The 142,911-nt window shown below is 40.0% G+C and overlaps 8 protein-coding genes, 2 long non-coding RNA genes and 1 pseudogene across 19 annotated transcripts; 6 read left to right on the forward strand and 5 right to left on the reverse strand.

Moving 5' to 3' along the window:
* Positions 1 to 11,813: 11,813 nt before the first annotated feature.
* On the forward strand, positions 11,814 to 15,251 carry LOC122644051 (plastid-lipid-associated protein 6, chloroplastic). Its single transcript, XM_043837653.1, has 4 exons — positions 11,814 to 12,153; positions 14,191 to 14,427; positions 14,605 to 14,731; positions 14,929 to 15,251. The coding sequence occupies exons 1-4, from the start codon at positions 11,851 to 11,853 to the stop codon at positions 15,141 to 15,143; spliced, it is 882 nt and encodes a 293-aa protein (XP_043693588.1). The 5' UTR covers positions 11,814 to 11,850; the 3' UTR covers positions 15,144 to 15,251.
* A 1,377-nt stretch (positions 15,252 to 16,628) lies between these two features.
* LOC122644237 (kinesin-like protein KIN-10A) lies at positions 16,629 to 21,531 on the forward strand. Of its 2 annotated transcripts, none has more exons than XM_043837863.1 (7): positions 16,629 to 17,511; positions 17,746 to 17,901; positions 17,994 to 18,101; positions 18,389 to 18,499; positions 18,625 to 20,058; positions 20,725 to 21,000; positions 21,289 to 21,531. In XM_043837863.1, exons 1-7 carry the CDS (start codon positions 16,855 to 16,857, stop codon positions 21,484 to 21,486), a joined length of 2,940 nt encoding a protein of 979 aa, XP_043693798.1. In that variant the 5' UTR covers positions 16,629 to 16,854; the 3' UTR covers positions 21,487 to 21,531. The 2 variants fall into 2 exon arrangements, with proteins under 2 accessions (XP_043693798.1, XP_043693799.1); XM_043837864.1 differs by having other exon boundaries at positions 20,752 to 21,000.
* A 2,804-nt stretch (positions 21,532 to 24,335) lies between these two features.
* On the forward strand, positions 24,336 to 26,223 carry LOC122643703 (annotated as a pseudogene).
* A 6,322-nt stretch (positions 26,224 to 32,545) lies between these two features.
* Positions 32,546 to 34,109, forward strand: LOC122643081 (polyubiquitin-like). Its single transcript, XM_043836717.1, has one exon. It carries the CDS (start codon positions 32,570 to 32,572, stop codon positions 34,067 to 34,069), a length of 1,500 nt encoding a protein of 499 aa, XP_043692652.1. The 5' UTR covers positions 32,546 to 32,569; the 3' UTR covers positions 34,070 to 34,109.
* Positions 34,110 to 34,616: 507 nt separating this feature from the next.
* Positions 34,617 to 35,926, reverse strand: LOC122643704 (CRIB domain-containing protein RIC7-like). The gene is made up of 4 exons (XM_043837299.1): positions 35,717 to 35,926; positions 35,482 to 35,588; positions 35,329 to 35,404; positions 34,617 to 35,171 (listed from the first exon to the last, which is right to left on the reverse strand). The coding sequence occupies exons 1-4, from the start codon at positions 35,772 to 35,774 to the stop codon at positions 34,699 to 34,701; spliced, it is 714 nt and encodes a 237-aa protein (XP_043693234.1). The 5' UTR covers positions 35,775 to 35,926; the 3' UTR covers positions 34,617 to 34,698.
* A 3,724-nt stretch (positions 35,927 to 39,650) lies between these two features.
* LOC122642348 (glycolipid transfer protein 1-like) lies at positions 39,651 to 62,628 on the reverse strand. Of its 3 annotated transcripts, XM_043835790.1 has the most exons (8): positions 62,624 to 62,628; positions 47,632 to 47,637; positions 44,783 to 44,916; positions 43,183 to 43,238; positions 41,573 to 41,703; positions 41,035 to 41,170; positions 40,462 to 40,593; positions 39,651 to 39,826 (listed from the first exon to the last, which is right to left on the reverse strand). In XM_043835790.1, exons 3-8 carry the CDS (start codon positions 44,898 to 44,900, stop codon positions 39,791 to 39,793), a joined length of 609 nt encoding a protein of 202 aa, XP_043691725.1. In that variant the 5' UTR covers positions 44,901 to 44,916; positions 47,632 to 47,637; positions 62,624 to 62,628; the 3' UTR covers positions 39,651 to 39,790. The 3 variants fall into 3 exon arrangements, with proteins under 3 accessions (XP_043691725.1, XP_043691724.1, XP_043691723.1); XM_043835789.1 differs by lacking the exons at positions 47,632 to 47,637; positions 62,624 to 62,628 and adding an exon at positions 46,045 to 46,122; XM_043835788.1 differs by lacking the exons at positions 47,632 to 47,637; positions 62,624 to 62,628 and adding an exon at positions 45,155 to 45,177 and having other exon boundaries at positions 44,783 to 44,911.
* Positions 50,723 to 100,203, reverse strand: LOC122642346 (GTPase-activating protein gyp7-like). Of its 6 annotated transcripts, none has more exons than XM_043835784.1 (13): positions 100,099 to 100,203; positions 99,295 to 99,409; positions 98,919 to 99,014; positions 66,654 to 66,757; positions 66,131 to 66,387; positions 65,886 to 66,026; positions 65,705 to 65,793; positions 64,632 to 64,737; positions 63,750 to 63,842; positions 51,701 to 51,798; positions 51,152 to 51,406; positions 50,926 to 51,009; positions 50,723 to 50,801 (listed from the first exon to the last, which is right to left on the reverse strand). In XM_043835784.1, exons 2-13 carry the CDS (start codon positions 99,382 to 99,384, stop codon positions 50,787 to 50,789), a joined length of 1,428 nt encoding a protein of 475 aa, XP_043691719.1. In that variant the 5' UTR covers positions 99,385 to 99,409; positions 100,099 to 100,203; the 3' UTR covers positions 50,723 to 50,786. The 6 variants fall into 6 exon arrangements, with proteins under 6 accessions (XP_043691719.1, XP_043691718.1, XP_043691717.1 ...); XM_043835783.1 differs by having other exon boundaries at positions 65,886 to 66,008; positions 99,295 to 99,463; positions 100,095 to 100,203; XM_043835782.1 differs by having other exon boundaries at positions 99,295 to 99,463; positions 100,095 to 100,203.
* On the forward strand, positions 89,118 to 103,333 carry LOC122642351. Its single transcript, XR_006330031.1, has 3 exons — positions 89,118 to 89,130; positions 94,693 to 94,696; positions 103,198 to 103,333. It is a non-coding gene; the product is annotated as an uncharacterized LOC122642351 (long non-coding RNA).
* A 7,705-nt stretch (positions 103,334 to 111,038) lies between these two features.
* On the forward strand, positions 111,039 to 113,455 carry LOC122642349 (60S ribosomal protein L14-2). The gene is made up of 5 exons (XM_043835791.1): positions 111,039 to 111,086; positions 111,201 to 111,302; positions 112,558 to 112,687; positions 112,787 to 112,899; positions 113,218 to 113,455. Exons 1-5 carry the CDS (start codon positions 111,084 to 111,086, stop codon positions 113,269 to 113,271), a joined length of 402 nt encoding a protein of 133 aa, XP_043691726.1. The 5' UTR covers positions 111,039 to 111,083; the 3' UTR covers positions 113,272 to 113,455.
* Positions 113,111 to 121,272, reverse strand: LOC122642350. Its single transcript, XR_006330030.1, has 2 exons — positions 121,238 to 121,272; positions 113,111 to 113,352 (listed from the first exon to the last, which is right to left on the reverse strand). It is a non-coding gene; the product is annotated as an uncharacterized LOC122642350 (long non-coding RNA).
* A 2,777-nt stretch (positions 121,273 to 124,049) lies between these two features.
* On the reverse strand, positions 124,050 to 134,318 carry LOC122642646 (COP1-interacting protein 7-like). 2 transcript variants are annotated; one of them, XM_043836180.1, is made up of 14 exons: positions 134,271 to 134,318; positions 134,081 to 134,230; positions 132,876 to 133,055; positions 131,147 to 131,267; positions 131,020 to 131,059; positions 130,693 to 130,745; positions 130,418 to 130,473; positions 129,773 to 129,925; positions 129,377 to 129,636; positions 127,232 to 128,844; positions 126,121 to 127,050; positions 124,943 to 125,351; positions 124,307 to 124,369; positions 124,050 to 124,159 (listed from the first exon to the last, which is right to left on the reverse strand). In XM_043836180.1, exons 2-14 carry the CDS (start codon positions 134,137 to 134,139, stop codon positions 124,089 to 124,091), a joined length of 4,008 nt encoding a protein of 1,335 aa, XP_043692115.1. In that variant the 5' UTR covers positions 134,140 to 134,230; positions 134,271 to 134,318; the 3' UTR covers positions 124,050 to 124,088. The 2 variants fall into 2 exon arrangements, with proteins under 2 accessions (XP_043692115.1, XP_043692116.1); XM_043836181.1 differs by lacking the exons at positions 132,876 to 133,055; positions 134,081 to 134,230; positions 134,271 to 134,318 and having other exon boundaries at positions 130,693 to 130,741; positions 131,147 to 131,250.
* Positions 134,319 to 142,911: the final 8,593 nt, after the last annotated feature.

Here is a 142,911-nt window from a genome sequence, read left to right on the forward strand (position 1 = left end):
GGGTTTCTATGTCTTCTTCGCCGCCTGGGCGTAGCGCCTTGTTCCCTGTTCTCCCACTTTTATCTCGTTGAAGAAGGGGAACCATGGATGTTATCACTTTGCTCGCCGCGTGCTCAAGGGGCCCTATGCCTCTGTGGAGCTTCTCACGGGGATCACTAGCAACGTGAAGTATTGGAGGGATCGCTTCTTTTTTGCCACGGTCCCCCGATGCCCACTACGGACCGTTAGGGAAGTTATTGACCTCAAGAGGGTCAATCAGGGGCTTGAGCTGAGTGATTTTGAGGGTGACTCCCTCAAGCTGTGCCTGGGTCGCGATCCGTTCCACGTCCAGGAGTTGGACTCGGAGGCCTTCCTGTCTCTCTGGAAGCTGAGTCCTGGTAAGAGCATTGTCTTTTGTACTTGATTGGCATGTTGGTATTTGAATGTATGTGTCATCTGATTGGTTGGCCGATCTATGCAGTGGATACGCGTCCGGACTTCAGTTTGCTTCGCGGCAATCTGCGGAGGAAGGCCGCTTCTCAGGGTGGTCCATCTGCTGGAGTGACCGATGTTAGTGGTGCTTCGCCTGTGGTTGTTGGAGCGAAGCGGAAGGGTGGACCAGGACATGCCCGCGTGACGAGCTCTGGCGTGCGGGTCCTCCTTCCCCGTACTTCTCCTGGTGACGGTGGCGTTCCAGGCTCTGTGCCTCTGCCTCCCTCTGTTGTTCCTTCTGATTCTTCTGTATTGCCCCTTTCCAAGGGGAAGGGTGTGAGTTCTTCGGGCGGTCCTGCCACTGATCTTCCCACGCTGGGTGAGTCCCTGGTGATCACCTTGGGCGTGCCGGAGGGCTCGACCTTGGCTGAGGCCGGCGTATCGCGGGAGTGGGTGGATAGGGGCAGGCTCCCTACCGCGAGGATGGCCTTGCAGAGGCTTAGCGATGCTTGTCTGGCCCAGACCCTCTACCATGACATGGCTTCGGTGAGTTATTCCTTTACTGTCTCCTCATGTCCATTGCTCCATTTATTTTTACACTATTTTATCTCTTGCCATGTTGATTGTAGGTCCATCACCGTATTGCTGAGGCGGTGCTTCGACTGGAGGATCACGCTTCTCGTGAGGTGCAGATACAGCGCACCCTGCGTGACATGGAGAGGGAGCTCCGTGGTCGGTCGATGCCCGTGAGAGGGCCTAGGGCCGACGCGCAGAGGGTGTCTGGGAGCTCTGTGTGGCCCAGGAAGCTCCTAGAGGTGTCTCGAGGAGCTGCGTGTGACTCTCCTGGTGCGGCCGAGAGCTCGGCTAGGGTTCTTGCTTTGGAGGAGGAGCTTCATTCATTGAGGGGGAGGCATAAGGTGGAGCTGGCATCTGCAGGTGAGCAAGCTGTGGCTGAGTTCCAGGCATCCACTGCGTTCTCGACGCTGTATCAGGTGCAGCTTCAGCCCGCCTATGAGGGAGGGGTCCGGGACTTAGCCGCTTGTGTGTCTGGAGGTGACCCCGACTATGACTTCTCTGTCTCGGGGTTCTCTCGAGTTTTCGCGCGCTTGGGTGCGGTGGGGTGGAGAGCGCTCCGGTGTCGAGGTGGAGGCTGCCCCGCTCGAGGGGGTGCTCTTGCACGTCCTCCCGAGGCGGACAGATGTCTCCAGGGGTCGGAGGTGACCCACCACTCGTGATCCATTGACCTTACGGTGGTCCCGATCTAGTAGACGTCTCCACCTTTTTTCTTTTTTGAACTTGAATTGTAACTACTATGACTTTTCTATGTGATCGCTTTTGCTTTTCTTTGATTGCCTTGTCGCTTGGTGATTATTTGCGCGTTGATGCTCTCTGACCCTTTATAGTTAACGCCTTAGGCGTAGAGCCTCAATGGTGGCATGGCGCCTTAGGCATGAAGCCTCAGTGTTGGCATGTTGCCTTAGGCTTGAAGCCTCGGTGTTGGCATGTCGCCTTAGGCATGAAGCCTCAATGTTGGCATGTTGCCTTAGGCATGAAGCCTCAATGTTGGCATATCGCCTTAGGCACGAAGCCTCGATGTTGGCATATCGCCTTAGGCACGAAGCCTCGATGTTGGCATATCGCCTTAGGCACGAAGTCTCAGTGTTTGCATGTTGCCTTAGGCACGAAGCCTCAGTGTTGGCATGTTGCCTTAGGCACGAAGCCTCAGTGTTGGCATGTTGCCTTAGGCACGAAGCCTCGATGTTGGCATATTGCCTTAGGCACGAAGCCTCGATGTTGGCATATCGCCTTAGGCACGAAGCCTCAGTGTTGGCATGTTGCCTTAGGCACGAAGCCTCAGTGTTGGCATATCGCCTTAGGCACGAAGCCTCAGTGTTGGCGTCTCGCCTTAGTGTAGTGGCCGTGATTCGATTGAGTGGTAGGAGAAGACAAGTATTCTTGCAACATTTCTTTATTTTGATTGAAATTCACATTGTCTTTGATGTCGTCTACTGCTACTCCTCACGCTGCTTCGTTATCACTACCACTCTTTGCTATGCTTCTACCGGTAGTACTTCTTGGATGTTCGAGTTCAGGTGCGGTCTACCTTCTTGCCCCCTGGAGTCTTCAAGCGGTAAGTCCCTGGGCGTATCTGCTTGGAGACTATGTAGGGTCCTTCCCAGTTGGGTGACAGCTTCCCCGCCTTCTGTGGCTGCGATGCACTTGCCCTCCGTAGTACTAAATCTCCCTGGTGGAATAGCTTTTCCTTGACCCTGGCGTTATAGTACCTGGCAGTACGTTGCTGGTAGGCGACGTTCCTTAGTAGTGCTCTTTCTCGGACCTCATCTATAAAGTCTAGGTTCGCCCGCAGTTCGTCGACATAAGTGCGTTCATTGAAGTGCAGAACCCTATGGGACATAGCGCAGACCTCTATCGGCGCCAATGCTTGATGCCATATGCTAGGCGAGAATGGGCTCTCTCTCGTGGGCGTCCGCACTGTAGTTTGGTATGCCCACAGGATGCTTGGTAGCTCTTCTACCCACTTGCCTTTGGCTCCTTCTAGCCTTTTCTTGACTCCTTCCAGTAGCGTTCTGTTGGTGACCTCCACCTGACCATTGGCCTGTGGGTATGCTACCAACACAGGCCGATAGTCGATGTTGTAGCTGTGACAGAATGCTTGGAATTTAGGGTTGTTGAATTGTTTTCCATTGTCTGAGACGAGGATCCGTGGTACCCCGAACCTGTAGATGACGCCGTCGCGGACGAACTTCTCCATCTCTGTCTCTGTTATCTTGGCCAAGGGTTTAGCTTCAACCCACTTGGTGAAGTAGTCGATCGCGACGACCAGGTACTTTCGTTTCCTGGTGCTGCGGTGAAGTTGCCCAAGATGTCTAGTCCCCACATGGCAAAAGGTATGGGGTTGAGGATTGATGTCAGCTTGGTGGCGGGTAGATGGGGTACTGGGGCGAACAACTGACATTGCTCGCACTTCTTGGCATATTGGATGGCCTCCTCTAGCATTCGTGGCCAGTATAGTCAATGGCGGAGGATTTTGTAGGCTAGGGCTCGTCCCCCCATGTGGCTTCCACATATCCCCTCATGGACTTTGGCTAGGCGTACTCGCCCCCTTGGGTCCTAGGCACCGGAGTAGTGGTGCTTTGTTGCCCCCGCTTGTACGAGCACCCGTCTAGGACGGTGTACTTTGTAGCTCTCATCCCGATCTTCCTTGCTTCAGCCTTGTCTTCTGGTAAGACATCGTTCTGGAGGTAGTTGAGTAGAGGGTCCATCCAGCTAGGTCCCTCCGTGATCTCGTTAACCTGCTTTTCCTTATACGTTGGCTCATGCAGGATCTCCACATAGACTGCGCTAGCCAAATGTCGGAGTTCCTCATTGGCTAGCCTGGATAGGGCATCAACGGCGGCGTTCTCCTCCCTGGGAACTCAAACCATCTCAAACTTCTCGAAACCCTCGATTAATGCTTGAGCGCCTGCTAGGTATGATGCCATCCTCTCATCTTTTGCCTCATACTCTCCATTCACCTGATTCACCACGAGCTGGGAGTCGCTCCGGGTGGATAGGTGTGTGACTTGGATGGCTTTGGCCACCCGAGTCCAACTAGTAATGCCTCGTACTCGCTTCATTATTGGATGCTTGGAAGGTGAACCGAAGAGCATATTGGATACGAAATCCCTGGGGCTAGTTAATATGAGCCCAGCCGCTTCTGCCGCATTGCTCGACCCGTCCACGAACATGTCCCACGATCCGTGATCCTTCTCTTGGGCTCCCCTGTTTGTGACTCGATCTCGGATCGGGTACATTCTCGCAATGAAATCGCAAGAGCCTGGCCTTTGATGGCTGTCCTTGGTTGGAACTTGATGTCATGCTCACTTAACTCCACCGCCCATGCTATCAATCGTCCGGAGACGTCCGGCTTGTGCAATATCTTCTTCAAGGGTAGGTCTGTGAGGACTGTGATGGTATGGGCTTGGAAGTATGGTCGTAGCTTCCTGGCTGCCATTACCAATGCATAGGCTACCTTCTCGATCTTAGTGTACCTGGTCTCTGCATCGATCAGGACATGGCTGACGTAGTAGATGGGCCTCTGGACTTTGGCTTCTTCCTTCAGCAGTACTGCGCTGACCGCAATAGGGGTGGCGGCCAGGTAGAGCTGCAACTCTTCGTTAGGTTCCGGTCGCCCAAGCAGGGGTGGGCTCTCTAGGTACTCCTTCAATTCTCCGAACGCCTTTTGGCACTCTTCCTTCCATGTGAAGTCCTTAGGGCTTCGGAGGTTCTTCAATGTTTTGAAGAATGGTAAGCACTTATCACCTGATCGTGACACGAACCTGGAAAGGGCGGCGACCCTTCCATTCAACCTCTGCACTTCCCTGACCGTTCGAGGAGGTGCCATCTCTTGGATGGCCTTGATCTTGGATGGGTTAGCTTCTATTCCACGGACTGAGACCATGAACCCCAGGAATTTTCCTGATGTTACCCCGAAGGCGCACTTTGCAGGGTTTAGCTTCATCTGGTTCCTCCTCAGTACTGTGAATGCTTCCTCTAGGTCGGTCAGGTGTTGGTTGGTGTGGACGCTTTTTACGAGCATGTCATCCACATATACCTCCATGTTGCGCCCGATCTGCTCCTCGAACATCTTGTTGACCATTCTCTGGTAGGTGGCCCCTGCATTCTTTAACTCGAACGGCATGACGTTGTAGCAGTAGTTCTCTTTGTCCGTCCGGAATGCGGTGTAAGACTCATCCTCCTCATACATGAGGATCTGGTTGTATCCGGAGTAGGCGTCCATGAAACTCAGCATCTCATGGCCGGCGGTGGCGTCGATCAGTAGGTCGATCCGGGGCCGTGGATACTCATCTTTTGGGCATGCCTTGTTCAAGTCGGTGTAGTCGACACACATCCTCCACTTCCCACTTGGCTTTGGTACCATGACCACGTTGGCGAGCCAGGTTGGGAACTTCTCCTTTCTGATGAACCCTGATCGGCTTAACTTCTCGACCTCCTCCTTGATTGCTGCTTGTCGGTCGAGGGCGAAGTTACGCCGCTTCTGCTGAATGGGCTTCCTGGTTGGGTCGACATGTAGTCGGTGTTCCACTATGGAACGTGGTATTCCTGGCATGTCGGAGGTCGACCATGCGAAGACATCCATGTTCGCTTGGAGGAGGTGTCCAAGCCCTTCTTTCTGTTCCTTGCTTAGCAGCGAGCCGACCTGAACGACCTTGGAGGGGTCATCCTGGCTGAGGGGCCATGGGATGAGGTCTTCCACTGGCCTTCCCCTTCTCTCTGTCAGTTCATCTCTCTGGTCACTGATCATGCTCTCTAGGCAGAGTGCCATTCCACGGGTGTTGCCATTATTCTTTTTCATGAAGGTGGCGTAGCACTCCCTTGCTTTCTTCTGATCTCCTCGGACTTCGCCTACCCCGTTCTCGGTGGGGAACTTCATCTTCAGGTGAAGTGGTGATATGACTCCTCTAAGGGCTGTCAGTGATGGTCGCCCTAAGAGGCCGTTGAAGGACACCACGGACTTAACTACCATGAAATTTACCATGATGGTTACTTGTTGAGGGTGTATCCCGAAGGTGACGGGTAGCTCTATGGTACCTCTGATGGAGGCGGTGGCACCTGAGAATCCATGGAGATAAGTGGGCTCTGGTTTGAGCTGGTCGTCCCCGAACCCGAATTGTCGATAGGCGTCCAAGGAGAGTACATCAACGGACGCCCCGTGTCTATCGGTACCACTCGTGTGCAGAGTCGATTGGCTACCTCCACCTGTACTACCAGGGCATCTTCATGCGGGAAGTTTAGTCCTTCCAGGTCTTCATCCGAGAAGGAGATCACCGCCTCAGTCTTGGCTATCTTGCTGGGCTTCTCTGCCACTCCCACGAACCTGGCATGGGCTTTAGCTTTTCTGTTGGACTCTTGCCCTGGTCCTCCAAGTATGGTGAGGATAGGAGGTCCCTTGGTGCCACTAGGTTCTGTGGCATCTCTCCGCTCTTCTGGGCGGTCTCTCTCTCGATCTGTTCTTCTTTCTTCTCGTCTCGGCTCCACTCTGTCTCCGTCGCAACCTCTATCTCCTTGGCCTGAGCGGTTGTCACGTCTCCCCTTCACATACTTGTTCAAGCTTCCTGCTTTTACCAGTTGTTCTATCTCTCTCTTCAATTGATAGCACTCCTCTGTGTCGTGCCCATTCTCTTTGTGGAAGAGACAATATTTGTTAGGGTTTCGCTTCTCTGGCGCTGCTAGCATGGGTCATGGCCAATGGAGTGGGTCACGGTCCTGGATCTGCATGAGCATCTGGGACCTGGTGGTGTTCAGTGGTGTGAACTCAGGGGTGCTTGCCCTCTCGCTTCTCTCTGGGCGGCGGTCTGTCCTCCTAGATGGGCGGTCGCTCTTCTCTTGTCGGCGCTCTGTCCTCGACCTCTTACTCTCGTTGCGGTCATCAGGTGCTGACCTCTTGTTGTCCTGTGGCTTGGCCTCGATTATTTTTGTTCTAGCTTGTAGTACCTCGGTCATATTTGCAAACTCGTTGCACCGCTCCAGGAGTTCTTTCATAGTCCTGGTCTCGTGACGTGCCAGGTCCTTGATCAAGTCCAGGTCCCTAATACCTCCTGCTAGGGCTGCATGTCGTGTCCGGTCATCCAAGTCTCGAACCTCCAGGGACTCCTTGGTGAACCTGGTAACGTATTCCCCGAGAGATTCCCAGGGTTCGTACCACGTTTAGTAGATTGACGGTGGTCTTCTTCTGCTTGATGCTGCTTTGGAAACGGGTGACGAACTGTTCGCATAGCTCTGCGAACGAGCATATAGATCTCGGTCGTAGCCTGGAGAACCATGATGTGGCTGCTCCCTTGAGGGACGCAGGGAATGCCCGACAGGATACCACGTCCGACCCCCATACAGCGTCATCATGCCATTAAAATAGTTGATGTGGTCATTAGGGTCGGTGGTACCACCGTAGAGTTCAAAGGTGGGTAGTCGAAACCCGGAAGGTAGTGTGGTCGACATGATCTCTGCCGAGAAGGGGTGTTGTCCGGTATGGAATGTGTCTCGCCTTTGGTCTCGCTTCTTCAACCCTTCCGACTTCTCATCCAGGTCACGGAGTCTTTGATCGAGCTCCTCGTCCCTTGTCGCCCCACCGCCTTAGCCGGACGTTCGCTGCGGCCCCGTTCACGCTCTCTCCTGGATGTCCCCTCCCGCCTTGAGTGTTGGCGGGATGGTGAATGGTCATGCCATGATGAACCCTGTCGTGAAGGTGAGGGGCTTTCTTCTCTGTAGGTCCGGCTTCGTCGTGGTATGTGACTTTCTTCCAGTCGTCCGTCAAACACGGACCTCCGGACCGATCTCTGCGGGCTAGACACCCTCGCCTTGGGTGTTGGCGTCCTCCCACGTTCTGACCGTGGCGAGAGGTCTCTTGTTCTCCTGGGATGCTGGGAAGGCTCCCCCGCTGCGGAGTGGGGGTTGCCTGTCGCGCAAGTCTCTCTGATCTCGCGCCCCTGGGAGATGATCTCCTAGGGTTTGGCTCTTGTTGAGGTATGGACTCCACCCTTGCTGCTGGTGAAGTCCTCCGACGGTGAGATGTCGCACGCTGCGTCAGGTATTCTCGAAAGAGTCGTTGTTCATCGAGGATCTGTCGTTGCAGGTCGTTGATCTGACCCACAGTGGCTGGAGCATTGGGGTCAGGTGTCACCTCCACCACCACATCGTTGGCCTCGTCATTGTTGGGCTCGGCGATCACGAACTGGTCATTAAGGGGGATCTCCTCCTCCAGAGGGACATGGTCCTGGTCGTTGGCTCTGCAGCGAGAGCACTCTGGGGGTGGTGATCCATTCCTTGCTCCGTTGTTGGTGGTGGTAGTCTTCCTTCGTGCCATTGAATGAGTATGGAAGCGAGCTAGTATGTAATGGCTAGCGTCGTTCCCACAGGCAGGCGCCAATACTGCGTCAAGAAATCGTCGAGCGGTCCTGCGAGTGCCGTCACCTGCAAGTGGACCAAAGGGGTCAATCAGAGAGAACCGGTGTGGTCCCGGCCTAGGGCTCTCCGATGCCAAAGTTAGATCTCCTGGCGTAAATAGATTAATAGTGATTATTCAGTATGAGTTTAGCTATCCCTTATGGGGTTGTGTACCTTTGCCTTTTATAGTAGCATATGGCGGTGTGGAGAGTCCCCGTTTGATTGACGATTGTGCCGTTGAGTGGATAGAGGCCCTGGGTAACGGGGCTCTATCCTGATTGGCCATCTCCCCGCGGGAGGGAGTGTCCTGGTGGCATCAGGATCCTTGGTGGATAGATATCCGCGTGTGGTGATAACGTCCTTGGTGCTTGAATCCGTCTGGATGACGTGACCTCTAAGGGTCTAGAGTCCTGGTAGTGACATGAGTCTTAGCGATACGATCGGGGTCGTAGATGGGTGGCCCCCACCTCAGGTGCCCATGATGCTGCGCCTGGGTGAGGCCGCGCCCTGGTGAGGAGGCCGCGAGGCCGCGCCTGGTGAGGCTGTGAGGAGGCCGCGCCTGGGTGAGGCCGCGCCTAGGTGAGGCCGTGAGGAGGCCGCGCCTGGGTGAGGCCGCGCCTGGGTGAGGCTGTGAGGAGGCCGCGCCTGGGTGAGGCCACACCCCGGATGTGTGGCCGTGCCCGAGTAGTGGCCGCCCCCGAATGGTGCTGGGACTCCGGTTCGTTCCCCTTGGCTATGGGGCGGGTCGTCTATGACACGTGGCGGTCGTTGATTGGCCCTGTGAATATTGGATGTATCAAGAACATAAAACTAATCAAACTAATCAAACTAATCAAATTTAGTCAGTCACCTAATAACCTCCATAAATATAGATTATTATTATTATTAATCCATTTCATTGTTTTGGAAACTAGACCGGATATGACAGTATAGCAGAACCGTTGGTCAGTCCTAATTCAGTTATACTATCCCTCCAAACTACTGGTTTGTTGAAGACCATCAATCAAACATCAAACAGTAGGCTAGGGATGTACACGGATTGGATTCGGCTCGGACAGTGCTATATCAGCATCCGCATCCGATTAGCTTTCAGACGGATTCGGATAGTGCTAAACGGATACGGACATGGATTCGGATCTGATATTTTATCCGTTTACGTGTAAATATAGCTTTTCAGATAGCTATAGCCTATCCATATCTATATTTGTTTAGCTTTTGGATGGATTCGGATAGTACTAAAAGGATACGAACACGGATTTCCGCTATTCATTTACATCCCCCACACTGGGCCTGTGGACAGACATTGTAGAGCTACAAAAACACTTTCAAAAATCAAAATGTGTCTATGGCCTTTATCTACTTTTGCCAACCAAACAAAGCCTTTAAGAAAGACAATTGGTCAGGTTTGATACTGATTCGAGCTAACCCAAATCCAACCATCTTAATGAAAAACTTGAATAGGTCCCAAATTAGATAGATTTGTTGTTTGAGATTGGACGAGAAAAAGTGAAATTGAAGAAATTAGAGAATGGAAGAAGAGAGAAGATATAGATAGGCATTTGGGTTAAATATGGATTGAATCGTAACCATAGAATACGATCCTAATCGAAATATATGCATTTGTCTCATACACTATGAGGATGCTGAAAAAAAGATATATTTTACATCCCAGAGGGGCTATTATTGCAGATTCCACTTTTTTTTTACCGATGTTTCTATAAAATAGGAAATACCCTATGAAGTTGTTGTACTCTCGCTCGACGCTGACTCGATAGACGCCAAAACACAATCTCCATCTTTTTTGTTTCCCTGCATTATTGTCAACCATTTGATCCTAATCGTCTTGTGTGGAAGGAGCCAAATGATGGAGACTTTATTCAATGTCTTGACCCATCCATATTCTGCTAATCTAATCCCAACATCTTTGATCCTAACAAGCTTGGATAAGAATATATCTTAGTCTTTTGTTTGTTTAGGGTTTGTTTCTATACCTATGAATTTCATTAGACCAAAAAATGATATATTGGAACAATCTTTTGGGTCTAGAAATATCAGATCTCTAAGAATTGTTTCATAGATCTGAAAGAAAGTATTTGGGTTCTCCCGATATCTATAAAATGAATCATGCATGAATCTAACTGTCATAACCTACCAAAGTACTCATCTTGACGCACCTTACTCAAATAGGGGCTTTAGCTATAGTGGGGCCCATGATCCTTGCCTTCGTGGGAGAGGGTGTGGGGAATGTCTCTTACATTCATTGGTAGTTGGCCCTTGCTCTTCAAACAATCTAGAACAAAATATAATCGAACCAATAAATCTCTTGAGAGAGAGATTTACACATAATCCATCTGTATTGTCATCTTCAAGGCCAAACCAATAAGTGCACCGAAGGAAATGCCTTAGGATTTGTATATAGGGGGCTCACATGATCAAGAAGGAGAGAGTGCAAGGAGAAGAAAGTGTGAAAGATAGGGGACCATTCACTTTGGAGACCGATACAATAACGATACAGATATAGATTTGCCCTTGATTTTCCTTACAAATCGGGTTTTATACAAGTTTAATCCTGGTTTGTATCATTTCATTGATTAGGGATCGATCTATGTTGATACCTATACGAATCGCCCAATACGAACGATCCATGTCTGATACCTCAAACCATGATCATGAATAAATTCAGTAGTTCAAATTGTCCACGTCAGCCCTCCATGTGATAGAAAAACGATTAATGTGACATAGAGAATGCTAGCATGTTGATTAGATGATGAGGTGGACAAATAATCCTACATGTTTGGCAGAAAATTTTCTTTTATGGGGCTTGCATATTGCCCATGTAGGAGAACCAGCCAGGTAGCCTTAATGGGCCTACAAGAGCAAGATGAAGATTTGTCCCAGTTTGGGGTGCTACCGTGGTTTTATCGGTATTGGTATCATATCGCCATATCGGGTGATATGTATCAGTTTTACAAGTGATCGATCTTGATACCGTATCTATACTGTATCGATGATATGGTACAAAAAAGGGTAAAATAGTAAAAAAAAAATCTATTTTTAAATAAAAATCAGGGATAAATTTATTCGATACGGCCGATCCATGCCAGTACCAGTTCGATAATGTATCAATTTCCGGGTTGACTGATATCCGATATCCATTCCGATATCCAATATCCGATATCCATGGGTGCTACAGACTACAGCCCACCGACTTGATAAGTCTGTGGTGTGTGGTGGTGTATGGTGGAAACCTTTTTCACACAGAGAAACCATGAAGGATCAAACTGTTAGCACCTTTAGATTCGAGGCGGCGGCCAGTGGTGATTTTTTATATCGAAATCAATCTCAAATTCTGTCCCCAAAAAGGAAAAATCTCAAATTCCTCTAATTCCCTTCTCTTCTACGTTCCACCAGACTATAAAATCGCATAAGCAGAGGAGCAACTCAATACTCAAGGAGCTACCCAATACCCAATAAGCCATGGGATCTCTTACGCATTTCGCAGCTCTAGTTTCTCACACTCCATCATCTTCTCTTTCACTTCTTCACCCTGGCAACAACAATTGGAACCTGCAATCTCCCAAAGCGTTTCGTCCTCAAACACAACTGTTAACAACTTACCCACCTCAGAGATCGAGTCTCTCGAAGAGAAATCTGATTCGCAGGTCGGCCCTCGATGAAGCAGCGGTTCTTGAACCTCCACCACCACCTCCTCCTCCCACATTTTCTGAATCCGAGAAGAAGGATCCTAAGTTCGTCGCTTCTTTGAAGCTTAAATTACTGGTAAGTCCTTTTATCCTGGACATGGGCTTAGTTTATTTTTGTTTCTCTTGAATGCTTTGAGCTGTTTAGTCTTGAATTCGTGTCAATTATTTCCTTATCAAGTGCTGTTCATGTACTACCTGAGTGGTTTGACCAGTGATTCCAAGTCTATTGTTTAATTTCTATATTTTTTTCCTTTTTTTTTTTTTAGTTTCTGACGCTTAATTTTTGTAAACTAGCAGTATTCTCGTGTAGTCTGAAAGTGGGTGTAAATTAAATTGCTGAAAACTGTTCTTTGGCCAATTGATAACAACTTCAATATCGTAGTACTTAGAGGACCCAAAAAAAAAAGGGAACAGCTTCAATATTTGATTTGTTTCTGGTTAAATCATTTTTCTTGATAGGTAATTAGAGCATTTATTTATTGATTGATTGATTTTTTATACATCAGCACCTTGATAGTTCCAAGAATATGTAGCTTGTAGCTTGTTCAGTCACTTCTGTAGTCATCTGATGCTAGGAAGTTCAGATTTTTGGCTTTGGGCAATAACATGGGATTTAAGGAAAAACCATCTTGGATAACCATTGAAGAATAGAGAAAATATAGTTAATTATGTTCTTCTTTAAGTACATTACAATCTCTTTCTCTTTGCAAGGCAAAAGAAATGCAACAAACATGGCCGCAAAACTTACATTTACATACTGGTATTGGTAAAGCCTGGTCTCAGTTTAATCTAGGAAGAGCTGTTGATTCTTCCCCAATATCGGCGGATTAGGGTTTCTCTAATTACTGGTAAGTCGTTTTATCCAGGAAATATTGATCTCAGTTTATACTGGGGTTAATTTTGTACTTTTGGGGATTAGGGTTTCTCTATATTGTGATGCGTCAAAACGTTATATATAGGGTTAATCTCGTAAGGAGGTGTTGGGGAAGGGGGGTTAGGGTTTTGTTATTTTTTTCATCAGAATAGTGGAAGCACTGGTTATCGCTTGGCTGTGGACGTAGCCCATCTTGGGTGAACCACGTAAATCTGTGTTCTCTGTGTTTGTGTAATCTCTTTTTTCGTTTTTTTTCTTTTGTTAATCGCTGTTGCTGCGTTGTTAATTTCTAACACATACCACAAAGTAAAAGAAGAAGAAAAAGCCCATTCATGTGCAAAACCAAATGTAGGTAACACTGACAAGGAGGAAGACAACTTGTAGTTGGCAATTTCACGGTTACTTGCACAGAGATACTCATGCGACACTGAGAACTGTCGTCTGACTAATTAAAATTGAACAGCCATAATTTGAATGCCTAATTTTCAGGCACTACCTCATGGTTTTCTGCTGAGAGGGCCAAACATGAATCAGATGGCATAAGGTGTCCTCAACTATAGAACAGCCCATTTAAACAATATTTTTCTCAACATTTTTGTACATTGCCAAGTTAAACTGATAATGACAATGCTTTCAGTAATTCACCACTGTATTTTTATTAAATTAAGGAATACAACTCTGAGGAACTGATTAGGGTTTAAGGAAAACTTGTATATCTCAGAAAAACGATGACCTAATTCACTGAAAGTGGAGTTAGAGGTCCAAAGGGATTGTTTGATCCTCACGGTAAAAGATTGATCTTACGCTACGAAGGAGGTGCAATTTGACTATAAAAATGGGAATTCAGTAAGATAGGATTCTGGGGCATTTACATAGAATCTAGCAAAATGATTTAGAGGTCTGTACTTTGTTCACATGATGCCATTATTTTTATGGCATAAAAAAATGCCACAAAATTGGCATTTGAAGAAAATTGAGCTCACGAACTTCAACATTTCACAACCAACAACCATGGTTCCCATCTTAACCAAGGAGCATAGCTAGATCACTTCGAATGCACAAAATTTAACTCTGTCGACTTTTATATTCTCTCCGGAATTTTATGTGTAGCTTCGAATTGATTTACCAGTTATTCTGTTGATTCACACAGAAACAAAATTTTCCATTGCTTCTTAATGTTTATGAATTTCTGTTATAATAAGTTTCTTAGCTGAACATGTGTGAGGTGGCTGAATGCAGAGTGCTGTCTCTGGGCTAAATAGAGGTCTTGCTGCAAATGAAGAAGATCTGAGAAAGGCAGATGTTGCAGCCAAGGAGCTCGAGGCTGTAGGAGGGTCTGTGGACCTCTCTGTTGAACCTGACAATCTCCAAGGGAGATGGAAGTTGATATACAGTAGTGCATTTTCATCTCGTACTCTAGGTGGGAGTCGTCCTGGGCCTCCGATAGGAAGGCTTCTGCCTATAACTCTTGGCCAGGTGTGTTGTTTACCTTCCTACTATTTCTCCTGTCTTGTCTTTGCTCCCAGGCAGTATCTGTCCCACTGACTCATTCAAACAACATGCTCTGAAGACCAAATAAAAATATTGAAAAATCAACAGGACTTATAATGGTTTAGTTTATCAGCTAAAATTTGAATTTTTTGTACCTACCAGGTCTTTCAACGGATTGATATCCTCAGCAAAGATTTTGATAACATAGTGGAGCTTCAATTAGGCACTCCATGGCCAATTCCCCCAGTGGAAGTCACAGCCACATTAGCACACAAGTTTGAAATTATAGGTTAGTCTACTGTACCTTACCTTTAATCCACTCAGTGGTTTGGTTCTTAATTATCTAAAATTCCTATGAAAATCTTTTAGTCCACTAGTAAAGGTTTTGCAAAGTATGTTTCTAATATCAAATTAAGTCCTTACCATTTGTTTTCTCTTAAATTTTTTTGGAGATATTGAAATAAACCAATTGTTGAACATGAACAGGACCAGCTAAGGTAAAAATAATATTTGAGAAAACAACTGTGAAGACAACTGGAAACTTGTCACAGTTGCCCCCACTTGAGTTGCCTCGAATTCCAGATTCATTAAGGCCTCCGTCTAATACTGGAAGTGGAGAATTTGAAGTTACATACATCGACTCTGATACCCGCATCACAAGAGGAGATCGAAGTGAGCTGAGGGTGTTCGTGATCTCATAGAAACGCAAGCAACAGTATGCTTTTTTGGTCTTTGTAACTAAAACCATTCCCATGCACAGATCTTGTTGTATAGTGGGAGCTAAGTTGTAAGTAAATCTTGATCTCTTGTACTTGAAATACTTGAAAGTCCAGGTTGTAAGTTTAGGCTCGAATGAATTTTACAGATTGGATAGTTTGGATAGTTGCAACCAATTGTCTCAGGTAGTATGAAGCTCAACAAACACTCGCCATCCACTGGAAGGTAGGTAGGCAAATTCACCCTTCTTATTTCCTTCCCTTCGCCCTTTCTTTCCTCCTTTTTTTTTGTTCATAGCTTCCAGTTCCAGGAAACAGAATAGACCAATTAAAATTGTAGATCCAAGATGTGATAACCAGATTTTTAAAACCCAGACCAGAGGTCTTCACATTCATGGCTCAGATAGGTGCAATCCTGTCATATCAACAATGATTACATTGTTCAAATTGGTAACTGTTATGATCCCATATCAGTCATTTGAGGGGCTGATCCCACATCGGTTACGAGAGTGATTTGATGTGGATTGATATGGTTTTGGATTCCCGCACTTTGTAAGCCAGTTTAGCAGGTTGAGTTTTTCCAAATCCTCACAAGTAAAGGGGGAAAAGCAGAAAATAGAAAGTTAGCCCGACTATCTAAATAAAGAGCAAGAGAATGCTAACCGGCCGTGTAGCCTCTGTATCAGTGTAGGGGACCAGTGAGAGTGCGCATAGAGGCATTGGTTTGAATGGAATTTTTAATTTTCATTTGGGACTGAGCGGTCTTTTTGCACACTCCTGTTTCTGGGCGCAGTAGCCACGTGACTGGTTAATCGTCCTTTTCCCCTAAATTTAAATGAAAGCAAGTACATTTCAAAGAAGCACATCAGATAAGAGCATCGTTAAACCCACGATCAAGAGGTCGGAATCGGTTGTCGCAAACTCCGATCCAATTCCAATCTGATCGACAAGAGTCGGTCATAAATGATTTAGAACCGGCAAAACATGCTTGGATTGGCCAAAATTGAAGTCGGTTGAACCGATTTTAATTCAAATAAGCCGATTCGACCAATCCAATCCCGATTCCTTGAACCATATTTGAACCATTTGTATACAAGGAGTTCTACATCCACTTTCCATATAGTGTGGCAATGATGGATTCCCTGTTTCCTAATTCAAATGATTTCTGGGATTCATTTTTCAAACATGGAATGGTAGAAATTAGGGCCGAAGGAACCCGGTCCAATTTCTAGTAAAGCTAAAGCTAATTACAGTAGAAAATAGAAATTCATGAACGGTCCAGATAAAGTCTCAATTACTGGATGGTGTTGATCAGCTGTGTACCAAAATCATAAATATCCCGATTAATTCACGAGGAATTGCCATGAAAGAACTCCGATTCCGAGTCGGAGCGTCGTGGACCATTCCAACTTGTTTGCTCACAGGCTCACAGCTAAATAAATGTAGACGTTAAGAATCATAACGGCTACATTTTTAGTTCAAATTTCAAAAGGGGGCATTTCTTCTCTTTGGTTTCAGCTCTTCGTCTTCCTCTCTTTGGTTTCAGCTTTCTACGATATTTCTCATCATTCCCTGGTCAGCTACTTCTTTCAAGATCTCTTCTTGAAGTTCATTAAACAGAGCCCTGATATCTACCATACGATCTTCAATTTTACGATCACCAAGAATTGTGCTGTTTCTTTCTGGGTTCCTTTCAATGGCCCCTACGCCTTCATCTAAATCCGTTCAAGGACAACCAACTCCACTAAGAACACCTCAATCTAAACATCGCCAAAATTTATTTCCGGTGAAAAGCACCCATTCATCTCCGAATCCAACCTCTGCGGCTAAAGAATATTCACCGGCAGAGCATCCAGTCGAAGTCATTGGCCGAATACGTGATTACCCAGATCGTAAAGACAAGCCCGTGTCAGCTTTGCACATCTCTTCCGACAGACAGAGCGTTCGAGTCAGAACCGATATTGGGTACAGAAATTTCATTCTTGATGGTGTTTCTACTTCTGAGGAAGAAGATCTTGATGGGTTCTACAAAAGATTTGTGGAATCCAGGATAAATGGCGTGAAATTGGGGGCGAAATGCACAATCATGATGTACGGTCCAACGGGCTCTGGCAAAAGTCACACGATGTTTGGGTGCGGAAAGCAGCCAGGAATTGTATATAGAGCTCTGAAAGACATTCTTGGTGAGGGGGATGAAGAAAAAGAGAACAGCACAGATGCCAAACGTTTCGGCTTCAGATCATTCGTTCATGTTACCGTGTTGGAGATATACAATGAGGAGATCTACGATCTTTTGTCAAATAACAATGGCGGAGGATTAAGTCTTGGATTAGCTAGGGGAAATGCATCAAAGGTAATTACCAAATTAGGCCGTAGATATTGTGTTTGAGTTGTAGCTATACTTGTTCTTGATTTCCTGATGAAAAACATCATCATTGTTTAATTGATTCTATTTGTAATTAATTCTTATACTGGATTAAAAGTTTCCAAGGCATGGAAATGCTTACTGTAATGGGTTTACTGTCCTATGCCTACTTTGATGGTTTTAGTACTGTTTCCAATTATCTCTCTGTTTTTTGAGTTCCAGGTGAGACTTGAAGTGATGGGGAAAAAGGCAAAGAATGCAACTTTTATCTCTGGACATGAAGCTGGAAAGATAACCAAAGAGGTAGCAAAAGTGGAAAAGCGAAGGATTGTCAAAAGCACTAACTGTAATGACAGAAGCTCACGAAGTCACTGCATGGTTTGTCATTTCACTGCACTCTCTATCAATGTTTTGATCGTTTAGTACTTTTTGCTGTTATGGGAACTTCATATGTCTTGTAAATATGGTAGGTCATCTTGGATGTTCCTTCTGTGGGAGGAAGATTGATGCTTGTCGACATGGCTGGTTCTGAAAATATTGAGCAGGCTGGCCAAATTGGATTCGAGGCAAAGATGCAGGTGACACTGTCTTATACAATAAAGTATCTTATTCTAAGCGTTATGTGTTTATAAACTTTGATATGAATCTCAAAGGCTTTACCCAATCAGTTCTCAATTGATCAGTGTCTTTGCTGTGATGCCGAATGGAAAATTTATTCCTAAAATATCTTTTCCTAATGTTAAGAGATGCTTTGTGTATATTAATTTTGATTTGAATTTTAGATGCTTCTCAGTCAGTTCTCTACAGATTAGAATGTCTTACCTGTGATGCTAAATGACCAGTTTATTCCTTTATTGAGTTGCAGACAGCAAAAATCAACCAGGGAAATATTGCTCTGAAGAGGGTAGTTGAATCCATAGCAAATGGGGATTCTCATGTTCCGTTCAGAGATAGTAAGCTAACCATGCTTCTGCAGGTAATTTTTTCCCCTTGTGATTGATCACATGGTTTTGAGAGGACCAGCCAATATGGTTTACATGTGTTTAGTGAAATCACTACGGTGCCCATCTTTTTTTTCTTTTTTTTTTGCCCTTTTCCTAGGACTCTTTTGAGGATGATAAATCAAAAATCTTGATGATATTGTGTGCAAGTCCTGATCCCAAGGAGATCCACAAGACTATCTGCACTCTGGAATATGGGGCAAAAGCTAAGTGCATTGTGCGTGGCTTTACTACACCAACCAAGGACAAAGATGGAGCTGAGAATGCCACCTCTGCTGTGGTTTTAGGTTCACGGATTGCGGCCATGGACCAATTCATTTTGAAGCTACAAATGGAGAACAAGCTTAGGGAGAAAGAGCGCAATGAAGCCCATAAAGAGCTCTTGAGAAAGGAAGAAGAAATTGCTGCTCTGAGGGCTAAGCTGGAGGCAATTGAAGGGAGGGGTTTTGGAGCAAGTGAACAAGAGATCAACTTGAAAGTCAATGAGAGAACCCAGATTCTGAAACTTGAGTTGGAGAAGAGGTTGCAGGATTGCCACCAGAAGGCAAATGAGTTTGTTGAGTTGGGAAGGAGGAGAATGGAAGAGAAAATATTGCAACAGCAGCAGGAGGTTGAGATGCTGAGGCAGAGGTTGGAAGAAATTGAAACTGCACTTAACAGTTCAACAGACATCAGCTGTGACAAGAACAGCTTACAAGATCTGGATGGAAGCAGCCTCGCAAAAAGGCTAATGGAAATCTATTCTGATGGAGAACATGGAATGGAGAAATCCATGGACCTTGATATGGGGGATACACAACCACTTGTTCATCATGTCAAAGTGATAGATGGGGGTGTACACCAAACTGGTAACTTAGGTAATCATACTCAGTTTAATGCTCAACGTTGGACTGCTAAGGGAGAAGAAGAAGTTGAGGATATGGTTGTTGCACAGAGATTCCCAGAGAAAGTATATTTGAGCACCGTATTCGAAGATGAAGAAGGAGAAGACAAAGAAAATGTGGATAATGAAGAGGTGAAGAAAGTAGTAGAGGAAACAGCTTCACCATTTAGCAGGAATAATGGGTCTAGTCCAGTGACCAACTTGAATATGGGTTGTTATGCAGCTAGTCCACTGAAGCTTGTATCTGTACCACATTCTTGTGGAAATGATGCAGAAAATGTCGATCATAGAAGAAACAGATCTGAGGAGAAACATGTAAGTCCAGGAGTGATGGGTGAATCAGAAAATGCAAAAGATCCCATCTCTGCTAGAAGAACAAGGATCCAAAATATTTTCATGCTCTGTGGGAATCACAGAGAGCTTGGCCAACATGTCAGAATTCCAACACCTTACCCAAAAAGGGCCCAAGCTTCTGACATCCAATCATCTCCGATGAGGGCAGTCGATAATGAGTCAGTCACGATGAAATCTCTTTCCAACAAAATATCAGAGCTTCAAACTGTTAATGTGCCTGGGTTTGGATTGAGTGATCGAGTTCTGGCCGATGTAACAGAAAAGAACATCATAGAAACACCAAATCAAACACTCATGGTAAAGTCACTGACCTCCGTTGTTGAATCCCTCCAATTTAGATGATGAATCCTATGATTAAAGCGAATCAGTGTCCAAATGATTCACTGACCCCTGTTGACTTACTTTTTAAAAAAAAATCCTTTGAATATGTATTGATCCTGTGATTTAGTCACTGAATTAGTTTGACTTGGACGAATTCTTGTGATTCTTACGGATCACATCCTCCAGTCTCCAATGAGTTTATTCAGTTGAAATGTGTCTGGTATCTGAAAAATCCTTTCTTGCAGTCTTTTTTTTTTTTTGTCTTTTCCCTTCTGTAACTCCTCTAACACTTGTCTAAGGATTTTAGAAACCCTCTTTACAAGCAAGAATTGTGGCTTTTGGAGTTTTCCTTCTTCACAACCCAATCTGAATTTGTGTACAATATGTTTGAGTGCACAAATCTTCACTACATGATTTTGAGTTGAGTGTGATGCACTAAATAAAGGGATAATTCTTTCCTTATTTCTGACTGACTCTTTTTTTTCTTTGTATTTTTCCTATTGTTTGGGAGAATTGTTATGAATCCTAAGACTCACAAATCGAATCCCAATACAATTTAATAAGATCTTATTGGGGATTCTACGTTTTGATACAACATTAACAACTGTACCATTGATAACACTTAAATTTTCAAATGAGCAGAGGAGAGTGGAAACTGCACCGCTGAACAGAAATTGGTGGTCCTCTCCTGACAAAGCCCAAGACTCAAAAGAGAACAACAAACCAGGAGATGGGAACACAGATAGTCTCATTGACGTGTACGTGAAGTGGGAGGCCTCAAAAGAGAAATCTGGGAAATTTATTACGAAGTTGAAGGTTGTAAAGGATTCAAGCCTTGCTGATCTGCGGAAGCTGATTGAGACCCATCTTGTGGAGGACAATACTACCAAGAGAGCATTCACTTTTCTCATGCTTGGGGTACATCTTTCATTCTTCTTAGTGGTTCTTTTTAAGCACTTTCAACTGTCAATTTCTGTCCTCATCTTTTACCATACTGGATATGCTAAAAAGATGTGGAGGAAACAAACCAGTTGAACTACTGAAAACATGCAGTACCTGATCTTATTTATGCTTTCTCAAGGTTCTTGAGGTGTCATGCATAGATGATCTGTTTTGAAACTATAATATATAAATGTATTTGATGCTCAGTTGAGTTCTTGAGCCAAAATGTCTTAGGTTCTTACACACCTGTGGTTTTATATACAGGATCCCACAGGAGCTCCAGTTGTGAAAGAGAAGGAAGCAACAATTCAAGCAAGCCAACTCCCTATTTGCAACAACCAGTTGAGTGGCCACCTGGCTTGCTTGCGTCTAGTCAAGGCAACCCAACGGGGTAGTCCTCTCTCCTTTAGCTCACTGGAGAACAAACTTCCAAATGTACTACCAAGTGTGTTACCTGTATAAGAATGTGTAATACTTGTATAAAACCCTTTGACCATATCATGGTGTTTTTTTAAGTAAACCACTATGTTCTCAAATCCTTTTGCTCCTGGGTTCATTGGATGATGATCCAGAATAGGATTTCTTGTAGTGTTACCACCGATATATCTTTTTTTCTACTAAAGCTAATTATGTAATTACAACAACATTTTGGTGCCGAGCCCTTTTGTGGTTGTAACTAAGTTCCTTTTATCTTGAAGGGGTAATCTTTGGGTCTAAGGTTGCCCACATTGTGTGTCAACTGCAGCTTTTCCTTTTAAATATCTCACTGTAAACAGTATTTCAGACCACATCAGTGGCCATTCCAAAGAACCATAACAATAGGATTCACAAAGGTGTGTCACAAGCTAATCCTACAATAATTCCCACCAACAATTTGTGTCATATGATTCAGAGAATAACATACAGTATTCAAGTTCCTCTTGTGAGATTATCTCTGTGATTACCATACTTGATTGAGATGCATTCTCGAAACGAAGCATCCATTTAAGCCAAGAATTTCACTCCAGATCAAAACTGAGGATTCAGTAGATCCTGTATTAAGCTGCATATCCTCCAGAGAAGATTCAGACGTCCAAAACTATAAGGTGCCACTTACAACTCTACATGATACTATGTTAGGACAGTTATGAAGGCTAGCTGTAGATATAAAAAAATCACCCTATCAACTCAAAGATCAAGCAGGTTGGAATCAAGATTAAATCAGAACTATAAGAGAGTCGTGTGGACATCCTGTAGTATATGCAATCTGGTTATCTTTGTGAACTATAAGCCTTATATATCTCAAAAGAAAATTAAGAGATTGAATGTATAAAAGTCCATGAATAGCTCTCAAAGAAATTGGAGATATGGAGATCCACAAGTCAGTTCTGCTCATGAAATCTTATTAAACAACTTCGAAGATAAAATGATTCATGTCATCAAGTTCACTGAGCAGAAAATTATCAGAATAAAGTTTCATTCTTGTTGGATTAATTACATTTGATGTAAAACCCAATTTAATTTGATTAAACTAATTAATACGTTTTCATATTCATGTGCTTATAATTGCTCACTTTTATCTTTACTCGTTCATAACTATGGACAAATTCGGACACTCTGTTCTAAAGTTGCCACATTGTATATTTCTCTAATAGGGATTAGTATGGAAGTATAAATGTGGGCACTTAATTGTGTTGAACATTGATCCATATGGACAGATTCGGGCACTCTGTCATTTTTTGTAATTAATGATAACTTAAAAGTGATTGTAATCTTTAGGATCACACTACCACATGACACGTTCTTGACCATTAGATTGTAATCTCATAATTAGACTTTTTCTAGTTAAGTTTAGTTTGGCTCAAACTTGAATTGCACTATAGTTTTTATCAACACAATATTCTCTTAAAGAAGAGAAAGAGAGAGCTTGAGAGAGAAACAACAGTTTTCTTCTTCCTCAATCTAGGGTTTTTGCCATTGGAGTTGGTGTAATCTATTGGTGTTCGTGTTCTTATGTTGTATTTCTTTAGAGGTATGTGCCTCTAGTGCATTCTAGGTAACCTATCTATCACAGTGTTGATTCGTTATCACATGTGTTCGTCGAGGTCCTGTTACCTCAAATTTTTGTTATGTATCTTGTATTGTATCACTTCCATTGCCGCCAACAATTCCAACTTTTGGATAAATAAAACCTTTTGCGAATAATTCTTCATTTCAACTTTTGGTTAAATAAAAGACAATACCTCATTAAAAAAAAAAAAAAAGTCAATAGAACTCCTCATTTACACCATGAAGGCAGGTAAAAATTTTAAATAATACAATCTACCATTAAAAAAAAGGAGGAAAATTGCTTGTACACCCTCTTGTACTATGGCTGATACTCCCAACTTTTCAAACAATTACTTGAAGCCCCATGAAAATTAACGGTGTTATTCTGCTATTAGTGGTTGAATGAAAAAGTCCATTTTACCCTTTAGAGTTATTCAACTGAAACTTACGAAGTTAAAATGACCAACTTACCCTTTAACCTCTTCTTCATTTTCTTCCTGTAACCACACCTCTTGCTGCAACCCACCCCACCCCCCCCCCTTGAACTTCACGCCACCCCCACCGCCATCCTCCTCTCCACCCTTGCCGTTGCCATTGCCATTCCCGCCACCTTTGCCCTGCACTCCCGGCGACCACCGCCAAACCCACCCCTGACCCCAGCCCACAAGCATGCCATCGCCCAAGCCCCTACGCGCCTTGCCCCTTTGTGCCTCCGCCCCTACACCCCTTGCCCTGTCCACCAACGTCGTGTGATTCATGATTTTTCTCCCTCTCTACCCTTGCCCCTGCCATCGCTGCCACCCTTGCCTTGCACTCCTAGTGACCACCGCCAAACCCACCTCAGGCCCCAGCCCATCCGCATACCATCGTTCAGGGGGTAGGGCCTAGGGGTGGATTGTAGCAGGAAGTGTGGTTGCAGGAAGAAGAAGTAGTTAAGGGTAAAAGGGGTACGTAGTCCCAGTACGTAAATACGTATGGTGTCACAAATTCTGTTTTAATTAATTAGAAGGTTTAACAGATGATTCCTAGCTTTTATTAATTTATTTAATTTAGTAGGAGATTTATTTTTATTATTTTAGTAAGAAACTTTATTTAATTAGTAGGAGACAGATAGATAGATAGTTACGTAAGGACGAGATTTCGTTTCCTTAAATAAGAGTTAATTAGAGTTAGAATGCCTTGTAATTTTTACGAGTTTCTAAAAATTTCTTATATATACCGACTGTGTAAGGGAATCGAAAAGCTTAATTAACAGTCCAAGTAGGTAGTGGTAGTAGTCTTCAATGGCGGAGGTATATAACTACCAAGGGGAGTTAACTGGTTATGGGGCGTGGGCATGCATCACTGCTGCTTCCTGTGGTCTATTATTCGGCTACGAAATTGGTATCTCTGCTGCTGCTGGTGTCACCACATCCATGTCTTACTTTCTCGATGACTTCTTCTTCTTCTTCTTCTGTGTTCGAGGACAGCATGATTCTCAGGTTGTTTACATATTCTCTTTATCTGCAGGCTGCTTTGGTGGCATCGCTCTTCGCTTCCACCGTCACCAGAAAATCTGGTAGGAGAAGATCAATCTGTATTGGGGTTCTCATCTTTCTCTTGGGAGCGATTATATAAGCAGCGCGGCTGTGAACCTGAGAATGCTTATTGTCGCACGGATTTTGCTCGGTATTGGACTTGGATTCATCATCCAGGTTTGTTTGTTTGTTTGTTTTTTATATGTCAATTAAAAACTCTAGAGTTAGATGGAACGCGTTAAATTAAACCCTTTAAGTAACCCAATTTATGACCTATATACTGCAAATGGACGAGCCCCATTAATTAGGTCATTCCTTCTCTTTATTAACTTCAATTCTTGATGCATTGCAGATGCATGCAGTCGGTGCCACTGTACCTATCAGAGATGGCTCCTTACAATTACCGTAGAGCTATAAACATGTATTTCCAGCTTATGATCACTTTGGGCATCATCTTTGCCAATCTCATAAACGGCTTAACATCTTTGACGATCAATGCCAGGTGGGGCTGGCGCTTGAGCTTGGGCAGCGGCGCCACCATCCCTGCCGCCGCCATCATAACCATCGGAGCCTACTTCCTCCCTGACACACCCAACTCTCTTATCGAACGTAGCTTGACAAACGAGGCCCATGAGAAGCTCCAACGCATCCGTGGCAGTAGTGTCTGTGTGGACGAGGAGTTCAAGAAGACCTTGTCACCGCTTGTGATGTGTCAAAACAGGTTCATCACCCTTGGAAGAGCATTATGATGGAGCGGAAATACAGACCTCACCTCTTCATGTCCATTGCAATTCCTTTTCTACAGCAGCTCACTGGCATCAATGTCATAATCTTCTATGTTCCCCTCTTGTTTAAGATGCTGGGTTTTGGTGACTTTGCTTCCATCATCTCGTCCCTTATCATTGTCTTTGTTAACTTATCGGTCACCTTACTACTCTACCTCTCATTTTCATCCCATAGATTTGGGAGATTTGGTCGGAGAACCCTCTTCTTGGTTGGTGGACTCCAAATGCTTATCTGCCAGGTATATATATATATATATATTTGTTTTTCTTATCGTCTCGTGTCTGAGAATGCAAAATCGATCTAGAATTATATATATCTTATGTGTGTCTGTCTGTATGCGCGTGTGCAGATCATAATATATAGGAGTACTAATTAAGAATGCATTTGGAAAAAAAGGTGCGATGGAGGGGCCGGCCCTCGATACGGAGGGGGCGTTCGTCGATCTGTCATTGGGTACTTGTGTTGCTGTGGTATTGTTGATCTGTCTTTTCGTATCGGGATTTGCGATTTCGTGGGGGCCATTGGGTTGGCTAGTTCCTAGTGAGATCTTACCTCTTGAGATCCGATCGGCAGTGAGATCTTACCTCTTGAGATCCGATCGGTTGAACAAAGTATCAATGTTGCAGTAAACATGTTGTTCACCTTCTTGATCGGCCAATTCTTCCTGAAGATGTTGTGTGGCATGGAGTACTATGGTCTATTCTTCTTCTTTGCCGCTTGGAAGCTGATCATGACTGTTTTCATCTATTTTTTTCTACCCGAGACTGAAGGGATTCCCGTTGAAAAGATGTATCAGGTGTGGACTAGCCACTCGTACTGGAGCAAGTTCATACTAGTTGACACATTCCCTCAATTTGGAGATCTGTAACTTTCCTACAGTATCAATTAAAATCATGACATGTGGCACTTTTTAATCCAACGGTCATGAGAGATCCCAAGCTTAGGGTAACCCCAAACCTAACCTAACCCATTCTCTCTCCTCTCTCATAACATTAAAAATTCTTTTTAGATTATATGCTTTGGGTGATTGTGATGAAACTTGGACTGCTGGTTTACATTGATCGACAAGAAAGAAATAAAAGAAAAGAAAGAACAGGGTGATGAAATTAGTTGGGTTATTTGATTTTCTAACCCAAAGACTATAATTTTCTGTGAAGTTATAAATCGATTGCTTTCTCCTTTGTTTAGATGTCTTGTTCTTAATGTGGGACAAATACTCGTTAGATGCAAGCCTTGTAGCAGAAAACATGGCATGACAGTCTAATGGGTGGATCACCACTGATTTTCTTTCTTAATTGCATGCTTACAGTTTTTAATGGTTGAATTACTAAATTATTTCAAGAAAAAAAAACACTCCGTTCAGGAGTGTGGCCCCATGACTCTCTCTCTCTCTCATCCCCTTGTTTGGAGGAGGCATAATATGTGGATAGGACTTTTCAAATTACTAAATTTGAATACTGATCGAAGAGAGCTAAAAGATCGAGCTAGGGGCCGGCTTAAAATGATCACAAGTGAGGTTGTAAAGAATGATATGCATAGTCTGGGCCTTGTACCGAGTATAACCTCAGATAGAGTCTATTGGAGGGCAAAGATCCACGTTATCGACACCATATAGCTGAGATTTTCCTGAATTACTGGACTATCCTCTTTCCTCTTACTTACACCTTTCATTTTACATTACTTACCTTGCTTATCCCATGTCTTCTAAGTTTCTCTCACTTTCATTTCCCGTTATGAGGAACGTAGTTTTTCCTACTTTGTTTTGAAAGGATCCATGTAACCGACCCCATTTAGTTGGGATACGGCTGAAGGGTTGTTGTTGAATACTGATCGAAAATTGCCGACGCCATAAATAGAGAGAAAAGAGACTTGGTACATGTTGCTGATTTATAGAAGTAGTACAGACTACATATCATAAAAGATGCAGAAATTTAAAACTAAGAAACATCATAAGTTTCAAAGAATCCAAGAATTGAAGAGATATCAGTTGTCTATCCTCAAGTATGAATCCATGCATGCCACTTAACAGATGCAGAAATTTAAAACTAAGAAACATCTTAAGTTTCAAAGAATTCAAGATTTAAAGAGTTCTCAGTTGTCTATCCTCAAGTATGAATCGATTCAACATTCTATTTTGCCCCCATCTTCTCGAAGCTTTTTGTTGAATTCCTTTGGCATTTCTATTACCTCCCATTTCTTGAGGGTGATGACGAATCTTAATCCTAAATGATTGCCAATTAACCTCAAGTGGGTTCACATGAGATATGCTTCATTTTTTTTTGTCAAATGGGTAAGGCTACACTTTATAGCCTTTGAGTCATACGAAGGTAAATCCTCTCTCTATTATTGGATTGGGCCTTTGACCCTGGCCACCTGGACCTACCTAACATGAATCTGCTTGAGGTCAATTGACAGTCAAGCTAATTCTCATTATCTATTGGGCCCATAATATTGGATTGGACCATACCCCCTAATTAGGGGTGTCAATGGGTCTGGTTCTATCTGGACTATCGGTCCAGTTCTATAACGGTTCCAACCCTAAGGAGTCAGGACCAGAACCGGATCAATAAGTTAATCAATTCTAAACTTGAGATCTAGGACCATTAATTAACTAATGGGTGAGCCGGTTCTAGTTCCTCAACGGTTTCAAGTAGTCCAAAATAAAATAAAATATATCCTAACATATAAACAAAGGATGTACCCAGTGCACGAGGCTCGTAACACATGCTACATATATTTAATAATATTATAATAAAATACTAATTTCAATCACATGAGATATGCTTCAATATTTTTTTTTTTCGCAAATCACAAAATGAGTCTATATTAGTTCTTGTTTCGTATTAATTAATAAGTAGGAACACCACCACCCTCATAAATTAGAATTATTTTAAGATATGTTCTTAAGTTAGCATTCCCAAATAGACCTTTAAATTTACAATCAAATCTTTGGTAAAATAGTATATGAGGCAAGTGGTACCAACCAAAATTGAAAAGACTAAAAAAATAAAGGGTTTGACCGTAGCTCTAGTGACCTTAAGTGTTAAGAATTATATATTATATAGGATTAAGATGCGAATTTGTTCCAGTCCATTGGTTCCTAATTGATAAATCCGGAACCAGACCACTAACTTATTGGTACATCCGGAACTAGACCAATAAGCTATTAGGTGGGGTTGATTTCAATTCTTAATGGGCCAGTTCCTGATTCCATTCCAAAATTGACACTTAAACCCTAACTAACGAAAAAAGGAATGCTGTTTCTTCAAGGATTTCTAGAAAGAGCCCAAAATAATTTGGAAATAGAATTTGGAAACAACTAATAAGTATTTTAACAAGGGAAGGATTCCTCCCCCTCTCCCTCTCTAAGCAGCCTTATTAATCTCTCACATGTAGCTAATCTGAGAAGAAGAAGAAGAAGAAGAAAGGGGAGTTTCAAAGTAAGGATATGTAAGCCTTTAATATTTATACTTCCCATATGTAATGGCATGTTATTATTAAATTGGTGTTTCAATGTCTTTTGAGTGCAATGCGTTTGTTGGCAAATTCTACATATGTTTCTACTTCTCACTGCAATAAGGTTTTCATAAACTATTATATATCTTTGTTTCTATTTATGCTGTCCAATAACTGTACCTTGTTCTTCTTCCCGTTTGATTTTATTTTATTCTTTCACAAGTTCATCTCCCTTTCTACTACGGATTTGGTTCAATGAGAAGAAGAAGAAGAAGAAGAAGAGAAGAAGAAATAACAATTAAAAAAAAATTAAAAAAAATTAAAAAAAAAACCGATTTGTTGAGAAAAGAAAGTTTGCTACGTGTTTGTTAACCAAAGTAGAAGATAATGGAAAGTTGTTTGAACGAGAGGTTTCCTATTCTGAATAGATTTTTTTCGGTTTCCTGATTCATTGGAAATTGAAGGATATAACGGGTAAGTAGAGTTAAGTAACGTAAGGAGTTGGGGAATTAATTAGAAATCAGAGTTTCACTCTGTCTCACGCTGTCAAGCACAAATCAAATTTCTCTCTTTCGAAGAAGAAAGAAAAGGAAAAACAAACCTCTCTAATCCCTAGCCATCCATGGCTATTTCTACTCTGTTTACTTAGATGCGGCGGCAGAAGTAGAAATCGAACTATTGGGTTCTTGCAACAAGCTTACTCTGCATATCTGAAAACCCTAAAAAAGGATATATATATTCTACTGGAATCCTTCTACTAGAAGGCATCAAAAGCTACCCTTTATACCAAACTTCACATTGCCCATCTCACTGTTTACGGATTGGGTTATGATTCCACCATCAACGATTACTAAGCTGGTAAGGGTTGTGCAGTTTTATATTACAAATGACAATTCTTTGCATTTGGAAGTGAAAATTCTGTTCTTCATTGTGTTTCAATTTGCTAGACGATCGTTTGCTTTGGACTTAATTGGAGGATAACTCTGCATGCTCTGTGACTTCTTCAACTGTGCTGAGATTTGGGTGGAAGCTTTGATTTATTGTTCAGAGTACGTAATCCATCTTGGGTAAACCACGTAAATCATTGTGTTTTGTGTGCATGATTTTTTTTTTTTTTTTTTTGCTTTTCTTTTGAAGTGATTGTTATGCTGAGTTATTAATTCTTAACATATATGATCCTGTCTTTGAAGGCGGGTCTTGGTGCAACAGAGGTTGCTCTATTATGACCAAGTGGTCATAGGGTTGAGTCTGTAAACAGCCTCTCTATGAAAGCAGGGGTAAAACTGCTTACATAATGACTCTCTCTAGACCTGCAGTGGTGACCTGTCCTTTTGTAGCCCACTAAAAGACATTTTGGGTAAACCACGTAAATTGTTGTGTTTTGTGTGCATGAATTTTTTTTTCCTTTTGAAGTCATTGTTATATTGCGTTATTAATTCTTAACATATATGATCTGTCCTTGAGGGCGGTCTTTGGTGCAAACAGTAAGGTTGCTCCATTGTGACCAAGTGGTCACGGGTCAAGTTTGGAACAACCTCTCTACGAAAGCAGGGGTAAGACTGGGTACCATATGACTGTTTATTATTTATGGAATTTTTTTTTTTTAAGCTACAATTTATATTCCCCTTCTCTATATAAATAAAGGAAAAAAACAACTCAAAATAAATAAATAAAATAATAGGATTACCCTGTTTAGCCGTGATCACTTAAATTGTTGTTCTCTTCATATACTTTCATGCAACGTAAAAAAAAAATTGGATATGTTTGAAGTTTGTATCATCAATTTACCTTTTTTATGGGTACTTTTCTACTGAAATTTATTTTGGATTCTCTATGCTTTATTTTCATTTTCTCATTTTAAGTTGAATATGAATTTACTCAAGGTATTTAGATCTTGAAAACTTTGGGGATTTTTTATAATTTTCACAACATAATGTACTTCTAGATATTCTAAATATGTGTGATTTATTTCTCTATAACTCATGGTTCATCTGAATTCATGGAGACTATAGAGGTTTTATTAGAATCTACTAACAAATTTTTTTTGGTCAAAAAATCTACGAACAATGAAATAAGCCTATAATATACAGAGGTAATTGATGTAAAAGATAACTATGAGGACCAAAAGCTAAACTTTAGACCAAATACAAACATCAACATATGTAAAACAACAACCTATGATAGAATTAATTTTTCAAATTTTATCTTTCCATCATTTAATTGTTTCATTATGATGAGGTTCTCATTATTTTTTTTCCTATCATTTGTAGGTTTGTCATTGATATCTCAGACATTTAAAGAAGCAAAGTAATGCATAATCTAGAGTACCATTAGTTGCTTCAGTACAAATGCGTTACTTGATATCATAAAACTAGTATGGGTTCTTCACCCCCTTTCTCTTTTTCCTTCCGTATCTAGTGATGTACATTAATGGATGAAAATTAAACAATAGATAAATAAGATAATTGCAACCAAGTGGTCACAGGTTCGAATCGGGAAACAGTCTCTCCGCGAAGCGGAGTGTAAGGCTGGGTACATTATGACCCTCCCCCAACCCCACAGTGGCAAGAGCTTTGTGCACTGGGTATGCACATTTTTTCCTTAGTTATTATAATGATTCGTAAAGTAGTGCACATTCTCTGAATGAAAGAATCATAAATCTTGAATTTCTATAGGGTCATAGTTCATAATTCCATAACAACTATAGGTTAATTTAATTGCTATCTATTCAATGTATTAGAGAAAAGAAAAAATGCATCTCCTTGTTGACTATAGATGTTTTGTATTGGTGAACTAGATTCTATATAGTTTATTCATCTTTATTATATAACAATTAAATTGATCATTGCATGGTAAGTTAAGTTATTGACCATCAAGGCAATTAATGCATTAGGGAACATAAAAGCTTTCTCCTTGTTGGCTATAGATGTTTTGAATTGATGAATTGGATTCAAGAGTTATAAAGCTAAAATTTTACCTTCTTTAAAAACTGGAATATGTTTTCGCTTTATTCTTTCCTTTTCACTTAAGATAATGGAAATTTACCCCCCCCCCCCCAAAAAAAGAAAAGATCTTTGAAATTTAGTGATATTCTATTTATATGATAAGCTTAAGTATTGAACCTTTTTGGAATATTTATGAAGATATTAGAACCTCATAAAGAAACATGGATCTCACAAACCTAACCAAACATAATTAGTCTTTGGGAAGTAGCTTTCTGTCCGGGATAGTGGCCTACACCAGCACTCCCATGTGTCTATCTCTCTCCTCAAAACAAGGGGGTAGAGATATCTTTTCATATGGGGAGGAGAGAGATAGACTCATGGGAATGCTGGCGTAGGCCACACTCCTGGACAGAGTTCTTTTTCCCTTAATATTTATACCAAATTGGTTTTGATGAAAATTACTAATCTAAGGAGCTTTTAGACTTGGTTATTAAAAAAAAAGTAAGAGCTGATGTACTTAATACATCATCATCAATTAGAATTCTGAGCCAAAATCACTCTATAAATCTCTTGGTGATTGGTTTTATTTTAATTTAGATAAAGAAAGTGTTACATGTACCAAGGTTTTGTGGACTAAACAGTCATCTTATAGCATTAAAATATTATAACAAAAGCCTGTCAAATTAAGAGAACGGGAGGATACATTCAATTTAATCTATTGTGATCAAATAAATCTTTCTATGGATTAATATTTTTCCTTATTTTTTTCTCTACTTTTGGTTACAGACATAAAAGTTAAATTTTGGACTGCGAATGGAAAAGATGAAGATATTTATCAAGGTTGTATCAACTGGTGTATTCTTTGGATGTGTTGTAAACAACTCTGATACAATTTATATGATCAAGTCTATAATCGAAGAAAAGGAAAGAATCACACCCAACCATCAGATGATTGTTTTCAATGGGATAATACTAGAGGATCATAGGACCCTTGCATCTTACAGTATTGAAAAATTTTCCATGCTTTATGTGGCCTTCAAACACAAGGAGATCACCAGCCTATCTGTGGGTAATGAGACAGAACATGTGAAATCAAATCAAGGGGGCAATGAAGTTCATATATCTGTGCTAGATTTCGTTGGAAAAAACATTCTAAAGGTTAATACAACGAACAACATCGAGCTTCTCAAGGCAATGGTTGAAAGCAAGACTCAAATTTCACGAAAGGAGCAAAAAATGTTTTTTTACAGCACACATGAAGTAGTTCAACTTGAAGACGGTAGAACTCTAGATAGTTATGGTATTAAGGAAAATTCCCAATTACGGATGTTGGCTCCATATTTGAAGATATTCATTAAGATGCCACAGGTTCGAAATTCTTTTCAACTTGATCTCTATAGTTTTCTGACAGTCCATGATGTAAAGAAGAAGATTTGGGATAAGATGGGAATTGCAGAAGATAAACAAACCCTCATCTATTCTGGAAGATCCCTTGATGATGATAAAACTTTAGCAACTTATAGCCTCCAAAATAATTCTGTTCTTCATGCATTTTTTGGGTTCAAAGATGGAAGCCAAGAGCTAAAGTTATTTATCCATGATAAGAGAAATGAAGTTACCTTTCAACTCATGGTGCAAAAGTGGTATAGTGTGCTGAACATCAAGACCCTCATTGAAAGTATGGTGGAGATCCCAATAGGCCTTCAAGAGCTTAACTACTTACAGGAGAATTTGAAGACTTGGAAAACCTTGACCCACTATAACATTGAATGTAACTCAACTCTCTACTTATCTGTTCATGGTCATCCAATACAAATATTCATCAAGGAACCTCAAGTAAAAGGGAGTGACAACAATATCATTATGCTTGAAGTGAAGAATAGTGATACCATTGATGAAATAATTGCAATGATTCCGCAAGAGTATATGATTAGTGGAGGAATTTTCGATCCATATTGTCTCTTCCTCGGTGAAACTCGACTAAAGAATGAATTAACTCTAGCACATTATGACATTGCATCAGGTATGTTCCTCCAATTGGAACGCAGTATTCAAGTTAATGTTGGCATTCCTAGTGGTGAAGTGATCACAGTCGATTTAAAACCTATGGATTTAATAGATACTGTAAAGGAGAAGATTGAAGATTTGTGCGGAATTCCATGGCAGCTACAGACACTCACCTACCTTGGAGATGAAGTGGATAAGTTATATACACTTGAAGATTATGAACTTCATTTGGGTAGTCTTTGGAATCTAAGATGGCAGTTTGGCGGCAATTATTGGTCATTCTTTTGGCCTACTTATGGAGTTTAAACTCCCCAAAAAAAAAATTAGGACTGGATTGAGAATCCCATTCAACAATTTCTTTTATTTTACATTTTTTGACATCTTGATTGACCATGTGTGAAATTTCAACATTAAATCATTTACCTTTTGATGTATGTCCATGCACCTTTTTTTTTATTTCACCAGCACAATCTTCTCTGCTTTTTATCTTCTTACATTTATTTCTTGCTTTTTTGTTTATAGCCTAATTTTAGCTCTAAGAGAGATAAAGAGGCAGTTAATACTAAAAAATTATACTTTTGCACCTTTTCATGGGATTGGTTTTTTGCAGTGACTCATTCAGGCTCTCAGCAGTTATTTATATTAGTGAAAATTTTGTGAGTTTCAATTATTCAATGTAAATTTTGTGAGTTTCAGTTATAGCTCTTACATCATTCAATCTCTTGTGCCTGATTAACCCCTCCTAATCACCAAATGGGTCTAGAAATTAATTGACCCATGAATCACTGAAAGAATATATGAATATCATGATTTTAAACTTTTAAGCTAAGCTAGCTATAAGTAGCTATCAGTATTGGAAGAATAAGTGAGAAAGAAAAAAAAGCTGCCATGAAAAATTACAGTAGACCTTTTCTGCTTTACTAATCATGAATTTCTCAAGAAATTCCATGACCTCCTCTCTCTCCTTCCCCATTACCCAAGCGTTTTAATGGTGACTTTGGACCAATGTCACTGTTCAATTCGCCAACGCCTCCAGATCCAGGATCAGAGAAGGGAGAAGTATAAATTGTGGTAGACGGGGCTTTGGATCTAGAAGGCCTAGTTGATCCACCACCACCTGATGATTCCTTGGACTTCCTACGACGAGACTTTTTTGGATCAGCTGGCTGGTCTGGCAAGGATGAATCCATACTGGCGTTCTGGGCTCGCCTTGATGATCTGGATGATACGGTGACATCTCGTGAAGGGGAACTAATTGAAACTGCGGTTGTGGACTGGTGACGCCTTGCTTGCTTTGGCTGATCTATGCTTGGTGAGTTGTTGACTGATGAAGGAGAACCAAGGAATGGTTGCCGTCTCGATGGTTTTGGTAAGTCCGGTATATCTCTAGCACCTGTCTGATGTAAATCTGCAAACAAGCATATTGATGTTAGTTGTCTCTGTAACTTTAAATAGTTGGCAGAAACCATACATATCTATAGCTCAAATGCTCAATTCAATGGAATTTGGGCATTTATCTGTATTAATATGAATCTTTGGGTGTTGATGAAGGTAAACAGAAGCACCTTTAGCTTTGCTTTCAGCAACTCCATTAACTGGTGATGCTGATGGAAGTTCTGATTCTGGCCTAAACTCATTCATCTGCACAGGTAGGAAGAACACATTAATACTGTAAATTCAAAAGCCAGAGATATCTAAATTATTAATAGAAAGCATACCCAGCTGGGTGACTCTATGGATGGACCATCCCATCCTATGTGTGCTACATGCTTTACATCTGTGGGATAACCAATCTCCATTTCCTGCTGCTCTTTACCATTATTATCTGCATCAATATGCATACATTTTATCAACCTCTGTAGTGTATTGTTCTGTGTTCATATATCATGATTCATGAATGAAGTTAACCATGAATGATATAACAAGCAACCATCTTGACAGGTTTTTACATACCAAATATCTGAGAAATGTATCTTAGACCTTTTAGAAGTCCCTTCATCTTGGTTGACATTTCCAGTGACTGAAGAAGCTCTTTCTGTTTCTTAGTATGGAGAATGTATGATTTAGCAGCTTCTGATTGTGCAGACGTCGATTCTGTACTTAAATTCAGAACAAAGAAATCAACAAGAAAAGAAGACAGTGGAGAATTAGGTATAGTAAATACACAGAGACTTAAGGTACATAGGAAGGAACAGTTAGATAGAATTCCCCTGTTTTTTTCTTTCAATCAAGCTCTTAATTGGAAGACCTGCCCTGGTTATATTTAATCTAGCAAAATCAGAAACAACTTGAAGAATGACAAAGGGAGAATCTCTTCTGTTAGAAAACCCACTAGTTTGCTTTTCCCCCTTTAAACCCAAATAGGAACTACACTTCTGAGGAGAAAAGAATTATAAATTCAAACCTTTGAAAGTAGCTATGTTATGACAATATGAAGTTCCCAACTCGCCGGACGACGACGTTGAATTTAAGTAATGTTTTCCAAACGGATCAGCATGATTTGATTCAGCAAACATACTGTCATATCTATAAATTTTTTTACCAGAGGAAAAGAGAATCAGAGAACCAAAAAACAAAAAGTAGAATTCAGAAAAACCCAAAAAAAAAATTATAATGAAGAAGAAGAAGAAGATGAACGGAAGGGAAAGAAGAAGGAATCCCAAAAAACAGTTTAAAGCAATTCTAGACGCGTTGTTTGTTGCCATTGCCCACAAATCAAAGCCAGTACCTGACCGAATTTTGCTGGTTTCATGTCTAAATTGGTGGACAGAAGGAATTGGGTTCTGTCTTTGCTCCTCTTAGAGGGCTTAATTGGGTGGGCTATTTTAGGGTGGTGGTCTTGTCTTCCCAAACGGAAAGCGCGGGAAGGAAAAAACGGTTTGGAAAGTCCAAGGTCAGAGATGTTAGTTAGTTGAAGAAAGAGAGACCCAAAAAACAAAAAAGAGAAAACAACTATTTTCAGAGATCAAAATGGCGGAACTGTTCCCAGCCATACAAGTCTAAGAAGCCTTTGTGACGCCAGTGTAGTGTTGGGGTTGAAATGGCTATATTGCCCTTCTGGTTAGCTTAGATGGAAAAATTTGTAGAGGGTAAAAAGGTAACGCCAAAAAAAATTGAGGTCAAAGGCTCAAAGCACATAATACCCTCCTTTCAAGAACTGAAACAGATTCTGTGCATCCGGGCAGCCCGGCTGCATGTGCAGCACTAGGCTCAAGGCAGTGCGCTTTGACCGCTTTACCCTTGCTCGGGCAAGGTGCTTGGGCAGGGGTAAGGCAGTCAAAACGCGTTGCCTTGAGTCTGGTGCATGCCCGGCTACCCGGATGCACAGGATGGTTTGCTACTTCATTTCTACTCGTGGCTGAATGAAAGCCATGGTTTCAATGTATTTGTCACCATTTATGGTGACAAATAGGAACTAAAAAAATCAAATGGTTCAAAGGGTCGAGGTTGTCAAAGCCATTGTTTAAAAAATTGGGAATTGGATTTGCGATTCGGTGGATTTGGATTGGAATCGAGTGTGACAATTGATCTTGATTCCAGCTGATTCGATACAGCTGATTTATACCAAGAAATCCTAGAATCACTAAGTTTTCGATCCGAGGATTGATTCAAAGGTTCTTGGGATTCTGATTGTATGGTTAACCAACATGTTAACTAATCTATTACAATAAACTTCGTATAGAAATTCACAAAGAAACAATACAGTTGATCAAGATGCACAATGAAGTTCATATCCATACTATTTTGCACTTTTCGACAAATATAATCTTTTTCGCTATTCTAAGTAGATATTCTATAATGGGTAATGAAGAACTTGTCATACTAAATTCTTGGCTTCTAGAATTCCTATATAACTTAAGCGACACGGCTACTGGCACAGAGTTAACCGATGCCTATTCCCCAGATGATTCTGATCCGAATCCAATTGGGAATCCGCAGGACCAATTTGATCCAATTCCATGTTTTGAAACACTTGTCAAGGCTGAAGTCAGAAGACTCACAACTGTCAATACCAGAGTTTAAAAGATTGGGATCGGATAGGTTGTATTGGCCGATTCGGATCAGAATTGATTGAGACTGATTCCGATTATAGAATAGAAAGTGAGACTTTCCAGTTGCAATTCCATGGGGACTTTCTAATTTTAGAATAGAAAGTGAGTCTCTCTTATTCAAAATTCTAGTGGATCTTTTGTTACAACATAGAAGTTTCATTATTTGCTGCTATTTTATTGATTAAAAGAAGGGGAAAAGATACTAAAAAATAAAGATCTAAATACAATCAGTGAAAAAGTAGGTTGCCAGGCTGTGTGGCGCCTGTGTCCAGACACAGAAAGGATGAAAATGACCACCCCACCCCCACACTTCATTTGATTTAAAAAATCTCACCCTTGTTGGATGTTCCCAAGCAAGCTCTCATTGGCCCCATGCTGGGCAGGGGCCACAAAGCTTGACAATGATCCCCTCCCATGTATTCATGATCAATTCCAAAATGAATTTTGAATTTCAGCATTAAACGTATTCAGCCCTAGATTCCTATTCGGATTGGCCGATTCCACTGACCCTATTTCAGTTTAAATGCATGCACCGGCTAGAAGGGAAATAATTTGAGATGATGGCAATTGTATGCATGGCACCACCCCATATGTGACCATATATATAATTCATGTATGTATCATAGTTGGAAAATTAGGTTTTGACTCGGGCAAGCCATTCGAGTCGAGTAAAAAAAACATGAAACTTGATCAGGAGTCAAGAAGACTCACCCAGGATTTAAAAAATGACCGGACTATGTCCGAATCAATCCAAGTTTTCATTCACTGGTGTTTTTGCCTGATCCATGTGAAACTCATCGAGTCTAGTTTTTATTTTTTTTTTATTAGGCCATATATTATTCATAGATCATAAATTTGGTCTGCTACTAAACAAAAACACTAAAATTTTTGTTCGTTGTCTTCAATATTAGTCCCATTTTTTTTTTTCACATATGAAGCAACCATAACCTCAGTCCCCCTCACTTGGAGAAGGAGAAGGATAAAAGGAAAGATATTACTAAAATATAAATCCACTACTCACATGTTCAATTCCAGTCCATCAAAGTTTGCCATATGATTTGTGTGTAAAAGAAGCCTTGGCTACCATGCAATGCTTTTTCATCAATAGACTTCTATTTACCAAAAACGAAAATTTGACATATGATAAATAGAGTTTTGAAAGATCCAATTCCATCATAAATAGAGTTTTGAAAGATCCTAGGCTATGGAAAGTGCATAGTAATGGTCTTCTGTAGGCATCCACAGACATATATGAGAATCTATGCCAATACATGGATGAGGATATTTTAGGAGTATTTGGCTAATCCAGACCATGACCTCCCTATGCAACGGTCGAAAAACCGTCCACATGTCCGAAGATGGTCAGAGGGTGGGAATTGTTTCCTACACCAAGCATGTAGGAACCATTTTCCCTTTTGATTTTGATTCCACTAATTAATGAAATTTGTTTTTATTTCTTTTTACAAAGGGTGCTTCTATTGCCTCCAAAGATGGAAAAACCAATCCCCCGAATCATTATCCTCTCAGGTTCCCTGCCCGGTACCAGTTGTCCGGTTCCTCTCATAGAGGGGCGGAAATGACGACCTAACCACCTGTCCGAACACATTGCCCGTGTGGTTAAGTTGTCATTTTCACCCCCCCCCCCCTATGAGAGGAACTAGACAACTGGACGGGGCAGGGAACCTGGCAGGAAATAAATTCCCATTCCCCCCCCTTCTCTGGCAGCATTTTCTAGCCAGCCAAAATGTGAAGATGAATAGGGGTAAAGTAATTGAAAATATATTCAAATTTATCCTATAAAAATTGAAGAAATTTCTGTAACAGCTACACAGGAATTAAATAGAAAAAATTGCATTGAGGGTGGCAATACTTAGTTTTGTTCTTTAAGGTTTACAGGACTTTTCAGGATTCCATGAAATAAATGAAGCAAAAACGCAAAAGCTAGATCCGGTTATCATCAGGCTTCTCTTGGTAATTAGGAAGCTTTCAGGCTGTCCATGCCAACACTAGCCTGCAGCAAAAGATATGGAACAAGAAAATGAAAAAAGTCATACTGGAAATATAAATCGTTAGCCAACTAAATGGAATTTAAATTAATATTTGCCTTCAAGGATGTTCTCTCTGCCTGCCTCAACGATAACTATTCCAGCCACTTACGTCACTCATTTTACGATTCTGTGGCTTCCCTTTCCATCCAGCAAAATAACCTACTTATCTCACTTTCCCTCATCCATATCCTACTCAATTCCATATTCCCTGGCATACCCCATGCCTTATCCCTGTGTCTTCAAAAAGACACCAAGTATAGCTTTGAATAGAATGGCAAAACACAATCTGTGTAGCCGACTCCATTTAGTTGGGATAAGGTGCAGTTAAGTTATAAATATTTGTCTGGCTACTATAATATCAATATAGACTTTGACCATAGTGTTAACTCATGAAAAAATTAGATCTAGGACAAATAAGAATTCTCTGAAATCCTATTATCACATTCATCTCTCTTCTTTTGACAGATTTAATAAAGGGCGAGCTTAGACAAAACAGGTGTGCTGATAGATTTTAGGATCGCACTTTCCTTTATATGCAGAATTCAACCAATATGTTATCAGCAGAAATTAGTCAAGCCCATAAAATGGAATATCTTACCAAGAACTTGTGATTTTCTTCAAGAAATGGAGAGAACGTTGAATAGAATTTTTCAATGTCAGCATTGATATCACCTGTACCCCCAATCACCTCCATGAACTTCTTCCTATCTGGAGCTAGTTTCATGGCAACCTGCAATTGAGTAACCAAAAGATGAAACAGAGCAACATAATACCAGTATCTCCTTTTTATCAGAAAGTCATGTAAAATTAATTCTAGCCATTAGTCATCAGACCACAGTTAGTTTTGGATAAACATTCAGACAAATAGGAAAATTTACACAAGAAAAAGAGTATTTTTTGTTCTAATGACAATGCTTAATGCAGTGGAGAAAAAGAGTGTAGGCCAAAATGGAAGGAAGAGGCTTTGAGAAAAAAGAATGATGGCGGATCTACAGTGAGCCATATGCAGACTACTTATCACACAGAACAGTTTCAAAACCAAAAACAGGAAGGTCAGAAATTTATCTAAGGCTAATAGAGATCTCAACACTTTCTAAAAAAGGAAAATATTGAGTATATACTGTATGAAAACATATAATATGGAACAAAGTTTCATAAGGATGAGAGGTACAGTGAAACTTGAACTGGCAAGCCAGCCATGCCATTTCTTCAGGGTCTTGTTGTAAGAATCAGTGCAAGCTTGAGACATGGTCCAATCTGGATGCTCCATTAAGTTGCGAAACAGTGCAACCAAGAAATCCATTGCCCTGAAAAGTCATCAGCAAAGTCTGAATTTTATACGTTCAATCTCACCATTTTCACATAGTAATAAAGCATACACACAAATAAATGTGCACGAGGTTCATCTGTGCAAATGTAGGTAACACATGTTATGAATAACAAGATACATATAGTTACAAGCCTAAAAAGGCCGTACCCAGTGCACAAGGCTCCTGCATTTAGCAGGGTCCTGGGAGGGTCAAATGTACACAGCCTTGCCCCTATTTCCAAAGGGGATGTATCCAGGACTTGAACCCGTGACCAAGCGTTCAGAAAGTGAGCACTTGACCAACGCGCCAAGTAACTAACATTTAGTTACAAGCCTTACATATGCAAAAAAATGTAATGTCCAAAATCGGCATATTTTTGGGGCAGACATTGCCTCTTACCTTGTCAACCATAGAAGACCATTGGTACAGCTGGATGAACTTTTTGCCGTTTTAGTTTGTACCTCAGCTTGTACCATACTGTATAAGTGATTGAATTCTGTAGGATTGGATAAATATTTAGCCTCCAACCTCTGGAAGACAAATAAACAGGGATAATTAGTTGAAGTAAAAAAATAAATAAAAAATAAAAAACTCCAGAAATTTATATAATCAAGAATGCTAGAATAGCTCGAAAACAAAACAAAAAACTCCCAACAAACATTTTTAGGATCATCTGACCTGAATCTGAACCAGGTTAGACCAATCCAAATGTCGCTAGCCCAGATTGGCTGATCCACTGAAAGGATCAGTCGATCCTGGGACAAATCATGTCCAAGCCCATAAAAGGTTTTCTAGTTCATAGAGATGAAAAGCTGCAGACCACACTTAGGCGCCTGTTCTTTTGTTAGACCAGACTAGAGACTGGCCAACATGGGAAAAAGCAGTGACTAGTTATGTCATATCATAAAAAAGCTGGTTTTAAACCTAAGAATCTAGTCTTAAAGAGTCAAAGAATGGGAACAGACAAGATAGAAACCACTTCTTCCTCAAAATCACCACGTTCAAGAAAGGTACATATGTCATAATTCATAACAAAGCATTTCTTCTCTGTTTTATTGTTCTTCTTCATTTTCAAGACAAGTACATGAAAGACCACAGTTAGTCTACCCAACCAAGCATGATCTTGCAGAAAATCATTACTGAATGCTGGAGTTATTCATATAAACTGCTAGTATAAGGGACAGAACCAAGCTGCCCAACACCTACCCCAAATGGGTATCATGCTTTAAGTACAGTTGAAATGGCGATAATCCTGCCCACCCCATTCTGTTCTGTTCCTATGTCTTGCACAACAAAAAAAATGGGTGTACCCAGTGCACGAGGCTCCCGCCACTGTGGGGTCTGGGGAGGATCATAATGTATGCAGCCTTACCCCTGCTTTCGCGGAGAGGCAGTTTCCAGACTCGAACCCGTGACCTCTTGGTCACAATGGAGAAACCTTACCGTTGCACCAAGGCCCACCCTCTCTGCGTATATTATGAGGATGTCTCACACTACAATCTCATAATTCTATCCCAACTGTTTAGGACAAAGAGAATGTATCCTCTTGCACAACTGAACAAACATGGAAAATTTTCAGATCCTGAAAAGGAGAAAATTCTCACTCCAGTCCCCTGCTCTTGCCACCCCCAAGGTTGTACATGCATGTACTCACGTGAAAACCCCAATCCTAACATGGGATTGTCTTAACAGTTGCAAAAGAAGACGATCTTTGAAGTTGCAAAAGCTAACATGATGAGTTTTTGACCAGTGAATGCTACATGGGGTCCTTTCTTATTGGTGGTGGGAACATTCATTTTAATAACAATGGGAAATAAATGACATCACAAAGCCAAAGACCAATATTACTTTGCTAACCGTGGTAATAAAGTGTATTGGTTATTTACATCCTATACCAGCTTCATTAATATCCTTCAAATAGCAATTTAAATAAACCATCAAATAGTGGATACAAGGAACATATTGAAAGAACATCAGTCAAGGCAATGCATAAGAAAATATTATCTTACCGAAATATTACCACCAATATCATTTTTTACGAGCGACATAGCAGCTCCAAATTTATCTGGCATTGTAAACAATCAATCATACTTCAGTTTATAAATCATGCTTCAACAAGAACTTAGAATTTTCTGTTTTAAGGGAGAATTTGGTGCATATCCTCCATGATACAACATGTAATTTAACACAGTTAAACTGATAGTCTATAATGTTGTGAAGCTGTAGAACCCGGGAAAAAGAAAAGCCTAAACCAAGTACATCTCTACACTATTCAAGAGTGAAAAAGTTACTGATTAGCAATGGGACAGCAAATCCTTCAGCATTTGTTAGATCTGTAGTATACTAGAGAAGAAAAGTGCACCTTAGCAATAGAGAATTGACGCTGTTTTCACACTCACAGCTGCATTTCAAAAGCAGTTTGCAACTTATTTGTATAGAATTGATTCATTTACAAGTGTACATATCACTATAGCATAGCATTTATCAACTTATTTGGTTCTGCGGCCAATTTGGTTCATTTTTTATTTCATGCCCTAGGGTCTAGATGGAACATTGTAGCTTAAAGTACTTTTTGATTTATTGAATCATTATGAGATTAAGTTAAAGATTTCTTTACTTTTGGTAGCAGTCCAGAAGTTCTGATGGCATGAATTATAAGAACTCTAGTCATTAAGGGTAGTCTTGGGTGTTGGTTGTGATTTCCAGCAGGGTATCTTATTGTAATGGGACTTGATATTTATTATCAAAATTTGATTAGAAAAATGCTAGTCTATTCAAAATATGAGTTGGTATAATCACATATAGAGGCCTGTAAGCAACTTCGTCTATAACTTTAATTCATTGTGTCTGGTACAAAGCATCTGCCCATAAAAAATGCAGGGGAGCACTACATGACCAGCATAGGAAGCCCAAAGTTTTCTCGTTCAAAAGAACATCAACACTTCCAATTCATCAAAACTACACAATCGAAGCCCAACCAATTGGAATCTTGATTTAAGAATTCAACTGTCTCCAAGAAAACCACCATAACAACTTGGACCATTAAGATTGAAGAGAACTCAATCCAATTCCAACCAGTCACTAGGAAATCCCTAATAAACCCTTCATTTCAAATTTCACTTGATCCAAGACCTAATCTCTGTTGCCAGCCATACTTGAAACTCTATTATTTCCTAAAGATTTGAGTTCATTTTCTTCCTCCCACCGTCCAAATAAAAGTCCAATTTGTAGCTAAAATATTTTTCTTAACATGGAAACTGCTTTTGGTATGCGTTTCTTGACTTAATCTTTGACTGCAGTATCGGAACATGCATTTCAAATGTAATAAAATATTACTTGTAGAAAAGAAAAGAGTATTCTTCATAAAGAAAAATCAAAGTGACACTCAAAATATAATGGGAGTGCAATATAAGTTTTAAGTATCTATGCAAAGCATAAGAAGATAATATTAAGCCTAATATAGAAGTCCATTGGCACTTGGCATTAAAATAAGATAAAAGCACTAGACATTGTCCTCAAACTATTACAGTCGGAAAATTTATGGCACTTAAAACATGGTGAAGTCACAACAAACAAGCGACTCTATAACTGACAATTGAAAGATCGTACCTAAAACTGGCAATATGAGCTTGCAAACTTCCAAGAAAGGCTTGGTCAGCATTTCCCCATTTTCAGACTTCACATGTTTCATTCCTTCCAAACAAGGGGTGAAAACGGTCCCCTCCATTGTTACAATTTCTGCACTTAATGGAATGCAGATCAATTTTAATATTGCATCAAAAGATTCTGATCACACAAAGCATGGAGCAGAAAGAAAGGCAACATATACTGGAGAAAATATTTTGTTTTTCTTTCCCTTTTCTTTTAATAAATTTGGTGAGGAAGAAGCAGGGGAGTGGTTAGTGAGTTAGTCATAAAGCAGTTGAAGATGGACTTTGAGCCTGCCCTGAGGTATCAATAGGAACTGAATTCAGAACTTACTAGACCAGCATATTCAGTGGGTGCATTGTGCGGATACCGATAGGTATGAAATCCAGAGGGATCAAAGGGAAACCATTGATGAAAACACATTATATCCACAGAGTTAAATTCTTGAAGATCAAATTTGGTTTGCACCAAAATAAAACAGGAGGGGACATAATTTCGGAAATCCATTTCTTTAGTAGGAGAATTACAAGAATTGTCAATCAAAGCAATGACGGGTATCCGGGGAATAAGCATCGGCTAATCAACAAAGGCCTAAATTAGAAATGACAGGTTAAAATGCTGGTCAATGCATCCTGAAAAGACACCATAAGTGATTAAAAAATTTAAAGCTGATAGTCAGATATAGGCATCAACAAGCACAAAAGGAGCTAAGGCAGAAACTCCCATTCCACCATAGGTGCAATTGAGGGGTTGAAAACGGATAATACACGAAAACTGCAGGTCTACACCAAGGATCTACATATTATGAGCCATCAATTCTATCAGATCTAGCAATAATGGGGTGCCCAACATCAAAAGAAAATTAGAATTCGAAGCCAAACATCTTAAATTCATCTCTGTCCTAGACATCCAAGGAGTGAAACGTTCAGGCATTTAAGGAGATTAAAGCTTCATTTAAATATACAATAATTCTACCAAAAGAAATCCAAAGAAACAGAGATAATTACCGAGTGATTACACTGTTTCACGACCCTCAGAAAACTTAGTTCGTTGAATCAAACAAAACGAGAGATCGAACCTTCCCTCTGATCCGAAGTCGAAGGAAATGATGAATGAAGATTGCCCAAAATGACTTACCCAATTGAGACAGAAAATCTTTTTGAACAGATTATAGATCAATAAAGAGAAACGGAAGTCAACTAGATTAAGATTGAGAAGGACTGGATTGTCTGGAGAATCAGATTCAATTCAAATACAGAAGAACCCCCAGCTCTCGTAACACTAACAGGTGCTTTTCATGAAGAGAGAGAAATCTCTTGCCACGTTCTTCGAATGTAATGTTGTAGTTTAGAGGAAGCGTCAAAAGTTTGTTGTTCGCACGTATCTCGGAATGTCTAAAATATAATAAGGGGTGCAAGTTTGGCCCTGAAGGCCTGAAGCCGCCCTGAGTCCGTACAGGGCTTGGGTGGAGATATCTTGACGTTGAGGGCGGGCCAGAGTCAGGAATTTCTGGCTCTGAGTCAGGGTCGGACTGGATCAGGGTTGAGGCCTCGGGAGCCCCGGCTCGGGCCAACCCGACCCTATCCTCTATTTTTTGTTTTTGTTCTTGTTCTCGGCCCAACCCGTCCTGTCCTCTATTTTTTGTTCTTGTTCTTGTTCTTTCTTCTTCCTTCTTCCTTCTTTCTTTTCTTCTTATTCCCAGCCTAGCAAGCCCATGCATCTTCCTTTCCCAGCTTGCCCAGCCCATGCATCTCCATCCCTCCCCATGGCTTAGGCCAATCAGGGTCAGTCCGGCCCCGCCCGACCCTGAGGGCGGGTCAGGTTTGAATTTTTCTGGCCCTGAGTCAGGGCCGGGTTGGGCCTAGGCCCAGCTAAAGGGACTCAGGATTGGGCTAGGGTTTTAAAAGGCCTAACCCAATCCGACCCTATTGCAGCTCTAGTCTAAATGATACGTTTATAGGTGGGACCCAAGTTTAATGAATGAGAATCCATTCACCGTGGGGCTTCGGATGCACACGAAGGGTATTTTAGGTAATATATTAAATGCCAAATGTTCTTTGCGCTGGGGGCACAGGCTGCGCCCAGACACATGGGGGGTGGGCGAAATGACTACCCTACCCCACTGAATGGCAAGCCCATGTGTCTGGGCACATGTTGCACTGCGGCACAGAGAACATCAGCCCTATATTAAAATCTCATAGGGGCTTGTGAACTCTACGAGAGTGAAGTGAACCTTAAAAACTTTGTCGTGTATTTTGAACCTTTTTGTTTGGGGTAAAGCATTTAGAATCTAGCACCTGTTTGTATTTGTCCCTTGTCTTACTCGAAAAGTTCTTTACATTAGAGGTATAAAAAGATTGGGAAAAAGAATGCTAGACATGGTTCTTGCCCCTGCATTGATGCTAGTGCTACACAATGAGATAGCGATCTCTTTTCCAAAAAGATTTTTTTTTTAAATTAATTGAAACTAATTTATTATTTTGTCATTATCAAAAGCCGTTATTATTATATACATATATATATTTTTAAGGAGAAATGCTTACTGTGAAGGTGAAGTACCCACGCCCAGACACAAGGGAGCAAAATGACCATACTACCCCCATGAAAGGCTAAAATGGGTCTTATTATTGATGCCTTAACGCACACAAGAGCATTGCCTCCCCCACAATAAACTCTTCCTCATTTTTCAAATGTACATGTGAAATAACAATATGGGAAAAAGATCTCTACTTGGTGGTGTTTACTATGCCACCAAGTATGGGCCAATGCACGCTTGGGTATCTACTCAGGGGGCAGAGGTGTCATCTCACGATGCCCTATGAGAGGGCGTAGGAAAAACCACCAAGTAGAGATCTTTTCCCCTAACAATATTTACCCTCATTGAATTTTAAAAAATGTGTTAGATTCCTCAGGGGTGTCAATAAGAAAATCCCTATATTAATCGTGACAAATGCCTTCCCCCCATGGTTTGAGGTATTGGATCGGATCGGCCGATTTTGGCTTGATCAAATCGGTATCGGCCAAGACCGATCCCGATATCGATCTGATCCAGCTGTACAGACAGGGATAAAAATGTAAAAAAATAGTTTTATTATAAAAAAACAGGGACATAAGTTATGATCCTTTAACACGTGGCAGGCTCATAACTTACAAAGGATCTGAATCGAGTTGAGTGAGACTGCAACAATGTGAAATCAGATACTTATTAGAGTGCCCCAAATTCCAAGTTGAAGTTACAAAGGAGTCTGAGGATTCATGGTGGTTACCGTTACACTGTTGCCTTTAATAGCCAATGATAATTATAAGACCAAAGAAAGGCTAAAGGTCTCACGACCGATTGCCCAAATTTCTACTTGGTGGCAAATCAGATACAGCTCAAATTTTGTGTATTGATAGACCCAAGGTCTCCAATTTACATGTCAAATTTAAGCTTGAACAAAATTCATCAAATGGCAAAATGCTTTGAAAATCTCAAAAGACGCATGAACAAAAATAGGAGGGTATTTGATTAAGTTCAAGTATGGAATTTAACATGTAATCAATCCATTAGATTTACAACTAACCCAAATATCCAAAAATTAGTTGCCCAAAACATGGTTAGCAGAAACATATTCCGGTTTTTAATTGATGTAATCACGTTTTGCAATGGCACACATTCCCCTTTTAAACATGTTTAAAACATTTTTTCGTTTTTTTTTCTTTTTCTTTTTTTGGTTGAGAACTTAGACTTGTTGAACTATGACTTATTTAAGTGACCATATCTCTCTCTGCCAAGCTCTGGTCAACCTGATTCTTTCATCAACGTAAATCTAACTTGGAGGGCTATACTTCTCATGCTATCACCTTTGAATTCATGTTCAATGCACAAACCCCGAAGTTGAGCTACAAACCAATTGCTGAAAAGGGTTTCTAAAACATTGATTCCCAACTCGAATTGAACATGCATCATTCTAAAAGTGTATTGATTGTATTGACAACAATGAACAACACTATAGCCAAGTCACATTGTTCAGTAAGGCTTTGGACTATTTTTTTTTTTTTTCAAATGATGTATGAATTTAGAATTGTATTTTGAATGATATCTCTTGGAACTTATAATAGGTTTTGAAATATAATATGCATTAATGTTGGATGTTATAAAAGTTTTGAAACATTAGATATAAACAGTCAAGTTATAATTCCTTAATTTATATGAGTATATTACTTTTTTTTTAATCCCCTTTTTTTCAATTCATGAAAAGGTGAACTCAGCGTGAGAACCAGAGGATTGCAAAAATCCACCAATTAGCTTATATGAGAGGTGGCATCATTTAAGACACTAAAACAATGTCACCAAAACAACAACTCAACCTTATCACAACTAAATGGAGTTGGCGAATCTGACTCTAACACAGGCCTGGTCTAAGGCTGAGATTTCAAAACTTGGATTCGAGCTGGGCTAAGCCTTGGTGAGGCTTCGATTTGAAGCCAGCCCGGATCAGCCCTATAAATGGTATAGGGAAAGAGAATGCCACCTGGTCGTGCAGCATAAACAGCCACTACGCCCTGACATAGGGGTGCACAAAATGACCGCCACACCCCCTAGAACCCCAAAAATGATCAGGGGTGTGGAGGTCATTTTGTGGGCCCTTGTGTCAAGGCACAAGGGCGGTGTGGTGGCATTCTTTCTCCCTAATATTTAGTGTGAAGGGAAATATGTTAAAAGAAAGAGCATAACATAATGCAACAGCCAAAAAGGCTAACCACTGGGGCATCCCCAAACTAAGACAACAAATTATCAAAATGATGATACATAATAAACTAAGGAGGGTTCTTATCAAAAAAATAAAGCTAAGGCAGGGTGGAAAACAACTACCAAATATCAAAAAAATTTATACATCAAAATAACAACGGGGAAGAAACAACTATCAAAATTAGGAAGGGGGATAGAAAAGAAACAACGATACAACATCAGATGGTAAGAGGGGGAAAAATAAATGGGAGATCCCAAGAAAAGGCAAGATGCATGTTTCTATGAGTGTTAGAACTCATAGTATGTATGGGAAGAAACTAGTTATCTCAAAAGAAACCATTTTAAGTAGAAATTGTATCAATGAGATGTTTGCTTGGTCCTCTATCGCATGGACTAACTCATGTACGACAATATGACAAATAGTGAAACATTATACTTCAATAGGCACAGTGACAAGGAAGAAAATCTAATCTATTTATACTATGAGGCAATTAGGAGGATGGATAGTACAACAGTTCATAACTCAAAAGGCACTTGAACCCAGCACAGCACAAAGGAGACTTATTTAGCTAACTGATCTTAATATGGGGTATTTGGAGGGAAAAAAGCTTGGATTAAACTCAAACAAAAGAACTCAGTGTATAAGGGCATTTCAGTAATACCCTCAGGGAAAGATAAGATTCAGTCATCCAGGAAACCAACAGTTCATTCACTTTTTCGGTGCTCAACACCAACAGTTCATAATTATTATTAGGGAAAAGTATCTCTGACCCTTTGGGGTTTCCTACTCGCCCTCACAGAAATTTTTCTTTTTTCTTTTTTCTATTTTCCTAAAAGATAAGATTTAATTATTCTCTGTGAAAGGGTGTAGGATACCCTGGTGGCTCAGAGAACCCTTGCCTTATTATTAGTACAATTATTATTATTATTATTATTACAATTATTATTATTATTATGTGGTTTCTTGTGTATCCTACTAGCTTCAATTTTACATACTTCAAATTCAGAGAGATGTCAAATAAAATAATATCCCAAAAAAATTAAAATAAAAATGGAGAAACCTGCTTATCATGACAACAAAGATGAAAAAAAATTTACAAACAAAAAGGCAAGAAAAGAAAACCCCAGTGTGGTGTTGATTTCTTCAGTGATAGTCTTCTTTTTTGTGGTAAGCAACTACAGCTAAATTAGTGTCAAGAAGTCCTGAAACAAAGTGATGGCTTGAAACACTACCTATGATTTCTTAGCCTGCACACAACAATACACCATAAGATGATTGAATTTGCAAAATCCCGTCTATATTAAAAAAATAGAAACTATTTCTCAACTTTAACGGTATAAAATTTTAAAAATTGAGAAGAATGGAACTTTCCTTGCTCAAGTACTTCTTGTGGACCTTCAATGCCTCACGACATGCCTTTTTTGCATCTAAATTTCCAGTTATATCATTCAGGATCTGATAAGAAAGCCATACTGTCAGATTTATGTGGATGTACATCCATGAGAGTATCGTCCATTCATTTACATCTATACATACACACCAGGAGAAAAAGACACACAAGAGAGAGAGAGAGAGAGAGAGAGAGAGAGAGAGAGACCTGGACAACATCATCCAGACCGGTAGCCTCCTTCAACAAACGCTTATTCTTGGCCTCAAGAACACCCGCCATAAGGAAAACAGACAAAGCAGCTTGTTGATCAAGTGAACTACTCTTTACAATTTTCCTCTCAAATTTGCCATATTGCTTTAGCGGCTTGTCTTTTCCCTTGGATGCGGCACCGTTATTCGTAGTTGTGCTTGGGTCCTCATATTGTGAGAAGATGTTTGGATTATATTCCATAGCCCACATCAACTGAAATCAATCTTTATTACTTCCAATCACAATAATAATGAGTATCTAAACCCGAAACAATAACTGCCATGTGACTATGGAGGAAATAAGGTCTTCAAAAAAAAAAGAGACGAGCAACAAGTTTGAAAAGAAAATAGAGAATCATGCTTCATTTGGGGGGGTGTGAAGGAGCAGGGAGTGGAGAAGATGAAATCTTCAACCGTCAAGGCATAAGGTCTAAAAGCAAAGGCTTCTAAATTGAATAGAACCCATTTCCTAAGCAGCACTTCAACTCTATTAACAGCTGCTTCTCACCTCCCAAAGGTAGATTGCATCCATGAATGAGAGCTCTCTACGGAAAAGTACCATCAGCATTCGGAATGCAAACAAATATTCCCCTCCATCTATGTTCTCTGCCACCAAAACATCCCATATCAGCATTTTGATCGGCGCATTGCATGTATGCTAAATATGAAAGTCAGGATAGTTTGATTGGTGAAATGAAAAGCATAGATTCGGAAGGTCATCTAGAATCAGAGTTTATTATTAAAGTCATATATCTTGCGAACAAATCATTCATACAGCTTATAAATGAAAGTAGATGATTTACTTTATCACCTAGAAACTTTTTATGGGAAAATGACCAAAGATTAGAAATGTTTTCAATCCACTCCTCCTAGCAGCCAGCAGAAGCAAGACTTGCACCAAGTTATGGCCCTCTTACAAACTTTCACAGGAAAAGATGGAATTCATTATATATGTGCATCATTTGCTAAATATATTCTAACAAACGGGAAAAAGAAGAGAAGGAACCGAGGAATCCATCAGAATGTGGGACTTTGATGTTTTCAGCATGGACAAGAGTCCATGCAACATTGATTTTGACTGATCAGTGCAGCTACTGCAATCTTCAAATTTCAACCAAATTTAATTGGGGCATCATGTGTTGACACCTACGTTAAAGATTTTAGCCTTGAACCAAGTCTATGTGCCAAAACCTTTTAACCTTTTGCCCTCTTATCTATGACTTCTGGTGCATAGTATCACGGTGTTTAGACGACCCAAGGCGTTGGAGGAGGCTTGGACGCAAGGTGACACCCACAAGGCAACCAAGGCGCTAGACGCCTTGACATTTGACAACTATGTTCTGGGTAAAAAGTTCTATCACAGTTTCTTCATTTATTTACATTTTTTCCCCTTTTGTACTCTATTTTCATAGTTTGCACTTGTAGTCTGCTACAACAATAATAGAAGTCAAGAAGAGGAAAGGAGGAAGAGGAATAAGAAGAGGTTGTGCAGAAAAGAGTTATGGGGCATTGATTCCTCTGCTCTATATTCACACATTAGATAAAATAAAAGTAGGATTACATAAATGCCCTTTACTAGCATGTAATACACATATGTGTGTATTCCCCATTCTACCCTCATAATTTGTACTCTAACACTCCCCCTCAAGCTGAAGTTAAAATGTCATATACACCCAGCTTGCTCAAGAGGGTATGGGACTGCAATGAGTTGATTCTTTTGGTGAACACATTAGCTAGTTGATTACCTGTTTTCACAAAGGGAGTGCAAATGTAACTGAAATCAATATTTTCCTTGATGAAGTATCGATTAACTTCAATATGTTTCATAGAATCATGTTGCACAAGATTATGAGCTATGCTAATGGCAGCCTTGTTGTCACAATACAACTGCATGGAGCCCTCAGTCTCAAACCCCAATTCTTGAACTACTTTCTTGAACCATAGGAGTTCACAGACTCCATGTGTCATGGCTCTAAATTCTGACTCTGCACTTGATTTAGACACCACAAATTGCTTTTTCCTTCTTCAGGTAACCTGGTTCCTACATACAAAGGGGTGTAATATCCTGATGTAGACCTTCCATCCGCAACAGAGCCTGCCCGATCAGCTTTAGTGAACCCCTCGATTTTCATATGGTCATGTCTAGTGAACAATAGTTTTTTCCCTGGATGGACTTCAAGTAACTAAGATTACAATACACAAAACAAATAAATGCCCACTCATAGGCGTGTGCATGACCTGACTCACTACCCCAACAGCATAAGCAATATGTAGACGAGTAAGGAAGAGATAGATCAACTTCCCTGCATCAACTAAAGGACGACCATCGTCATCACCTAGTTTATAATTTTAACCAACAGGTGAGCCGACGGGTTTACAACCCAATAACTGTCTCCTTTAGAAGGTCCAACACAAATTTTCTCTGACAAATATTTATGCCCTTTTTTTACCTTGACAATTCAATTCCCAAGAAGTATTTCAAGGGACCAAGGTCCTCAATCTCAAACTGTGGAGCTAAGTAGGATTTCAGTCTCTTTTTTTCCTCTCGGTCATTCCCAGTTACTACAATAACATCCACACAGATAATTAGGGTTGTAATATTACCACTACCTTGACAGATGAACAGTGTATGGTCAGCTTGACTTTGTGTGTATCCATTATTCATAATAGCCTATCTAAACCTTTCAAACCAAGCCTTTGGAGACTATTTCAGACTGTAGAGAGCTTTCATAAGGTGGCACACTTTACCTTCAGTTGTAGGAAACTTGAAGCCCAAAGTGACTTACATATACACTTCCTCTACTAAGACCCTACGAAGAAATGCATTCTTTACATCCAACTGATACAATGGCCAGTCCTAGTTGGCAGTCATTGATAAAAGGACTCCTATCGAGTTGTGCAAAGCCACTGGAGCAAATGTCTCCTGATAGTCAATTCCATATACTTGACTATATCCTTTGTAATGTAGTCCTAGATAGGTAGGAGACCTACTAGGAGCCAAACAAACCAGAATCTGTTGAGCTACTGGTTCGATGGGGCAGAATTGAGGTTTTAGGTCAATTTAGGGTTAGGGTTAGGGTAATGGGGATGTATAATATCGGACTTTCTTTTCTACCGGATGCCTCCCCGTCTCTCTCCCTGCCGGAGCTCCCTGCAAGACTGACCCCTCACTCCCTGGTTTGTCTCTTCTCCCTTGAGGCATGCCGTCTCCTTCCCCTGCTGTTTCCCCTCCTCCCTCTCCCCCTCCCCCCTCCTCTCATCCTCCATCGACTGTTTCTCTACCTGCTCCCCAACTTGCTCCCTGGTCCTCTCTGTTCTCCAATAGCTCCTCTGCTGGCTCTGATGGACTTCCTCTACGTTTTGTGGCCCCCTCTTCCATGGGATCCTCTAAAGTGGCTTTGTGCCCTGCTGATTTGCTTGTAGATGAAGCGCTGCTCTGGGAGAATTGCCTGGTTGGGAACTTCTTGGGCTCTCGACCACCCTTCCTTGTTGTCAAGACTTCTCTGTCTAAGCAATGGCGGCCACAGGGGACCTTGGACACCTTCTTGCTAGACAACGGATTTTTCATTTTCAAATTCTCCTCTCCTCTGGACAAGTCTCACGCCCCCGAACGTGGTCTCTGGCTTGTGGGGAAGAAGCCTATCTTCCTCCGTCAATGGCATAGACAATTGTAGTTTAGGAGAATGGACCTATCCACTATTCCTCTATGGATTTCGTTACCAAGACTGCCTCTTCACTTCTGGTGTACCGATGGGCTCAACTACGTTGGCTTTGTTCTAGGCAAACCTTTGTTTTCCGATGCGAGAACCAAGCGCAAGGATCGTTTGGCTTATGCGAGAATTTGTGTAGAAGTCTCTGTGCATGAGTCCCTCCCTGCCTTCATCACTATCCTTGAAGGAGACGACTACTCCTTTAAACAAGAAGTTCATTACGATTGGAAGCCCCCCAATGCCTAGTATGCAATGTGTTTGGACACGATTCCCATCACTGTACTCCGGTAGGAAAGGATTCTGTTGATGTTGTTCCCTCCGCCTCTGAAATCTCAGGTCCTGGGGTGGTTGCTGAAGAGAACGATGCTGTGAGAAACCCATTGAATACCGCTCACAATGGAGCTACCCCAGCTACTAAACGTGTCGTTGCAGAGACTGCTCATTGTCTTCCTCGGCACAGATCCCTCTCTCGAGGCAGGCCGAGAACCAGGTACTGGCACCGGAACTTTCAGCCTGTGGAGAAGTCTGCCAATCAGAACTCTAAGATCCTGTCGCTGTCGAAGCCCCAGTATGGAAGAGACCCACAGAATCGATTCAGTCTGCTGGAGAACTCTGACGATTTGGAGATCGTCTCTTACGCCGAAAGCCTCTTTTTGAGGTTATTCCTCGGAGCAGGTCAAGGATGACTGATGCTGCTACGGAAGATCTTTCCATTCCAAGCTCTAGTCGAGTCATCGAGCTCCTCTGCCCCCCCCCCCCGACGGAGACCCTTGCTTTGGGAAATCTCCCCTTGGACTCTGGTGTCTGCGCCTCAATCTCGACTTTAGCCTCTGCTGCCAAAGGAACCTTTTTGTCTTTGCCTGATGCAGCTACCTCTGTGGACCCCTCCACTTTACCTGTTGGCCCCTCTCCTGTCACTTTCAGTTCTCAAGTGGATACCCATCTACCTTAGACGGGTCCTTCCGTTTTAACCCATTTAACTTATCCCTCTTCTGCTGGGTCGGGCTCGGATCTCATTCCTAACCTGACTGTTTCATCTTCCCCTTCACCCGATATCCCCATTTCCACGCCTCTAACAGCTACCAGAAAACCTCATCCACCTCCTATCACCTCTGTCTCCCCCCTCTATAGATCCTATAGGCGTCACCATCATAGCAAAACAAGGTCTCGCTCAGTCCTGTCTCAGCTCCTTGAGTCATCGATGCCCCTGCATCCTCTTCCCTCATGATTATTGGTACCATTTGGAATTCTCGAGGACTGAATTCTCCCTCGAAATAAGCTGTTGTTCGATCCCGCATTCGCTCCTCTCACTCCTACTTCTGCTGTCTTCTGAAAACTCATATCAAAGAGCAAAACTGTCTTAAAATTCTTTCCTCCAGTGCCCCTGGTTGGTCCTTGCTCTCCAATTATTCCTCCCATCCCAATGGCAGAATTTGGATCATTTGGGATCCCACCAAAATTTCCATCTCCCTTTCTTTCTCCTTGTCTCAGTTCCTGCACACTTCCTTCTCGGATTGTCAAGGCTGTTTTTCCTTCTTCACTGTGGTCTATGCCCACAATTGCCATGTTCTTAGATCCTCTTTATGGACTGATCTTCGATCCATGGCCTCCCTCTCTGTGACCCATCCTTAGGGCTTGGGAGGTGACTTCAACGTCATCCGGTACAGCAATGAAAAGCAAGGTGAGGATCATGTGGATATGGATGTTGTGACCTCCTTCAATAAGTGTATTGATGATTTAAGGGCAAATGATCTCAGTTGGACTGGTTTTCCTCTTACTTGGTCCAACAAAAGAGCAGGTTCCAATCGTATTGCCTGTAAACTGGACAGAGTTCTTATTAATGAAGAGTGGCTGACCTCTTTCCCCTCTTCTCATGCTCATTTTGACAACCCGGGTATCTCTGATCACTCTCCTATTTCCCTAACCATCCAACCTTCTCTTCATTTGGCCCTAAACCTTTCAAATACTTCGATATGTGGTCCTCTCACCCTTCATTTCTGCCCCTAGTTCTTGAAGCCTGGAACAAGCCTGTTTTTTCCTTCTCCAGTCCCCTTCTTGCTTTCTCAAAAAGACTCAAAAATGTCAAGGCTGCTCTCAAGGTTTGGAACCTCAATACCTTTGGGAACATTACTCTCCAGGTGGCTGATTGCAAAGACAAGTTGGCTTCCATTCAGCTTCGGTTACAATCTGACTTACATAATGGCCCCCTTGCTGTAGAAGAGAAAGAGACTTCTATTGAGCTTTCTTCTTTGCTTGCTAGGGAAGAAAGTTTTCTTAAGCAAAAGTCTAGAATCAAGTGGCTGGATCTGGGTGACTTGAATACTGCCTACTTTCAACGGTCTGTGAAAGCAAGAGCCAATGCAAACTCTATTTCTCAGCTTTCTCGCCCGGATGGTTCTCTTGTCACTTCAGTTGATGGCATCAAAGCCTTGGCTGTTCAACATTTTAAAGACTTATTCACCAGCCATCAGGTGAATCATTCTCCCATCCTTGACCACTTGCTCAACAAGTTTGTTGCCCCAGAGCTGCATGCTTTTTTGTGTGCCATTCCAAATGAAGAGGAAATTGTAGCAGCAATACACTCCCTCAAGGTGAATGATGCTCCGGGCCCTGATGGTTTTAGCATGGGATTCATTTTAGCCTACTGAGATATCATCAAAATTGACCTCATTGCCGCCATTGAGAGGTTCTTCTTCAATCCCAATCAGATCAAGAGCATCAACCACACTTTTTTTTGTCTCATCCCTAAAAAGGAAGGGGCAAATGTCATGAATGACTTCAGGCCCATTGGCCTCTGCAACCTGCTTTACAAGTTTATAGCCAAGATTCTTGCTAGAAGACTAAAAGGTGTTGTGGACCCACTAGTCAGTGACAACCAATCTGCCTTTATTCCTGGAAGAAATATTGCGAACAACATCCTTTTGTGCAATGACATAATGAGAGGCTTTGACAAGAAAAACCATGCTCCTTCTATCCTTATGAAGATTGATATTCATAAGACCTTTAACTCGCTCAGGTGGGATTTTATTGCTCAAGTCATGATCAAGATGGGGTTTCCTATGGTCTTTGTCAACTGGATTTCCTCTAACATCCCGTCCCCAATGTTCTCGGTTCTAGTTAATGGCAGCTTGGCAGGCTACTTTGGTGCTTCAGTGGGCATTCGTCAAGGCTGTCCTCTCTCCCCTTACTTATTTACCTTGGCTTTGGAAGTTCTTTTCAGAGATATCCAAATTAGCACTGATCAGATGCTTATCACTCCGATGGCCAAATATAAAGCTCTCAAGCTTACTCACTTAGCCTTTGCTGATAAATTGATGTTTTTCTCTAAGGCCTCGATTACCTCGCTTGAGTCCATCATGCTCTGTCTCCAGCACTTCCATGAGCTCTCAGGTCTGTGCATCAATCCTGCCAAGTCCCTGCTATTCTTTGCGAGGGTTTCAGAGCTAGACAAATCAGCCTTCCTGGAGAAATCTGGCATTCTCAAAGGCCACCTTCCAGTCAAATACCTGGGCCTCCCTTTGATCCCGACAAGACTATCAGCTCACCACTGCAGCCCTATGCTTAATCTTATTAGGAAGAGGCTCCAGCTTTAGAAGTGCAAGCTTCTATCCTATGCTGGCAGATTGGTCCTCATCAGATCAGTTCTGGAATCGTCTTATATATATTGGTCAGGCATCTTTGGGCTCCCTCAATCTGTTATTAAATCTCTGGAGTCCCTCATGGCCTCTTTTCTTTGGAAGGGCAATGAATCAGCTAGATTCCTTTATCCTATCAGTTGGGCAGCTGTGTGTCTCCCCAAAAAAGAAGGCGGTCTAGGCATTCATAAAACAAAAGAAGTGAATTCTGCAGGCATCATCAAGCTCATTTGGAAGATAGCCTCTAAGTAGAAAAGTATCTGGGTTGACTGGTTATATTCAGGTCTTCTTCGCCAGGACTCTATCTAGACTGCTTCAGCCTTATATGATGCCTCTTGGGTCTGGTGGAAGATCCTCGCTTGTCATCATCTGGTCCTCCAAGTCATTCGCTTCAGTATTGGTGATGGGCTTTTCTCCTACTTGTGGTTGGACCACTAACACCCCATGGGAATTCTTCTCCACTTGGTCACTCCAAGAACCATTTATGCTTCAGGTCTCAACAGGCTTTCCTTAGTGGCTGACATCATTGATCAAGCTGGCTGGGCTCCTCCCCCATCCTCATCCTCCTCCCTCGGTCTCATCTAAAATGAGCTGCATACCATTACCAAAAGGCCTACATCTAGAGGTGACTGTGTTACCTAGAAGACCAACAATTCTTGCTCCTTTTCAGCCAAGGCCGCCCGGAATCTCATCCGGCTGAATGGCCCTTTGGCCCCATGGCGCAAGCTTCTCTGGTTCAAGCATCACATCCCTCGTTACTGCTTCACCGCCTAGAGAATCTTCAACAATTGCCTCCCAACTCAGGCTTTCCTTTGCTCTAGACAGATCTTAGTCTCTCCTACTTGTTGTCTTTGTTGGAATAATATTGAAGACTCGGATCATCTTTTCTTTGAATGCCCTACTGCTGCTGCCATCTGGAAAGGAATCTTGTCTAAGTGCTGGCCTTCCCGCAGAAGAATCCTCCTTTTCTCAAGGGAATGGATCTGGATTGACATGACCTTTGCTGGCCACTCTATTTGCGACTCAGTCGGCAAATTAGCTTTTTGTGCAACTCTCAACCACATTTGGATGGAGCGCAATATCAAGAAATGGACCTCCAACTCTCGCTCATAATCAGAAGATTTGGGATTCCATTTCCTTTGAAATTAAAGCAAAGTTATCGCTCACTCCTACTTGTTCTAATACCCCAAGGAATAGACTCATTGTTGATTCCAGGGGCCTATCAAATGTTTCTTTTGTTGCTTCTGCTGGCCCCTAGCTAAGCTAGGGCCTAGCTTTTATTTTTCCTTCTTCCCTCGGGGCCCCCCGTTTCCCTTTCCCTTTTGGTAATGAAATTCTTATTCACCCAAAAAAAAAAAATGGGGATGTATCTTATATGGTAAAGCTAGGCAGGTGTAGAGGAGTCTAATGAAATAAGTTTTATAAGTTTTGGATGATTAGAAGTAGGTTAGATGTGTTTGGGCAGCAACTAGGGTTAGGGTTTTGAAAGGTGGAAGATGATGGAATCTAGGATTTATAATAACAAGAAATCAGGTGGTTGAATGGACTTAATATTTAGGTTGAGTATGAGCAGGGTGGAGGGGAATAAATGCTGAAAGTTACAACTAAATCAGATGGCTAAATTTGGAGTTATAGAGGTTTTCTAGTAGGGATAGGAGAGGAGTAAGTGTAATTTCAGACAATCGACTGGGTGGATGGTAATGAAATTTGGATCGAATCTCTTAGGGTTTGAGGCAGATTTGATCAAATTTTAGCAGGTTCTAACGGTTAGATTAGGCTGGGAAAAATTCCCATGAAAATCACCTTGCATGTGACCTTCTAGAAGGGAAGAAGAATAGTTGCAGTTTTAGGGTTCTAATGGATCTATAGGTTTAATGGTGGATGAGGAAGGTAATAAGGATTGAGTCTTGGCAATGGGGATCGATGGGGCTGGGTTTAGAGGATTAGGAGAAGATGGATAATGGCTAATAATATAAACTACTTACTTGGAGTTGTAGATCTTCAATGGCAGCAGTTTGAAGACAAGTAATAGGTCCTCCCGATCTACGAGATGCAAGGGGTCAACTGGAGATCCACCAGTCCCTTCACCTTGATATAACTCACAAGGCAACACTCAATAGAGCAAAGCAGCAGCTATGGCAGCAAGCAAAAACTTTTTCATTAATCAAATTCGTATTCAATACTTTACCCCCTTATGTAAAAGACTCAAAATTAGACTCCTACACTAAAAAGGAAAGGCCTAACCCAATCCTTAACCTATTAGGTAACATAAATTGACTAGAAAACTGAAATAGACTCAAAATAGAGTCCTAATCCAGCCCAACTAAACAATTAAAAGAAACTACTAAAATCACTTAAATTGAACCACTGGTTCAAACCAGCTTTGGACCGTTCAATTTAAAACATGAAAATAAAACTAAGTATAGGACTAAACATCTACTCCCGTATGCAACCTAATTACCCATATTTTAGGTCCATAAAAGTGGCCTATTACATAGAAAACCCATGAGCTCAGAGGCCTAACATGTATATATCCCAACCCTGGCTTATTCCTAATAAAAGAAGCCCAGTTTGGTGATAAATCTGCACCACTTTGGCTACCAACTATAATTGTCATGGCGCCGTCTAGGCAACCCAAGGCGTTGGAGAGGGTGAAAAAATAAGCTGGCACCAACTAGGCAACCAAGGTGCCTGGACGCCTTGACAACTATGCTACCAACCTGGCCTTATATCTTCCAATGGTGCCATCTGATTGATACTTGATTGAGTAAACCCATTTGCAACCTACTTGATGTAGACATGAAGACCTACTTCTGCAGGAGGAAGGCCAACAAGAGAGGCCAAACCAGCAAAACCGCAGCCTAGTCTTGTTGATGTTTTTGTTGCTTTTATACTTAGTTTATTTTGATATCTTGTAATCTTGTTATGTTTTAATTTGCAATTGAACCATGATCCATATTGGTCCAATGTCGGTTCATTTAAGTCGTCTATTTTAATTAGCTATTAAGTACTTGGGTACACATCACTTAAAAGTCCACATTCCTATTTTCTAGACTTGAGTGAATGTGCTATGTAATACTTAAAGTCTACATTGCTGTTTTCTAAACTTGAGTGAATGTGCTATGTAATTGAGTGAGTTGCGATTTCCAAATCCAACTCAAGGCAGCCTTTTGCTTTATAAATAAAACCATGTGCGGGCTCTCTCTCTTACCACGAATTTTAAAAACTCTAAAGAGCTGGTGCTGCAACCTGTTTTTCTTCAACTAGAAGATCCTTGTGTGTGATCAAGGAGGAAGGGATTGGTGTTTAATCCGATCAACACCTTCCGATGAGAAGCCCGGGTGGATCTATCTTGTGTTCTTGATTTACTACTACTGCTGGTTATTGGTTTATCATTATTAATCTCAGGTCTTAGCCATTAACAGGTAAACTTTATTCTGAAACTTTCTGCAACTAGAACTCCATCTTCTAGAAGTTCATATGCAGCACTTTATTTTTGAGATTAAGCAAACCAGCCATCTGATTTGACAGAAAATTTAACAAGAATCTCAAGAACCCTATAAGGGAAACTCACTTCCAAGTTTAAGTCAATTCTGACCAGCGTATTGGCTGCTAGAGTAAAATCAATTTCTGATTTGCTGAACCTATTATTTTCATGTCTAAAAACCTGCAATCTATCTTCAACCTCTGAACCCTAATTACAATAGTTAAATTACTATTTTATCCCTAATCCTATTGCTACTAGAAATCACTCATAAATGCTAATCTAACCATTCGATTGAGGTCAGATTTTCAGCAAACCTTCCCATCCCTATTCCTTACACTCGACCTTAATTATAGTACCATCCAACCACCTGATTTTGTGCTATTTATAAACTCGCTAATCTGAACCTTCCTTTGATTAAAGATTTTGTTATCGACTACTGATTTGAGCATTCAAATCAGTACTACATTAAGTGGTATCAAAGCATGGCAAAGAATGGTTCACTAAGACTTCCTAATCCACCTTATCCGATGGCAAGGGTTATTGAGATTTTCAACAGCTCTGTACTAAACTGAAGACTCTAAGTAAGAGGTTGTAGCAACTTGAGAATCACAGATCTACTCCTGCCCAAGACAGTAACTTGCCACCTGAAGGTGTGGGCAGATATCAGGTATAGTCCCCAGTACATCGCCACAACCAGAGGAGCATAGTAAGGAAACAACCAAGGGTTCCTACGGTACAGCCTACCTTTGAGGACCATGTGAGATCTTATTTCAATGCTGAAAATGATGTATCCTATCGATGCTCTAAATCTCTAACAACACACAAAAGGTCAAGCTCGAACTGAAGGAGTACAATGAGAAACATGATCCACAGGCATTTCACGACTGGTTGGCATGCCTAGACGATTACTTTGATTGGTTCGAGTTATCTGAGTAAAGGAAGATGAAACTGGGTCGAACTACGCTAGTTGGGTCAACACGTGAATGATGGAGGACTTATGAGAGGGATCTTGAAGACCAAGGTAAAGCACCAGTTACTTGGGAGGAAATGAAAGATCTGAGTGACAAATATCTACTACAACATTTCAGATCACAGTTACAGGATAAGTTGAATTCTCTTCGTCAAGGGAATTTAACTATGGCAAAGTACATAGAGTAGTCCCCGTGTAATGGCATTAAAGAGAATGACATATACATATTATCTTGATCCATACTGGGATTGAGAGCTGACCTCAATAGAGGTATTGGTGTTACAGATGTCTCGAATGTTCGAGATTGCTATGAGAAAGCCATTCGTGCAGAGGAGTTGTTAGCACCTACAGGTAGAAGATTGGGTTTCAAGCTGGGGGAGAACACAAAAAATTTTACAGCAACTAAGCCTACTACAACCGGCCCTTCATTTACCACAATTCCCACGCTGTATGACAAAAAGGGTAAGGAACCTATGGCCAACAACAATAAAGTGCACTGCTATCACTGTTAGAAGATGAGACACTATGCCAAATTTTGTAAAAATCGTCAGAAAATAAATGTTGTTGCTGAAAAGGAGGATACTCCTCATGATGATGACCTTGACTTATACCCATATCCATTGGAAGAAGGTGATTTTGAGCGGATAATTATGAAGAGGCTGATGAGAATGAGGATGGATCCTATGATGACAATATGCACTCTAACACTCACACCTGAGAATAGAAGAAAATCCTAAAAAATTTGGGAATCTCACGGAAATCATAATCCCTGGTATGGTTAATACTTAGTTCCTTGTGACTTAGCACCATCAATAAACAAACTTTAAAATAGGGACAATGACAGCTTCATTTAAGGAATCTCCATGTTTCTTTGTTGGGCTTTTAGGAACATCTCTTCACTTTCATGGTTTACCACAATCCGAGTGGAAACAACAATGTCATAATGAAGTCAAATATAAACTACTCAAATGTTTCATTCATTGAGTAACAAGTAGGAACCATAGATTTATATCCATTTCCTTTTATCACTGTATTAAAGTTGTCAGAGAATTTCTGATTTGTTCCAAAAATTATAAAATCTTATATTTCAACCATCAATATTTATTTTTAATGATACACAAGTATATGCAACCTTGATAATTGAAATATAGGTATCTCCTTGCAGTTTCTTTCATTAATTAGAATTTCTGAAAGCATGTATAACAAAGAACAATGTCCAAAACAAAAACATGTATAAAATAGTATCTGAGTGGTAGTGTTTAGGTAAAAGTTGAGCCAAGGTTCTGATCAAAATATTTTCATACTTTTGACATGTGAATATAATAAGTATCTGATGTGACCAGATTCTAGAAAATTGAAGTTCTCCTGTCACACATATAGTCATATAATTTTTGGCACTATCAAACATCAGATGCTTCAGAGTGACTTGAATACCATTCTAAGTGTATAAATTCTACTGTAAAAACTGATAACAGAGATTAGAAAAACCAAAGACGTATTCCCTCGAATCTCAAAAATGAGTGCGTGTTTCCATTTTGGAGCTGACAAGATTCTAAAAAGGTGACCTACAGAAAATGTAAAGCTAAGAGCATCCAAATAAAACCAGATGTGGTTCCTGTGCAATTAATAACCCATACCAAGGTGTTGGTGCAGTTTTGGATCCACAACTTTAATTATTTCTGCAAGTGTACTCAACTGTGATTGGACACCAATGGAACTCACTGAGGTCTTGAAGTTTCCCCGCTGTTCAGAAAAAAAGTATTATGCGGAGTTCAGAAAAATGCAGAAAAGAAAACATAAACCCGACTGGCATATACAGTTAGCAAGAGAAAACAAAGAATCTCCCACATTACTTTGTATTTTCAAAATCCACAGCATCAAGAATCAATAGAAACAGGGTATATCAATCAGGTAGGTCAATGTGTCTGGACAGCCATCTTGACTATAAACATACCAACATGCCCTAATGTCAGGCAGGGTCCCTGACCATAGAAAGGATTGTACCAAAGGAAAAGAGGATGATAGACAGGATCAATGACAAACAAAGATTATAAATTCCCGCATCACCCAGGCTCTCTACTATAGCTGACTAATCCAGTTCCAGAGTTTTTTTTTTTACAGTGGTTCTCCAAAAAGATATAAAGAATTAGATTTTTAAATGTCAGGAAAGTAATAAGGTTTAGTGCAAGTATCTCAATTACCACAAATATGGAAAGAAAAAAAAATTGTCAACAAAAACAACTATGGCGTACATATGTGCCCCCAAAATCAATCTAATATAATACTTGAAATGATTACTCATAGCAACACTGATCTCTAGGGACAGACAATGTTAAAAGACTCTCATCGGCTGGCAAGCAGTGTCTTTGAATTGTGTTGACTGGTGAGAATCAAGCAAATGAACAATTCAGGCTGATGTTTGAGGATGTCGTACCTGCTCTGTTTAAGGTGTTCAACTGTTTGGTCGTCAAACAGATATTACGTACGACTTTGCAACTGTAGTGATATGAATAAAAACAAACTTATAAAGAAATTGACTCCCAACTATTGAAGTACAGAATTTCAACACTTCTCTTGCTCAATTTTATAAGCCACAGAAACCTCACCAAATGGGACATATACAGGACTATCAAGCCACACTCATAATTCAATCGATGATATTTGCCCTATCAACTCAACAATTCTGATTGATGGGAGGAGGGATGAATACCATTCTACGCATCAAATGTTCAAAGCACCAAAATGCATCTGCTTCATTTTGGAGAAGAATTACCATGGGAGAGCAGAGATCATTCATTCCTGCTCACAAAAAAAGATAAAATCCAAAGTTGAATTTTGAAAACCACAACTATTTTGAAAATCATATAGTGCATTTTCTATGACCTGAGTACCTTGACAGTAACCAATGTCGGTGTCTATCCATGCATAAACGCAAAGAACATCCCAGAGCTTTGCCAAATTAGAATCATTCACGTAAAAGATAAGAGCTCGGTCTGTCCGAACCACATCCAAACCTATTCTCCAAAAATAATCTTTAAATCATATCAAGTAATAGAGAAAGTTGCTATAGAAACAATAACAACCAGAGAATACCAAATGTAATAAATAAATAAACTAAGGATCACCAGATGTATACCAATTTGATGCAAGGTAAGTTTCCACTGTAGAACTTTCTTTTCTACAGAATCAACAGGTGAAGGGCTGGTTGAACCGTCATGTCTTGGAGATATATCAGGAGTTGGTGTCCCTGGACCTTCATTGTTCAAGTCAGAACTTGAAGGATCTTGTATTGGTATCCCACCTTCAGTGATGACAGGTCCCGTGATAATCCTTCCACTACCAATTGTTGGCTCCATGTTCTTGCACTCAGATTTCCACATTTCATACTGCTCCCTGCCACGAAAATATGATGCATTCAATTAACATACACAAGAAAAAAAAAAAATTAACGTTCTTCTCAAACTTCTTGAAAATATGAATTGAAAATGAGACAGAATGCAAGGATTGGTGTGGCATGAGTAGCATGACACTTCCACTTCATCATTGAGATGGGGACACTAAAAGAAAAGAAGATCCTGATAGTATCGATTGGAATCAGAAAGTATTGTCAAGCAATATGGATCTTCCAAGTTTCAACTAAAATTGATAGAAATCAATACCTCCGGCGTTGCCTGAGTAGACTTCGTTCATCGAACGTGCTTTTTGGATCATAGCATCCCAATAAAAACTCCCAAACTACCCCTTTGATTGATGGATGAATGCCCTGACATGAATAACAAATCAATATTCTACTCCAAACTCTATTACATGGATTATATGGTAATTGATGCATGGAATTGAAACTCCATTAAGAATCAGAGAAATGTGTTTACTGCAACTGCTTTCATCATCAGCTACCACAATGTATAACCATTGATCATTTCTACTCTGTGATTTGATCTATACAATAAATTGCCTCCGAATGAGGCCGGAGCTTGATAAGGGTGGAAACATTTTTTTTTGGGAAGAAGGAAAGACATTACATATATATACACTCAAAGTATCTATGAGCTGCTGGGGTTTCCAATGCCCCTCATAGAGAATTATTTTATTTGTTTTTTTCTCTTCCTCCCAAAAAAAAAAAGATTTAATTATTCTCTGTGAAGGGGTGAGGTGTAGGATACCCCAGTGGCTCAAAGAACCCTTGCCCTATATATAATAAAAGGATAAAAGAATTACAGAGATTTACAAATTCATATAAGAACAACCTGAAGCATCTCTATCTAAAAGCAACTGGAGCTCATCAAAGATATTATCTAGCTAACTGTAGTTTCATCAATAGATGATTGGCTCCTAGAAAAATAATCTGCAAGTCTATTAGTATCTCTATACACAAATTTGAAAGACACCTCTTGGAACTTACTGGCAAGGATGCGAACCTGATGCAAATGCCAAAAGCTGTTTTGAGCTTCTGAATATATTGAATCGAGTTGAAATGTTGAATGAGTCCGAGTATGTCAAAATCTTGGGAAACCCATAGGCTGCCGCAAGCTTTAACCCTTTTCTGATCCCTTCTAGATCAACTGAAAGCACAGAGTTAGAATCTGAGAAGAAGAGTAATAGAGCTGAAGTGCTTGAATGATCAATGAGATCAGTCAAGATTCTATTTATAAAGAGTCACTTAGAAGTGACATTACACAGCTACCCCTACTCTAATTAACTCTAATATTTAGAGTTATTAGATAAGGGGAAAAGGGAAATAAAGAAAGGGAAAATTACATAATAGAATACCAAGTATACCCCACGGTATACATCATACAATTCAACACTCCCCCTCAAGTTGGAGCATAGATATCAATCATGCCCAACTTGGATACAAAAGGATGAAATAACTTTCCACTCAGCCCCTTAGTGAACACATCAGCAAGTTTATCTTCAGACTTCACAAAGGGAACACAAATAAGACCACTTTCAAGCTTTTCCTTAATGAAGTGTCTGTCAATCTCCACATGTTTAGTACGGTCATGCTGAACTGGATTGTGGGTTATGCTAATTGCAGCCTTGTTGTCACAATATAGCATCATAGGAAGAGGAGTAGGAACACCAATGTCTTGAAGTAAACCTCGAATCCATTGCACGAAATTCAGCTTCGGGACTTGTTAGATATATGGCCAGAATACCGTGGGGGTATTCTGGACCTCTTTTCTTTGTTATTTTATTAAGTGGTTTAGTCCCACATTGCTCATGTACATAATTTTATTCTTTTATTACTCTTATAAATAAAGATGTGCTTGGGGTGAATAAATCATCCAAGCCTTTCCCTAATTTTAAATCTCTCTACATGGTATCAGAGCTGATTTCGAATTAGGGACCAACCCCATCGAATTTTTTTTTTTCCCCTTCTCTCTCCTCCATCGTTTTCCTCCTTCTCCCTCCTTGTTTCTCCTTTGTTCTCCTTTTTTTCCTAAGGGCAGCACTACAAGAGGTGGTCGTATGACTTAGGTGCTGCCCCTCCAAACCTCTTTTATGTTTTTTCCATGATCAATCCCTGTTCGATAGCTGCTGGACTCTACCTGCGGTTTTGAAGTCTTCAAGTTTTTAGAAGATCAGCCCCTACCATTATTGCAGGCTGTTCTTCCCTTATTGGAGCTTCTTCAGCACCCTTTCCGCATCTATTCAGCATATATATTCTCCTTCATTGAAGACCTCCACTCCCAATCAATCTCCATCTTCGGGGTTTTCCAAAACCACGACAATTGTCGACTTTGGGTGTGGGGCTGCTTATTCTTTGCTACACTTTGGCTCTACTTACTGCGGGGCTGGTTCTACACTTTCAAGGACACACTGCGCAATTTGGGCCTTCACAGTTCAGTTTTGAAGACCTCTCTAAGATCGATATATCATCATAGGTGTTTGTTCCAAAACCACGACATCCATCGATCTTGGGCTGCTCCGCCTATTGGACCTATATTTCTGCAGTTATTTTCTCCATTATACGGGTCAATCGACTTGATTCTTTGCTATTTACCTGCAGTTTTATCCCTCTCTTGTCCCTTTATCGATCTCCACAATTCAGGGTTTTTTTCCAAAACCCTGTCAATTTCGATATAGGGTTCTTCACTGCGTTTGTCTCTTTTATTGATTGTCATTCTCGGAACACTTGGGTATATCTTTTGCACACTAAAAATCAGGTTTTCTCATGTTTTCAGCATTTTCATAAGATGATTCAAACTCGGTTCCAGGCTACTCTCAAATATTGAGAAGTGATAATGGAACCGAATTTATGAATCCCAATTTCAAAAATATTTGGCTGATCATGGCATTATTCACCAAACTAGTTGTGTTGATACCCCTGCCCGAGAATGGTGTGGCAGAGAGAAAAAATCGCCATTTGTTGGAAATGGCCGGGCTTTGATGTTTGCGAGGAATGTTCCTTCTCAATATTGGGGGATGCGGTTCTCTCGCGCCTATCTCATTAATAGGCTCCCTTCTCGGGTTCTTAATTCCGCATTCCCCTACGATATTTTCTTGGGCCATTCCTCCTTTATTGTCCCTCCCAAAGTATTTGGGTGTGTGTGTTATGCTAGGGATACCAGATCTCCAGGCAGCTTGAGCCTCGTGGGCTCCGTTGTATTTTCTTGGGTTATTCTCCAACCCGGAAAGGTTATAAGTGTTACCATCCTCCTTCCCGTCGTACCTTGGTGAGTATGGATGTTGTTTTCCATGAGACCCTTTCTTATTATTCTTCACCACCTCTTGAGGAGAGTTCTAGTGAAGATGTGCCCTTTGAGATTCCTCCACTAGAGGTTCCTCTCGGTTGCTGTCCAGCCTCCTTTGATGGCACCCACGCACTCGCCCGAGGCTCCTTTGACGATGCCCAACCTCCTTTGGATGATGTCCAACCTCCTCGCTGTTCCTCCCTCACCTAATGGGAATCCTTTACAGGGGAGACCATAGAAAATAGTGTTGTTAATGTTCCTATTCGGGGGAGCGACTCACCCAGAGAACTATTGGTGAATTTTGAAGAGAATTGACAATTCCAACATACTCACCACACAAGGGGGAACCAACGAGAGGGCGTCGCATCCACTTTAGCACCAATACCCATCCAATTGCGGCTCCGGATCCGGATCCTCCATCTCCTGGTAATCCCTCTTCTTCCGACCTACCTATTGCTCACCGCAAAGGTACTAGGACTTGTACTTTACATCCCATATCTCGTGTTGTTTCTTATAGTTCTCTTTCTCCATCTTTTCGTGCTTTTGTATCTTCTCTTTCTTACATTTGATTCCTAAAACTTGCAGGAAGCATCTACAGATGGAAAGTGGAAGGCAGCAATGTTGGAAGAAATGAGAGCACTACATAAAAATAATACATGGGAGCTTGTGACTCTTCCTCAGGAAAGAAACCAGTTGGATGTAGATGGGTCTTCGTGGTCAAACGTAAGGTGATGGTTACGTGGATCGATATAAGGCACGCCTGGTTGCAAAGGGTTCACTCAAACTTATGGAGTTGACTATCGGAGACCTTTGCACCGATGGCGGCTTCAACACTTGTCCGGTGCTATTATCCTGTCTTGTAAATCTTGGGTGGGATCTTCAACAGTTAGATGTAAAGAATGCCTTCCTCCAGGGAGCTTGAGGAGGAGGTATATATGGACATTCCACCAGGCTTCTCGATAGCAGGACCAAGCGAGCAAGGTCTGTAGTCAAGCGTGCACTTTATGGGCTGAAACGATACCTAGGCATGGTTTGGCGATTTCACAAGGCTATGATTTAGCAGGTTATAGGCGAGTAATGCGATTACACTTTGTTTATCAGGACGAGTTGGTACAAGGTAACTCTTCTCATAGTCTATGTGGATGATATTGTGGTCACTGGTAATGATGGTGATGCTATCGGGATTTGAAGCTCCTCCTTGGCCGTGAGTTTGAGGTCAAAGATCTTGGTCCTCTCGAAATATTTTCTAGGGATAGAAGTTGCTCGCTCTTGAAAGGGCATCTTTCTTTCTCAAAGGAAATATGTTCTTGATCTATTGATGAAACAGGCTGCTAGGTCGTCATCCTTCGGATACTCCTATGGAAGCTACTACAAAACTTAGGGAGAAAGAGGGTGAGCTGTTGATTGTGGGTGTTTATCGGTTAGTGGGCAAGCTAATCTACCTTTCTCACACACGACCCGACATTGCGATTCTTGTGAGTTTGGTGAGCCGGTTCATGCATGATCCCTATTCCTCTCATATGGATGCGATCCAGTCGTATTTTGAGGTATTTGAAGTCTGCTCCAGAAAGGGAATCCTCTTATCTCCCACGGGTCGCCTTAAGATTGAAGCCTATCGATGCCGATTGGGTGGTTCTCCTGACAGAAATCTATCTCTGGTTCTTGTTCCTTTGTTGGTGGGAACCTTATACCTGGCGCGTGAAGCGAGAATGTTGTGGCCAGTCCGATCTTTGAAGCCGAGTTTCGTGCGATGGCCCGAGGAATTTGTGAACCGTGGCTTAAAGGATTATTACAGGATATCGGTGTTGGTTGTCCATCTTCCCGTGATGCTTTATTGTGACAATAAAGCGACCATTAACGTGCTCCATAACCCTGTCCAAGCGTGATCGTACTAAACACGTGGAGGTTGACCGACATTTCATCGAGAGAAACTTGAGGCCGGCCTCATTTGTGTTCCTTTTGTGAAGTCTCTTGATCAAGTGGTGATGTGTTCACTAAGGGACCGAGTAGTGCAATGTTTCATCCTATCTTAGTCAAGTTGGGCATGCATGATATATATGCTCAACCGAGGGAAGTGTTAGATATATGGCGAATACCGTGGGGTATTACGGACCTCTTTCTTTGTTATTTTATTAAGTGGTTTAGTCCCACATTGCTCATGTACATAATTTTATTCTTTTATTACTCTTATAAATAAAGATGTGCTTGGGGTGAATAAATCATCCAAGCCTTTCCCTAATTTTAAATCTCTCTACAGGACTTGATCTGGCCACCACATTTTGCTTCTTGCTACGCCATGTAACTAGATTGCCTCCAATAAAGGTGCAATACCCTGTCACTGACTTACGATTTGGAAAGCCACCCCAATCAGCATCTGTATAGGCTTCAATCCTCAAGTGATCATGTGGGGATAAGAGAATTCCTTTCCCTGGAGCTACCTTCAAGTAACGAAGAATGCGAAGAACAGCCTCCATATGTGTAGAATAGGGATCATGCATGAACTGGCTTAAAAGGCTCACATCAAAGGCAATGTCAGGTCGTGTGTGAGATAAGTAGATCAGTTTTCCCACCAACCTCTGATAACGACCTCTTTCAACTGGTTCTCCATCACTTTCCTTTAGCCTGGTGTTAGCTTCAAGAGGAGTATCACTTAGATGACAACCCAACAGCCCTATCTCTGATAAAAGGTCTAGGATGTATTTCCTCTTGGAAAGATAGATGCCTTTTGATGATCTGGCAACTTCTATCTCAAGAAAATACTTGAGTTTTCCTAGGTCCTTGATCTTAAACTCACATCCAAGGAACTCCTTAAGGTGATTTATCTCCTCACTGTCATTTCCAATCACAACTATGTCATCTACATATACAATAAGGATTGTGACCTTATCGCCATGACGTTTGATAAACAGAGTGTGATCAGCATTGCTTTGTTTGAACCCCACAGATGTCATGGCCTTATAAAATCTGCCAAACCAAGCTCTAGGAGACTGTTTGAGGCCATATAGAGTACGCTTCAACTTGCAAACTTGGCCACTGGTTGTGTCAAAGGAAAAACCAGGAGGAACTTCCATGTACACTTCCTCATCAAGCTCTCCATGGAGGAAAGCATTTTTCACAACAAGTTATTGTAGATCCCACCCTAGATTCACAGCACATGACAATAAAACTCTAACTGTGTTCAGCTTGGCAACTGGGGCAAAGGTCTCCTGGTAATCAATCCCATAGGTTTGAGTGAATCCTTTAGCCACAAGTCTTGCCTTATATCTGTCTACACTGCCATCAATTTTTTGCTTGACCACAAACACCCACTTGCACCCAACTGGTTTCTTCCCTGAAGGAAGAGCTACAATGTGCCATGTGTTATTTTTCTTTAAGGCATTCATTTCTTCTACCATGGTTGCTTTTCACTTCAAATCTGTAAGCGCCTCTTGCCAATTCTGTGGAATACCAACAGAGGAAAGAGAAGAAACAAATGTACGATAGGAAGTAGATAATGCATCATAAGAAAAAACATGAGATATAGGGTGTTGAGTGCAAGACCTAGTGCCTTTACGGTGAGCAATAGGTAAATCAAGATCAAGACAAGGTTGAGGAGAAGAGGGATTACCAATGGAGCTTAGTTCTGGCTCAGGAGGCTCCAATTGGACAGGTTCAAGTGTTGTTGTGGTAGTGATATCAACTTGCTTGTTCTTCTTTAACTTCTTCCGATAAAAGGTTGTGAGGTTGGGATCATCTATCAACTTCTTGTTAACATGAGGAGTAGGCTCTCCCTGTGTTGGAATCTCAGTGATGATGGGAGGAAAAAACTCATGGACAGCCACATCTTCACTATTACTAGTACTCTCCCCCTGAAGAGGAGGCGGGGAATAGTAGGAAACTATCTCATGAAAGATAACATCCATACTCACCATAGTACGGCGAGTAGGAGGAAAGTAGCACTGATAACCCTTCTAGGTTGGAGAACACCCAAGAAAAATACACCGCAGCCCACGTGCTTCAAATTTGCCAGGAGAATGTGTGTCACGAACATAATAGACACATCCAAAAGTGCGGGGAGGAACAATAAAAGAGGCAGACCTCTCCAGTATCTCAATAGGAGATCAAGCACCCAAAAAACGAGTAGGCATGCGGTTTATGAGATAAGCAACGGTAAGAACAGCATTACTCCAATATTGGAAAGGGACATGGTGATCAAATATGAGAGCACGGGCTACATCCAAGAGGTGGCAGTTCTTTCTTTCGGCCACCCCATTTTGGGCAGGGGTGTCAACACTACTAGTTTAGTGAATAACGTCATGATCAGCTAGGTATTTTTTGAACTGGCCCTCTGTGTACTCAGTACCATTATTACTCCGAAGAATTTTAATGGTACCTTGGTACGGGGTTTGAGCCATTTTATGGAATAGCTGAAAACAACGGAATACCTCACTCTTATGTTGCATCATATAAACCCAAGTAAGACAGGAATGGCAATCTATAAAAGTAACAAACTAACGATGACCAAAAATGGAAGTACGACGAGAGGGACCTCACACATCAGTATGATCCAAATGAAAAACAGCACTGCTTCTTTGATTAGTAGGAGAATAAGTAGAAAGAGTTTGTTTAGCCATAACACAGGCTTCACAAAAAAACTCAGTTCGATTACATTCTTGAACTAGTTTAGGAAACAAAATAGATAAAATCCCCAAGGGGGGATGACCCAAATGGCAGTGCCATTGATACAAAGTAGTAGAAAATGCAGACGGAAGCTGAGGATGAGGAGAAGGAAGCTGAGAAGGCAAGGTTGTTGATGTAGAAGTGCCCTCAAGCAAGTAGAGACCACCATGGACCCTACCCAATCCAATCGTCCTCCCATGCGCCAGATCCTGGAAAACATAATGATCAGGATACAATGTTACTTTACAGTTCAAATCTCGGGTCAAACTACTAATAGAAAGAAGATTAGTAGTAAACTTAGGAATATGTAAAACTGAAGACAGGGTAAGAGAGGGAGAGCAGCTTATGGAACCCTTCCCAGATATAGAAGAGAGGGTGTCATCTGCTACTCGAACTTTGTCTTTACCAGATGAAGGGAAATACTTATGAAATAGATTTGAAGAACTTGTCATGTGGTCAGTGGCACCGGAATCTATAATCCATGGAGTGGAAACAACAAATGCACAATGACCACCGAAAGGAATACCTGACTGTGCCAAATGGGAACCTGAAGTTGTTGGTGCATTGGCAATGGAGGATGCAGCAGAAGCAGATGAAGCCCTCAACATGTGACAGAAGGCTTGTAGCTCCTTTGGGGAAAGACCCACATCAGTAGGAGGTGAAGTGTCAACTGCCTCTATGTGATGAGCCTTGGTCTTAGGTTTACCCTTGGCTGCACGTTTGGCTTCAAAGTCAGCTGGCTTCCCACGGAGCTTCCAACAAGTAGCCTTTGTGTGAATTGGTTTGTTGCAATGCTCACATCGAATTGCCTCTTTCGAAGAAGCACCGAAATGAGCTAATCTCTATAGTGGGAGTAGGGTTGGCCCCAACCTGGAGGGCTGATCGGTCAATGGTAGGAGCGTGCAACATAGCAGCTCGGCGACTCTCCTCTGTGAGGACCAATGCATAGGACTGCTCCAAAGAAGGAAAAGGAACTCTGCTGAAAATCTAAACCCGAAGCTGATCGTACTCGACATTCAAACCAACAAGGAAATCATACACTCGAATCTTATCCACATGCTTGTGATATACAGCAATATTTGCAGCATTGGTAGGCTAGTAGTCGGAATAATGATCAAGTTTCTGCCATATGCTTCGGAGGGCTGCCCAGTACTGGGAGACAGATAGTTCCTTCTGGGTGGTGTCATGAACCTTCTTACAGAGTTCATACACCTAGGCATCATTCCCAACTAGACCATATATCTCATTTGCACCTGCCCAGATCTGGGTTGTAGTATCTAGTAACAAATACCCGCTAGAAATATCAGATTGCATCGAGTTGAGTAAGAAAGACATCACATTAGAGTCATTTGCAATCCATCTTTTCTTGGTAGGACCTTCTTCAGCTGGTTTAACAGTGGTGCCAGTGATGTGTCCAATAAGGTCTCGGCTTGCAATAGTCAAGTACATGGATCTGGACCACATCAAGTAGTTGGTATTGTCAACCTTAAGGGCAGCAGCATAAGGGTGATAATCACTCCTAGCCTGTCCATCGGAGGATGCTGAAGTGACATCTGAAACAGTCCCTGAGCCAGTCATGTTGAAGATGCAGCAGTGTAGGAGAAGGGCTGAGAAATGTAGCAGCAGTAACCCAAGAAATCTTGAATGAACTGAGCTAAAAAATTTGATTGAGTACTCTTCAATGAGGATGGAAGTAGTCCTAAAAAATTCAAACCAATTGGAGAAGGAGAACTATAAGAGGCAATTCATCAAACACCTGTCGAGCACCCTGGTAGCAGTGTAGAAGGGCTGAGAAGTGCACCAGCAGTAACTCCAAAAATACCCGATAGAAAAGGCTCAAATTTGGATCGAGTACTTTCCTAATATGAGAGAAACTACCCTCAAAAAATCAAAGAAACACCTGTCGAGCACCCTGGTAGCAGTGTAGAAGGGCTGAGAAGTGCACCAGCAGTAACTCCAAAAATACCTGATAGAAAAGGCTCAAATTTGGATCGAGTACTTTCCTAATATGAGAGAAACTACCCTCAAAAAATCAAAGAAACACCTGTCGAGCACCCTGGTAGCAGTGTAGAAGGGCTGAGAAGTGCACCAGCAGTAACTCCAAAAATACCTGATAGAAAAGGCTCAAATTTGGATCGAGTACTTTCCTAATATGAGAGAAACTACCCTCAAAAAGTCAGCCTCAACAGAAAAGAGAAACCCTAAATCGATTAGGGTGTTAGGGTTTTGAAAACCCTAAATGCAGAGATCGACTTTTCTGCTTTTTTTGGGCTGAATCTGAAAATTTTTTAAGGAGATGATCAATACACTGCTGTCCAAGGTATGCTGGTGTGGATCCTCGAGAGGGAAGACTCGAACTCCAATTAGTTGGCTTGATCTTCGATGGATGAAGACTCCAAAAACACAGAAATAAAGGCAGCAGCTCTTCTCGATCTCCAATGGACTGTCTTTAAGACATATTCTGATTGAGGTAAAGGAAGGACAGCACAAGATCAATGTCTACCTCACAAGCTGTCCTTTGTACAGATTTAGGACCAAGGAGAAGAGAAGGAGAAGAAAAAAGGTTCAAAGGTGAAGAAGGGGTTGTTAGAGAAGGAGAGAAACAATGGAGATGTTTGTTCTAGTCTCTAGATCAGTTTCAGCTCTGATACCATGTTAGAATCTGAGAAGAAGAGTAATAGAGCTGAAGTGCTTGAATGATCAATGAGATCAATCAAGCTTCTATTTATAAAGAGTCACTTAGAAGTGAAATTACACAGCTAGCCCTATTCTAATTAACTCTAATATTTAGAGTTATTAGATAGGGGGAAAAGGGAAATAAAGAAAGGGAAAATTACATAATAGAATACCAAGTATACCCCCATGGTATACATCATACAATTCAACAGATTTGCTAACTGGGGCACCCCAGCTAGTAAAAAGATTGGATGACATCTTGAATCTCTAGCTACTATTCCATACCCAGAACCATTAGGTCTCTTGGATCCACCTGCATTCAAAGACAACCAACCTAGAGGGGGTGGGTACCACTTAAACCATTTTAGAACAGAACTCGAGTACTGAGGAGTGTTGTTCCAAGCATTAAAATCTCCCTAGTGCGAGGACAGTCCTCCATCTTGTCCATAATATCTGAAAACTTGAAGCACATATTTCTAACAATACAATTTATAACGCATTCGGGAGGATGCTCTGTGCTTTTAAAGATCCTTCCATTTCTTTCCCTCCACACATGATGGATGGTAGTGCTGAAAGTTAGTTTAATGAGCTGTATAGATAGGGAATTACCTTGTGTGTTCCCAGACATCCATTCCATCTCCTCATCCCATGATTGCGGAGTAAATGGTCTCCCCTCTTCAATTCCAATGAACAACATGATCTCAACCTAATTATTTGTTCAATTTAGTCAATCTGAAACTTAGTTAACCCTTACATCTTTATGTTTGCAACCGGTGTGAGGAATGAGAACCTAAGGACATGATGCTTGAACCAAAATATGCTGTTACCATCTCACTTTGCTGTGGTGGATTCATTTATAATCTCAGGATGAACTAGTAATGAATCTATCTGATGCAGATTTATCACCAAGCTGGGCTTCTTTGCTTAGGAATAAGTCTAGGGTTGGGTTATATACATGTTGGGCCTTTGGTCCCATGGGTTTTCAATGTAATAGGTCATTTTTATGGACTTAAAAGTAGGGTAATTAGGTTGCATACGGGATTAGCTTCTATACTTAGTTTATTTTCCTGTTTTGGTGTTTTAAACTGAACCGGTCCAAAACTGGTTTGAACCAGTGGTTCAATTTAAGTGACTTGAGTCACCTTTCTTTTACTTAGTTTTAAAGTATATTTGGGCCCACACCTCTCCCTGATTTTGAGAGAGGTTACGATTTGTAATCAGAGTCGGCTAGGAGCTTTTAGACTCCTAGGCTGATAACGACAGCAAGCTTTTTGGCCATTATAAATAATAAAAATCATGGGGAACTCTCTTCAGACCTCACAATTTTGAACTTTTTTCTGCTCAAGGCTGCTGCTGCAACTTGTCTTCTCTAAAGGAGATTGTCTTGTGTCTGATCAAGGCTGGTGGGATTGGTGTTTGATCCAATCGCCACCTTGCGGTGTGAAGCCCAAGTGGTTCCTTTGAAGCTCTACTTTCAAGTTTTCACCATCAAACAAGCTGTTGCCAAGAGATTTCGGCAACAACAGTGAGTTTGAAGCATCCCCATCCCCAACAATTCTTCTTCTAATCCTCTCACAGCTCAACTCTAAGTTTCCCCCTTTTGTTTTCAATTTTCCCAAGGCCTAAGCATCACCCAGCCATAACTATCCATCAATTCTGTCCCATATTTGGATTGAACCACCCCTCATCCACTGGGAAACTCGATCCAAACCTAGTTCTCATCTGACCATCCGAAACCCTAGATTCCATCTTCTTCCTCCTTTCAAAAACCCAACACCCTAGCCTAACCTAGCTGCTGATTCATTCCAGCACAGTTCCCACCATTAAAACTTAATGTAACCTTCAATAATAAACTCCCCTACATCAACTTGACCTAACCTTACCATCAAACCCTAACCCTAATTTCACAATTTTCACCTATTTTGGCCTAGCCAAATTACCCAATTCATAGTAGATCCTTTGGTCTCCTACCAATCTAGAACCAGTTAGAAACTAGGTATGGGTTGATTCTAGGAAAGAATAAGGATTAACAGCTAAGAAGAGAAGAAGAAGAGATGTGAGAGAACCGTTGGTGAGAGAGTGTTTTGATATCACACCCCTCTCCCCTATTTGATTCACTAATATGAATAGAAATTACAACCACCTCCCTAAGGAGGTAAAAGGTAAAAACAAGAAACATACAACATAAGAAAGTAAGATACTAGACTAGTACCTAAACTACCCTTATTACATTACTCTAATAGAACCTTCACTGATAGACTCCACTACATCAACTTGACCTAACCCTACCATCAAACCGTAACCCTAATTTCACAATTTTCACCTATTTTGACCTAGCCGAATTACCCAGTTCATACTTCATAGTAGATCCGGGTTATTGGCTTCTAGTTGGTCTCCTACCAATCTAGAACTACATTACTACCTAAAGCAGTTGTTGCCCATATTACGTTGCCACCCTTCTATGAATCAATATTTTCAATCTCATTATTGATTCCACGGATGAAAGGGTCTGATGTTCTAGACACCCCAATGTCACCCTCCCCCTGGTGATGAAGACAACAGGACGCCGACGAATCCCAAAATCTCTCTAAGGGAAGAACTGTAACTGTGGAAGAGACTAGAATGCCCCCACCTATTTAGTGATTAACAATCTGGCTGACTCGGCCAGTTTTGATGCAATATTAAATAGACTCCGTCGGATGAGGATTAAAAATTGGCCAATGGTGCAAAATGGCCACCAATTCCCTCCCTACTATGCCAAGCAAACTTAATGCAAGTTGAGTTGGAAGTTAAGGGATGCAAGAGAACAAGGAGAGAAATGAAGGTAGAAGGCTGAGGAAGAAGGAGAAGAAGAGAATATGAGGCAATGCTATGTATTAGAGAATAGACTCCAACATACCTATATTACTTCACTAATGAGCTAAAAGAAATTGCATACACCTCCCTAGGGAGGTAAAAGGTAAAATAGAAAAAATACAATATACGGCAACTAGTTAACTAACTAGTTCCTAAAGTGCCCCTACAACATATAAACTCTAACACTCCCCCTCAAGCTAGAGAATAAATATCATACATTCTCAGCTTGCATGATAGGGTACCAAACTGAAGAGAAGAAAGCCCTTTAGTAAAGATGTCTGCCAATTGATCACCAGTCTTCACAAAAGGGGTGCAAATGCAACCAGAGTCTATTTTCTCCTTGATGAAGTACCTATCCACTTCGATGTGCTTTGTTCTGTCATGTTGCACCGAATTGTGAGCAATGCTTATAGCTGTCTTGTTATCACAATAGAGCCGCATGGGATCATTAGTATCAAACCCCAACTCTTGAACCAATCGTTTCAGCCATATAAGTTCACAAACTCCATAAGCCATTGCCCTAAACTCTGCCTCTGCACTGGATCTAGCTACAACAGGTTATTTCTTGCTTCTCCATGTGACTAAATTACCACCAACAAATGTACAATAGCCAGATGTAGATCTTCTGTCTGAGATGGATCCAGCCCAATCAACATCTGTGAAGCCCTCTATCCTCAGGTGATCATGTCTGGCATACGATAGTCCTTTCCATGGGGAGGACTTCAAGTATCTAAAGATACGGTATACAGCATCCAAGTGCCCACTCTTGGGGGCATGCATAAACTGACTCACTACTCCCACTGCATAAGAAATATCTGGGCGAGTCATAGATAGGTAGATAAGTTTCCTCACTAATCTCTGGTACTTCCCTGCATCAACAAGAGAGGGACTACAATCTTCTCCTAGTTTGTGATTCTGCTCAATAGGAGAACTTGCTGGTTTGCAGCCTAACATCCCTGTCTCTGTCAACAAAATCAAGAACAAACTTTCGTTGACATATGTTGATTCCTCTCTTGGTCCTTGATACTTCAATGCCTAAGAAATACTTCAAGGGACCCAGATCTTTAATTTCAAACTGTTGAGCTATGTAGTTTTTCAGTTTATCTATCCCAGCCATATCATCTCCAGTGACTACAATATCATCAACATAGACAATGAGGGTTGTGATGGTACCATTGGCCCGCTTGGTAAAGAGAGTGTAGTCAGCTTGACTCTGGGAATATCCATTCTTCAAAATAGCCTGTCGAAAGCGCTCAAACCATGCCTTTGGTGACTATTTGAGTCCATATAGTGCCTTCTTGAGGAGACACAAGTTCCCTTCAGCTGAAGGTATTTTGAAGCCTGGTGGGGTTAGCATGTACACTTCCTCTTCCAAGTCACCATGAAGAAAGGCATTCTTCACATCTAACTGATATAATGGCCAATCTTTATTAGCAACCAATAATAAAAGGACTCTTATAGAGTTGTGCTTAGCCACAGGAGCAAATGTCTCTTGATAGTCAATCCTATAGACTTGACTGTACCCCTTGGCCACCAACCTTGCTTTGTATCTCTCCACAGTACCATCAGATTTATACTTGATTGTGTAAACCCATCTGCATCCAACTGGGACACGTCTCTTGGAAAGATCCACCAATTGCCAAGTAACATTCTTTTCAAGAGCCATCATCTTATCAGACATAGCTTGTCTCCACTTTGGGTCAGACATAGCATCAGTAACATTCCTGGGAATAGAAGCAGTAGAGAGAGCAGCAATAAAGGCAAGACCTGTAAGAGAAAGAGCATCATAGGAAACAAACTGGGCTATAGGATTAGTACAAGCTCTTTTCCCTTTTCTAACAGCAATAAGAAGGTCTAAATCAGATGGAGGAGAAGGGATGTCACCTGATTGAGGAGAATGAATCTCAAGATGTGGATCTGGATCCAAAGAGGACTCTTGGCAGGTCGTCTTTCCTTCGTTATGCAAGCCTACACCCCGTTTGTATTTAATGTGGCAATCCTTCTCCTCACCAGAACCACTTTCAACAACCAATTTTGTATTCACATCCACATCCACAGTCATGTGCTTTCAAATGTCAAGCATAAAGGGAGAGATAGGTAGAGGATAATGAAGAAAATCAGCAGCCTGTTCACTTCCACAATTCTCCTCCTGAAGAGGATGCTAAGAAGGAGCAAAGAAAGGGACAGACTCAAGGAAGGTGACATCTTTGGAGATTAGGCACTTGCAAGAAGAGGGTGATAGCACTTGTAACCCTTGGTAGTAGAAGAGTACCCAAGAAAGAGACACTTGAGAGCTTTAGGATCAAGTTTAGTACGATGGGGTTTGTTAACATGCATATAACAAACACAGCCAAAGACTTTAGGAGGGAGAGAGAAAGCAGAAACCTGTGGAGACAAGATGTCTAAGGGAGATTTGAAATCAAGAAGTTTGGTAGGCATACGATTAATAAGAAAGGAAGCAGTGAGAAGAGCTGCAGACCAGAAGGTCTTGGGAACATGCATGCCAAACAAGAGACTACGGGTGACCTCCAATAAATGGCGATTTTTCCTCTCAGTAACCCCATTCTGTTGGGGTGTGTCAACACACGCGAGCTGATGGATAATGCCATCATTAGTAAAGAAGGCTTGAAGGCCACTAAATATGTATTCTCTCCTTTATCAAACCGAACAATTTTGATACGAGTATCAAATTGAGTAAAAATCATTTGATAAAAATTCTGAAATGCATCACAAACATCACTTTTATGTTTCATAAGAACAGTCCAAGTAGCACGAGAAAAATCATCAACAAATGACACAAAGTAACGATAGCCAAGTAAAGAGGTAGTAGGGGAAGGTCCCCAAACATCAGTATGCACAATATGGAAGGGAACTGTGGATCTATTGCCACTGTAAGGACAAGAAGAGTGACAATGTTTAGCAAATAGACATGGTTCACACTGAAATACATGGGAAGAAGGAATGGAAGAAAACAAATGTGGCAATTTTTGCCTCATAACACTAAAGGAAGGGTGGCTCAACCGTTGATGCCACAACATCACAGAGTCAACAGTACTATGGTCGCTACGCCTGCATACATAGGACTAAGCAGTAGATAGGGGTGATGATCCTGGATCAAGAAGGTAGAGTCCATTTTCCTCCCGTCCACTGCTAATAATCCTCTTTGTCACCAGATCCTGAAAAACACAATGAGAAGGAAAGAAGGTAACACAACAATTCAAGGATTTGGTGAGATGTTTTACAGATAACAGGTTAGTAGCAAGGTTAGGAACATGAAGAATAGAGTCAAGAGAAATAGTAGAAGTAACTCGAACAGTACCTTTACCAGAGATAAGAGAATGAGAACTATCAACAATTGTAACCTTACCCTTACTAGAACAAATGGTTTAGGAATCAAAAAACTGAGACATCCCAGTCATATGGTCTGTGGCACCAGAGTCAATGATCCAATGGTGGGAAGATGTAGAAGCCAGTAAGGCAGAAGCAGAAGAATGGAACTCTACAGGAGTAGTAGAAGAGTAGTGGGGCTGCAATATCCGGTGTAGGGCTGCATTATCATCCTGAATGGTGTCTGTCTGCAATCGAGATGGAAGTCCCATAGGCTCAACCTCAAGCCTCATAGAAGATGTTCTAGCTCCCCCTCTCCTACTGCCATGCATACCAGGGGGGATAGCCATAAAGTATCCAACATCTCTCTTGGATGTGTCCATAATTCCCACAGTAGTCACAGCTGAACCTATTTCCTCCAATAGCTGACATAATGTAGGAATGCACAAACAAAGGGGATGATACCCAAATCCAATGGGGAGTATATTCTCAACCCAAAAAGAAATTTTCAAACACTAGTAATTGCAGTCCAGGTAGCAAACCAATCTGATACTTCAACAATATCCAATTCCACCATATGCTTCAAGGTATAATGGCATCATACAACAACACGAGAGACTCAGACAACACACCTCACCAACACCAAGTAGCTGAAAGTATCACATACCATCTAGGTTGGTAGCTCCCTTCTTCAACAGTAGCACCTTCTATCCATTATAAAACGACCCATAATCTTGAAACAATATAACTCAGCAAATAAAACCCATCAAATAGGTTCAATACAGTAGTATATCACAAAACAGCCTATATTTCAACAACTGGCAGCATTATAGAGCATCACAGTTTGGAGTTGCAGAGAAAGAGGGCTAGATATCACTAGCTGAGCCTATATAGGCTTGAAAGTAGACTCCAAGGCAACTCCACAGGACCTGATTTCATCTCCAACTGACCTTGGATGAAGGAGAAACAAGAAAAACTTCCCAAAACTGGCGGAGTTACTGTAGCAGCAGCATAAAAAGTGAGTTGCAGACCTTGGACTTTCCTCCTTTGCAACCAATGTTTTGGGGGCTTGAAAGGGGACCCTAGGGCGACTCCAATGGGCCAGGTCCAAGCTTCAACAAAGCCAAGATGAGGGAGAACAATGGCTGTTTCAGAAAAAGGAACAGTAATTTCTCGGGTTACTGTTCACATTGATTTGGGCTTCAAACAGTCAAGTCTTCACATGAAGACCTAGCTTAGTGCTTCCATAGGCTTCATCAAGAGATATGGCATGATTTCTTCAAAGTTTTCACATATCAGCCTCTTCCTGGGAACCCCTTTGTAACCTAGGGTTCCAAAGAGAGGGAAAGGAGGTGGAGAGCTTGTAGGATGACTCTCAAACCAGAAACGGAGGGCGCTCTGATACCAAGTTGGAAGTTAAGGGATGCAAGAGAACAAGGAGAGAAATGAAGGTAGAAGGTTGAAGAAGAAGGAGAAGAAGAGAATATGGTGCAATGCTATGTATTGGAGAATGGACTCCAACACACCTGTATTACTTCACTAATGAGCTAAAAGAAATTACATACACCTCCCTAGGGAGGTAAAAGGTAAAACAGAAAAAATACAATATAAGGCAACTAGTTAACTAACTAGTTCCTAAAGTACCCCCTACAACATATAAACTCTAACATGTTGAACATTTTTAACACAGTTTTCAGCTGGATTCAGGCCTGATTCTTACATCATTGGATAGTGCTCGGCATGAGCTTCGAAACGGTATATCACGTGTCGAAAACGGACGAGCGGATTAGGAGTTATGACGTCTACATAGGGAAGGTCATGAATAGCCAATCAGAGGCTGCCACGTGGCCCCTTGAGCCCCCTTCCCGCAGATGGGTTTGCAGCCCCACAAACACTCGGCGGCACGCCCCACGGTGCCATGGAAAACACCAAAATTGATGTTTGTGGAACCACAAAGCACTGTGATGTCACAAACACCAAAAACAGGGTTTTTTGCCCCTTGGTAGCCCAAACCCTCCCTGGGCTCTCCCTATAAATAGCAGCGCCCCTTACCATTTCAAGAAGGGGAGAACAAACAAGGAAGTCCGTAGGTGAGCCAGACGAGCCTGAAAGGGATCTGAAGAGATGTCAAAGTAGCTAGAGTAAGCTAAGAGAGAGAAAGAGGGATAGTTAGCCTCCCCCGACCAAGGCTCAAACCCCTTTTGTGGGTCCTAGACCCTCATTGATGCAGAGCATCCATCTGATCCAAGCAGCCAACCCCTTCACCTCCCAATTCATCGGCTATGGATGTTTGACTCTTTATCTTAATGTTTTACTTGTTCATGTATCCAGCCTTTCGAATTCTTCCCTTTGTTTGGAATTGCAAATGCTAACTAAGATGTAATCAATTAAGGCTCAGCCTCCTTCATCAATAAATTGAAATCATGGGTGAGCTCTCAATCATCCAAGAAAATCTGAAATATGACTACTCCTTTGTGAGATGCAAGAAGGTTTGTGAGACTCAAACGGGATCAAGGTGGAACTCCTTCGATCGTGACCTCGGTGGGACTCCGACGGTTGGCAACCAGTGGGACTCAAGCCTGCACCTATCCAACTATCCATCTACCATCTTACCTCCATACCATCAGCAACCCTTCATATTCCAAAACCTGACCCTTCACCCAAGGTACTAAAACTTGGGTCTTGGTACCAACTCGGCTCTTGGAAAAACCGAGACGAGTTGAGATCTCGCCGAGTTGGTGCATTTTTTGTTCCAACTCGAAGCCTCAACTTTGGGTCAACCCGAGATCCGAGATCTTGCCGAGATATGTCGAGTTTTGTCTAGTTAGGTAAGGTATTTAAGTGGTAGGTGGGTTAAAAATATGGGTCGAAACCGAGATCCAAATCGAGATCCGAGATATTGCACTTTTGAGACTCGCAGGCAGTCTCGTCCCAGAAAATCTCGGCGAGATCTCGCGAGTTCTCGAACAATGCCTTCACCTTCCACCTTCAAATACATCTTCTTTCTATTTCCCTTTGTAAAAAATAAATAAAAGAAGAAGATAAAAGAGATGGTTATAACCTTGGGAGTCACAACCACGAGGTTGGGACTGCCCACTTCATTCAATATAAATAGAACTAGGGTACAATAACAAAAGAGAAAGGAAAAAGATAAAACAGCCCCTAAAGGAGGGAAATCGAGATTAGCGCCTAGCACTAATCACGATTTCCCCTCCCCTTTATTCAATAACTTCTAACACTCCCCCCTCAAATTGGAGCATAGATATTAATCATGCCCAACTTGTTATAAATATAATCAACTTCTACCACTCCCAAGAGACTTAGCAAAAACATCTGCAAATTCTCCTGTGTGAGCATGACTTGTAGAGATAATTCCCTGTTGTAGTTTTTCTCGAAACAAAGTGACAATCGACTTCAATATGTTTCGTTCTCTAATGGAACATTGGATTCGATGCAATATGAATAATGACTTGGTTAGCACACCTGACTGCATAGGAGACACACTTTGAGCCAAGTTCAATCAACAAGCTTATGCTTCGCCCACATCAATTCAGCGATGGTGACATGTGCTTTATGGCTCGATACTTAGCCTCTGTCTTGGACTGCTATGGCTCGATACTTAGCCTCTGTGCTTGGACCTAGCCACAACAGTTTGTTTCTTGCTCTTCCAAGACACAAGGTGTAACGCCCCCACCCTGAATCCGTCAAGGGGTTTAGGTCGTTAACGGTCCATAAGATCAATAGTCTTAGCGAAAAGGAACCGGAGTATGAACCAAATAAAAATCATCGTAGCCTTAAATTACAGTGGCAGCATACCCAATCATAACCATTCTAAAAAAAATAAAACACAACGGAAGTCTTTAAATAATCCAACAATATCTACCTTGGTACAATCATCTTTAAAATTTTAAACTAACACCTTATTACAAATCTTCCCAAAAAGTCTCAAATTAATTCATTATTCCCGAAATTTCAAACCTAATAAAATCATTGATATCCTCTAACAGCAAATACAGTAAGGTCCATCATTATTATCACGTGGCTCCACTTCTTCGGTCGCCCATCCACCAAGTGCGACTCCAGGTTCTAAGGGCTCATTATCTGAATTTATAAGGGGTAAGCTTTCGGGAAAAAGCTTAGCAAGTACACAACATAATAATCTTTCGAGTATTCCAAATCAGAGACACAAATTGAGGAATAGCAACAGTCAAAATTAGATGGAAATCATGGTAATAATGGAATAGAAGATGATAAACAAGATGAGGTAATGCTATATATGAGAAACCATTTTTAACCTCACTTTTGTTTAAATCCGGTTCATTATCCGTAAACGCGTCGAACCTTGAACTGTTAACAGCCTAATTCCCAAACCGGAAGGCAGGGCGTTACAGAGTGGTATCAGAGCAGCGGTTTTAGGATGAAAAGAGAACTAGAAACGTGAACTTAAGATGCTAACATTGAACCTAGAAGAACATAGAAACTCAAGCATGGACATAGAGCAACTTGAAAAATTTCTCTGTAGTGAGCAGAACAGTAGTCCAGATTTGATTCTGATGGCTGACATACTTACGAGTGGAATTTAGATCTAAAATTTTTATTTGGAGTATTTGAATATTATTATAGGACCTCCACAAAATTTCATGTAAATTGAGGATGTTTTGGTAGGTCAAATAATTGTTGTATTTCAGATTGTATAGTCGCTGTCAAACCTGGAAACTGAGAAAGAAAAGAGCAACAGAGGGACTTAAGAGTTCGATATTTGGGGTCATTTTTGGACTGTGATCACTATTAGGAGTCTTTTACATTTTAGAAAAAGTTGGAGCAGAATTGAGTTCGGGAACCACCCTTTCTGACTGTTTTAAAATTTTGGGACTGAATCTGCCTACAGTCAGAACACTTACTTTGGAGAATATAGAAACCTAAGTTAGGAAAGCCTCCGTGATGAGCGAGACAGAGTGGCAACAATGCACTTATAAATGTTAGAAATCCTCCACCACCAATTGAGAATGAACTTTGATTTATGAAACAACCTGAGAATCACTGAAGTTAAGTTTTAACGAACCTTGAACTTCAAAACTGGTGGCATAGGATTTTGAACATAGAGACATTACACCTAGGTTTGAACTTGAACAACTTGGGTGAAACTCTTTAGTATTTTGTAGTAAGCTTGAGCTGTGGAACGGGAATGATATATTTTCTTTACCAATTGGATAGACATTTGTGGTAGACACTGTATATATGTCATGTCAAAGACAGATAAAAGGTAGAGTTATGCTTGTAGATTTGATCCTTTTTTAAAGTGACGAATTTTGGTGTCATACTGGACATAAATTGATTAACCCCCAACTATGCTAGTGTTTATTATTTTGATGAGAGAATAATGATGTTGATATGGAGGACAAGCTAAGCCTAGATTTATGGGACCCTCCAAGTTTGAGGTACACATAATTTCGGGGAAGAAATTTTTTTTAAGGAGGGGAGGATGTAATAACCAAAAAAAAATTTTTGGAAACCTATTGGTTGTACATGCTAAGGTAAAAACAATTTGACTTACAATGTAAGGTGCATGTATGCGAGATTATGTGATATATGACTGTATGTAGTACAAACAAAAATAATTTGAATGGTTTAAGCTTGCGTGATTCTACATGGATAAATGTTGAATGGTTGAGGACCAAATCAATTCTGGTTCAATTCATTGGTAGTCCAACTCAAGTGTGAGTGGTTCAGTTGTAGTCAAACCTATTCTGTATAAATAATTGGCCAAAAATATAGAGATAATGATCAAGAAATATTTAGATATTGATTTGGCTAGGGTTGCATGTTACTTTAGTTGTTCAAGAGTAATAGGATGGTTTTGGTTTAGCTTAGTGACTCAACGTCTTAACCAAGAACCAAGTAGATTTTCTGATCTATTAAGGTAGACCATGTTGGATATTATTTATATCGGTCAATAGATTTAGTCTGATCAAAGTTGAATTTTGGGAGTCTGATTTAATAAATTGGTTAAGTTTCTAAACTTAATATCTTGACCAACAAATGGATGGGGCAGTTAAAGAGAGTGATTCAGAATTTGAAGAAACGCCTATTGGATTTTGGATCAAAAGGAGGAAGTCCTACGAGACTGTACCATGTTAATGGTGACAATTCTCTGGAGGAAATATGATATTCAAGAGGCTTTTTGGGGAAAATGAAAATGAAATGCAATCCAAGTATCTGCAACAGTTTAGAGATCTTGATATGTAAATTTCGAGGACGAAATTTCTTTAAGGGGGTTGGATTGTAATATCCCGCATTTATTTAGCGATCCAACTAATTGTAAATTTCGAGGACGAAATTTCTTTAAGGATGGTGGATTGTAATATCCTGGAATAATAAGGGAGTTAATTAAATCTTTATCTATTATGTAGATCCTATAGAAGTGACGGAAGGATGATCTGATTTCTGGGAAAGCCCTAAGAGCGCTTTGACCTTGAGACAACCAATCAGGGGTTAGTACTTTGCCTAAAATAATATTTTACTGACTTTTAGGCTGAAATAAGTCCGTACTTAGTCAAGGTTAGTTCCCAAGAGTCATTCTGGAAGTTTTACCAAAAAGGGTAAAAATGTCTTTTTCAAGGTTTTCTAGAGAGAGAGAGAGAGAGACTAAAAAGGGTATTTTTAACATTTCCATAATAAATAATTTAATCAGTAAATCAATAATTAATTTAATAAATGTTCGCTATTTGAATAATAAGTCAATTTCTATTTAGTGCAACCAAACAGACCTTATTCTAATTTGGGCTAAACCTAAACGGGCCTAGTTCTAGTGTGAACGGGCCTAACATTTGTAGGCTTAATAAATTATAATTTAATTATTTCAACTTAATAAAATAACATTATTTTAAAGGATTAATGCTTGGACGATTTTTATAGATTGTGTACATTTTATTTGAGTTTTGGATGAGAGGATTAAGGTGATGTGGCAGTCTCCCATTGGTTGGAGACTTAGCACTAAGAGAATCTTTTCTCTAAGGATAAGAGAAAATCTCCATGGAATAGAATCCTATCAAAATAAGGAAGTTAAGTTAGATTATAACTATCAAATCTGATTTTTAATTAAAAACTCTAAGTTCAAGATTCCTTTTGAAATAATTTTATTGGAGGAAAGCAAATTAGACTTGGAATAGAATTTTGGAAAGAATCATAAAAGGATTTGAATTATTCAAAGAGTTTTAAATCATGAGAATGGAGCTCCCTTTTCCCCTAGCAAAAACGTGAGAGAGAAAGAAGAAGAAAGGAAGAAAAAGGAAAGAAAAAAGGAAGGAAAAGAGAGGAGGAAGAAGAGGACGAGAAAACGATCAGAGTTATTTCCTCGCCTCTATTGCTGGACCTGTAGTTGCAGCGTGCTTATCATTTTCCATTAGAGCACTTTCAAAGCTTCGTTAGGAAATCCGATTTGTCAAGCAAATGGTGAGTTGATTCTATCCCGTACAAATTGACCTTTCCCTATTTGAAAGACCATAACTCACTCAATACAGATCGAAATCAAGTGATTCCAACTCTGTTAGTCAATAGACACTAAAATCTACAAATTTTACAGAAATAGACATCTTCCAATTCCGACTCTAAGTGGATCAAAAGTCAAGTTGAAGTTGAGTAAGGAATTCTGGAATTTTCAAATTTCAGGAGAAGTACACATTGGTTAATTCGACAAACCAGTAAGTGCACTATATGATTCCATGCTTGTATTCTAAATTCCTCTTCGATCATCTATTTGATTTATTCTCCAATGATCTACTCTCTACTTGATTTATTCCCCAATGATCTATGGTCTATTTGATTTGACTTCCAATGCAACTATGTCTATTTCATTTGGTCTATGATGATCTATTCTATCAAAATACTGATCTTATGATTTTATATGATATATCTTAAGCCAATCTATGATCTTGAGTATACTAGACCGCGGCCTTGAGCCTTCTTGAGATATCTCAAAATACAAACAATAGCATCCCAGAGGGATGTAAGAGGAGAGGACAGAAATTGACTCACAACACTGACAAGAAAGGCGATATTAGGTCGAGTCACAGTCAAGTAATTCAATTTTCTAACCAACCTCCAATACTTTTTAGGATCATCTAGAGTATCACCACTTTCAGCTATAAGCTTCACATTCGGATCCATGGGAGTATTCAGAGGCCTAGATCCTAACATCCCTGTTTTTGTAAACAAATCCAAAACATACTTCCATTGAGAAAGCGAAATTACTTTCCCTGACTAAGCAACTTCAATACCCAAAAAATACTTCAATCTTCCAAGATTCTTAGTTTGAAACTTTTGTTGCAGATGCGTCTTCAAACTTTGGATACCTTTAACATCATCTTCAATGATGACAACATCATCAACATAAACAATAAGGAATATCCTCCCTACACCAGATCGTCGGTAAAATACCGAGTGATCACTATCACATTGGGACAATCCAAACTCAAGAACCACTTCAGTAAATCGACCAAACGATGCCCGAGGAGACTGCTTCAAACCATATAAAGACTTCTTGAGTTTGCACACTATACCAGACTCCCCCTGAGAAACAAAACCTGGAGGTTGCTCCATATAGACTTCTTCATAGAGATCACTATAAAGGAATGCATTCTTAACATCTAATTGGTACAATGGCCAATGATAAGTGGCTGCAAGGGAAATCAAAATGCGAACAGAGGCAAGTTTGGCAACAGGAGAGAAAGTATTCAGATAGTCAACACCATAAACCTAGCCATAGCCCTTGGCAACCAACTGGGCCTTCAACCGAGCAAGAGAGCCATCGGGGTTAACCTTGACAACATACACCCAACGGCAACCAATAGCAGACTTACCCGTAGGTAAGGGAACAAGATCTCATGTATGGTTTTTTACATGCTCTGATACCATATAAAAAATAAAAGAAAGAAGAAGGGAGAAGAGAGATGGTTGTAACCTTAGGAGTCACAACCTTGATGTTGGAACTGCCCACTTCAGTCAATATAAATAGAACTAGGGTACAAGAGCAAAAGAGAAAGGACACCCTTAAAAGCCACACCCGTCACCACCATTACTCACACTATCAACAATTTTAAAGTCTTACTAGCGTACCCTACTTTGGTCCTACACAACCTCATTTTGATCTAGTTGCCCACTTAGAATCGATCCTGAAGAGCAAATCCCCTAGGATCCGCCATCACTCATCCTAGGTGGCGACTCCTCATTATGTTTTTCCATCCCCCTGTCGTCATAAACAAGAGAGAGAGAGAGAGAGAGAGCAATATCGCATCACCAGATCAATCCAGGCCAAAGGTCCTCCCATAGTACCTATAGCGGCAACTCCACTGGGGAATGTTTTTTGGTCAAGCTTGTATCACAGACCTCCCATTTAACACAATAATGTTCCCCTTTTGTATATTACACTTGTATGATAACATGTTTGGAATATCTTGATTGTACTAACCGCATCATGTATCATGTTCGAAGTGATATCATCAGATGAGGGTGCTCCCTGTTGTGCCTTAAGGGGAGTTGGGGCACATCATACTAAGCACTTTGAGATCAGTTGATTGCCGCTTCATACACTTACACTTATGCATATACTCATGGCATGGTAAAACTCTAGCCTTATAGCATAGTTGGGCAGAACTCTACTGATGTAGATCCAAGCCTCCTCGAGTTGAAGAAACCACCCTAAGCATAGGGTCATAGTAGGAGTGTAGGAGCCTTAGATTAGTTCTATACTTAGTTTTATTTTTAAGTTTTTAATTGAACCGGTTCACATTGGTTGCATCCAATTGGTTCAATTTAAGTTGGTCTAATTTAAGTGATTTAATTAAGTGTCTTTTATTTTAAGTTATTAGGGGTAGATAGGTCTTTTAACCCTTTTAAAATTTTAAGTTGTTTTAATTAGGTTCACCCCTCCACGATTTAGTGAGGAAGTGTTTTGTTTGATTAGGATTTGGCCTATGGCCTCCTATTATTAATATTGAAATAGTGGGAGGCTCCCCCACAGTTTAGTTTTAAAGAAATTATTTGTTTTGCTGCTGCTGTTGAGCTCTACATGAGTTTGCCTTGCGAGTAACATCAAGGTGAAGGGCTGGTGGATCTCCAGTGACTCCTTGCATCTTGGAGATCGGGAGGTCCTCTTTTAGTTTTCTCAAGCTGTTGTTGCTGCAGATCTTCAAATCAATAAGTGATTTACAGTTTTTTGTAATTAACCTTCTTCTTCTAGTCCTCCAACCAAGCCACACCTATCCTAATTGATCCCCATTGTTTTCCTCCATTAAAAACCCATTGATCTCCATAAACCCTAACTCTTCTAAAATCTGTCCAGCACCATTCCCTCATCAGAATCTCATCAAAATTCAACCACATCCCCCTTAGGCCTCCCCCTCCACTCGATATTCATCTCAGTCCCATCCAACCACTCAAACCCTAATTTACATTGTCTCTGTAAAACCCTGAAAACCCCAAATTCCTGTGTAGACCTAACCAGCCATCAGAATTGCACCATATTACAGCCGAACATCCCTCTCATTGCCCTTAGCCCCTTGCTGTAATTCCAAGTTTAAACCTAATTTCAACCTAAATTCTAAAACCCAAAACCCGAAACCCTAACCCTAATTTCTGAAATTTTAAAATTTTGTTCAAACCTTGTTCAAACCTACACTATTAGCTTCTCCTAGACCTGCCTATTAAAACCATATAAGATTTAACCCCATTCTCATAAACCTAACCCTAGAATTGCCCTAATTTACATCAATTTTGCCCCCATCAAGTTAACCATTCAGCAGGTCCTAGTTATCTGGCTCCTAGTAGGTCTCCTACCTATCTAGAACAACATTATCTACATAGGTTGGGTAAGTCTACGATGAAACCACAAACTCTTGATACTGTATTCATTGGGCCTAGAATATGAATCACGGACGAGGGTGGTCATTAGAACACCGTCAGTACATTCGAATGCCTTAAAAGGAGCATTAATTTGACCACTCTAAGATCTACTGATTGAGCTATATTAAAGGGACACAACAACATATCGATAATTCACAGTGGGGATCTCTATATCAGGTGCCCCCTGTCAAGGGAACCCTTATGTCCTAATCCTACCTATTGCATGCATCGTGTAGGGATTTAGACCATATACGATTAAGGAACACCACAAACTAACTTTTGTAGATTGTTTAAGGCTTGGGGTAGAACTTCCTTTAATATGTTCTATTTAATGTGAAGAGTCATCCATCACAAGGCAGATTGGGGTTTTCCCTTGGTATTAGATTCATATTGTTTTATAACTACATCAATGATGGTTCACACACTGCAATATTGGTGTCGTGGCTATACTCCTACAGCGCCAGTCCAATGTCGCACAAGTTTCAACCTGGTAAAGGTTCCACACTACTACCCTGGTGCCAAGGGAGGACCAAGTTTGTTACACGGTACCTGACAATTGTATCAAAATAGAGCCGGTTATGAGGTTTGTTCTTAGCCAAGCCGCCTTTGTTGCTAAAAAAACAATAGTTATTTAAGTAAGCTCTATCCGATATTTGTAGCCTAACCAAGTCAACTGAGCATTTTGGGAAATAAAATGAAAAGTATCGACTCCCATGCTAAAGGGGGGCATCTCGTTGTGGCATGGACTTCGTTACTTTTCACTAACCCTTCCACATTTCCACCGGAATGGTACTATCAATCAAGACAGAATTAGGTTAAAAGCATATTGCCAGGTGAACTAACCTTGTTTGTTCATAAGATTGTCTTTGTGCATCTCATCAATCATTATTTCTCTTTTTGGACCCATATTGCTTATGTAAGGTACAATTTCACGTCAAAAGGACTACTCGTTAGTCATTACCCGCATGGACCTGCCTTGGTGACAGAATAACCCGAATCAGTCCCGCTCCATCCCTGCTTTCTTTGCCCCAATATACATGAAACCAACAAGAGCTCCCTCTCGCACCACCTCAAGAATTAGAACCCGGTTAAACAGCCTCCCAGTAGACCAAGCATGGACCCAGCAGGCAATGACCCTCTGAAGTGCAGTTAAGTCAGCGGATTGACCAATTACACGGAGAGATAATAGAAATTGTTATGAAAATAGGGAATTGGAATTAGCATCAGCACCAATCCCGATATACCTTGGGTGTTAGGTTATTTCTTTTATTTTTAATTTTTCCTGTTTTGCCCTTAAGTGATTATTATATAATGAATGGAAGTAGGGAGTCCCAACACACGGTTGTGACTCCCCAGAGTTGCACCAACACTTTTGTTCTCCCTCTTTTATTCTTTGCATGGTATCAGCGCAAGATCCTTAGTTACTGCTACACGTTCATGAAGGATTTATTGTTCATTTCTTTTCTTTGATATCAATCAATATTTATTGAATCAATATATTCAAGTTTGCGCTTCTCAAGATTTTCAGTTTGAAGAGGTGCAGCACCCGGTGCTGCTATTTGGTTGCTTGTAGAGACTAGTTTATGATCAAACGAAAGAACTAGGTATTTCTTTTGGTGGTTGTGGATTTTGCATCAGTTCAGGTCTCTCTGAGTGCAGTTTTCAGAATCGAGTGTATTGATTTTTTATGATTGTGGTATTTTCTTCCTGAATCAATTTGGTATGTGTATAATTATCGTTTTGTGGGATCTCTTTTCAGTTGGGATCGATTTTCTTTGAGATATCCCTTTTTTTTAGGGATCAAGTTTCTGTGGGATACCTTTTCAGTGTGTGATCGATTTTCTGTGGGATCTCTTTTCAGTTTGGGATCGATTTTCTGTGGGATCCCTTTTTCAGTTGGGATGGATTTTCTTTGGTTTGATGGCTGATTCAAAAAAACACTGTGACTGAGGTGGTGTCTTTGCCTTCTCATCGGATCATTGAGAAGAAATTAGGAGCTTCTAATTTTACAGGCCGTGATCAACAAAGTCATCTGACGACAACAAAATCCGCTACTGATGAGTCGTGGAACACTGTTGATGCATGGATTTTGGGACAGATTTTAAACTCTATGGAGAACAGATTGCTGATATGGCAACGCACATCGACACTATGAAGAAGTTGTGGGAGTATTTGAATATTTTGTATTCTGGACAAAACAATTTATCACGGATTTATTGTCTCAGGAGTTCTATCAGGTTGATAGAAAGGGTCGTCCTTTGACCCAATACTTTACTGATTTTAAGATGATGTATGAAGAGTTGAATTCACTACTTCCTACTAGTTCTGATATGTCTCAGATGCAGAACCAGCAGGAGCAACTTGCGGTAATGGGTTTCTTAGGTGGTCTTGGTAAGAAAAATATGACTCTGTTCATTCCAGTATTCTTGGTCGTGATAAGGTGGCTTCTCTTGCAGACACTTTCTCTCGGGTTCTCCGGGTAGCCCGTGAAAACTCTCATGATTCTACACCGGTTGATAGTTCAGCCCTTGCAATTTATACTCCTAACCGTGGGAATGACAATGGAACTAGTAATGGTGGTACTCATGGTCATGAGAATGGTAGTGGTTCTAGTAAAATTCTCAATCTTGGTACACAGTCTACTTCAGATAGTTCAGTCGACCAGGTCATATTCAACGATTTTGTTGGAAACTTCATGGCCCAGCAACAGTTTGCCAATTCAGCTGCTAGTAGTGAACCTGCTGCTCCACCATCTTCACAATCTTAGGGTAGGATGGTGAAAATGTCTGATGAAGATTATGCAAGGTTTACTCACATCTCTCAGCTTTCCCAACCCTCCACTGCTACTTTTATCCAAATAGGTAATGCCACTGCATGTTTCTCCTCTTCTTCTCATCCCTGGATCATTGATTCAGGTGTATCTGATCAAATGTCCGGAGTTTCAGGTAACTTTTCTTCTTTTCACACTTCCAATTCCACTGTTACTTTACCCAATGGTTCTTTAGCAAAGGTTACTGGCACTGGAACTGTTCATCCGAACTCTTCTTTGTCATTATCTTTTGTTCTTCATTTACCTGATTTTCCCTTTAATCTCTTGTTTGTCAGTAAACTTACTAAGGCATATACTGTTCGGTAACTTTTTATCCTGATTCATGTTTGTTTCAAGATCTTACGACGAAGAAGATGATTGGTAGGGGGTGTGAAAAAGTTGTATCTACTTGAGGACTCTTCTTCTGTTGCATGATCAAATGTTTTGTCTCCACATCAAGTTCACTGCCGTTTGGGTCATCCGTCTTTACAAAGTTTAAAGAAACTTGATTCTCATTTTAGTTCTCTTTCTAGTTTAGAATGTGAGTCGTGTCAGTTTGGGAAGCTCCACCGTGTGAGTTATTCTTCTTGACTCAATAAAGGGTCTACGCACCCATTTGCTTTAGTTCATTCGGATGTACGGGGCACTTGTCTTGTTGCGTCTAAGTTGGGATTCTGATATTTTATTATTTTTGTTGATGTCTTGATGACTATTCTAGAGTCACTTGGCTTTACTTAATGAAACATCGTTCCGAGTTATTTCCCATTTTTTGTGCATTTGTTACTGAAATTCAGACTCAATTTAATACGTCTATTCGCATTTCACACAGTGACAATGCCAAAGAATATTTCTCTGCTCCTTTTTCTTCTTCTATGATTGACGGCAACATGATTCACCAATTGTCTTGTTCAAACACACCACAACAAAATGGTGTTGCTGAACATAACAGACATTTAATGGCAGTTACTCGGTCTCTTCTTTTTGAATGAAGGTGCCTAAAATTTTTTGGGCCAATACTATTTTGACTACATGCTATCTTATTAATCGCATGTCCTCTTCTGTTTTACATGGTATACCTCATTCTTTGTTGCTTCCGTCTGAACCACTGTTTGTTCTACCACCATGTATTTTTGGGTGTGTTTTATTTGTGAACATCATCCGAGTTCATCAAAATTGGATCCTAAAGCTATCAAGTATATTTTTCTAGGATATCCGCGTACCTACAACGGCTATCGGTGCTTCTCTCCTGCATTACAAAAATATTTTGTCACAGCCGATGCCTCTTTCTGGTGAGGAAGAGGACCAGTGGCAGTGGGCGTGAGGATAAAGGGCTTTATCTACTTAATTCAACATCTTTTGGGTCAAGTGTTGGGCAGTCTTTTGTTAGTGAGAGTAATACAAGTGGTAGGGGTGAAAATGGGATTGATAATGTTATGTTGTGGCATCAACACCTGCAACATCCTTCTCCTTCTGTTATAAAGAAACATTTGTCTCACTTGTTTTCTGATATACCTAACTCGTATGCTCTGCAATGTGAATCTTATAAGTTTGCTAAACATTGCAAATCTCATTATCCTTATAACGGCAAAAAAACTGCTTCACCTTTTCACATTGTTCAGTCTGATGCTTAGGTGCCAGCCCCACGACCTCTTTGTTTGATTTTTGTTATTTTGTTACATTTGTTAATTATTATTATTCTTGAAATATTTGGCTATATCTCATGAAGCATAAATGATGTGTGTATTATTTTAGGAGTTTCTATCAAATGTGTGTATTGAATTTGAATCCAAAACTAAGATTGTTAGAACAGATAAAGGGGGTGAGAACATGTTTACAAGTATTCAAAATTTTTTTGTTAAGCATGGGATAATGCATAAACTATCTTGTGCTGATACACTTCAGCAAATTTCAAGCTATTCCACCAACAGAATATCTTGATGCAAGATTTCTATCATCCCATGTTCCAAATCAAGGTGGAAGGATATTGAGAAAGAGCTTACCCCCCGTTGTATTCGGCTAAGCACTTTCGCTATATCCAAATGACCATCTTGAGAGAATGCAGACTGCCACTTTCTAGCACTGAGAGTTTTCCCAGGCTGTGGACATAAATAAACTTAAATAAGAACCAATAATCATGCAAGCAAGAACAACTTATAAGAACCAAATAAAGAAGAGCACATGCAGAGTGCCCCTGCACTGTTTGTCTTCCAAATAAACAGCCTTTTCTTTTCCATTTTTCATGTTAAATAAAAGGACACTACATAAAACTAAAAAACATAAAATCATTAATCCTCCACAAATGTGAATAATGCTGACACATAAATTTTAAAAAATAAGAAAGAAAATGATCACAAGAATACATGAAAGTAAACGCACCTTGTTCTTAAATTTGGTTTTTGGGACTTCATCTTGACATTCCGGTCTGACCGCAAAGAAATCAGTAGAATCTGCAGAAGCAGACTTCATATAAATCCCTCGAACACCTTCACAACAAGCACCACAATGACCAACCATGTTGATTAGTTACCAAAATCACTCAATCACTCCTTCATTGATTCTTTCGCGGAGTCATTAACCATCTCAAGAAAAAAGGAAACTGTCTAACACTGAAGGTTAAATATTATCTATCCCTCAGAGCCTCAGAGGTCTTTTCTCAAACAGGAATTGGACCCAAACTACATCTCTCACCAGCAATACAACTTTAAATCTCAGTCCCCAACACCCCCTCCCATCCCACACCCTTTTCTAAGAGCCCATCGTTTAAAACATAATATCAATTCTGAACATCTAAACAACTATTTCAAGAACCCAGTAAACAAAATCATATTTTTTTTCTTCTTTGGGGACCGCAATTGCAGAAGGGGAAAAAATTTCCTTATTTTCTTATTTCGTGACTTTATAGTTTATACCTCTTTTTTTTTTTTGGTAATAATAGTTTATACCTCTTCGTTTGGTTCCTTCTCACACTAGGAAAATGGAATAAAGGAGCGAAAATCATAGCCAAAAAGCAAAGCAGCCTTTTATTCATCAGTAGTGCAGAAAAGCGATGAAAATGGAAGTCTCCTGCTTGTTCCATCAAATACTATTGCATTTGATTTTTATTTTATTTTTTTTTTGGTTGATTTTCATTATTTTTCTATATAAAAAAAGAAAGAAAGAAAAAAAGAAAATGATAATGAAAAACTCTACCTCAATCGAGCTCCGTGAAATCCAGATAAAGAACTCGACGAACGAAATCCAGATAAAAGAAGGTCATCAGATCTCGACTTCTCTCATTTTCAATTTCTTTCTTTATTTATTTCTTCTTCTTTTTTTTGATGAATCTCTTTCTTCTTTTTTTTGTCTCTCCCTCTTTCTTTTTTTGTCCCCCAACTATTTCTGGTTGCGTTCCAGAGGAGGAGGGAGGAAGGGAGAGAGATGATGAAATGGCAGTTGGTGTGTCTCTTTCCACGTCGTTTGTAATTTTTGTGAATTTTCACCTTCCCGCTCGCGGCCCGAATTTGATTGAATTTCCATTGAAAGTACCAGGAGATCCCTACCAACACAAACCAAATTGGCAAATTGTCATCCTAAGTCTTTTCCGTACTTAGGTTTTTTTGGTCAATGTGGTTTCCATGTATCATGTTTGAAGTCAAAAATCAAATCAAAATCGTTTATCGCAACTAAACAGAACCATTTAAACTGAAACCGTGAAACTGTCTAATAAATAGTTTGGTTATGGTTTCAAAATTAAACTGAACTAGACCATTTAACCAAAATAAACCTTTTAACACTTAGATATGTACATAAATGTGTCAAAATCAAACAAAAATCGTTTACCGAAACCGTGTAACTATTTAATAAATGGTTTGATTATGATTTCAAAATTAAAACTGTTTAGTTAAATGGTTTAATCGAAATCAGACTGTTTAACACCCTTTAGCAAGGAAAAAAAATCCTCTCCAATTCCTTAAAAGTGCAGTTCGGGGTTGGGATGTCACCACCTGATAGGCATGACATTCAATGGTCCAAGCTCAAGAAGAAAGGGAAAAAAAAAAAAAAACTAACTGAATTGCGCTCGAACTGTTGGATGTCGTATCTGCAAGGTGGCGACATCCCACCCCCAAACTGTACCGCACTGTACATGTCAGAAATTGAAAAGGATTTTAATCCCTTTGGCGCCTACCTCTAGCAAACAACCTGTAACCTCTTTTTTTTTATTTTTCTCTTCTTTTATTGTTTTAAAGTTTAAACTTTGACTAGTCAACCTTTTTTGAGATGTGCAGAACAGCAGAAGATGTAAAATCAACCAGATTAAAATTATTTTCTAGAGAGGTTTGTTTGATATTAAAAAACTGCTCAACAAAATTGGACTAGTGATTACTTCACCTTATTGGAGTGCCTCTATGACACTTGCCCAGAGAATCCTCTCCCTTTTTCAAGATACATTAATTTGTGTTAGGGTAAATCTGTAAGTTCTATAAGGAGAACATGAGTGTGCATAGATTTGGAAGGGATGAAACATTAAACTATAAATAAAAAATAAGTTTCCCATGTCGCTTGTGTGAGAAGAATCTTCCTTATCATACCAATTGCGATGTGGGAAATAGTGTTGCCCACAGGGGCTACATGGTTAAACAAGAGAGAGAACCTCAATTCAAGGCAACATGATCAGAATGTGAGAGAGCATGAGAAAGCATCTCCACACCTACTACATGGGAATCTTTTCCCGATATAAAATTTGGGCAATGGTTCTATGAGCTACTGGGGTACCAACGCTCCCTCATAATTTATTTAGGAGAGATAAAAATGAATTAAAAATTCTCTTTGAGGAGAGAAGGGTTTGCATGCGGCTCAAAGACACTTCTCCCATAAAATTTACATGTAGTAGTGGCCTTGATGTGTGAAGTTCCTTTTTGCTCCAGACCAGACTTGGTCTGTTTTCTTTTGGGTCGATGTTAGAAACGGCCTTGGCTTTCCTGGTGTCAACGTAAGATTACTCTATGTCGGGGTTTGTCAGAAAGTTAGCCAACTTGCTCATCTCGTTGTCCGACCTTTGATGATGTTTTCCGACATTGGTTGGACTATGTAATGTCAGCTGAAATTTTGCCGACATCGATGGTTCTTCATTGTGCCATCCAAGACTCACCAAGTTTGCTAGCAACGGCTAGTATTCATGTATCTCTTTGAAGGACACATCTCTTGGGAAGATGATTCCAAGGGGTCCTCCTATATAGAGGACATTTTGGACACTTGTTGAGGAGTCTTCCAAGTGTTCTACGTACTCTCTTTCTCTCTCTCTTTTGTTCATATTATGTCTCAAATTCTCTATATGCATGGTTATGCCTCTAGTTTTCATTGTTTTGAGATTTCTTTCTATCCCATCCCTTTGGTTGATTAAGCACAACATGAGTGTGTCCGACATGATTTAGTAAGCGAGTGCAATAACTACTATAAGGGCCTATGTGGTTGTTTAATCTTTGAGGCTAATTCGCAAAACCCTCTTGCACCATAGGGGCGTCTAGAATCTTAAGGGCTTATGGGGCAGGTCCACACTCTCCCTCTTGTTCACATACTCTCTCAAAATCTCTCTATGGTTATTAACTTATGCCTATAGTTTTCCACTGTTTAATTTGAGGGATCTTTCTATTTCATTCCTTTGGTTGATTGAGCACAACCCGTGTGTCCCGACATGACTCAATAAGTGAGTGCAACAACTACTGGAAGGGTTTGTGGAACCGTTTTATCTTGAAACCGATTTGCAAGAATCCTCTTGCACCATATGGGCGTCTACAATCTTAAGGAGAGTGACTGATGTCACGACTGAGCCCCACCGATCCCTTGAGATTCTTCATGTATTTGCAGATTCGTGATGCAGTGTATAGTGCTTGAACTTACCATCTTCAACTTTGGTTTGTATGCAACTTAGATAAGTAATCTATACCCCTTGTTGGTTACATGCAATATCACTGATGTTTTGGATGATTAATTTCCAACATCACCTCTAATTTTTATGTATACTACGGTACTACCCCAATGTATGGCCCAATATTGGTAGAAACTTGAGAGATCTCAAACAAAATGAAAGGCAACTCACCTTCAAAAACACACTCTTAAACTATATTAAGTTTTCACAAAAGTGCCCTCTAAGTAGTTAAAATCAAAGATCTTAGATACTCCAAACCCTTAAGACAAGAATTCAAGATCTAATTACAAAATCATTATCCCCAATGTGAAGGATTAGGTGATACTGTGTTGAGTAATATTTAGCTTCCTTGGGACTTAGGAGACCTTGGGTAGTGGATATTTGATGGCATTCTTGATTATTTTCTTCCTTGCAGCTTCCCCAAGATCAATGCCACACATATCAGCCAGCCTAATGAGGTATAACAGCACATCAGATAACTCCTCCCCAAGATGCTCTTTATCAGATTCCTCCCAATTTGGTAAGCCCTTGGGCACTTCTCCCCTCCATTGGAATATTTCTGATAGCTCTCCAACCTCACCAACCTATGCATCACAAAGGGGAAAAGAGGGGGGGGGGGGGGGGAGGTTCATCAATATAATCAACATCACCACCACTCTTCTCTTCATCATTGGAAAAAAAAAAAAAGAAGGAAAAAAGGTACAAAAGATGACCACCATAATACCAACATCATAGTTTTAAAAATTGGGAATTGGATTGATGAATCGGCCGATTCAAATCAGAATCAGTTGTAATCTATCCCAATTTTGACTAATCTTACATGGCCAATTTACGCCAAAAAACCCTAGAATCGATGAGTTTTTTAGCAGACAATGGGTGAATTGCCACACCCCCCCCCCCCCCCAACAAAAAAAAAAACACTTAATATTGGTTAGGTCCAAGTAATTAGTTGTAGAATTACTTCCTAGAAAGTAATTAATTAGTGAAAGATCTCCTATTATATTATATAGGGAGGATGGAAAGTAGGGAAGGGGAAGAAGTAAGGCCAGTATCCCAAAACCTCAGATTCTGATCCAAGGTTAACATCTAAATGTTAACTAATTAGATGCTCAAAAGATTTATGTGGAATTTGTGATAACAATATCCAATTTAAAAAATAAATAAATAAAAGAAACTTTTGAAAGAAAGTCTCGGAATATATACTTGTTCGGACAGTATAATTCCTCTTATTGCTATTAGAAAAATGAATTCATTTGACTTTGAAGGAGAGGGGAAAGGTATGAGATGGAATGGAAACATCTCTAGGGATTGAAAACTACAATCTGAAATGTACATCCATGAAAAAATATGGAAAATTAGCTCTTTTGTGACTATTGGATTATACTTATTTCACCAAAATGATCCACACTATAAAAATTAGGAAAAACTATCAGATTACCCAAAATTGAGTTTCACAATTCCAAAATATCTATCAACAACTTTGGATTATTGAGATAGACAAAAGAAAGATGTTTATTGTGAAAATTTCGAAAATAATGATCAGGGTACATATGGGTTTGATCAATTTTTATGGAAATGCCCTTCCCCTTCGTTTGATTCGAACTGTTTGAAGTTGCTATAAAAATTAGAAAAAACTATTAGATTACCCAAAATTGAGTTTCACATTATCAAAATATCTATCAACAGCTTTGGATTATTGAGAAAGCCAAAAAAAAAGATATGTATTGTGCAAATTTCGAAAAAAAAAATGACCGGGGTACATATGGGTTTTTATTTTTACGAAAATGCCCTTCTACTTCGTTTGAAAACTATTCGAAACCAATGAAGGAATTTCATCGGCAACGACGCAGATAATAAAGATGGAAACAACAACAACAACAAATTAAACAGGTAATTGAAGGAAGATTTAGAACTAACCATTGCAAGGAGAAGGTTTCTAGGGCTATGGTATGGTTCCCAATCTCTTGCTTTTGCAAATTCCTCCAGCTTCCTTGAGAAATCCTTTATGGTTATATCTATCACCTTTTCCTCTCTTTTCTCTTTGCCTTCTTCTTCTTCCCCTATTACTCCATCCATGACTTTGTTGTTGTTTTTTTCAATTCACCTTTGGCATTGAAGCCTAAGGTCCTTCCTTCAGTTTTAAAGACCAAATAAAATATTTTTGGAAGGAATATATCCATTGAAATCCAAAAATATTGCAATAAATTAAGAATTAAGAAAATGATACTGTACTTGAGATTGCAAACACCGATGATGTCACTATTCCAAATCAACGGTCGATAGTGTAGAGACACAAAATTAAAATATGATTAGTACCATATGAAATGCTTCTTTTAGGTGATAGCGTAAGGGAAGAAAAAGTCTGAGCTCAACCTCAGTCTGTTGAAATTATAAGGTAATATTCCCTTCCCTTTTCTCCACCTGATGATGTCTATCTTTTGATTGATAAGGCAAGTTGTTAAAGGCTGACCTCAGCTGTAGCTGTCTAGATCATACCATTTATAAATCATCCATAACTTCATTTATAAGTTTGGTGTTTGATGCTTTAATTAACTTCCTTTTTTTGGGGAAAAAGAAGGTTGTTTGGTCGCGTGGTTCCTGCACTCAGACAAAAGAGTGTGTGAAATTATCGTTCAGACCTTTCTGAAATAAAAAATATATATCATTGTTGATGCCTTTACTTGCACTCTCATTGGCCCCGCACAGGTTTAGGGATTACTTGACCAAGTAGCGATCGATCTCTTGCCCATTTTAGAATTAGAGTATCTTAGGTAGGATCAAAATATTAATTATGAAACAGCATATAGAATATCTTTTGGTGCACTATACATGGTCCTGATTCAATTCACCCACCTAGTCTTCCATCATTTATATTTACGAGCTGTCTTGAATATTACCTAGGTGAAATGACTAAAATATCCCTAAATAGATGCTCTTCTTTATTGTTGGGGTAACTTTTGAAAAGAAAAAAAATATGAAAATTTTTATAGTTGATTTCTTTAATAAACAGTGTATAGGCACTGGAGTATGAAAGCATTTTTAGTAAAGACACTCGAGAATCATATTATAGTAACTTAAATAAGATTAAGGTGGGCATATACCCATTAGTTCACTTAATATTTGATGTTTAAGATGAATCTCATAGATATATTTAAATGTCAACCCCCTCCCCCCCGTCCCTCCACACACAAAAAAAAATGATAGTTTGGAATTACAATACATCACGAATGCACAATGGTCTGGGAGGGGCAAAATTGATAGTGGGCAAGCCTTGGTGCAATAGTTAAGTTGCGCTATTGCAACCATCAGGTTGCAGGTTAATTTGAAATATGAAAAACAGCCTCTCTGCAAAGGGGGGTAAGGCTGGATATATTTGACCCTCTTGGACCCTGCAATTGTGGGAGCCTTGTGCATTGGGATAACACTCCTTTTTAATGCATCACAATATTAAGATCAAGTTCAAGGCTTTGCTCCTAGTTGATAGAAGTAAGCTATTTAATGTTTTTTAAATAAAGTTTGTTTAGATTCTAAATCTAAATCATTTACAACTAACCTGTTTAAAACAATAACAAAAAAATCATTTAAAGATAATCTTTTGTAGGATGATTAGACAATATTCATAATTGGGTCTTGGGCCCTTATTATATTTAAGCTCTCAAGTCCCAACCATAGCTCGTATCAAATTGATTCTTTCTTATCAAGATTTGCATCTAATTGATTTCCTTTGGATTGTTAAGAAGCTTTCATAATTCAAAGCTATTCTCTTGCCATTTTTTTTAATTAAAGAAAATCAAAGTACTTTTTTTTTTGGGAGGGGGGGGGGGGTGGGTAAGAATCAAAGTACATTAAGAAAAAAGAAGTTCTACAAGATTCTTTGTAAAGCAATCCTTTGCCATTTGTTTCGAAGATTGTCTTGAAAAATGTTCGATCAAACTTCAAAGATTTCATTCACATTCTAATCCGTAAAAGGAAGTTTTGCATGCATCAAATAAACCTTCTTTTGCTTTAAACTTCTACTTTATTTTTGGTGAAGCAATCACTGGCCAGTTAAGTGGTATAAAATGGATCTAAATATTGCTTTAATATTTCAACTTTTACTATTAAATAAAAAATGGTAGAATATCCCCCCCCCCCCCACACCCTTCCTCAACCCTTAAGGTATATATTGGTCAAGGACCTAAATCATGGGTATGTGATTATGTCTGTTATAAGAAGTCTAAATAACTAATTAAGGAGTAGGAGATCTTCGTGATCATAAGAATATCTATTTGTGGATGCAAAGATAAGATAAGAAATGCCTATTACTTTTAATATACGAGCTAAAGGGAAAGGATAAATGCCCTTTAATATTCTACCATTGGAATAATATACATCATAAGATGTAAAAAGTAGGACCCACATATTGTGATCAGTGGTTCTCGTCAAAAGATCTCATTGGTCAGCATACCAAGCCATTTTATTTCCACTAACACCTTAATTTCATGGAAAAAAGGGTGTATCAATGCATGAGGCTCCTGCCTCTGCGGGGTCTGGGAGGGTCATAATGTACGCAGTCTTACCCTTACTTCACGGAGAGGCTGTTGTTGTTGGGGTATGATGTTTTTGTATTATATCACTTTCATAAGTGGGTTGATGCCGAAGGGCCATTAAGAGGCCATAGGGGCAGATGACCTTGAGGTCCAAAGTAATCGGTCCACCTTGTGCGTTAATCTAGGTTACTAGTGGGGCCTCGATGATCTAGCTGGTCCACATGGGGTTCGGGGGAGCCAGCCCCGGAGAAATTTTTTAGGATTACATGGGTATTTCATAAAATTCTTGTATTGGGTTTCGCTATAAATTTGTAGCGAGGGTTCTTTTTCTGTAATGCAATCTGAGAGAGGTGTTAGGAGTTAGGACGAGTGGTTGTAACCTATTCTCCATTGATAGTGAAATAGATCTCATCTCACCATGGACATAGGCAATCTTACCGAACCACATAAATCCTTGTATACATTGTGTGATTATTTGTTTGTGATTTTTATTCTTTTATGCATCGTTATAGATTTTGTTTTCTACATCAATGGAATAATCTTACTGTTGCGTTGTGGTCCACCCTCAATACCCTTCATGGAACTATAATATAAATTCCTTTTTTGAACAGTGATAGTGGAATAAATTGCAATCAAGTTTATCTATTAATTCCCTTGTGGGACATGGATGGAACTTGAGACTTGTTAGGTAGGGATGGAAATCATAATAATAAAACTTGGAGGAAGAGTTCTCTGTGGGGGAGCATGGCCCTTGAGTGCGTTTAGGGGCCAATGGAAGCACACGCCGATGCATCACAAGGGCAGACATTATTGTCTTTCATGGGGGTCGGGGCGTTCATTTTGTCCCCTCTGTGTCTGGACGTATTGCACACACTCCTCCATAGAGTTCTTTTTCCTTAAAACCTGATATTACTCTATGATTCCAAGTTTAAAGAGTATCCACGACTAATGGCTTTTGCAACATGGAAACCTAGGGTAATCCATAATTTCCCTTACAATTTCAAGGAGTGGATAGGTTTAAGATTACTAAAGAAATATTAGAGGGCAATGCTAACCAGTCAATCTATAAGATTTGTTCGCAAAAGAGTTTCCTACCAGAGAAATTAGACAAGCAACCCCTCTCTCATTTTCTCATGGTGTGCCAAAGGTCTATCTAGAATTGCTTCATCCAACTCTTCCTCTAGCAATGACATTAAGATCCATACCGCAGAACAAGAACTTTGGGATCTTCATGTCTTGTTTGCAGATGATATCTGTTTTTGGTTCATAGAGTTTTCATATTGGGACTATCTAAATGACACCTCTATAGGTCTATTTAGAATTTAACACCTTCATTTAATTGTTTTTGTATTAACCTTACCCCCTTTTTTTCCCCCTAAAGTTAGGGGTATAAAAAAGATTTTTAAAAGTAATTTAAAAGTGATTTATTATTATGTCATAATCAAAAGCTATCATTGTCTTGCATATTTTTAAGTATGCATGTGAAATTACAGTAATTACCCTCATTAGAAAAAAATATGTTATACTTTAAGGGCAAAAAAAAGTAAGGTTAAAAATTAAAAAAGATATCTCCACTGTTTTGGAGGCTTCTACCAGCTCCTCCTAATTCAACTAAAACAAAAAGTCTCCCCTCCCCCAACCCAATAGATATCAAGGTGAAGATGTGACTTGATCACAAGTCTTGGTGGCAACATGCCACAGGCTTTACTTTCTGAACATCTGTTGGAATAATGTATTTTGGCAATTGTCCTTAATTGTGTTTTGGTGATATAAATATGGTTAATTAGGTGTTAGTCTAATATATAGACACTTTGTGATGACCCAAAATGTGATTATGATGGTCCCTAGGAATACTAACACGTTTATTGGTTGTGAATGATCAAAATATTCCCACAATCTCACATTGAACATAATTGGATTTCATCAAGCATCCAACAATAATATAATGGAGAAAACAAGCAAGATATATTCGAATAAAATTTTTGAAGTCTTGGTCACACCTTAGAAGCTTCGCAAAATCATGAAATTCAAGAGTTGATGAATTTCAAGACGTGGAGCAAGCTTGAGCATTAAAATATGAAGGTGATCGAGATCAAGGTAGTGGATGTAGGGGCTGTTTTTCTTGAACCACTAGAAAATTGCGTTCCTCTTTACTTCTCATGTGTATGTTCACTTGCACGTACGTGCAGATGATCCATTCTCTTTGTTGGGGGCTCTGTGTCAGACTAGGATCGAGCCTAACCTAATCCAACTCACTTTTGATTCAGATGGGCTGGGTTAGGTTTAGGTTGAAGATACCAAACTGATTATGTTTGGGTGACGAATCATGCTCCACATGCCTAATCCAAAACATTGTGAAATTATGAATTTTGAGTATCTACGGGCAAGGGTTACGGTTGATGTGACAATTTAAATTATGGATCGAGATATATTAAAACGGTTAGGGGCCGTTACATTCAGAAAAGGTTTGTGAACTCTGAGGATCACATTCAACAGTAACGGTTTTAGTCTGCTGTTAGTTATTGTGTGAAAGGACTATTTTACCCTTGTACTAAAACATTAGAATTAAACTTACAATACTACCCTTCCTTCATCTTCAACATTGGTCAAGGGTAATTTAGGGATCTAAATTTATTTAACTGCTTGATATCATCACTTAACAGCATAAAACTAACGTAAGGGACTAATTTATCATTTTGGGATCTAAACCAGGGAGTGATTTGAGTTTTTTCAAAAACCAGGGGGTGATCTATAAAATAACTTCCTTATGCGACCTATATTCAATATAATCTAGATGAGATATTTAAAGACATTACCAAATTGTTTTCGATACCAATATTTATAGACAAAAATCTAATCATAATATGTGAAAGGAAAAAAGATCCATACCAGGTTACGTGGAGTTTCAATTGAGTGCGCAAAATTACTGTTTTATCCCTTGTGAAATAAAAAATCACATCCATGTTGATGCTTCTACATGAGTTTTCATTGCCCCCCATGAGGGTTTAGAGGCCACGAAGCCTAACAACAATCTCTTGCCCTGTGTAAAATATCTAAAATCAAGGGTACAAGATCCCATGGCCAGCAACACTCATGATTTCCATAATCAATCCAACGAACCAAATAGGTAGAACTGATCCAAATTTCTAGTCGAGAATCCCATTTGCAACGCCCTTTGCAATCTGTGCAATAGTCTTCTGACTTGTGTGCCCTTTTCATAATTTAATATAGGAGAAATATTCTTTGCGTTGGACGCATGGGGCACGCCCAGACACATGGGGGGGGGACGGCGGAAATGATCGGCGTGCCCCCATGAATGGCAGAAATTCATCTCCCAATGTGCCAGCGGACGAACTCTCATTAGTTGCCGCGCATAGTGTAGCCTCCGCATCCCACACAGAGAACACTCCCCCTGTAAAATAACTAACCTTACTACATACTTGTATTTTACTAGATGGGTGTGGCATCCTCTATGGACCTATACTTGTCTGGACCTTTGGGCGGGGTCGAAGCATGGGTTAGTTCAAAGATAATGTAAACCTAAAGCCCAGGTTAGGCCTCCTTGGTTCTTGGTTCTTGGTTTGGGCTAGAGTTAACCCAGCCCCATGACCATCCCCTCTCTAGTCTACTTTTATATATAAATGCTCCTAGAAACCCTACATTCATTTTCTTTCAGAGAGAAGAAAACCCTAATTTCTGAAATCTTCACTCTCTCGTACGCATCCGCGACAATGGTGAGTTGGTGACTATATGCAGCTTCCATTTTCTCGTTACTCTCAGTGATTCCTGTTTGAGTTTCTCTTTTCAAACCTAACGATTGATCTCCTCGTTTCGGGTTTGTTTTGCAGCCTTTCAAGCGGTACGTTGAGATCGGGAGAGTTGCTCTCGTTAACTACGGCAAAGATTATGGAAAGCTTGTCGTGATAGTTGATGTTATCGACCAGAATAGGGTATGCATTTTAATTCAGCTCGTTTGCCTCAGATTCTGCCCCTTCTGCCTTCTCTCTGTATGATTAATTATGTTTTCGAATTACTACTACGGGATAATCATGTTGAGATATGTGAATTTGATTAGAGTTTCATCGGCGACTGATGTGTCTTCATCAAATGCATTTTAGGGCTTTGATGGGTTTTTACTGTTTTCTTCCATATTTTATTACTTATATGTTCTTGGCGTGTGTCTGTGTTCTCTACTTGCGGATTTTACATTTTAGGGAAACGATTTAGTGTATGCCTTAAGAATGTTATTTTTGGACAAAAGATGGAATTTGGGGTGATTTAATCGGAAGGTTGTATGTAAGTCTCTGTTTGAGACTAGTATCAATATTCTACTAATAAACAAAAGATACTAGAAATAGTAGTGCCAGAAAAAAATGTATCAAATGACTCAAATATATATTACATATGTAGTTGAAGAGTTGTGGAAATGTACAAATTGCTTTGTAATGATGTTGTTTCAGAGTGCCAGGTTCATCCCTTGGAGAGCAATTTGTTGTCCACTGTGAAATTTGCTGGGTTCACTTGGTTGCACAACTTTATTTGGATACCCTAGGTTCCGTGTAGTTGCAAGGGAAGTTGAAGTGAGGGAAAGTGAACATTTTCAAACCCGGTAAACTTTTGTAATCATTACATATTTGATAATTGAATGTCACTTTACTTTGAATCTAAACCCCTTGGATTTGAAAAAAATAAAAATAAAAAATTACATTAGGAAAAGTATCATTATTAAATATGGTAAGAAATTTGAGTAGTTGGATAATGATTACAAAAGTTTACCAGGTTTGTAAATTTTCACTTCCCTTCACTTCAATTTCCCTCGCAACCAAATGAAGCCCTAATGAAGTGATTGTATAGATTGAATTGCTTGTGTAAAAGAGGCAAGCTATTTGAGTACTTGTGAATGACAATCCTGTGTTGTATATGGCTAATTATTTATAACTTGAAGGTATTCTTTTAGGCTATTGGAATGGAACTCGTGTGTCTTTTTAGTTTAATCCTGTTAACATATGTGGTGCTGAAATGGTTTAGTATGTAATTGCATGTTGAACTTGTAGGGATACTGCACTTGGTCCTTATGACCATGGTGGTCTTATACAGAGGCATTTAATCTCTTGGTTCACAATATCATGGTTTCTATGGCCCACAGGTCCTCCCTGCAAAATATACTTTCCCATGTCTCACTGCTATTTCACATTAATGCTGCAGGCTCTTGTTGATGCTCCTGACATGGTGAGAAGCCAAATGAATTTCAAGAGGCTCTCACTGACAGATATTAAGATTGACATCAAGAGAATCCCAAAGAAGAACACCTTGATTGCTGCCATGGAGGCAGCAGGTGAGGGGCGACTCATTCTCAATACATAGGAATGGGGTTTATTTTCCTTATGGTCTTTTAACATAACTCTCAAGTGATATTTTGTTACTGTTCTGACAGATGTCAAGAATAAGTGGGAGAAAAGTTCATGGGGAAGGAAGCTGATTGTCCAAAAGAGAAGAGCCTCTCTCAACGACTTTGACAGGTTCAAAATCATGCTGGCAAAAATCAAGGTTTGTAAAGAAACCTGTTTTGCATCTCTTAGATTGGTGTTTTTTTAATGCCATTCTTTTTTGCCAAACTCCATTAGCTTTCACTAGATCTGTCTGGAGTATACACGAGGACAGGAATTACTGTGATACTAGTATATCATGGTATTTTAGATCACATGATTTTTCTAATTGCCCAAGATTTCATATTAATGAAGTTTTTTTTTCTTTTCCATTTTCCTTTCGGAGTTGTCTATTTTGGGTTTCCTAAATCATTGCAGCATGGGCTGTGATCTGCTAAGTCTTCTGTGAGGTTAATTGATTCTATAATTGTTTGTGCAGAGGGGTGGAGCTATCAGGCAAGAGCTTGCAAAGCTGAAAAAAGAGAGCGCATGAGTAGAAGATTTGATTTGGCGAAATCAATTTTGGTTGTGGTTTTTGAACTTGTCATCAGAATCTAGCTTTTGTTTTTTGTTGCTACCTGTTAGAGGTTAAGAGCATTTTGATCGGTAGTAATATTGGTCAATGCACGATCAGTTTTAGTGAGAATTTTTATTGTTCAGTAAACTCATTGGTTTTTTAAATCTCTGTTACTCTTCTGTGCACATGCTTTAGGTTATTTCAATTGTCATGTTTGCTGTTGGAGAATAGATTTTTAGCTCGTTTAATTGCTGGGATTCAATTGAGTTTGCTTCTTGGGTTATGTGCCTATGCCATTCTTTTATAAACTGAACATAGGCTATTGTGTTGTGAGGTGTGGATTTGATAATAGAAAATTACTGCGTGCCACTATCTAAGAATTTTGCTTGTGTTCATTGCTTAATTCGTGCATTATTATACAGAACTCCTAAAATTAGCCTTTTGGCCTGGAAGGGTTGGTTCATCATCCCTGCTACCAGTTCAAATTACATTGCCCGTCTTTCCTTTGTACTGGTCTGGTGTTGTGCAATTACCTTAACAGTTGACTGGGTAAAAAATAAAAATAAAAAAACAGAAAAACATAGCATTCCATGTAAGGCTGTAAATGGATAACCGAAAATCCGAATTCGATCTGCATCCATATCCGTTTAGGGGCATCTGTATTTGATTAGAGATACCGGGAAAAAAAATCCGAATATTCGGATAAAAATCTGAATCCGAATACTTAATTATAAAAATTCAAGTAAATATTGATCTTGAGGGTTTTTGAAGATTCAACAGGTTCTAGAATATAAGGAGAAGAAAATCATGATCTAAAACTATGGATTGAGAGTGAATTGTATCCATTAGGGGGAGGAAGGTTTGGGTTACACAAGGCAGAGGTGTAAACGGATGGTTGAAAATTTGAATTCGATCTGCATCCGAATCTGTTTAGAGGTATCTGTATTCGATCAGGAAATATTTGAATCCGTTTACATCCGATCCGTATCCAAGCCGAATTCGATCCGTTTACAGGTCTACTTCCATGTATCCCTGAAAAGACATGAAAATAAAGGTGAAGAGCACAACATCTGCAGAAATCACAAAAGCCAGTTAAAAGGGTTCGGCCACATGCATCGAATTCGAGGGTAAAGAGCACAACATCTGCAGATAACACGAAGCCAGTTAGAAGGGGTTGGCCACATGTATTGAATTCGAGGTACTTCAAACATTTCAATTTGCTGCCATGCTAGAGAGGCGGTCCAAACTGGCAAATCTTTTCTCATTACTTCTCTTAGGGTCATTTTAGATATGCGTCTTAACTCTTTTAAATCCTTTGATTTGAATTAAGTCACTCCTCCGAACTGGAGCATCGAGAGGCCTCTGTAGTAGAAGATCATGCCATCTCAAACGACTCTTCCGTAGCTTCTCATGTATAGGGGCAACTCTCAATTCCGCTCTAATAAGGTCGTTCTTAACTTTATCAGTCATAGTCTTGCCACACCCATCTTCACATCCTCATCTCGGTCACAATTATTTTATCAACGTACTGCTTTTTCACTACCCAACACTTCGAACCATACATCATGATAGGTCGAATGACGGCCCTATAAAATTTCCCTTCTGAGTTTTAAAGGAATATGCCCATTGAACAGAACACCACTATAGTTTTAAAGGAATACGGTTGATCAAAATCACAACATATCACAAATCAATTGGCTAAATCACCACAATAAGGCTACAGTTAAATCACCACAGTGCCAAATTTTGACTTGCCACTGAACAAAACAAAGGCTGTAGTTAAATCTCATTAACTCAAAACGTGGGTAGCTGTGGCTCTCTATTTATAAATTGGGAGTTGGAAGTGGGTTTTCTAAGCAAGAGGCATAGGGGAGTGCACCAATGAGGTGGGATGTAACAGTATCATATGGAGGAAGGCAGTAAGGTTATTGAGAGAGAGAGAGAGAGAGAGAGAGAGAGAGAGAAAGAGAGAGAGAGAGAGATATGTTAGATTATCCTACATTGGGGATTCGGAGAACCTTTTGCCCCAAAAAAAAAGGATAGAAGATGGTTTTCCTTGGTAGACATTTTGGGCAGGTCATGGGGCTTTTGGTGGACCTTTATCGCCTACAGTTCCCTGTGCGGTACAATTCCTACAATTTTTTAATAAGGGGGGCGAAATGACCATTCCAACACCTGACCGGACACTCTACCCGGATGGGGTCTACCCCCCTCTTGGTGGCGTGGCGATTGGGTAATTTGTTCTTCTTCCCGGCCTCTTTGTCTTGGAGCGATTTCTTGTTTATGGGATAAACATTTATGACTGCATGCGTGGCTTTCTTGTTGATTTATGCGGTTCTTCATCTGAATTAGATGGTATGTGGCTAGCTCTCTTTACAGACTTATTTAGTATGGTGGTTCGGATGTTGGCTTCCTGGCCTATTGGACTTCTCTTATCGGTGAGTTCTGCTGCGGAACTTGGCGATTGGGTTGCTTGGACGGTGTTATGGACCTGGTGGTTAATTTTGGCGTTCTTGTTGGGGTTCTTCTATTTAAGTTGGAGGGATTCTAGCTAGAGGTTGTTCCACTTTCTCTTATCATTATCGAGGGCTGAGTTTCATCTCTGTGAGTGTTATGTTGGAGCATGCTAGCGATATTGTGAATGTGGTCTTTTTTGTGTTCATGGATCCTAAGATTTCTGCTGTTGTCCCGCTGTCCACTTTCCCCTTTGAGGTGGCCGGAGTCTTCTTCTTTGACTGTTGCTGAAAGCCTTGCCTCATATTTTAACACCAAACTGGATCTGCCAGTAAAACCTGTTTATGCAGTTACTATTCTTGAACAAAAATATACAGTTTGTTAAACACCAACGTACTCCATTTTTGTCTTGTGGGATGGATTTGTGACCAATCTTTTGTTAATCTCTTTGATCTTACAGAAATGTTTTCTAAAGTTTGAAGCCCTAAAACTATGAAGGCTGATGAGATCCACCTAGTTGTGTTGGCGAGTGGAGTCGATTCCAACGAAACACCTTATATGGCCGTGACCGCCCTGACCTCCTCTACAATCTCATACAAAAAATTTTCATTTTTGGTGGTCGTACACCATCGGCAGCGAGAGTACAAGGCGATCCAAAATCCAAAAAATTTTAGAAAATTCGTTTCAATCAAGAACATGGATTCCAGATCCATATAGGTTGGCTCTGATACCACTTGTTGGAATCTTTGATCAATCACATGAACAGATCCCATATGGATTCATGGAACAATTGACTTATAGTTTTGTTTCCAATACTTCTTTTCTTCATACTGATGATTTCAAACCTTTGCGAGTGGATAGACTGAAAAATCACTTGACTCTGATAATTATAGGAGGGACAATTATTTTGATTATGTCTATAAAAAAATTGACAAATCTTTGAAAGTTATATCTTTGTGCTGATCTGACAGGGATGGTCGGGTTATTACGAGGGTCTCCTTTGAACAAGGTATTACACAGGTTATCCATATCCAGTATGGAGCACCTCAAATGCTTGCGTTTGGGTTTTGTTTTCTACATCCGTGATCTTGACTGGTCACCACTCTCTCATTATCAGAGGATAGTAAAATTAGGTCTGGCTCAATTGTACTACAAATTATCAGACGTGAGAGATTTTCCACCCAATCTAAATATGTTAGTGTTGCTTTTTAGTACATTACAAGTATATCCCATCCCTACATTGGAAGTGCTGCCCAATTTGGAATACCTTGCATTAGAGGACTGCTCTTTCTCCTCATCAGGCAAATGATATTCTTTCTCCACAAAAGGGTTTCGAAAACTTCGATGCTTACGACTCAAGTGCCTATATGATTTGAAGGGATTCGAGGTGGAGAAGGGAGGACTGCCCTGTCTTGTGCATCTAGAGATTAGAAGATGTAAAACATTAATCATGCTTCCTGTGGGACTGAGATTTGTTGCTACCCTTAACAAATTGGAGGTATTACAAATGCCAGACGAATTCAACAAAAGGCTTGGAGAAGATGGGAAAGATTGGGATAAAATATAACACATACCCTCCATCATAATACGACAACACACTTGATTTACTCTTCTGTGCTGCTTTATAGGTACTTTCTCTCTCTCTCTCTAATATTAATATTACTGTACATTTTTATGTGCTACATGACTCTGTTTCTGCAATTTTTTTTTATGTTAAATAATCATGGTCAAATGAAATAAAATAAGAGTAATGAAGTCACTCTACCTGTTCATCAAATTCTGGTCTTCAACACCCTTTTCGTGATCGAGTGCTCTATTTTCATTTAAAAAGAAAATAAAAATTCAGATCAAGGGTAGGCGAAAGTGACCATTCCACCCCCTGACCAAACACACTACCCAGGATGGGGTCCACCCCCTTTTCTCTTGGGGGGGTTCTTCTATATAAGTTGGAGGGATTCTAGCTAGAGGTTGTTCCACTTTCTCTTATCATTATCGAGGGTTGAGTTTCATCTCTGTGAGTATTACGTTGGAGCTTACTAGCGATATTGTGAAGGTGGTCATTTTTGTCTTCATGGATCCTAAGATTTTTGTTGTTGTCCCGTTATCCTCTTTCCCCTTTGAGGTGATCGGAGTCTTCTTCTTTGACTGTTGCTGAAAGTCTTGCCTCATATTTTAACACCAAACTAGATCTGCCAGTAAACCCTGTTTCTGTAGTTACTATTCTTGAACAAAAATATGTAGTTTGTTAAACACCAACGTACTCCATTTTTGTCTTGTAGGATGGGTCTGTGACCAATCTTTTGTTAATCTCTTTAATCTTATAGACATGTTTTCTAAAGGTTGGAACCCTAGAACTGTGAAGGCTGATGAGATCCATTTGGTTGTGCCAGCACATGGAGTCGATTCCGACGAAACGCCTTATATGGCCGTGACCGCCTTGACCTCTTTCCTCAATCTCATACAAAAAATTTTCATTTTTTATGGTTGTACACCATCGGCAGCGACCGTACATGGTCGATCCAAAACCCGAAAATTTTTAGAAAATTCATTTTAATCAAGAACATGGATTCTAGATTCATATGGGTTGCCTCTGATACCACTTGTTGGAATCTTTGATCAATCACATGAACATATCCCATATGGATTCATGGAACACAATGCGTAAACAATTATAAATGACGTACCTTTTGACTGATGGCTGTAGTCGATCCACAAAGCTCTAAAACCTTCCCCAAGCTCTTCCACAACTTTTCTCTTGGAATTCCTGTGAGCAGAAAATGAAAAATGACCAGGTGACGGCTGTGGGGACATTGGGTTGAATATATAATATTCACCCTGACCCTAATTATACTCCCACAATGTGTTAGGTCAGAAATACCTCTGACTTAGCTTAGAGTGGGTAACCTAATTTATGGGCCTAATAAAGATTAATATGCATTAATGAAGTTCAAAACCCAACATTTCGAACCTGATAAACATACTGAATTTGGAATGTTGAGTGATACGGAGTTGTAGCATAAGCTTTACCAGGTATTGCAGGACAAGTATTACCTATTAGTTCTTGATGATGTGTGGAATAGGAAAACGTGTGATATTCTAAAAGAAGCCTTTCCCGGAGGAAAGACCGAGAGCAAAATATTGCTCACCACAAGAATTAGAAGTGTGGCTCTTTATACGAATGCATTGGGCTTTATTCATGAACCACTGTGTCTGACAAAGGAACAAAGTTGGGCTCTCTTATGTAAGAGAGCACTTCCTTGGAGGAAGAATGCTGCTTCTGGTGCTGCTTCAAGTTCAAGTTCAAGTTCTTCTTCTTCTTATCTTCAAGATGCTGAGAAGATGGAGAAGTTGGGAAGGCAAATGCTTAAAAAGTGTGGGGGTCTTCCCCTTGCAGTGGTAGTACTTGGAGGACTTCTATCAATGAAGAGGTCAATGCGGGAATGAAAAATGGTGGCTTCGAACATTGGAAGGTACTTGTACAAACCCCATGACTATCATGGGGTTTCCTGTATTCTGTCTCTCAGTTATGATAATCTTCCCTATTACTTGAAGACATGTTTGCTTTATCTCGGCGGCATCTACCCAAAGCATACTATATTCCCTAAAAGTGGGTTGATCTGAATGTGGATGGCAGAGGGATTGGTGCAGCAATATAATGGTCAGCAGAAGACACAAGAGGAAAGTGGAGAGGAATACCTACTTGAGTTGGTCAACAGGTCCATGGTTCAAGTGGTTCATCTTACCTTCCGTGCGAATGTCAAAACTTGTGCCTTGCATGACTTGATGTGGGAGTTATGCTTGTGGAGGGCAAAAGAGGAGAATTTCTTTTCTGCACTTGATGTTGGAAGCTCAATAGAAGCAGTCTCTAATCGCATAATGCGCAGACGTACCTTGTCATTAGTAAAGCCACCAGATACAAATGAATCCATTGAAAGGACCTTAAGGTTAGTGTGCAAAAAATTTAATTTTCTGAGGGTCCTATCACTGAAGGGTATCAGGGTTACTTGCTTGCCAAGAGCCATAGGGACGTTAATCCACCTGAGAAGTTTGAGGGTCAAGGGGTCTTCCACAGTAGAGGTTCCAACAACTATAGGTGATTTACGGAACCTACAATTCCTTACACTCCTAAGAGTTAAATCATTACTGAATGTGCCATGGAAGATGGAAGAATTGACTTATAGTTTTGTTTCTAATGCTTTTTCTCTCCATACTGATGATTTCAAACCTTTGCGAGTTGATGGACTGAAAAATCTCTCGACTTTGATAATTATAGGAGGGACAATTATTTTGATTACGCCTGTAAAAAAAGTGACAATTTTCGAAAGTTATATCATTGTGCTGGTCTGGCAGGGATGGTTGGGTTATTACGAGGGTATCCTTTGAACAAGGTATTACACAGATTATCCATATCCAGTACGGAGCATCTTGAATGCTTGCGTTTGGGTTTTGTTTTCCAGACCCGTGATCTTGACTGGTCACCACTCTCTCATTATCAGAGGATAGTGAAACTAGGTCTGGCTCAATTGTACTACAAATTATTAGAGGTGAGAGATTTCCCACCCAATCTAAATATGCTAGTGTTGTTTTTTAATACATTACAAGTATAGCCCATTTCTACATTGAAAGTGTTGCCCAATTTGGAATACCTTGCATTAGAGGACTGTTTTTTCTCTTCATCAGACAGAGAATATTCTTTCTCCACAAAACGGTTTCGAAAACTTCGATGCTTACAACTCCAGTGCCTATATGATTTGAAGGGATTCGAAGTGGAGAAGGGAGGACTGCCCTGTCTTATGCATCTAGAGATTAGAAGATTCAAAGCATTAATCATGCTTCCTGTGGGACTGAGATTTGTTGCTACCCTCAACAAATTGGAGGTATTACAAATATCAGATGAATTGAACAAAAGGCTTGAAGAAGATGGGAAGGATTGGGGTAAAATACAACATATACCTTCCATCATAATACGACAACACACTTGATTTACTCTTTATAGGTACTCTCTCTCTCTCTACAACAACAACCATAACCTTATCCCAACTAAATGGGGTCGGCTACATGGATCCGAAAGGGCAAAAAAAAAAGAAAAAAAAAAAAAAAAGGGGGTTTAAGCATTAGTCAAAGCAGTATCCCAGGAACATCCCCCTACACGGGATCGGCTACACGGGTCCTTGACCTCCAAACAACTCTATCCACGGTCATACTAGGATCTAGCCCTACCATATGGATATCCTTTCTTACCACTTCTCCAATAGTCATTTTAGGTTTGCCCCTACCTCTTTTAGTTCCTTCCAATTGAATCTGGTTACTCTTTCGTACTGGTGCATTCGTGGGTCTCCTTTGTACATGACCAAACCATCTCAAGCAGCTCTCCCGAAGTTTGTCTTGGATTGGTGCAACTCCCAATTCGGTTCTAATACAAACATTCCTTACTCTATCTCTCCTGGTCTTGCCGCCATCCTCCTCAGCATCCTCATCTCCGCTACACTCATCTTATCTATATGACTCTTCTTAACTGCCCAACATTCCACCGCATAAATCATCACTGGTCTTATTACTGTCCTGTAGAATTTTCCCTTAAGCTTAATAGGCATACGTTTGTCACATAAAACTCCTGATGCTCCTCTCCATTTCAACCATCCTACTTTAATTCTATGGGAAACATCATCTTCTATATCACCTTCTTTGTTAAAGGTTGACCCTAGGTATTTAAAGCATTCACTTTGTGGTAGCTCTCTCTCCTCAAGTTTCACCACTTCATCATCTTTCCTGGTTTGCCTGAAGTTACACATCATATATTCTGTCTTTGTTCTGCTTAACTTAAAACCTCTTGATTCCAAGTTTGATCTCCATAATTCCAGCTTTGCATTAATCCCTTCCACTGTCTCATCTATCAAAACAATATCATCAGCGAATAGCATACACCAAGGGACTTCATCTTGAATATGTCTAGTTAAATCATCCATGATGAGTGCAAACAAATAGGGGCTTAGAGCTGATCCTTGGTGTAGCCCAATTGTAATTGGGAATTCACTACTTTGTCTCTCTGCAGTTTTGACACTTGTCACCACGCCCTCATACATGTCCTTAACTATATCCACATAGTTAATTGAGCTCCTTCTCTTCCCTAGGACATGCCAAATGAGCTCTCTAGGCACTCTATCATATGCCTTTTCTAGGTCGATAAAAACCATATATAGATTCTTTTTGTGAGCTCTATAGATTTTTATAAACCTCTTTTAGAAGGTAAATATTAATATTACTGTACACAAATTTGAATTTGGATTTTCAACTATGCATTTACATCCCTAATGGAGATTGGAGTCGCAAGTTTGGAAAGAACAACATTCTAGGCTCATTGTCTGCGTTGAGTGGTTGAGAATTGGAACAAATGAAAAATTACAAAAACAAAAAACGGAAAGGAACGGTAAATCCACTATCCCACTAGGGAGGGTTGACATTAGTAGAGTCATATCTGAAATTATACATGTCTTCATAAATCTCTTTTTTTTTTTTTCCATTTAATTTCTTATTTAATTATTTGAAATATACCATGAATTGATAAAACTATTATTTATATAATCAAACCTAAACGGATCATATGATATCTGATATAAATTTGAAATACCGGTGTCAACATCACCGATAAGCTTTTGAATGAATTTGGATAATTGACATAATTCCCATAAACTGATTTTTCAAATACAGATTCTTCTACAAGAATACTAACATCAACGGAATACAGATTTTTAACTATCCATTTACTTCCCTATTATTAGTAGGGCTGTAAATGGATAATCGAAAATTCGAATTCGATCAGCATCCACATCCGTTTAGGGGCATCCGTATTCGTTTAGAGATATCCCAAAAAAAATCCGAATACTTCGATAGAAATCCGAATACTTCGATAGAAATCCGAATCTGAATACTTAATTATAAAAAATTAAGTAAATAACGATCTTTGGGGTTTTTGAAATTTCAACAGGTTCTAGAATATGAGGAAAAGAAAATCATAATCTAAAACTATGGATTGAGAGTGAATTGTATCCACTAGGGAGAGGAAGGTTTGAGTTACACAAGGCAGAGGTATAAACGGATGGCCGAAAATCCAAATTCGATCCGCATCCAAATCCGTTAAGAGGTATCCGTATTCGACCAAAAAATATCCGAATCCGATTACATCCGATCTGTATCCAAGCCGAATCCGATCCGTTTATAGGCCTAATTATTAGTCTGCTTGAGTGGGAGCCCATCTAATAATGGACACAATACTTTTTACCATTGGACTTAGGATAGTCGTCATTCAAACAATAAAACAACAATCATTCTAACAATCTGATTGCAAAACATCACTAGCTTGGGATGCCTTAAATCTTCAGACTCAATCTGGTTTTAGGTCTTGGTATCAGATTGGGTTCAACCTCATCGAAACTTGGGTTCAGACTCAATAGAGGGAGAATGGAAATAAAAATGTGGGTCTAGGGTAACAAAACAAAATCATACAAGCAAGATATTTAAATGTGTTTTGGGATTCAAAGAATTGTATAGTTAGAAATTGTTAGATTACTTATTAGCCAATTCCAAAACCAGTACTGATTCAAATACATATCAACCCTATTGGACTGGATCGAACGATTTTACTCCCCTCCCCAAAACCATGGTAACACTGATTCGGTATCGACCAGGCTGGATCGAACGATTTTGCTCCCCCAAAAACCATGGTACACTGATTCGGTATCACCCTAACAGGTATCAGTATCAGTGTTGGCCGTGACTGATTCGGTCAATCCTATATTGATTCCTAAAACATGCCCCTATGTGCTACACATTCTATGGGATCTAAATAATCAAAAAAGTTCTACAATAATGATTAATTAATGTGCAAAGTGAGATACGTTGACCAAGTACAAGTACAGTTACTCATGAAACAAAAACAAACCAATAGATAAGGTAAAGCTGCAGATGAATTCACATTGTGGGCATTAAGCATTGACTATAATGGACAAATACCCGCTTACCTAGTTTTACGACAATAGAAGAGATCTACAAATCAATCATATTAAAACAAAAGGTTGGACAAACCGTTTGAGTACCGTAAGCAAGCGCCCGTTGTCTCTCTCTTCCCTCTTTTGAAATGACCCCCATGCCTCTCTTGTATGATGTCCCGTCCTGTAACCCCATTAGTGCTGCCTACTAGCTTACCACATGCAGGTGGTGTGCCTATCCCTCTCCCTTAAACCATATTTAATTATATATTTTTTTGGGAGTAGAGGGGGGGGGGTTTACTAAACTTATTCAACACACTCAACCTGCTTCCACATTAGTATCTTTACATCTTATCATGATGTTGCCAACTTCTTTCCACTGTTCTTGCTCCGAAATGGCGACAACAAAGAGAACGGTCTAGAAACTGTAGCAAAAAGAACCCCACGAAGAAAGCCATTAAGCCAAACCCAAATTTATTTAATTAACAAAGCATATATATATATATATATTTCTTTTCTAGTAAATATGCAGATCAATTTATCAGGCATATAAAATGTGAAAAATCTCTCACCCTTCTGTGTAGTTACTGATTCTTGGGTTTCATCTCGAGATATAAGATTCTTCAGTGTATGAACTAGAAATATCAACAGATTGAAAGTGTCAGCTCATGCATTGCACCAATGACAGAAGCTAGATGAAACTAATAACTTCTAAAATGCCAATCTTGTCACTAATTCAACTTCCTAGTTTGATTTAGCTTAGTCAAATTTACTTCTAATGGGTACTTTTGAGTTGATGAAACATAGGTCAGTTTTGCAAATCAAAGTTTAGAAAGGAAGCAAAGTTAAGAATTAAATGAAGTTGACTAGGTCAAGATACAATTCAGCTGGCAGACACTGAACCACCTGATTGAGCTAAAGTTGTAGATATCAGCTAGTCGGACAATTCCATTAGCGATGAGGGCTTAATTAAAATCATATGGTCTTTCACTCTACAGTGAGGTAAGGTTTTGTTAAGAGAGAATTAATTTATAGATGGGCTTTTCCCAGTTGAGTCCAAATCATCTAAATTTTGTAACTTTTATCATTTGACGTTCGCTTGCTCGTAACTCGTACGGAGTACAGTAGAACCTAAAGTTGGAAAGTGAAAAATTCATTGAAAAAGAAAAATCCTCTTAGTTGGATAAATGGAAATTAAGTATACATACCTTCATCATCAGAAGCAGTTGTTGGATCATGATCATCGGCCACAGAGCCTTCAACACTCAATTTATCTGATTCCACATTACGCTCAGCGGCAGTTGAACTGTGGCTCTTCTTTCCGAACTTCAACAGCCTTCTAAACCCTGCAGATTCCTTCCCCCGAGGCTTCTCCAAGGCTTCTGGATTTTTTCCTGAAGAGTTTACGGCAGTAAAATTAAATACATGAGCCTTGGTAGTCTCAGCGCTTGTTGCTTCCATATCTGAACTAGTTGCTGGTGCTTTACTGAACTCCAAATTTGTAGTACATGGATCTTCCAAAGATGAATTCCGAGCAAATGGGGCCTGATATGGCTTGTTGGAAACACTGATACTTGAAACCTTTGGTAATTCCTCCATTCCATGGTCTTGTGTCACCTGAGTATAAAAAAGTAATATAACTAGGTTCAGACAATATAGAAATAGCATTGCAATGAAGACATGGAATAAAAGTGTAAACTGCCTCAATCAAAAGGTTCAGTACAATGTAATATCTCAGAAGTAACCTTTTACCGATTAAGAGGCCCCATAGACCTTCATTTAATTGACAACTAACAAATATTGGGCATGAAACCGACATATTTGTAATAGGACATAGGCTCATTGGGGTTGTATGATCTTTCAATATAAACTACTAACATAAATACCATCCTTCTCTGTAAAAGGTACACATTAGTTATTCTCTTATCCATGAGCAAGATCCAAATATAAGCAGGAAATGTATAGACTATCTTCATAAGAAAACATTAAAAGCTAAACCTCTCCATCCCACCCCCCACCCCCCACACGAAAAAAAAGGATTTAATTGTCGTGTTAAAGAAAAGTTTCTGTTTGCACAATGGCATGACCATACATAACGTGGGACACCACAGGTCCATGTGGCCAACCAAACAGTTGGGTAAAGGCATCAGAATGATGATGTCTGTTGTCTATTTTGCAATTCAAGAACATTTTTCTGTGGAAGAAATAATGGTATCTAATTTTCTTTTCATACTTTGGGAATATTTCAATATACGTATGCCACCGTATCGAAAGTTAGGTCATTGTTATGTAAAAAAAAGAGATGCTTTGAAAAGTATACATAGATTATAATTACAAAATAAAGCAAGGAACTAAAAGTATTTGGCTGCATGCTTATTGAGATTACCTCACAAAGACCTGGTCTCTCATCTAAGTCACATTCACTGACATCTCCATTAAGTGGTGAAACTGGGGCACGGATGGCAGCATATTCTGAAACCACCTCTGTTATTTCTCCTTCTTTGTCTTCATCATATGGTCCTTTTCCCGCCTCCATCTTCACTTCAGATGCCTGTGCAATAGAAATGGGGGGTACCACAGGTTCAAGCATCAAAACAGTTTTCTCAATAATTGGGTTGTCATCTCCACTGCTACTAGGTGCAGTTTTATCATTGCTCCTCAGTTTAGTGGCTTCCAAAGATACAGAAGACTTATTTACATTTGTTTTCTGTGCTGCTTCTTTTGCTGCTGATTTGTTCGGGCCCATGTCTGAAGGTCCTTTTGAGGTTCTAATCTTGAGTTCCGGAAGGGTTGCAGCCTTACTTTTGTCAAGGCTCATAATTGCAGAGATCTTCTTGATCTCAGGTTCATTAGATAATTTTAGCTTTGATACTGGCTCAGTATTTCGTGATTTCACTGAAGAATCATGATGGCTGTTGCTTGTTTTAGGTTCTGATAATCTCCTTGTTCTTGTTGCTGACTTTGATTCAGGGGTGCTGCCATCCATCTCTTTTTTCCGCACAGGTAATGATGACACTGAATGGCTTAACCCATTTCCCCCTAGACCACCACGACTGTTGATTTTAGTGATTTTCTGGGAATCATTGGAACCCATTGAAGCAGTTCTCGTAGGCAAACTTTGTAGAGGTGATACTGGTGCAGGGTCTGAGTCATTGAACTTTGATTTCTGAGCACTTGGGGAGAGGATCATTGGCAACCGTGATCTGGTTGGCTGAGAGGGCAACGGTGATGGAGCAGGGCCAGAACTTCCTCGTGCTGCAATTCTCTTTTGCCGCTCTCTCTTCAAAGCTTCCAACCGTCGTATCTCTTCCTCTTCCTGAAATTTCAAACAAAGGAATATCTTAGGAAGTCAAACCAAACTAGCCGAACATGTCTGTAAACAAGATGATAACCACTTATTTGGGTAAATGTACAAATGAAAATGGTAGAATACGTTCTGGACAACACATTGTCACTTTATTCAGCATTTGGTTGAAAATGAACAAGAAGAAAATTACCTTCTCTTTTTTCATTTTCTGAAGGTCAGCTTTTAAGGCCCTTATACTTTCAGCACGTGCTTGTGCTTCAGGCAAGGGACTCAATTTTGATAGCTTCCCTTTCCTTGTTCCTGCCTCAATCTTCCTCTTCTCCAAACCATCACGCATAACTTTGGACTTCTTATCCTTGTCTGACTTCTTTGAACCTTCCTTAGTCACGACCTCTTTTTTGTTTTTGTTCTGTACTGTGACATCTTCAGTATGAACCTGCATTTCATAGTCCACTGCAGGGTCATAACCAATAGTTTCCCTCTCTGAACCACGCTCTAGCATCAAGCTCAAATCATCTGGCTGGGTCCTAATCCTACCAGATGAGTCTTCTGTCTTCTGGAGTGCAGATGGTAGCTCAGAACTGATATCAATTGCCATTCTGCTCTCAGTTCCAATCTGATCTGCTGAGATTGCCCTGATAGGAACTATAAAGGATTCATCAGTTATATTCTGTGATGAGTTCCTGTCCAAGTTATTTGCTGCATGCTCAAATCTATTCTCAGACAGTGGATCTTGGAGAGAGTTAGTAACCCCTGACCGGTTTTCTCTTCTATATATCATGAAATCATCATTAGAGGTCCTCCGAAATCCTTGCCTTCCACCTTCCATCTCTGTCAACGGTACATCCACTTGACTATCTCTGGATCCTCCACCAGGTAACTCTCCTTTAGAGAGTACCAACTCCTCATTTTCTAACTTCAACATGCGGGTCAGATTGGCACTGACTCTATCAAATTCGATCATCCTCCCTTCCTGATATTCTCCCAAATCTCGTCCATGAGGAATTATAGGATCTCCACCAGCTGTAGTTTGCCTTCTCCTAACTTGAGCCTCTTTTTCCATTGCAAACATACCTTCATTGACCACACGTGAATTTTCATTATCATCTCTCAGTAAACAGTTCTGAAATGCTTGCCAGTGACCACCATCTGTCCCCTGTCCATACACTGTCTCTTCCTTATCATATGAATCCCAGGTATCACTAGACTTTATGCGGCTTCCTTTACTTTTTGAAGATCTTGTAGAATTCTTGTGCTTCACATCTGGGACATCAACCTGTGAATCCTCAGCTTCCTTGTCACTTTCAGGGTCAGAAGCTGAATGCGATTCACTTCCTGATGAATTTGGCCTGTTTGATGTAATGTAATTGATGTTCCGAATGACAACCATGCCTGACTGTCTTTTACCTGATCGACCAGGTTTTCTATGTGGTTCTCGACCTTGTGAACCTTCCTTCTCCAACTCCAGACTATCCGGTGATTTTGAACTGGAGACACCCATCTCCCTCTCTGATTCAGTGTTGCTATCTTTACTGTCCATGGAATGCTTTTTCTGTCCAATCCCTTGTGTGGCATTGAATCTAAAATCCTCCACTGGAGGAGGATAGGACGGCGGGAAAAATGGACCATTCCCTGGAAAAGTCTGATAGTAAGGCATGCCTTGCATGGGATACCCTTGAAAGACTGGTGGTGCACCAGCTGGAGAATGAGCAGGCCACTGAGGGAACATAGGATACTGGAATTGACCTTGAAAATAATCATGGTGGCCAAATGGCAATTGTGGATCCATGACAGGCTTTTTATCTGTGCTTGAAGAAACAGTGAAGAAGTTCTTAAAATTCAATTAACTGAAAAAGAAGATTAAAAAAAATAATAATAATGAGAAAGAACATAAACATACACAATATAAGTCCCATATGCAAAACTGGTTAAGGAACTATTGCATTAAGCCCAAACTTATATACTTTCCTTCCTAAACAAAACAACTTTCTTCTGCATTCCAAAAATATAACATTATAACTGATAGAAAGTTGGGAGTGATTTTAGGTGTCTCTCTCTTAGAAAGTCTTATTCTTCTTTTTGATCCATCCTTAGTTCCTTTGAGGTAGGAGAGGATTCTGCAAATGAGGTTCATGGTTAACTAGCCAGCACAATAAATAATTTTTCTATCTGGATGGTGGTTTTCGCATGGTTATCACTGCACACTCGCATACTCTATAGAATCAAGGTTTACCTTCTTGATATTGGTCCTTAATTAATTTTGCAAATGCATCCTCATTTTCTATCCAAAAGTTGCGTTAGTAAGAAAGATTTCACTGCCATAAACTAAACCTACCTCCATTGTGATGTAAATTCATATCTGCATCAGCAGCATTTGCTTTCCCATTGTTTTCTAAGCCCAACTCACCATGGGAATCAGGCCATGCTTCACTAAATTCCTTTTGTTTCTTGGTATCACTAGAAGGCATAATGCCAGAGGCATTCATGGAAGACAGGTCTGATCGGCTAGACATTGCTTCAGCTGCTTCAATTTCAAGCCATTGACCACTTTCATGCTTCTCCTTCCATAACTCCATAAACCTTATGCATGCTTCCCTGTCACAAGGAGAAAACTGAATTCATCAGGGATAAAATATCAAAACAAAATATTGCTATCAGTTGCCAATCAGCAAACTGGATGGCAATTTGACATCAGCAAGACTTTCTAAAAGCATCATAGAATACTGCTCACATCAAGCGTGTGGCCTCGAAGCACTCCGCAAATGATATCAAAGGTGCCATATGGTCCATGTCAAAACCTGCAGCTACGGCACGTGCAAAGGCCATGCCTTGTTCTTTCTGCAGCACAGTTTTGCGAGTCTCCAGCACTCTCAGGAGCTTGACTCTGACAAGAGTAATATGAATCAAATCAGACAAGGATAAAGTATCGAAATGTGTAAATGTGCACTCATGTTCTCGTGTAAGTAGATAGACATTACAAGTAGTTTTTGTACACCGAGCAAGGAATTCAAAGAAGACATTAGATAAGACTGATAAGTTGAGATTGTTTGAATAAGAAAGTTGGCACAGAGAAAATGAGTGCAAAGCAAGATCAGCAGTACCAAAGTATTCAGAAAGTGAGGGAGGGGGAGAAACAACAAGGATCGTCTCACAAAGTGCAGAAGCTCTAGTTATTGGATCATTTGCAGCCATACATATGTATTGCCCATGGCATATATTGATGACATAAAAATACCACTGTATAGTTCAGCATATTCAAGAAACTGGAGAATGAAAACATTTCATCTGGTAAAAGAGGAACAATTACATAAGACCTGCACAATTTCATAAGTTTTGATGTACAATATTTTTTACTCATTATAGGATCAGTATATACTTTGAATTTTCCTCCTGCACGGTGGATCCATTTGATTGATGTGGATGCATCCCGGGCTGCCATAACACAAAGAAACCAACTTCAGGAAATTTACTAATAATTTCATTGTCTAATGCATATTTGTCACGGCGTTGCCTCGACCCAAGGCGTTGGAGGGGGCCTGGAGGCAAAGCGACACCAACAAGGCGACCAACCAAGGCGCCTGAACACCTAGGAAGCGCATAGGCGGCACCTTGACAATTATGGTCTCATGAAGCATAAGGTGTGCAAAATACCTTGTAAAGGACTAATGCTTTCTCCATATCAGCATCGGATACAGCCTTGCTACCTTTCCAAAAGGACACGATGTGAGAAATACAAATGAACTCTCCAATATAATTTTCAATACCAACCTTCCCAGAAAAAAGGGAAGGTAAAGAAAATCCACAAGGAAACCCAAAAATTGAAGGTTATTTTTAAAATCACAGAGTCACAGACAATTGAATTGGACTAGGTAATCAAAAATGGAAAAAGTGGGAAGAAAAAGAATAAGAAAATAAGTTTCAGTTGATCATCTGGCACAGAGACAGCTGAATGATTGTGAATCAAGAAAAAAAAAATACCTTCGATGCTTTCAACAGATCTGATTTGATGGTCTTCTACCTGCAGCATAGGGAAAAGCTGAAATTGACTACTTCTCAAGCACTTAAACACATAGAACATGCAATAGGGAAACATATTCTTACTTACAATGTTCAAACCTAAATTCTCATTATTCTGAATTGCTATAGCCTCCTCAATTTGTAAGATCTCTAATTCTATAGTATTCACCCTTTCCAAGACCTCTGGAGTGCTCACAAACCGGACAAACCTGACGTACACCAAATATTAGTCATAACTGCCATTCTCTACTTAGCAGAATCAGAGAAGTAATTTCCCTTCTGGAAAAGGGAAACTGAATGGTCACCTCACCAGTTGCAACCAAGAGGACCCATCTGATAAGGTAGCAGGCTCAACATTGAATCAATTAAAACATATAACAGAAGAAATCTAAACCAAGCACAATGTTGTTACGTTTGTTGAATTTTCTGAGGGATCTAATGCAAGTATTGGAAAGTAGGTATGAGAGGTTATGAGTTCAAGTAGGAGCCTGTTTTGAAAATTTCTCCCTCTAAAGTTATTGGAATTTCGAGAAAAATATAAAATGATTTTCAATAAAGTAGATAGTTTACACTTTACATTCATAACATCACCAAATCAAGCAAATCCATTTTTTACCCGAATAGTGTTTCCATCTAAAAGGCATGGTTCAAAAACTTGCTGAAATCTCGGCAAAATTTCACTAATTTTGACAAGGCTGAGATGAAACAAGAGACGAATAGGCAATAAGTTTCACCGAAATTTCAACCCTTTGTCGTATTGTTTCGGTGAAACAAATTTTAGGCCTTTATAAAAGGCACCGTTTCACGAGTTCTGGTTGAAATTGTGAGTTTTGACAGCTTTGCCTATGGGAAGGAGAAAACCCATTTTTTTCTTGGATTTTTGTCACTTCACCTCTACACACTGCCGACCAAGGGAGCAAATACAAACCACCACTTCATGCGACTTTTCTTGCAATATAAAGGTTTACATATGTTTATATAGGTTAAAACAAGATTTCCCTAAAGTACCCCCAAAATGGTCAACCAAAACATACAGGCAAAAAAATGCACTGCTTCGTAGAAATTTTGCCCATTTTATTCTGACTGAAACACGAGTTTTAGAACATAGCTAAAAAGCAAAAAATGACAAGCAGGATAGAAATTTACAGTGGTTGAAGATAATGATTTTCATATTGGGAACTTAATTGATTTCTTAAGTTCCATACTTCCATCTGACACTACCAGTCTCCCAGAGTGGAAAACTTAAAAATAAAATAAAACAAGAAATAAGATCAAACGAGGAGTCAAGAAAGTGAGTGGGACCCTGAAAGTAATGCATATTAAACGATGGATCCTAGAGATACTCCCTAAACACTCTTTCAATTCTCACATCAAGAGTAGTAACTGAGATAGATTCCTGACAATCCTAGGGGATTCTTATCCCTCAACATGCTTCTTTTAAGCATTCGCTTGTCTTACAAAAAGTCCAAAACATTAACATACAAAAGCCAATTAAGATCCCCCCATTCCCCCACCCCCCCCACGGTGGCAAAAAAAAAAAAAGTGCCTGTTCAATTTCACAGAAATTTTGTTTTCTGCTTTCTGCCTTTCAGAGAGAACTACAGACAAAATGTAACAACTAGATTGATCATCAATTGCTAGACTTCTGCTTCAACTTGGCTGACTTGGCTGAGTGTTCCAGAAAACTATCCAAGCATTCGGCACTGGTCCTCAGCCAAGTAAATTTATTGGTCCAATAGTAAAATCCCAATTATGAGTCACTGAACCATGTAAAAAGTAAAAGAAGCATGCTGTTGATGAAATACTATCTGACTCACCTCTCTACAGTGTGTTTTATGAACCATGTTGCATCACTTCCAGGACTTGGTTCAAGCATAATTGAATAACCTCCCTTAGCCATCTGTTCTTGGGCTGTTTTCAAGTGGGCAAGAAATGGGTTCAGCAAGCCTGAGAAAATTTTCTCCATCTTCCCATTGGCAATGATAACCAAATCGCACCTGATAAAGGCAAGAGTAGTCTTCCATTAGAAACTGATCCAAGTGGACAAAATACAAATAAAAAAGCATATTATGATGAATTTGACATTGCTGAAAAGGATATGAAAGTGTATCCTGATAAAAATGGGAGCTTCAAAATCACAGAAAACAAGACCAAATTCTTCATACTTAAATGCATTTATTAAAAAAGAAGACAACATATAATGAAAGGACAATGGAAACCGGACTTTCTAAAGAAAATACTTGAAGCCAAGCACCATGTGATACAATCTGAAATGTGAATCTTTTAAAGAAAATCAATTACAAATGGAATTAGTCAATGACAACGGGAAATCTCTTCCCTATTCTTGTGCAGTTCACTATCTCTTATTGGACTTGTACTTAGTTGTCACCAAAAGTTGCTTTCATTTCTCCCTTTGCAAAATGGAGAAGTCCATTCAGAACAGATACCATAGCAACAAACAGACGATTCAAATTGCAAACAAAACCGACAATTTGATCTCCCGAGCTTCAATTGTTAAATGTGGAAACTACTCAACCATGAAATCATGTTCTGTTGCTAGTTAAATTCAAAATTCGATTATTGAATTCAATAATTTGCGATGTTTTATTTTCACTATACATTTTCCAAATATCAGAAGTTCAGAACAAAACTGCGACTTGAAGGACAGCAACAGACAACATAAACAAAAGCTTTAAAAGAAGAAGTAAACATTCAAGGCATGAAGACGTAGCAAGAAGTCTATTAAAATAAATACAAAAAATGAAATGGACTAATTCAGTTCACATATCGCGAGTCACGATACCGATTGCATGTGAAATCTGTGCAGCAACTTCATCATATCTCAAAATAATAAAATCTAAAAAAGAAGGGCAGGAGAGCATTCTTCCAATCAAACGACGTTTCAGAACCAGAAAAGTGCAAATTTTAGACCCTAATCATTCCCTGATTCCTCGAATGAGAAATTAACTAGCTCAAAACAAATCAAAACAAGACGGAGTAACCACCAATCGAAAGAAATTACCTGGTTCGAGTAGGAGTGAGTTGAAACACCAAAGAATCAAGCCGAGTTGTCGACTTCATCGTGCCAAACACAATCGAAGCAACTTGGAGTGTATAAGAAAAACTTTAGGATTTATTTACAGAGGATAGAACAAACAACAAATAGAAATCCGACATCATATATATAAAGTGCAAAATATAAAAGAAGAAAGAAAACTAAAAAAGAAGAACTTTAATCTTGTTCTTCTTCTTTCTTCAACTGTTATTCGAAACTGAACAATAACCTTTCCCAGAAACGAGTTCGGAACCGGAAGAATTGACTTCTCCTTCAGTAAAGGAAAAGTTAAGTAGCAGAACCGAAAGAGAGATTATAAAAACCACTGAAAATGTGAAAGCTCCTTTAATGGCGGAAATAAATAAACAAAGAGAGAGAGAAGAGAAGGGTGGGTTCTCTTGGATTCCGTTTTCCGACCAGAAACCTTGGAATGGCGGAAAAAATCCTGCACTGAAAATGGCAAAATGACTAGGTGCAGGGTAGTTTGGTCAATTAAGCCTGTAAAGGGTGACAGAGGCCGCTTATGGATAAAGGACAAATATTTTAAGCTGTATAAGTGTACAGTAATAAGTTGATCATATCGAGGTATTTTTTGAAGTTACCATAATACCCCGAGATTTCAACAGTATTGCTTGAATTACCATGAACTGAAGCAGTTGAGACTTGAGAGAGTTGAACCTAAGACCTGAGTCATTTATAACGGAAAAAAAATTTTCAAAACGGAAAAACCAAAAAGAATTCTAAAGTAGTTACGGTGTCAACAAAAAAACAAAGAAGAGTAAGGGCAATTCCGCTTAAGGGTCTCTTTGGTCTTTGACCACCTTCATGATCACTTTGGCTATATAAAAAGGAGAAAAAAGAACGTTGCCTAATCGTGTTTAGTCTACACCAAAACACAAGAACATATGAAACTATTGCCTATTTCTTATGAATAAAAAATTCTATTCATGCGGATGCTTTCACATGTGTTCTCATTGGTCCTTTGCTAGTATAGGGCCACAATTAAGGAGTGATACCTTCACCAAAAACAAACTGTCATTGATTAATCTTTCTTAGAGAAATAAGTTAGGGATACTGAATGCTACCTGGGCATATGTGGTGCGTTGCCTTTGTGTCTAGACATAGCACATAGGAAATGACTATCGTACCCCCATGGAAAGCGACAATTCCTAGGGACATAGAGGTCATTCTTTGCATCATTGTGTTTGAGCACAGAGACAATGCACCGCACGTGCCCCAATAGCGTTATCTTTTTCAATAAATTATTATGATTTTCTAGGTGCTATGAGAAAATGAATTCTTATTAAAAAGGAGTGACGCTCATAAGATTAGGAAGATGATCTAGAAACTATAAAATATATGGGTAGTAAGCTAGATGTCATAAAGATTTTTAGTTATCAAAATTTTTTTTTTCCCGCTCTTCAACTACCCGGTTTTAGGATTACCAAAGGTCCATAGAGGCAAGGGGAGAGGGAGGCGTGAAGGATTCCATATGGATGGTGCTCAGATCCCAAGGAGTGTCCCATACAAGGACCTGAGCTAGACTCGGAGAGGGGGGTGGGGAGGAATGGGACAAAGAGTTGACCACTGGACCTTTTGATCTTGCCCACTGGCTGGCAGCCACCACTAGACTATAAACGGAATCAACAAAGTACTCATTTTTGTGCATTCTAGATGAACTTTTTGTCAATAGGTGATTGGGAAAAAAATGTTGTTGGTCATGAAATGAAATCATTAAAGTTTAGAGTTTCGCTCCTCTAAACTCTTGTTGAGGAGAGAATTTCTTCATCCATAGGATTTGACGCTCTGATTAGATTAAAGAGGAAATTTTGAATTTTTCAACGATAAAGTTGAGAATTAAGATTAGGAAGATGCTCTAGAAACTAGAAAATATATGGGTAGTAAGCTAGATGTCATAAAGATTTTTAGTTATCAAAATTTGTTTTTTTTCGCTCTTCAACTACCCGGTTTTAGGACTACCAAAGGTCCATAGAGGCAAGGGGAGAGGGAGGCGTGCAGGATTCCATATGGGTGGTGCTCAGGTCCCAAGGAGTGTCCCCATACAAGAAACTGAGCTAGACTCGGAGGAGGGAGGAGGGAGGAGGGAGGAGGGAGGAGGAGGGAGGAGGGGGGACCGCGGGGGGGGGGGGGGGGGAAGGAATGGGACAAAGAGTTTACCACTGGACCTTTTGATCTTGCCCACTGGCTGGCAGCCACCACTAGACTACAAACGGAATCAACAAAGTACTCATTTGTGTGCATTCTAGATGAACTTTTTGTCAATAGGTGATTGGGGAAAAAATGTTGTTGGTCATGAAATGAAGTCATTAAAGTTAAGAGTTTCGCTCCTCTAAACTCTTGTTGAGGAGAGAATCTCTTCATCCATAGGATTTGATGCTCTGATTAGATTAAAGATAAAAATTTGAATTTTTCAATGATAAAGTTGGGAGTTAATGATAACATTCACACTTTCGATAGTCCCAAACACCATCAATGAAGAGATGTTTTTTTTTCACTTACCGCGAAGAGAAACTAAAACCTAGAGTTATCCTATTTGCAATGGAAAAGGACATGGAGAGAGAGAGAGCATTGACACTATTCCATGGGAAAAGATGAAGCAGAGATGTGCCTTCTCAAGGTGGGAAGGAAGAAAAAAAAAGACTAGTCTAAAAAATGATTCTTCTTTACCTAAAAGCATCTAAAGTCCAACCTTCTTTTTCTTTTTCAATCAAAGCCCAAATACATCTTTGGAGGAAATATTACTGAGCAAATGATGATATTCTCAAGACTTGAACACTTTTTCTCAGTTGGCAAAAGCTAAATGTCATTTTTTTTTATGAGAAAAAGCTCTTTGAATCGATCACAGACACAAAAGGTACATCAACATTTTCTCTCTGTGTCTCTCTCAATCTCATATAAAATGATCTCTCTAACCCTTTTGTATGAATCAGTTTCGTCATTCATTGGTGCGTTCTCCTATGCCATTTGTTCAAAGAACACTCTCAAGATAATGTTAAGAAAACAATACCTAGAATATGGTGATTTGCAGAAGAAATACAAAAAATAGAGAAAAACAAACACACACAAACACACAGGATTGTCGTGGTTTACCTCCAAAATAGAAACTATATCCATGGCTGAGCAACAAAACGAATTTCACTATTCTTTGAAAATGTTACAAACCGCTCTTACAGCCTCCTCAGAGATAAGAACATTATATAGAAAAGTCCTAACCCGAGGAAATACAGGAATACCCCTAGACCCAGAAATTGCCAAACCGGACAGGGTTGGACCAAAACATAACATATATTCTAAAATATACCGTTTCGAAGATCTTGACGAGCCCAACACAACACATGCCATCGACGGTGATGTAAGCCATTTTTTGATAATCCGAGATCGTTTCGAGACCGAAATGACCCTCCAAAGATCTCAACCGCACATTCTGGATCAAAATCAAGCTTCACCAATAACAGATAATTCCATGAATAACGAAACACTATGACTCTCCCTAGACCCTACGTTGGCAGGACCCTTGTGCATTGGGTACACCTTTATTTAGTAAGATGGTTCATGCTAACCTAAGCTTAGATATTCAAAGAACACCTAAATTGATGGAGGATTTTAATCCCAAAATTTAAGCATAAATCACAAATGAGACTTTCCCCGATAAAGTTCACCAATGTCTTCAAATACGTGAGAGGGTATTTCCAATAATACGGATTGGTTATATGATCTATTTCATGAGAAGTATGATTTTTCAGAAATTGGATCAGAATCAGCCGATCCCATTCCGATTAATGTCGGTTCCAAAAATGGTTTTGGAAATAGGGCATGAATGCTCTTTGATTTTTATATAAATTTTCTTATTTTTTAGTCTGTAAAATAAATTTAATAAAACTTACTTCTTTTAGGATGATCTACTCATCTACATGTCTTTTGAAAAGAAAAGAAAAATTAAACTTTTAAAAACCATTGATTTATGAAAATCTTTGGTTCTTGTTCATTGGGATAAGGCGGAGTTGTTGTTTGGTTCTTGTTCCAGATTTTATTATCTAAGATTCTCATCAATTGTTAGCTAATTCTAATATGATTTAAATCTGAATTAATAGAGGCCGTTCTCGATTCTAGGTTTTTAAACTTTAATAAAAAGTTAAGGAAAAAAGAACTCTGACTTACGCCAACACTCCCATGAGTCTCTCTCTCTCTCTCTTTCCTCCCCACATGAAAAGACACCTCTGCCCCTTTGTTTTGAGAGAGAGAGAGAGTATTGGTGTAAGTCACACTCCCGACAAAAAACTGCTTCCCAAAAGTTGAAATGTATTTTGATTAGGGGAAAAAGCACGCTACCTAGTAGCGGGGTTCCTTTGGTTAGACACAAAAACATGAAAATATCGACCTAGTATTCACTTGGACAAAGTCAGAGAACTTTTGATTAAAAGATGGGAGAGGGTAGGATGGGGAGGACAGGGGTGTCATTTTAATTAGGGGTGGGAGAGAGATAGACTCAGGTTGGGTGCACCAGCGATACCCTTAAAAGATAAAGGATGAACATAGAACCATTGATTGGCCATGAATTGAAAGTTTCCAAGAAATACCATATACTTTGGGTCTCCACAAATTTCAAATCTAGATCGGACGATTATCATCAACCCAACTCTACATGGACCCATGGAGGTCCCACATTGGTTGGATTGAATTAAGAGGCCCATTTTGGATGATTGGATTGGGACCCATAACACAAAACAGCCTTCGTTTTAGGTTTTTTAATTTGTAATCTATGGGCTGGTGATGCTAAACTACACATTAATAAAAATCTCCTTTTCAACGGTTAACCCAAAAAAAAATTCATACCTTGATATGAAATGAATGTATGATAAGACACGATAAGACACAAGAACAATGAGGCAAGTCCTAGCTCTACCTACACCCAATAATGTATATGTGAGCCATACCCATTTTTCTCACCACCCAATAAATTTTTGCCACTTGATCATCATGGCATGGAGTTCGCAGGAAAAATTAAACAATTGGAGAACCCTCTAAGAAGATCTTGTCCGTCCAATTAGCTTGGTTATGAATATCTACAATTTGGATCCTCTACTGTTGAGTTGCCCAGTAGCATAGTGTTGTTCAAACATGTTGTTGTGCGCAATGTCTGTCTTATCTCTGCCCAAATGTCTTGCTCGAGTGGGGGTAAGGCGGTCATTGTATGCAACATCGTGTCTGGACAGCACGGTCCTGCTGGGCAGCTCGATAGTAGAGGATCTGGATCCGAATATCTATGCCTGCATTTAATGTAGAAACGAAAACATATACATGATGCAGAAAACAAAATGAAAAAGAAAAAAGAAATGATCACACAATCACAATGCAAGAATATACGTGGTTGAGAAAGATACATATGTCCATGATAAGATGAACGCAGTCTTCACTAACAATGGAGAAAAGGATCACAAACTCTTTTCGTCACACCTCTATGTATTTACAAAGAATGTCCCGCAACCCTAATAACACTCATCGCTATACAATTTATGAGCTTTTAACTATAGGATACAAGACAGCAACCCTCCACATTTAAGGTATATTCACTTACAGAAAATGTTGGACCTGGAGGTTCACATGTGGAACTGATGTCTTCTTTATTCCTCTAATCCTCTAAGATAGTATAATTAATTTCAACTCAAGACAGATAGGAAAGGAGAAATATAAATTAAAAAGAAAAAAAGCATCTTTAGTAGTTCTCTAATGTCCAAAATAGCTTAGCTGCCTCTTTCTTTTTTGAGTTTTAGTATTTTTTTAAGGGGAGGAATGTAGACAAGACATGTGATCATGAACAGGGTGAAGCTACGAGGAACAAAGCAAATATAAAACTTGACTCACATAGGCCAAAACAGAGCTGATTTAGGTTTTCAGAATTTGATTTCTTGTTCTTTTGCTTCACTAAAAGAATTGTAAAAACAAAAAATGGTCACTCCATCATACTATAATACCATTATCATGCATGCATGGAGCATGCTGATTTTAGCAATAATAATAATAAATAGTCACTCCATCCATGGTCTTTCATGTAACGGTATCTTTCACGTTAAGCCAATAGGACGCACTGGAGGGTGGGGCTTATGATTCATAATAGACGGTTCACATGGTCAGAGAGAAAAAATAGTGTCCGAAGAAGAGAGAGTCTGATACCGATGTACACCCTTTTCCATTAATCAAATACCAAATACCCCTTGTTCTATATGGGTTTTAAAGGAAATTTTAATTTATTTAATAGTTATTGAGAATCAACATAGCTTGCAGAACTGAAATCAAAATAACATCAACAATGAATATCATATAGATAAGCACTTACGATGCGCACAGCAGCTCCCCCAATACTGGGGCCGATAAAGATCCCATATGAAGCCTATCTCTACTAAAAGCAAGAGTAGATTTTAAATTAAAATAATGTTAAATTTGACCAAAGATATTTAAGTGGAGCATGAGTTTGTGTGTGTTAGGGTAAAATCAAATATTTTATGGTTCAGAAAATTATGATTTTAAGAATCTGCCCATGATGTACATCAAGCAATATTTCTGATCTTATCCTGTGATAATGAAGTTGAAGAAAACTTTTCCTTCATAAATTGGATCTATATATGTTAATCTCCCAAAGCAAGATGCTGAGTAGTTGATGAACAGCTTGTGAGACACACTTGGTGGTTGATACTAATTAAGTTTTGGGCCTGAGAGTAGTGTGTGGTGTAAAATACTTCATGAAATAGACCAACAACTCCTCTATTCCATACAAAGACACATGATTTCAGGATTGTCCTTTGAGTCCCAAGTTCAAGTGGATCCGGCTCCTCTCTAGTGCACTTGTGCGCCGGACGGTGTTCAGCGCACATCGTGCGGCTGGGGGGCTTCGATCCACACCACTGTACGCATCCCGATGCAGTGGCATGTGGATCGAGGCCTCCCCAGCCAGACGATGTGCGCTGGACATCGTCCCGCGTGGGAGAGGAGCTCAATCCAGTCCAAGTGGTTGTTATTACATCCTGGGCTCCTGGCTCAGAGAGGTTGGGGTTTGTTGTAAAATACTCCATGAAAAAGACAATGGTATTGATTCAGTTTCTGAGGATTAAAGAGCCTCAAATAATTTTTCAAGTTTTGAAAACCCGGAATTGGACATGGGATCGACATCCATTTTCAATTTGGATCAGATTGGAATTTGCTAGAATTAATTGAAATCAGGAAGAAGAAGCAAAGATTTCCACAGATTTGTGATTTTTTAGGGTTTGAAAGACGTGTAGATCTTGCTACAATTTTAAGTTATATTGTTGGGGAAAAAATGCTGTCTAGTCGCATGTTCTCTCATTGGTCCCCGAGATGATGCAGGGATCACACGAGCAGGCAAGGATCCATTGGGACAAACAGGGACCCAAAAGGGGGCCACAAATACTACTACACTATAATGTATACTACTACTACTTTTTAGGAAGGGTGGGGGTAGGGAGGGTCAAACTCTCAACCTTCCCTGGACTTACACGAGACCCAACTGTCTAGCCGCCTACCAATGAGCTAGAAGCTCATCCCCACTATTTTATTGACTAAAAATAAAATTGACCAATTTCAAAATAAATTGCAAGAATCAACATTAATCGGAACTCAATTCGATTTCTGAAACCATGTCCTTCTTGGAAAAGTTAAATCCTTCATAACCATATATTTAACTAGCTATTAAACTGTCCATGTCAGACTAGTAGTTGTTTCTTGTTTTTTTGTTGATAAAATTTGTAGTTGTTTATTAGGCAGCTAATTCTTTGAGTTCTATATATTATTAGGGGCGCTCTTCTCTGGACTGTAGCACAGCCTACGCCCAGGCACATTGGGGATGGACGCAATGATCACCCTGCCCCCTGCACACTGCCCCCTGCACAGGCTATCCATGTGCCTGGACGCAAGCTGCACTGCGGCACAGAGAATATCTCCCATATTATTTTAATGGTTGGAGTTGCTAATCAACTAAAATTCTACTTTATTTATTAATTGAAAATTTTATATCACAGATTCACAGCATCATTTTCTAATGATAATCCTCCAAGTGATGGATATAATTAAGATGTTTTAAACCCCTTGTTAAACTACTAAACCAAACATCATATCCTTTTTTTTTGGTGGGGGGGGGGGGGGGGGGGTGAAACATCATCTCCTTTTGATAGCTTCAAGATACTACTTTATTCACATATGATTTTATATCTTAATCATGTTGGATTGTTCCTCGAGCATTGAAATGCATTTCTTGATAACACCGGACCATAATATGGGAGGGATATTGCAATCATCAAGGAGATGACGTTCACACTCACTCTCCACTTCTCCCCTTTTCTAAACTTCTAATTTCTCGTTCCTCCTTGAATTTAGCTCGGCTGCAGCGAGCCCAGCACGCCCAGGGTGCTGCCAGCCGTTGAGCTGTGTCGCACACATTCCTTGGCGTGTACTGAGATGTGTATGGCACAGCTCAGCCGTTGGATGTCTCGGCAGCACCCTGGGCACGCGCCTCCCTGGAGACTATCCTGATCCTTCCTCCTTCCCTCTTTCCATATTGATCTCCTCAAATACATCACCTTCTTTTCTCTCCTCTCTTACCTAGAGTGGTGTCAAAACCTAGCCCGAATTATTAAGATCGATCGAAAACGATAAAAAAAACCCACACCGAACCGAATCGAACCAATCCTTATTGAATTGGTTTTGGACTGGAGTATGATGGGATCAGTTGAAAATTGGACCACACCGGACTGACCGATAACAAACCG

The sequence above is a fragment of the Telopea speciosissima genome, chromosome 10, assembly GCF_018873765.1.
Source record: "Telopea speciosissima isolate NSW1024214 ecotype Mountain lineage chromosome 10, Tspe_v1, whole genome shotgun sequence".
NCBI classification, from domain to species: Eukaryota; Viridiplantae; Streptophyta; class Magnoliopsida; order Proteales; family Proteaceae; genus Telopea; species Telopea speciosissima.

What these genes read in the sequence shown, in the direction of transcription:
- LOC122644051 (XM_043837653.1), top strand. Translation starts at nt 11,851, where the DNA reads ATGGGATCTCTTACGCATTTCGCAGCTCTAGTTTCTCACACTCCATCA. An exon ending in CTTTGAAGCTTAAATTACTG is followed by an intron (nt 12,154 to 14,190) that starts GTAAGTCCTTTT and finishes GGCTGAATGCAG; the next exon opens with AGTGCTGTCTCTGGGCTAAA. An exon ending in ACACAAGTTTGAAATTATAG is followed by an intron (nt 14,732 to 14,928) that starts GTTAGTCTACTG and finishes GAACATGAACAG; the next exon opens with GACCAGCTAAGGTAAAAATA.
- LOC122644237 (XM_043837863.1), top strand. Translation starts at nt 16,855, where the DNA reads ATGGCCCCTACGCCTTCATCTAAATCCGTTCAAGGACAACCAACTCCA. An exon ending in GCTCACGAAGTCACTGCATG is followed by an intron (nt 17,902 to 17,993) that starts GTTTGTCATTTC and finishes TAAATATGGTAG; the next exon opens with GTCATCTTGGATGTTCCTTC. An exon ending in AGCTAACCATGCTTCTGCAG is followed by an intron (nt 18,500 to 18,624) that starts GTAATTTTTTCC and finishes CCCTTTTCCTAG; the next exon opens with GACTCTTTTGAGGATGATAA.
- LOC122643081 (XM_043836717.1), top strand. Translation starts at nt 32,570, where the DNA reads ATGGAAAAGATGAAGATATTTATCAAGGTTGTATCAACTGGTGTATTC.
- LOC122643704 (XM_043837299.1), bottom strand. Translation starts at nt 35,774, where the DNA reads ATGTCAACCAAGATGAAGGGACTTCTAAAAGGTCTAAGATACATTTCT. An exon ending in ATACATTTCTCAGATATTTG is followed by an intron (nt 35,589 to 35,716) that starts GTATGTAAAAAC and finishes ATATTGATGCAG; the next exon opens with ATAATAATGGTAAAGAGCAG. An exon ending in CCATAGAGTCACCCAGCTGG is followed by an intron (nt 35,405 to 35,481) that starts GTATGCTTTCTA and finishes CTACCTGTGCAG; the next exon opens with ATGAATGAGTTTAGGCCAGA.
- LOC122642348 (XM_043835790.1), bottom strand. Translation starts at nt 44,900, where the DNA reads ATGGAGGGGACCGTTTTCACCCCTTGTTTGGAAGGAATGAAACATGTG. An exon ending in ATATTGGTGGTAATATTTCG is followed by an intron (nt 41,704 to 43,182) that starts GTAAGATAATAT and finishes TTTGTCTTCCAG; the next exon opens with AGGTTGGAGGCTAAATATTT. An exon ending in AAGAAAATCACAAGTTCTTG is followed by an intron (nt 39,827 to 40,461) that starts GTAAGATATTCC and finishes CTTTTGCTGCAG; the next exon opens with GCTAGTGTTGGCATGGACAG.
- LOC122642346 (XM_043835782.1), bottom strand. Translation starts at nt 99,432, where the DNA reads ATGGTTGGTCATTGTGGTGCTTGTTGTGAAGGTGTTCGAGGGATTTAT. An exon ending in AACATTTGATGCGTAGAATG is followed by an intron (nt 64,738 to 65,704) that starts GTATTCATCCCT and finishes TTTTCTGAACAG; the next exon opens with CGGGGAAACTTCAAGACCTC. An exon ending in AAAACTGCACCAACACCTTG is followed by an intron (nt 63,843 to 64,631) that starts GTATGGGTTATT and finishes GATTCCTTAAAT; the next exon opens with GAAGCTGTCATTGTCCCTAT.
- LOC122642349 (XM_043835791.1), top strand. An exon ending in ATGTTATCGACCAGAATAGG is followed by an intron (nt 111,303 to 112,557) that starts GTATGCATTTTA and finishes TTAATGCTGCAG; the next exon opens with GCTCTTGTTGATGCTCCTGA. An exon ending in TGCTGCCATGGAGGCAGCAG is followed by an intron (nt 112,688 to 112,786) that starts GTGAGGGGCGAC and finishes CTGTTCTGACAG; the next exon opens with ATGTCAAGAATAAGTGGGAG.
- LOC122642646 (XM_043836180.1), bottom strand. Translation starts at nt 134,139, where the DNA reads ATGAAGTCGACAACTCGGCTTGATTCTTTGGTGTTTCAACTCACTCCT. An exon ending in ATAAAACACACTGTAGAGAG is followed by an intron (nt 131,268 to 132,875) that starts GTGAGTCAGATA and finishes GGTGTACGTCAG; the next exon opens with GTTTGTCCGGTTTGTGAGCA. An exon ending in AGAGACCAGGTCTTTGTGAG is followed by an intron (nt 125,352 to 126,120) that starts GTAATCTCAATA and finishes TTTTATACTCAG; the next exon opens with GTGACACAAGACCATGGAAT.